At 39.9% G+C, this 144,179-nt stretch overlaps 1 long non-coding RNA gene and 1 pseudogene across 1 annotated transcript; both read left to right on the forward strand.

Moving 5' to 3' along the window:
- Positions 1-21,599: 21,599 nt before the first annotated feature.
- On the forward strand, positions 21,600-86,216 carry LOC143267514 (uncharacterized). The gene is made up of 4 exons (XR_013042651.1): positions 21,600-21,698; positions 56,725-56,836; positions 60,880-60,931; positions 84,883-86,216. It is a non-coding gene; the product is annotated as an uncharacterized LOC143267514 (long non-coding RNA).
- Positions 67,617-67,819, forward strand: LOC121821073 (U2 spliceosomal RNA; annotated as a pseudogene).
- Positions 86,217-144,179: the final 57,963 nt, after the last annotated feature.

Below are 144,179 nucleotides of genomic sequence, written 5' to 3' on the forward strand. Positions count from 1 at the left end.
CAGTAATCCCAAGATTTCACTTCCAATACACACCAGCTGCCCAAATACAAACCATATAGGATTAACAGCAAACAGGGACTCAAAGAGCCACATCATGGGTGGGCTAGGTAGTCACACCAAAAGACACAACCAATGAAAGATATGCAAGTCCCATTGCTAAAACAGGCAACACTGCATGCCCAAACAATATATTTTATTCAAATGTCACAAGTCTCAAGCCAATTTCTAAATATTCATATATCCATTGATAAATGCTACTCTTTGCCTTATTCAGTGAAGCTTCTTATTTCTGTGAATTGGGAAAAGTATAGGGACTCATAGCTGCTCAAAGTGCTGATAATAAGTAATTATTAAATACTCATCCATAAACAAGATTTTTATACTAGCCTCTTCCACCAAGACTCGGGAAACACTGTGGAAGAGGGGTCAGAAAGACTGTAAGAGCAAGAAGACACATAAGAGTGGACATGCTACCTTTGAGCATGCCATAGCCATTGCAACCATGGACTCACAGTATCTGCACTAGGCATAAATATGATTGATCCTATCAATAATTATTCATGTATGAGGCAGAGGCTCATAGGACATAAGAATGTGTGGAATTGATAGTCATCAGAATGCTTTATCTGTATGCATGAAATTGCCAAAGAATAAATGTAATTAATAAAAACCAAAGACATATTAAGCATGAACATTGGTGAATTTTACAAGGTGATAACAGTTGTGAACAAAGGGTAGAATATTTTATTATCTCAGAAAGCCCCTCATGAGAGCTAACTAAGGTCCTTAGGGTTCAATACTCTTTTGAGATCTATTTCTACAAATTATTTTTGTTTATTATACAGCATTCCATAAATAGTATTAAATGATGTATTTTATTTTGCTGTATTTGGCTTTGCATCATAGTTTTTGAGATTACCTAAGCTGTCTTATATGTCAGAAATGCTTCTTTATTCTTATGTGGTATTTTCATCATTCCCTCATATCAATTTAAGAATCTTTCTTCACTGTCTTTCTAATAGCAAGTTACATTGATTCTAGTTTTTATGTCTTACAACAGAATCTTCTATGAAAACATTTGTACACATATTTTTGTGGAGACGTTGGGTTGAGTTTTCTAGAAGGTAATGTGGTGGATTTGGACATTTATAAAGCTTATTAGCAAAAGGGATGAAATGAAGAAAGAAAACAAATTAGACTGGGAAGGGGGCATGTTACACCCCCAAAATTTGACAGAATTCACTCATAGAATTATTTAGACATTGAAGTCTCTTCATGAAAAGGTCTTGATTATAAGTTAATTTTCTTGGTGCTGGTGAGGTGACTCAGCAGGAAAAAAAAGTGTTTGCCACCAAGAAAGTTTTCCTCTCTCTATCTTTCATAGTTGTGCTGATGCATATACATGCATAACACACACACACACACACACACACACACACACACACACACACACACACACACCACTGAATTTCTTAATATAGATACCATGATGTTTGCATTTACTATTCCTAGGTCCTCCTCCTTTTGTAGAGTAGGATTTTCAAACAATTTGCCCCTTGTCTCTCAGTGTCCACACACCTTTCAATACATGTGTGTATAGAATGGTTCTGTCACAATTTTAGATGCAGTAGAATGTCTGAGCTACTCCTCTCTTCACTGAGTTTCACAACTTGTGACTTTCATAACTTCATAGCTACTTTTCAGCTTTTTTGCGAGGTATATCCATTTAATGCCTCTCTTTAAAGAATTTGCAATAATGGTTAGTCAAACAAAGTGAAAAACTTTAAAGATGCTAGTACTGTGGTGTGATTTAGAAATATGAGTTATTCATAAGAAAAACTGCTAAAATATTAAAAGGAATTAGAGTGAAGGGGGTACAAGATTGCTTTTTATTCTTGGTAAACAACTATGCTGCTTTATCTTTTTGAAGTATGTGTATGTATTAATTTGAAAATAAAAATAAAATTCAATTAAGAGATGGATCTGAGCAGTACCTCCCTTATAGGTTGTTGTAAAAATGCAATAAGATACATCATGAGCAAGCGGGTAGCATAATATAGGAACTCAATAAATGATAGCCATTTTATCTGCTATTTTTTACAGAACATCATTATAAAAACATTAATGCATTTCTAAATATAATGAGAACATTTCACCTCCCAAACACATTATATGCTGTTCATTTATCTTTGTTGTTTTATTCTGCTACACACATAATTTTACATACCAGAAAAAAAAAACATGTGGGTGTGCTTATACTTATAAGCATTGCATCAACTAAAAGTCTCATGTTTCTCCAGTTATGATAACTGATGTTTTATCCTCGGTTTGATCAGGATCACACCTTTTTGAAAATATAATAATTTTAATTAATATGTAATAATTAGGCATGTTTACAGAGGAGTATTACATTGGAATACATATATCCAGCACCGGTTCTGGGGAACTACTTGTAGATATCTGCTCAGGCACACATCATTTTTTTTTTTAATGTCAGGAACATTATAAAACCACTCTATTTTCCATTTTGAATATTCAATTAATTGTTATCAGCCATTATTATCATACTGGAAGTAGTGCAATTGTTACATTTCTGTTGTTAGTGTTGTAAATGGAATGTCAATGGCATCTTTAAATATATAGTGATTTGATCCTGGCATCCTTTTTTTAAATTCACAGAAATGGGATTTTTATGGCATTGTGTATATTTTTCTCAACCCTCTCCCATATTTCTTTCCAAAGTAGTTTTGACAAGTTACATTACAAATAATTTCTGAGTGTATTGATCTCGGCAAAGGCTATAACAGCACGTCCCATTGTTACCATTTTAATTTCATGGTAAATTCTGAAATTTGATAAAGATCATATGCTATTTTCAACCCAGAAAACTGAATAACATAGCTCAGTGAGCAATATTATTTATTACTGCTATTATTTAAATGTGCATTTCTCTTGGAAATTATCAGAAAATACATGCATGTTTCTCTCATTTTTAGCTAGGAACTACAGATTCTACCTGTATTGCTCTCCGCTCACTAAAAACTCTGACTTTCTCAATGGGAGGCTCCAAGTCCCAATTTACCCAAAGGAAGTATATAGTACATTGCTCTTCCTTTGCCCTTTGTTTTCCATAAGCTCTTGCTTGGGTTGACTGTGAGTCCTTGTCCCTCCTGACCTCTGCCTTTCTATTACTTCGTATCACATTCTTCCTACATCACATCAGCTTATGACTATCTTTTGATAATTTCTGCATTTAGAGGGAAACTTTCTGTCAGTCATGCTAGAGGAAGATCCAATCCTTTAAAAAAGTGCTTTGACAAAAGAGAAGGTAAAAGAAAAATGAATTATTCAAGTCATTTTATAAGGCCAATAAAATCTTGATATCAAAACTGGATGAGGACATTATAAAAAATGAAAATTATACACCAATCTCTTACCAACATAAATGCAAAATTCCAAAGAAATTATCATCCATTTGGGCCTCACAGAATGTTAAAAGTATGATATAACAATGAGGCCTCATTGAACAGTATAAACAATCAGTGGATAAATATCAAAATACAAAAGCAGTTGAATAGAAATCCAAACAGTTAACAAACAAAAGCAATGCAAAATATACAGCAGTTAATGTTTTTATCTTAATAGAGATAAACAAAGTGTTTGATGAGCTTCATCTACATCCCTAGCTAACAGACAAAATGGGGGCATTTCCACAATATAACCTGTAATATCTTTACATAAATAAGTATACATAAAACATATTTAACATACTCAATGGTGAATTTTTAAAGTCTCCCGTGGTAATATTGTGTTCTCCAAAATATTGTTCACGTTAATAAACTTATCTGGGGTCAGAGAAGAGAACGGCCACAATATTAAACATAGAGGATAGGCAGTGGTAGCACATGCCTTTAATCCTAATATTCCAGAGGCAGAAATCCCTCTGGATTTCTGTGAGTTCAAGGCCACATTGGAAACAGCCAGGCATGGTGACTCACGCCTTTAATCCCAGAAAGTGAGCCTTTAATCCCAGGGAGTGATGGCAGAAAGCAGAAAGATATATAAGGCATGAGGACCAGAAACTAGAAGCATTTGGCTGGTTAAGCATTCAGGCTTTCAAGCAGCACAGTTCAGCTGAGATTCATTCTGGATGAGGACTCAAAGGATTCCAGTCGGAGGAAACAGGATCAGCTGAGGAACTGGTGAGGTGAGGTAGCTGTGGCTTGTTCTGCTTCTCTGATCTTCCAGCATTCACCCCAATAACTGGCCTCAGGTTTGCTTTTGTTAATAAGACCTGTTAAGATTCATGCTACATCTGGTGCCCAACGTTCGTGGTACGAATTCATGAAAAAGCTGCTTGCCTGTGGCCTTGTGGGCCCCAGCTCAGGCCCCAGCTACACTCAGCTGGTTGTGGTGGAGCATGCTGGTAGGATTTGCTGAAGGAGGGAGAGGCAGGAAGATCCCGAGTTTGAGGCCTTGCTAAGGAGAAGCTTTTGGCTGGTTAAGCTTTCAGGCTTTTGAGCAGCAGTTCAGCTGAGATTCATTCTGGATGAGGACTCAGAGGTTTCCAGTCTGAGGAAACAGGATCAGCTGAGGAACTGGCAAGTTGAGGTAGCTGTGGCTTGTTCTGCTTCTCTGATCTTCCAGCATTCACCCCAATACCTGGCTTCAGGTTTGATTTTTATTAATAAGACCTTCTAAGATCCCTGCTACAGTCTCCTCCAGAAATCAAGAATGTAATAAGATGTTATGCATTCCATTAAAGAATCTACTCAGGCTTGCCATCAGTGCCAGCTCAGCGGAGGTCCACTTCCCCCAACTTCACTCTATGACCTAAACATTCTGCAGTCTACCAAAAACAGCATCTCTGGCTGGGGACTGAGTATTCAAACACATGGGCCTTTGATTGGCAATTGAAACAATAGCAGTGGTCATAGTTCACGGAAGGCTGTTCTGATGAGTTAATCTTCTTCATTCTGAGGACCTAGGTTTCTCTCCATTATAGTTCTATCTTCCTTTCACTCACAGTGCCCCCCTCTATTCCACTATCCATTTTGTAGATGCTAGAAGAGAGAATGGATGATGGTATGTAGGAAGATTTTGTTCTTTATATGATTAGAGGCTCCATGAGCCATAATACTTCCACTTTAGTTGTAGTGGCCAAAATTAGTGATCTGCCCACATGGCCAATGAATTTATGGTGGGCAGGTGTACTGACCAGATGATTGACAAATACCTTCATTGTCCACCTTTGATTCTACAGGGATGCTTTCTAATTTTTTAAAAAAAGAACCACAGAACAGCCCTAGAAAGTTTATATTCTATCATTTTATTTAGGATGAGGATATTACCTCACTTAACACACAAAGAGACTTGAATGTTTCTGTGCATTAACTGTTGTCATTTCCTTAGTAAATGAATGACATTAGTAGAATTTTTTCCCTTCCATTATGGTTGAAAAATCTGATTAAGAACTTTTATAGTTTTTGTGACCCTCCCCACTTGATGTGAGGTGAAAGTGATATTGGACCCAAGAAGTTTTACCCCAGGACAGACTTGCAACCTCAATGGGCCATTGAGTTTGCTTGAGAGATTATGTGGTACACAATGCTGCAGTTTAGAGCACCCAGCGAGCAGCACAGAAATCTACTCATTTGATCACAGCTTAGTCTATACACCCTGGAAATCCCTGCTATCCAAACACTATGCTCTAAGATCTGGAGCAGCAACAGTCATGAAACTGACTTTATCCCTGATATTATGGAGCCACAATTCAGTATTCCTCTCTCATATGCTTTTAGGTTTCCCAGGTAAGAAATATTCACTGATGGGGCACAAGTATGTTCAGGAAAAGACTCTTGTATGATAGCTGGTGCTATCTTGTTAAGGCTCTTAGTAAGTCTTAACTGGGCTTTGTATGGTTGGGTCATCCTTCATGGAGATTTAGTCTCCAGACACTTATTTAAACACCTTCCCAAAGCTTCTGCTGCTACAAACTTCTGGGTCATGTATCTATGTATTGCTCACCCATTGAATGGCATCAGGATTATCGCAGCTCCTCAGCCAGCTCCCAAATGCACTAGCAAATTCTGCTTCCTGCTTCTGGTCCCAGATGATACACCATACCCCAAGTTACTGAATGAACATTGCTACTTCCAACTTAATATGCTGCCAGCCCCAATTTCTTCTTTCTGGAAGGTCACTCTAATCTTTGTACTTACCTTGTTTTATCCTATTTCCATCCTGTTGCCAACTGCTACAGAATTTAAGTGCTCAGTCCCATGAAATTTTGATTGGCAATCTTCTAGAACTTTCTTTACAGCATGGTTTGACTACTTAGTCTTGCCTGTTTTGCTAGCTCTGTTCAGAATTCTTTGAGGGCAAGGAACTGTGCCTTATCAATCTCGTTGTTATTATCACTGTGACTCATGAATATTCATATTGATTTGTTGATTAAAAGGAAAATTAAACCAAAATTTTATGTCTCCTGTTGGTCTATGTTAAATGACTGTACACACATACCTGTGTGTGAGTACTTTCCTGGGTATTTTGTTCTTGTTATTTTAAGGTAAGATAAGTTTATTTCTATACAATTATAGCAAAAGTCCAGGCTTGGGCTGATACAGCTGTTTTAGTTAGAGTTTCTATTGCTGAAACACCATGACCAAAATGCAAGTTGGGGAGAAAAGGGTTTACTTGGCTTACACTTCCACATTACTGTTCATCACTGAAGGAAATCAAGACAAGAACTCAAACATGGCAGGAACCTGGAGTCCGGAGCTGATGCAGAGGCCATAGAGGATGCTGCTTTTTGTCATACTCATCATGGCTTGCTCAGCTTTCTTATAAAACCCAGGACCACAAGCCCCAGGATGGCACCACCCACCATGTGCTGGACCCTCTCCCATTGATCACTAATTGACAAAACACCTTACTGGTTCTAGGGCCAGCTGGCCCAAACAAGTAAAAAAGATACTTTCTGAGAGCCAGCCTGGGTCTGCCTGATAGTCTTAGCAACAGCAGCTGAAACATGATCTGGAGATGACCTGGACCAATGAGAGGCAGCCATGTCACACTAGCAGATGCATATTCATCAGACCTCCCCCCCAAGGTGGGGTGGAGGGTATATAAGGCTTGCCTCTTTCTGAATAAACTGAGCTTGTTGTTTCGACATTTTCCCATAGTCTGTGTGGTTTGACTCTGTGCCTACTTGGCCCCCACCCCCAAAGGGAACAACAGCAAGGACCCTGCTACACATTTCCACATTTTATGGAGGCTCATTCTTCTCAGATGACTCTAGCTTATGTCAATTTGACATACAAAAATCACCCAGTAGACATAGTGACTTAAAATCCAGACCCCTTTCTGTTCTTTTTAAAATACATATTTTTATTAATTCTCTGAGATTTTTATACAATATATTTTGAACATAATTACCCCACCCCTCTCCTTAACTTCTCCCAGATACATCCCCATTTCCCTATCCCCTCAATATCCAGTGCTATTGTTTCTTTTCAAATACTCCATTGACTCCCATTTACACTATCTATATTCTTCTGAGAAGTCCATACATTGGAGTATGGTTGGCCTATCAGGAGGCACATACTTAAACAAAACTAACTGTCCTCCCATCCCCAGAAGCCATCAACTATTACAGCTTCTCCGTTAGAGGTGTGGGCCTCACTTACCCTTCCCTACTCCACATTAGAATGCTGACTCATTTGAGCTTGTGAAGGTTTTGTGTAGGCCACCCCAGCTGCTGTGAGTTCATGGATGCAGTGGGCCTGTTACTGCAGATCCTGGAGTGCTCCAGTCCTCTGGTTCATGAAATCTTTCTAACGTATCTTCCACAGTCTTGGGGAGGAGATGTTGTAGAAGTCCCATTTATGGCTGAGCACTCTGTAGTCACTTTTCTCTGTGCTTGGACCAGTTATGAGTCTCTGTGTTAACTACCGTATAGCACAATGAAACATCTCTGATGAGATCTGAGAACTGTATTAATTTATAGGTAAGGAGATGTGAATTTAGAGGGCATTTGATATTATGTCCATTTAGCAAAATAATAATAGGAGATTCAAACATTTGGCCTGTGAGCTCCCAACTATGGGTTACTGGCTGGGTTTGCAGCGCCAGGCATGTTTCTTCCTGTGTAGCAGGCCTTAACTCCAGTCAGAAAGCAGTTGGCTATCGTCATAGCGTCCATGCCTCTATTTTATATGAATGAACATATCTGGCCATGTCGGTCCTTATTTCAGTTCACAACTGCTGAACACTATTGATAATGCTTTTTTTTTTTTTTTTCATTCTCATAGCAGATTGTTTATATCTTTCAGTGCTATGAGAGCCAGCCAGTAGGCAGGATGCTTCCTGATCAGGACTTACTTGATTTTTCCATGTCCTTCGTGATGCATGTGTGTGGTGCCTTCAGCAATGGGGTCTTACCAAGAAGTTCTGATGCGGCAACCATCTGCAACCAAGAGCGATGGCAACAGTCTGCATTGTTTTGGGAGTCTCCATTACAACCCAGTCCTGCTTGACCAATCCCTCCCCTTGAGGAGAGGTAGATATCCTAAGCCTGGAAGTGGGCAACTAGGCTTTCTTTCTTTCTTTCTTTCTTTCTTTCTTTCTTTCTTTCTTTCTTTCTTTCTTTCTTTCTTTCTTTCTTCCTTCCTTCCTTCCTTTCCTTCCTTCCTTCCTTCCTTCCTTCTTTCTTTCTTCCTTCCTTCCTTCTTTCCTTCCTTCCTTTCTCTCTCTCTCTCTCTCTCTCTCTCTCTCTCTCTCTCTCTCTCTCCCCCCCCCTCTCTTTCTCTTCTTTCTTTTGGTAAGTTTTGATTTCTGCGATGAGTATAGCTCCCTTTGTAGGACATCTAATTAAACTCTTTCATGTGAATATGAATATGAAGCTACATTATGTAGGGTTCCATGTGGATTTTTAAACATCCTTAGAATTATTTATCTTTCTGTCAACTCCTCTGCCCTACCCTCCCATTGATGCTATTGCCATTAGCAAAGTTGCTGTAGAAAGAACTTTCTAGATGTTTTATTTCAGTCCCTTTCAGTGAAGGACTGCAAAAAGCATATTTCGATTCAACACATACCAACACTCCATGGATCAAATTTTAATTGTCCTCAAATTTTAAACCTTAAATACTAAACTTTTTTTTTTTGATGTAGCTGTTCCTTTAGTGCTCCTATACATCATTTGTAGCCTGAGATTATGTATGGTTTAAATTTATTCATGACTTTGTTGTGTAAGTTTCTGTGTTTCGACTGCTTCTAGGTGAGAAAAGCCCAGTCAATTTCTTGTGAATGGGAATTTGAGCTGACTTCATACTCTCTGGCTTTACATTTCCAAGGGCAAATCTCTATTCTCCCAGATGAAGCCCTGGCTTCCCTGTTTATGTAGGCAGGGCATATTTCAGGCTGCCTCACAAATACCAAGGTGGAGCTATGAGAAGAATTCCTTCTGACTAAGAAAGAAGAAACCTAAGGAGGCCTTTCACATTGCAAATTCAAATGTAAATGCTGCTCATGGAAACTCTCAGTCACCTTAGGACCCAGGCCCAGCTCTGTCACCAACGAAATGTAGTGGTGTAGTGGACATTGCAGGAAGCTCAGATCCTTTATAAAGAAATTGTTGGTTCAGGATCACAAGTGCCTTTCTGATTTAAAATATTACCGTTCTGAAGTTTGCATGTTGCAAGCGTATTTATATAAAGATTTAAATTGTAAAATGTGTGGAAGGTACCTAGCAGAATACAAGAAATAGCGATGAGAGCATATTCCTAAGATTTGTATTTGGCTCCTGACTCTGAAACTCATAAGCTATGGGCCTTGAGCCAGCCACATTCAATTGTATTTAAAGCCAAAGAATAACTGAATATCTCTTGGCCATCTTTTGGGTTGCAAAGGAGATGTCCTGTTTGTAGGCTTTTCTGTTCACGCCCACAATGACATACCTGGACCCTCAACCTAGAACTGTCAGCTCTGATTGATCCTGGGCTGGAGAGCAGGGATGTTTCTGGTTTTGGCTGTTTGCACAGCATCTGTGTGGCAGCCAGGACAGCTGGGCCCTTAATAAATGCTTTGGTTGATGTTTCCCTTTCTATGCCAACAGCTCAAATGGGCAATGTACAAGCATGGGGGGCTTCCATATCACTTGGCAGCTGTTGGGAAAATCCACCCCCTCTTGTTTCAGTACTCAGGACATTTTTATAGCAATTGCTGGCAGGGTGGCAATATTGGAAATAATGAAGTATGCAGCATCTCATTTCTCAAAAAGCCACTTTGCTGTCACACCCTGTAATCCCTGCAATGCGTGGGCCGTGAAATCAGCTGTGACTTTATGTTGCTGTGAAACTGGGAGCTGGGAGAAGCTGCCTCATCTTCTGTTTAGTGTTTGCTTTCCTTTGACAACACGAACAAAAGCCAGATTAAGATTAAAGCTGGCCAAACTAGTTTCAAGTAATATGAATACACTACTTGTAAATAGGTGAAATGAGTCTTATTTCTTCCATGTAGAGCCAGCTTTGAAGCCACTGCCATTGTCAGGAACTCCGGGTTAACTAATCTTCCCCCCACACACACACACAGTATTACTGGCCCCATTGTAGAACACAGGTGCACAATTATTAGGGCATTTGAGAAAGAGTACACTTTCCTTGGCCATAACAGTGGAATAAAATGAATTTTGTTCTTACTTTTTTTGACATTCTCTAATTTCTTAAAAAGTTATTCTTTGAGAACTTCAAACGTGTACAAGGAAATGTAAATCATAACCACCTCTATTTTCACCCTCCTCCAACTCCTCCAGGTCATCTCAACACATTCCCCTCTCAACTTCATGTACTTTCTCTCTCTCTTAAAATAATGCACCAAGTTCAATTGGTGCTGCCTATGCATAGGTCCGGGACATTCACTAGAGTAGGGGCAACTGTGATGGTCTGAATGAGAATGCCCCTATAGGCTCACATATTTGCATGCTTATTCCCCAGCTGTCTTTAAATAGTTACTGAGCTTACTTTATAATTCTACTAAAGCAAAATGGACCAAGATAGACTGGCTGAGGGGAATAAAATATATGGATTTCCAGAATGACAGCTTAATGTATATGAGGAGGGGCTTGATGAGGAGAAAGACTTTTAGGCTGAGTAAATATAGAAATGCATTTGGAGATGTCGAGATGAAAATTCTGCATGGATTCTTAAGGAATTAATCATTTCTAATAAAATAGTTTCTACTTTTGGCAGAGTTAATGGATGCTGAAGATGAGGGACATGTGGAGAGGGAAAGTATTTTTGAATTCAACAAGGCGTTTGGAAAACTTGAAGTATTTTTTTTGACAATTATGTGAAAGAAATTGAAAAATAAATGGGGTGTGTACGTTTGGTCAATAATAGAAAAAGAAAGAAAATAACAAACTTCAGTACAGTCTTACTGGGTAGCAGGCAATGTTTGAGAGTTTGTATCAGCTCACTAAATTCTCACTGTAGGGAGGATCCCTGTTTACATCAAATGAGAATTTCACACACAAGGGATTATTCTGTGACATGAGGCTAATGTCACTGCTGACTCAACCCAGGACATCCAATTCCATCACTTGTGTAGGATTTCATAGCAGCCTGGGTCTCTAATGTAGTCCTTGCCTTATTGGGTTCTGATGCCTACTGGACCTTGGATTAGTGAACCTGTTATAGAGTGAGTTTTGCCAGCCTTCTCCCCAATTAAACTGTTAAATCTAATGGCTAATGCCTAACCCCAGACTGCCAGAATATGACCTTGTTGGGAGCTAAAGTTTTATAGAAGCAATCAAGCTAAAGTGGAATGATTAGGAAAGAGCCCAATCTAACCTAACTGATATACTTATAGAAAGGGCGATTCTTGGACACAGAGACTCACACACAGGGAGAACACTGTGAAGTGAACACATGATCATAGTGATGCATCTACAAGCTAGGTACAATGGTTAAGCTTGTCAGCTCAAATGGTCCTGGAATCATTTTAGAGATTAGCAGGTAAACTTTTGGCTTAGAGCTCAAAAACAATGGATCCAGTCAATCCAGAATTGAAACTACGAACCTGTAACCCTAAATAAATCTTACTTTGTGTTGTATTCTTATGCATTTTGTCACAGAGATGAAAGATCTGAATGGTAAACAGCAAGAAATGCTCAAGACTTCATGAGCTTTCCAAAACCTCTTGAGAAGCAGGAGTAGGCTCTTCCACCTAGGTGCCTACCAACATCAGAATGTGAAACTTCTAGATATTAGACCTGCTTAGCAAGTAATTTCTGGTTTCTTTGTTTTTAAGGCATGATGTCTCTTGTACTTTGTTACAGCAGACCTAGGAACTGGTTTCACATGCCGAATGAGATGTGTCATCTTTCCTCATCCATCTTGCCATAAATCTGCTAAAGGACAAGTAAAACTTGCAGTTTATAGATGGCAGTGTGATGAAATGGAGTGAAGTTGACAAGATGAAGCCAAGACAGGACTAACAACAGTAGGGTGGGACCTGGTCACATGGATATTAGACATATACAGGGATTTGCTGTTAGTTAGCATCAGTGGGCTGAAGAAATATCAGTGCCCTGAAAGGTACTACACTCTTTTGTTTCAGTCACAGAAGTCTGACTTTAGTCCAAGAACATACCAATCCCAGCAAGGCAATATCTGTAGACATTATTCCCTTCTGATGACACTTTCTAAGATGGATATGAGAAATACATGAAAGGTGGTAATTGAATAAAATGGATAGACATATTCTTATCACTTATCCATTCATCTATGCAAACTGTTTGCTCTGCCCATTCCTCAAAACTATGTTCAATATACTCAATCTAAGCTGGAACAAATGAACTTACCCAAAGTACTAAAATGGGATCCTGATTTCAATTAAAAGGTTAGAACAAGAAGGCAACATTCTAGCATCATACTATTCTCTATCTATCATCTTTCTTTCTTTCTTTCTTTCTTTCTTTCTTTCTTTCTTTCTTTCTTTCTTTCTTTCTTTCTTTCTTTCTTTCTTTCATGTATCTATCTATCTATTTATCTATCTATCTATCTATCTATCTATCTATCTATCTATCTATCTATCTCTTGCTTTCTCACTCTTGCTCTTTTGTGTGTTATAGTGCATGCTCATGAGTTTGTATGTATATGCAGGAAAAGCCAGATAGGCTGGTAGGTTTCTCCTTCTCCTTCTCCTTCTTGGATTTTTTTGAGACAGGGTTTCTTTGTGTAGCTTTTCACCTTTCCTGGAACTCTCTCTGTAGCCCAGGTTGGCCTCGAACTCACAAAGATCCACCTGCCTCTGTCTCCTCTTTAATTCTGGAGTTAAAGGCGTGTGCCACCACTTCTGCCTGGCCAAACAGGCTTCTTCTTCTTCTTCTATTGTTCTCCATCTTATTGAGACATAGAACCTCACTGTGCTGTAGATATTGCTCTGTATAAATAAACACCGATTGACCAGTGGCCAGACAGGAAGCATAGGTGGGACTAACAGAGAAGAGAATTGAGGGAACAGGAAGGCAGAGGGACACACTGCCTAAAGCTGCCGCCAGGACAAGGAAGATGTAAGGTACCAATAAGCCACGAGCCTATGGGCTAAATATAAGAGTAAGAGCTAGATAATGATAGGCCTGAGCCAATGGCCAAGCAGTTTAAACACTGTAAGAGTCTGTGTGTTTATTTTATAAGTGGGCTCCAGGACTGGCAGGACTTGGTGGCAGCTGGAGAGAAATTCTCCAGCTACAAATGGTGCCCGACATTGGGTGCCAGATATTGGTGAAATTATTAAGGCCACTCCATGTAGTTAAAAAGGAGATTTATTTAATGGCGTAACTTAAAAATGAAGGGATAGGTAGGTTGCGGGTTCCACAGCGCAGTCTGGTGGTGTTCTCTGGAGAACTCTCCTCCGTCTACGTCTCACGTCTACAGTCCAAGAGCAGTGCATCCTGATTGGGTCTCCAGGGCCCTCCCTTCACCCCACCTTGTAGGCGTGATAGTTACCGAAGCCTCGGTGGGGGTTGGAACTTCCAGACCAAAGCTGGAATGGCTACCCACTACATCACTGAACTGAAAGTTTGTTCTTTCCACTAGAATGAGTGACCAGGGAATTTTCAAGATCTGTTTGTCTTCATTTCCCAACTCTAGGGTTACAGGAATATGCAGTCATACCTGGTTTGTTGCGAGGGTGATAGGTAATCAAACTCAAGTGTTCCTGAATGCAGATCATTTGCTTCACCCACTGATCCATTTTCTCAACCTCTGTTTTATGCTTTGAATGTGGATATACTTGGATGTAGACCCACAATTCAATAATTAGGTAGAGATAAATTCAAAAGTAAATCAAAATACAGTCCATGCTCCTCACCTGGGAAGCACAATAGAGCCAGCTGACCCTATTGGTGGAGGTGAGCCAGCCCTGAAGTTGTGAGTATAGAAGAGCTGTCCCTATTACTCATCTGTCATATGGTGGCAATGATGGGAGAGAGATGCCCCCTCCCCCCACAGTGCCCATCAATATCTGAGGCAGATGGAAGAGCTGGCCGTGAGGTCACAATAGCAGGAGAGCTGTCCCTTCCTCTCATCAGCTGTAGCACTTGGGAGAGTGGTCCCTACTCCTAGTCTGGACAACACAATAGAGCTGTCCCTGAAGGTATAGATGTGGAAGAACCTACCCTAAGGGCCTAAAAGCAGGAGAACAGGCCCCACCCCTTGCTCATCTCTGCAAGGGGCAAGGAGTGAACTAGTCAGGGCAATGCTGGAGACCTTACCCAGGTGTAGCAGAGACGAGGGGCCTTGAACTAGACCAATGTTTCTTTGTGATGAATGCCTGCATGTGAAAATGTGTCCATAAAGGGGTTTACTGTGTGACTCACTGTATTACACTGCAGCTTCCATGATGAGATTTTCTCCCTTTCTCCTTTTTTCTCTTAAATTTTGTTTTGTTTTATTCTGTGGGGAAGGACATAGGTGGGATCACGAAGCATGATGTGAAAGACACAAGAAGTAAACTTAAAAAAGTCTGAAAGAGTGAATAAAAACAAAACAACAATGGGGGGAGGGGCATGGAGCTAAAGTGAATGTGAGTTGCTGACATTTAGCCCTGAATATCTCCAGAACATCCAAGCAAATGGACACACAGTTCAAAGAAATGCTCCTTAAACTTTCTGTTACTTATAAGTAGAAGCATTCCACAGTCTGCTCACAGATTGTTCCTGCCAGGCCTGTGACAGATATTAGAATAAGAGAAAGGCTGGATGCGTCTTCAGGATCTTGTGAACATTGGAAAAGGGGGCCTGGCTCTGTGCTTATTCAGAAAAGATAATGAGTTTAGTTGAAGATATTAAGAATTTTTACATTGGAAAAATTTTTACTCACATACACTCCAAGATCTCTCTTGTTGGAGGTCTTTCATACTGGGAGCTGACCTATTTTTTCAGAGTCTCAGGGAATAACCTTGAATGAGTGGATGGTTAGATGGATGGATGGATGGATGGATGGATGGAAGGATGGATGGATAGATGGATGGTGGATGGATAATTGTATGGATGAAAGGATGAGTGAAAGGGGAGGTAGGTATATGAATGGATGCATAGTAAAAAAGGACAATACTAAGCCCAGCACTAAAATCTTCAGGCTGAATTTGCCATGTATAGCCTGCTGAAGATACAACAGAAATGATCTAAGGACAAAAGGGTGATTCCATTACGTTTCTGTTAAAGAATATTTCATAGTGAGGTTGAAGGATTTGGACTTTGACAGCTAAAAACTGCTTATTTCTACAAAGACTTGCATTTTATTTCATTAGGTGCACAATTTTAGGGAGAAAGCTCTAAATAAAAAGCACTTGATGTTCAGGCATGGAGGCAGCACACTCTAGTGCTTCTAGATAATTCAGACTTCAGCAATGCATTCCAATGTGTCCAGAGGCAACTGTGTGTTTATGGAGGTGGGGGTGGTGCAGGTTCGTGAGTTTGATGTGAAATATAATTTTCATATAGCTTTTAAACGGTTTCATTTGGTCTAATGGAAACACCGGGCTCAAATGTATTTCTTTTATATTCATTTACTCTCCTTCTGAAGGCTTCTCATACAGAACATTTATATCAAGAGCTGAGAGGTGATAGACACACAGAATTACTTTGAGGGTATAGAGGGTAAAAAGAATCTCCAAGAATCAGTGGAGTTGTTTTCCTCTGGAACACTTCTTCTTCAGATTTCTGCTGGTGTCATTGGCAAGAGGATGCTTTGAGCTGCTGTAATTTTATGCCAGGATTAGAAGGAGAGGCAACCATACTTTGCACAGACACCTGGCCACTAGAAACTGTCCTCTAATCATGTGGAAACATGCACAAGGAGCATTTATAACTGTCAAGTGCTCGTAAAAAGAGCCTGCCACCCTCTTTCTGTTTATATATAAATTATACATATGTCGTATCTGTGCAATGGTGAATTTCCTGGAGTTTAGCACCTATGGAACAATTTTGACACTTAAATAAACTACTTTGATCAGCTCAAAATACTTAGCTGGTGAAGAAGGAAAATGGGGAAAAGATGAAGAGATGCTTCTCTGGTTATTGTCAGCAAAGGAAAGAGCAGGTCTCTTTCTAGCCCAGTTATAGCAGAGCAGGGCAGAGGGCCTGATCACAGAAGAGGCTGGGTGTGCAGTCAATGTGGGTTTCTTAGCTGGGAGGAGTGTGGAAATTGCCATCTTTGCTGTAAACCAAAAGCTACCTCTCAGTAAAGTGAGAAGCAAGAAGAAAGAAAAGGGAAGTGTACCATAGTGTGCACCATAGTCTACGCTGTCCTCAGAGCACTGCAAAGTGTCATACAATAACAGAAGTCACAGTGAGCTGGCAAAATGGTACATGCATGGGAAACCCACACAAGGCCCCAACATCCTCTGGGACTTATGTAATGACATTTAGAAGAATAGCACCCAATACCAAACTACCAATGGTAACGTGAACTCTTCGTCTGAAAGAATTACAGGAAATCCAGTATCCTTGAGCATGGCATCACTTGAGATGCCAGACATTAAACCTTCAAATGAGACAGTCAGGGGTTCAAGCCACAGTCCTGCCTCCAGCTGAATGAAGAACCACTGGCACATCTCTGAGTCTTTCTGGGTTTTGTCTTATTGTCTATAAGATGGTAAAACTAATTCATTTCTTATAAATGTCAACACATTAAACCATGCAAAATTTAATTTCTAGGTACAAAATTGTTATTCAATAAATATGTGCTTATATTTTCTTTTTCATAAAAAAATCTGTGACTTTAATATCAAATCATCAATTTGAGTTTATTGAGGGCTATTTGATTAACACTGTAGAGTGTAATAACCTAAATTTTTCCCAACAGTATCAATGAGCAACAGCTCCATCAATGATTCATTAAGGGCCACAGGATGTGGGTTTGAATCACAGCACCAACATGAACAGGAGGCCATGTGTGACTTTAGGCAAACTGCTATCCTTTGTGCCTCCATTTTCTCATCTGTAAAATGGGAATGGGTACTTCGTGCACAATATTATAAAGAGAATTAAATGATATAGAACTTACAGAATTCTTAACAGATACAGGCATGAAGTAGTATTTAGATATGTTTGCTTAAATAAATCATTCAGTGACTTAGTGACAAGTATCTCATCTCACTGACAAAGCTGGACACTGACAAAATACCTTTCAATAGAAAGTTTCACTGCTTTCTATTTCCAAGGTGTAGTTCTCTCCTTGGAAACAGCAGCAGATTGGGTGGTATCCTGGATCTGGGACTCTTCTCAGTGTGATTTGGTAGAAGTCAAGTTCTGTGATGGAGACAAGACCCACTCTAATTTTCTAGCAGAGAAAAAGGCAAACGTGGTTACTTTTAGAACTCAGTAGAGTTGTATGTGAATGCTGGGGCTTTCCTCTGATGGAAAAGTTCATTTATAGCTAGAAGAATCAGTAGACTTCCCCTTGGAAGAAGAAAAAAGGGTTGAGGAAGATGAACTTCCAGATACAATTTGTATAATGAAGACTGAAATCAGTCAGTGCTGTTGGGATAATCTCGGAAGACTTCCTGGAGGAGGCAGCCCGCCTGCTGAATGGAGAGATGGAGTGTCTTGACATTGAATGTTGAAGGGGAGAAACTAGGGATGAAGTAGACTGCCCTTCCCATGGTCCTCGATGAGTGACTTCGACACAGCTGAGCCTCTACAGACAGGATATAACACTCATGCCTCCCAGGGTGGGGGCAAGAGCATCCCGAAGCCATACAGGGGAGAAGACATGTGCAGAAGTCTTCCACATCGACACTAGTTCCAGACCTGCCACCCAGGTGAGTGTCAGCTCTCTCTCGCATGCAGCTGTCAGCCTTCGGGGGAGGATGTGGCTCACATCAAACTCTTTATGTGTCCATAAACAAGAAGAAATAGCCCATTATCCTGCGTATACCCAGAGAACAAAGAATGCTTTATTGAGTTTACCTTGTTCTCGAATCATTATGTTTTCTTTCCGCAATGGCCACTGAGCTGTGTAACGGCTGGTGGTTATAGAGCACGTAATAAAGCTTATTAGTGTAATAGCCTGCGAGGAACAACAGGAGAGAAAGGTCGACACTAAATGCTCCATCAGGGACCTGAGGATTTTGATTTCAAAATGAGGCCATTGAAGGGGAGATCAGGCTCTGTTTTGTTTACATTGGCACAACATTATGACTAGGCTTGAAAGAAATGCTCACGTCCTGTGTGTCAAATGAAACATGCTGGGAGGATCGAGGGAACAAATGACAACCTGGTGTTCTGAGATATTAAGGTCCTGCCTAAGAGCCAGGGAGCTGACTTAGTCCTACCGGGTGGCTGGTGTCCACATCGTTGGAGTGGATATGCCATGCCAGGCTTGCTAGGGCACTGAGGCTGGGGAAATAAAATTCATCTCAGCCATCATGTATGACTTGATCATTACACCAAAAGACACACTGTAGGGGCAGGACCTCTGAAGCTGGGTACCCCAAGGGTTCCATGGAACAGCTTCACATGGTATTTGTGTGTGTTTATGGCAGTTAGGAGTTCTGTCCTTTCTGATGGTTTGCACAGGGATTGAGGTCATGCGCTGACATTTCGTCTCCAGTGTGAGAATTCAAAAGGAGTGTTTTCAGGTATTTTCATTCTGCTATGCGATACCTAGAATGTGACTCATTTTCTTGGAAGGACAAAGGTAAAAACAAATTGCTGTTAACAAATTCTTGGCTGCTGAAGTCACGTTGGCTGCATCCTCACCTGATTGCTCATTGTTCTGTTTCTATGGATCTCTGAAAACAAATGCCTTTCTACCATGGGTCTGGATTGGACATGGATAGATAGGCTTCATGGTGAATGTCCTAAGGATATGTAGCTTGGGATAGATCACATAACCCCCCAACCAGGCTTCCATTTCTTCTGGGTCCTTCTATTTTTTTCCCATGTGGGAAGAAGCAAGATGATGTTTTTGTTGGTTAAACAGCACACTGCTCGTGGCTGGCCGCTGCCCACAGCGGCCATGCCGGCAGAGGAGAGTGCTGATCCGAAGAATCACAGGCCATGGTTACCTTTTTAGAGCTTTATTGGGAAAGAGGGGGGGAGAGAGAGAGGACAGATGGAAGGAGAGAGCGGAAAGAGAAGGGGGGCGCACAGAGGGCCCACCTGCTTTTTAGGCTGGGATGCTGTCGCAGGATGGTGCTATAATTAAGGACAGAATCCTTACAGTTTTCACTTCTGAGAAGTGTGTGTGCCTGTGTAGATAATGGACATCATGGGTTAGAGGAATTACCCACAAAGTGTCATGTGCTGGAAGTGCAGTACCATTGTGCTGCTTGTAGAACACAGTGGGACTTCTAAGAGCCAATGCTTAGTGATTAGGCCTTTCAGAGGAATTGGTATTTTCTATGAGAAATGTTTCCTGGATCCTGTTGTTAGGGAAAGTCTCAAATCCAGAAGAAGAGGGTGAGCATATGTGTGCTTGGCCCCCTCCGAAGCCTGGTGTCTCCTCTGTAGTGGTCAAAACTCTTCTCTGCCACATTGGAACACAGCCATTGCTGTGTACCAGAACCCCAGAACCAAGTTGTTTGACATTCTAGTTACCAAAGTCAAATAAACATGCTCAGGAGTCACAAAAGTGCCCTGGGGTCCTGGAAAAGCTAACATACTAGCCAAGGACATATCATAAAACAATTTGAAAGGTTCTCCTTAGTGCCATACCTTTTGTGTTGGATTGTGCTGCTGAGGATAGATATATGTAGGGCAGGAACCTGCCTACCACCTGGCTTTGTGTTCTGGTTGTGAGTCCCTGGTCAGTTGATTTGACCTCTTCAGTTGATTTGACCTCTGTTGCTACCACGTGCTCTGCAGCACCGTGTTAGTCTTGATCCCTAATATCCAATGCTCTTGTGACAATCCAACAATGTCAGCTCCGGAAGTCCTCAGAAGAGCACCTAAGAGAGTCTTCAACAACTTTGCATCTGTGGATATAATTATGATTATGGCTGTTACTGTTACTAACTGGCGCCTGCTTGGCTTCCAGCTCGCACTCCCCACACTGTGTGAAGTGAGGCATACACTCTGAACAACTACAAATTGCTTTTGCTCTTTCAAGCCATTTCACACATGTTCACAGCTTTTACTCTGCTTTCGAATCGGAGCCTCTTGTTTTCCCAATGTTCAGCGTTTCCCTTTAGAGACCGGAAAGCAGATCTCATCAGCAGTCTGGAAGATTCAGGGAAACTGAGAAATGCTGGGATCTCATTTTCACGATACTCCCCTGTTCCTGTTCTGTTTTCTGTGTTCTTTTAACTGGGAAGGAGCTGGGACAGCTAAGGGACAAAAAAGAGTGGAACTGTGCTCTGCCATCCTGGGAAGATGAATAGTTTCTTTCCATGTTTTAGATGCTGTGGCTGCCTTCCTCTTAGATGGGGCATGGGTTCAGAGCAAAGCAGAGCCCCTGATGTGAAAACCTGAGTTCCATAGCACTGCAGGAGGAATTGGCATGGAAGCCCTGCAGAGTCCTCTGGGGAGAAGACAACACCCAGCTGAGCTCAGCTGGGAGTCTGGGAAGCAGCTGATTATGCTCACCCGCTGTGAATGCTGGTGGCTGGCACAGCCCTGGGCTCTGAATAAACACAACAGTCCAGAGCAGCTTCTAGGAAGGGGTGAGAACCAGCACCCCTTTCCACAGTTTCAACAGCTGTCAGACTTTTGAAGGTCATGTAGTCAACACTTCATAAGAATTTTATATTTTACTTGCTAAAGTAGAGGGTACTTGTGATGGTCAAGTTTGCTAGTCAACTTGATTGGAATAAAGAATGCCTATCTGTGCAGGCATTTCTAGATACTATTACCTGGAGGTGGGGGTTACTCTGAATGTGAGCAGTACCACCCCATGGGCTCTGGCCTGGTGTTCTGAACCAAAATAAAGAGTAAAAGGAAAAAGCCATCTGAGTGCCAGCATTCTCTTCTCTCCTTGATTCGCCCAGATGTGAGCAAGTTTCTACCACATCTAGGAGAAGGTCCTGTTACTATGGTTTCTCCTGAATCGTGAGCTGGAATCAACTTTTCCTTTCTAAAATTGTTTCTTGTCAGGTATTTGGTCACAGCAAATGAGGAAAGTCACCAACGAAGCAGCACTTCAGCAGAAGACCAGTTTGCAAGGAGGTCATTTCTAAGTGGAAGTCACTAGGTAAGAGAATGGAATGACAAAGGGTCATATATAGCCATGTCAAAAATAAAACACCTTCTCTTATCTGTACAGAGAGTTATGACTAAATTCACCACAACAGTGAGCATTAAATGTGAATTATAGGGACATTTCTAAGGGACAAAGCATACATGTGGTACACGAGGTAATAAAGGTCCAGGATGGGGTGGCTGAGTTCCATAGTCAATTCCTCCCCTAATAATGTGACCATCCTAAGGTTTCCATACTCCAGTGTCCTTCTTTGTGTGAAATGGGGGTATCTGTGTATCTTCTCTCATGAGGCAGACTTGAGACCTACCTAGCATGGGAATGTATGTAAGATATACAAAGCATGTTTACTCTTTAGGTATGCTATTGGCTAAAGCTACCCTAGACAGATATTTTCCAGTAGTTCAACTTGATGCTTAAATCTATCAGTGAGACAGGGAAGTTATTCCCAACCCTAGACTCCCATGTTGTCACCCCCTAGTTCTGCCAGATTTTCTTGGTGATCTTTAGTGCTACACAAGTTCATGTTTTCATCATGAAATGGGTTTGTTTTCATAACATTTATGAAAAATCTAACTAACGTTTATGGGTTGACTTTGTCAGAATGAGTTATGATGCACAATCTGAACTATTTAAAATTTCTTTTTTGGTAAATCCTCTTCAGGCCCCTCCTATTTCCACACTATGGCTTGATTCCATCTTTTTTTATGTTTGTTACTTGGGTAGTCCTTTATTAGGCTCGAGAAGAAGAATATTTTAGAACTGAAGTCTTTTGCTCATCATAAGGAAAAAATTTGAAGATATGGGAGTCAATTAAACTAATGCAAACATCCTTAATTCTACCACATTCCATCTACAATGGTAGGTACTCCACTTTGTGGAAAGTCCAGAAGTTTGCTTTCTCATCTCAGCTCACCTCATGTGTGTACATGTGCACACTTCACTCAAAATATATCAGGGAATGTGCACTTATTTTCTGAAATGCAGCAACTCCCACTTATTAAACTCTACATCTTTCACATTCTACTTGATACATAAGAGTATCGCCAAGTATATGTTAATGAATTGATAGCTGAGTGACTGACTGCAAGTTCCATTTATCTGAGTGCTGAGAGAAACAGCAAGAGTTCAAGGAAAGAAAGCAGGGAAGGCAGAAGTGCAAGCACAAGGGTTTATTGAAGGAACATGTAAAGAACGTGGAGGAGGAATAAGGACCAGTGGGGATAGCCTTCAACCATCAATGATGGCCACACCTGAGAAAGCAGAGGAATAGGATGATTAAGCTAGAATAGCCTCAGCCATGGCACAGTGGTCTTGCAAAATATGAAGTACTGTAGATACTCCTGGGCTGCAAATACCATGTGAAACACTGCATACAAGAACAGAACCAGGGTCCTCGTCACACTTGATTACTGGTTGGGCTCAGATTGAAGACAGTATGGAATGGATATTCATGGAGTTAACTGGATACACTGGAGCTTAGTGGATTGCCATACTACACTCCACCAGCTAGATATTCTGGAAGCAGATTTGAATAGAGTATCTTCATGTACCTCACTCCATCTCAGAGTCAGACAGCCATACTTTCCAGGAAGTTCACAAGTCCCTACTCTCAATAGTGATGTTCCGACCTTGTGCTCAACAGTTCTTGAATTCTCTGGCTGATCTCCTGTCACCACAGACTGGCCTCCCTGAGAAGGCCTGGGTCCATCTGTGAAGGACTGAAGAAAGTATCACATTCCACTCTTGCCTCCCTGCTGTAGATTCTTTGCTCCTGTGAATTCTCTCTCTTCTTCAGTCCAGGGAGTCTAGACCTGATTTGAACTCCTGGAGTGGGACAAAGAGGTGAAGCTTTTTTATTTTTATTTAAAAAAAAAAATCTATCTATCTATCTATCTATCTATCTATCTATCTGTCTGTCTGTCTGTCTGTCTGTCTGTCTGTCTGTCTGTCTGTCTGTCTGTCTATTTGTCTATATTTACTTATTTCACATCCCTGACACAATTTCCCCTCCCTCCTCTACTCCCACTCCCTCCTCACTCATTCCTGCTTTGCTCCCACCCCTCAATCCACTCCTCCTTTATTTCTGTTTAGGAAAGGGCGGGTCTCCTGGGAGTATCAACAAAACTTCGAATATCAAGTTGTAGTAAAACTAAGCACCTCCCCATGTATTAAGGCTGGGCAAGGAGACCCAGTATGAGGAGTAGGGTCCCAAACGCCTGTAAAAAAAAAGTCTGAGACAGCCCTCGTTCCCATTGTTAGGAGTTCTGCAAGAGGACCAAGCTACACAACTCCAATGCGGAGTGTCTAGGTCGGTCCCATGCAGGCTCCTTTATTGTCGGTTGAGTCTCTGTGTTTTTTTTTTTTTTTTTTTTTTTTTTTTTTGGGTGGTGTCCTTGAACCTTCTGGCTCCTATAATCCATCCTTTCTCTCCACTGTAGGATTTCCCAAACTCTGCCTAATGCTTGGCTATGGTTCTATATCTGATTCCATCAGTTGTTAGATGAAGTCTCTCTGATGACCATTGGGCTAGGCCCCAGTCTGGCCACAGGGGATGGCCAGTTCAGGCTACATATCTGCTATTTCTAGGAGTCTAAGCTTGTTGATTCCTGGGAGATTCCCTTGTGCCAGGTTTTTTTTCTGACCCGAAAATGTGCCCCTACCTTTCCAGTAGTCTCTTTCAGTACCCTCCCCATCACCCTCAACCTGATCACTCATGTTCCCTTTTTCCACCCACCCTCAGTCCACTCACAAAATCATTTCTATTTCCTATTCCCAGGGAGATCTGTGTGTCCCCCCAACCCCCATAAACCATTACCCTGTCTCTCTGGACCTGTGGATCGTAAAATGGTTATCCTTTATTTTACAGCTAATATCCACTTATGAGTTAGTACATACCATGTTTGACTTTCTGGGTCTGGGTTACCTCACTCAGGATGATTTCTTTTCTAATTCCATCCATTTGTCTTCAGATTTCCTGGTGTCCTTGTTTTAAATAACTGAGTAATATTCCACTGTGTAAATGTATCAAATTTTCTTTATCCACTCCCTGGTTGACGGATATCTAGGTTGACTCTGGGTTCTGACTATCACAAATAAAGCTGTTATGAACATAGTTGAACAAGTGTCCTTGGGTATTATTGAGCATCCTTTGAGTATATGCCCAAGAGTGATATAGCTGGGCCTTGTGGTAGGTTGATACCCAGTTTTCTGAGAAACCTCCACATGGACTTCTAAAGAGGCTTTACAAGTTTGCACTCCCACCAGCAATGGAGGAGTTTCCCCCTTGCTGTGCATACTCTCCAGCATGAGCTGTTGTTTTTGTTTTTGATCTTAGCCATTCTGACAGGTGTAAGATAGAATCTCAGAGTCATTTTGATTTGCATTTCCCTGATGGCTAATGATGTTGAACATTTCCTTAAGTGTTTCTCAGCCAGTTGAGATTCTTCTGTTGAGAACTTTCTGTTTATATCTGTATCCCATTTTTAAACTGGATTATTTGGTTTGTTAATATCTAGTTTCTTGAGTTCTTTATATATTTTGGAAATCAGCCTTCTGTTGGATGTGGGATTGGTTAAGATCTTTTCCCATTCTGTAGGCTGCCATTTTGTCCTATTGATGGTGTCTCTTACATTAGAGAAACTTTTCAGTTTCATAAGGCCCCATTTATTAATTGTTGATCTTAGTGCCTGTGCTATTGGTGATCTGTTCATGAAGCTGTCTCCTGTGCCAATGCATTTGAGATTATTCCTCAGTTTCTCTTCTATCAGGTTCAGTGTATCTGAATTTATGTTGAGGTCTTTGATCCACTTGGACTTGAGTTTTGTGCAGGGTGATAGACATGGATCTATTTGCATTCTTCTACATGCCGACATCCAGTTTATACCAGCACCATTTGTTGAAGATGATTCTTTTTTCTAGTGTACAATTTTGGCTTCTTTGTCAAAAATCAGGTTTCCATGGGTGTGTGGATTTAAATCCGGGTCTTGAATTCAATTCCATTTATCCATTTGTCTCTTTTCATACCAATACCATGCGGGTGTTAGTACTCTAGCTCTGTAGCAGAGCTTAAAGTCAGGGATGGTATGCTTCCAGAAGTTTCTTTATTGTACAGGATTGTTTTAGCTATCCTGTTTTTTTTTTTTGTTTGTTTTTCCATAAGAAGTTGAATATTGTTCTTTTAATTTCTGTAAAGAATTGTGTTGGTATTTTAATGGGGATTTCATTGAATCTGTAGATAACTTTTGGTAAGATTGCCATTTTTACTATGTTAATCCTAGTGATCCATGAGTATGAGGGATCTTTCCATCTTCTGATATCTTCTTCAGTTTCTTTCTTCAAAGACTTGAAGTTCTTGTCATAAAGGTCTTTCACTTGCTTGGTTAGAGTTACCCCAATAAATTTTATATTATCTGAGGCTATTGTAAAGGGTGTTGTTTCTCTGATGTCTGTCTCAGCCCACTTATCATTTGTACATAGGAGGACTACAGATTTTTTTTCTGTTAATCTTGGATCCAGCCACTCGACTAAAGGTGTTTATCAGCTGTAGGAGTTCTCTGGTAGAGATTTTGAAGTCGCTTACATATCCTATCATGTTATCTACAAACAATGATACTTTGCCTTCTTCCTTTCCAATTTCTATCCCCTTGATTTCCTAAGTTGTCTTAGCTCTAGCAAGAACTTCCAGTACTTTATTGAATAGATATGGAGAGAGTTGACAACCTTCTCATGTTTCTGATTTTAGTGAAATTGCTTTGAGTTTCTGTCCATTTAATTTGATATTGGTTATAGGCTTGCTGTATATTGTTTTTATTATGTTTAGGTATATCCCTTGTATCCCTGATCTCTCCCAGACTTTTATCATAAAGGGGTGTTGGATTGTGTCAAAGACTTTTTCAGCATCTAATGAGATGATCGTGTGAGATGATGCCTTTTTAATAGGGCAGTCACTCTTTTTCTACCCCTCCATTCTAGAATTTTGATATGTGTGCCTAGATGTACACAGCATCTTAGTTTGGCCACTTATTTAACACTATAATATATCAGATTCTACTGACTACAGCTGCAGAGGAAATCTACTTGGTTTCCACCTTTGTCTTTGACAATCGTTTCAGAAATCATCTTACCCTCTGTCTGCTAGCACCTGCTATCATTTCCCTCTCATTTCAGTATCTTTTCATTCCCATGGTACTGGCAAGCCCAGCTCTGAGACTGCCCCTGTGCTCTATTCTGTCCCATTCTCAGCCTACAGAGGAGAATTACCACTGGGTGTTGGAGAGAGGTTTCTAGCAGTGCATTCCTGGGGCCTTGGTGGATGCGATGCCTTCTGGTCCCCACTGTGGAATAAAATACTCTGGAGGGTTGTGCAGCTTCATATACTATATTGAATCAGCATGCTCACTTACCCCTGCCTGATCATTTTCCCTTGTACCATCTGCTAAGACAACTCAGGCATTCCCACAATGTTTAGTTTGGGCCACCTCAATAGTCTTTATATTATCTCCTTGAACATTTTTTGGCAGGAAGTAAAATTCAAAGTACAGAGAATTTGCCCTCAATTAAAAAAAGTTACCTCTTTGAGTTTAATCTTGACCCTCTAATGACGTATGCTTTAAATTCATCACTGGCAGTGTGCAATAATCCTTATAGCTTCCAAGCAAGGACTCCCATTCTTTCTTTATTAGACTGAGTACATCTCTATTGAATGATGGTAGAATTCATAACTGAATCAGTCCTGCAGCAGGGCCAGGCTTATAATTAAGGTGACACAACACCATCATACCTAGGAGAATAGGTACCCACAAACTGAGAGGGTTAAGAGGGGTTCTGGACTCTAATCTATGGATATTCCAGCTTTCTTACTTTGAGTGATGGCAGTATTGTCTTTTAACAGACTACTTGTTTCTGTTATATGAAAGGACATTTCTATTCCCAGGTCTCTATAAGAGGCAAGAAAGATGATCAGCTCCTGAGTGAATGTTTTCTTTTCACAAAGAGCTTTGAACCAGTTAGTGCATCTATCTCAAGGTGGTCATTTTTCATGCCACACAGAAGAATCTGTGCTGTGGATGATTGATTGATAAGTAAAATGCTGATTGGCCAGTAGCCAGGCAGGAAGCATAGGTGGGACAAAGAGAGAGGAGAAGTCTGGGAAGTGGAAGGCTGAGGCAGAGAGACTGCCAGCCACCATGATTAGAAGCAACATATTAAGATACCGGTAAACTACGAACCATGTGGCAACTTATAGATGAATAGAAATGGGTTAATTTAAGATATAAGAACAGCTAGCTAGAAGCCTGAGCCATTAGGCCAAACAGTTTAAGTAATATAAGCGTCTGTGTGATTATTTTATAAGTGGACTGTGGAACTACGGGGGTTTGGCAGGACCCGGACAGAAAACTCCAGCTACAAAGTTGTGTGTCTTTATTCTGCATTTTAGGGTTACAAAGTTTTGCAGCCCTAGCCCTGAGCTCAGCTTGACAGACCTGTCTTGATTAAGCATAGCTGTTGATTCTGACCCTCCATTACTGTATATATATATATATATAGCTAGAGTTTTCCTGCTTTGCCCACAGTCAGGACAAATCTCTGTCACCCGCCAGTCCCAGAGCCGCTCAGACCCAACCAAGTAAACATAGAGACTTATATCGCTTACAAACTGTATGGCCGTGGCAGGCTTCTTGCTAACTGTTCTTATAGCTTAAATTAATCTATTTCCACAAATCTATACCTTGCCACATGGCTTGTGGCTTACCGGAGTCTTCACATGCTGCTGGTCATGGCGGCGGCTGGCAGTGTCTCTCCCTCAGCCTTCAGCTTCTCAGAATTCTCCTCTCTCCTTGTCTCACCTACTTCCTGCCTGGCCACTGGCCAATCAGTGTTTTATTTATTGACCAATCAGAGCAATTTGACATACAGACCATCCCACAGCTCTCTCTCTCTCTCTCTCTCTCTCTCTCTATATATATATATATATATATATATATATATATATATATATATATATTTCCATTACTTGAAACATCAGATTTACAAGTGTGCTCTCTTTATCAGGACCTGGTTCTAAGTAATAAGAAATGAAATAGCCCATAATAAGCTGCTTCATTGATGCACAGACTTCCTGTATCTCTAGATTACTAAGAATGGCATGCTCTTAAGAATGGAAAAAGGTATGTTGAGGATGGGGGGAGGCAGGAGAGCACATATAACATGAAGCTGGGAAGGAAGAACTGGGGTAGAAGGGTACAGGGTCAGGGGGGTCAGGAGAATAGGGAGAAATAGAGAAAGGAGAATCAACAACATCAAACTGTGTTTCTAAGTACCCAAACTGAATTCTGATACTTTGAATTTAAAAAATTATTAACAAGGCCTGCAGTGGTGGCACATGCCTTTGATCCCAGCACTCAGGAGGCAGAGCCAGGCGGATCTCCGTGAGTTTGAGGCCAGCCTGGACTACAGAGTGAGTTCCAGGCAAGGCACAAAGCAACACAGAGAAATCCTGTCTCGGAAAACCAAAAAAAAAAAAAAAAAAAAAACACTAAGAAATAAAGTTTCTTCTGTAAAGAGAGCCACAGGGGTAACATATTCATGTAGGGCCAATGTTTCCTAGATTCATCTCCCAGGATCTCAGAGGTCATGGTTCCAACAGTCTAGAGAACCCTGACTACTGCTTAATCTGGTAAGATGACTTGGCATTTATCCATAGGGAACAGGTTGGAAAACATGCTGAATGCAGCAGTTACAGAATTATGGAGATTTGTGACTATATTTTTAAAGAAAACTTCAAAAGTCAGTCAAAATATAGTCCCCAAGCAGGTAACGTGAACATTTGAGGGGTATAGCCCACCTTACAATGGAGACTCCAAGATGTTGGAGATGCCAGGAACAGGGCATCTGCCAAAGAAAGTTATGGGTGCTGAGTGGAACTATTCCAACAAAGAGGCCATAGGGATATGACTGGGAAGACAATAGGGGTGGGTCTTCCCAAGCCTGTTGGAGCTCACATGAAGTTGGATGTGGTGCTACAGGATTTGGTGTTTGCCCTGCTGGGTTTCCATATTGCTTTGGTTCAATCTTTCTTTTCTAGGATTCCCATCCTCCTTATTGTGCATGGCAATGTTACTCTGTGCCACTGCGTGTTGGAAGTATGTAACATGTCTTTTTATTTTACAGAGGCTCCAAGGCTAAAATTTGTCCACAAATATCAGTTCAGTGTCTAAAATTGGGCCTTTGAACAGTTTTGGAACTGTCAATGCTATGGGAACTCTCACCATTAGATAAAATATACTTGGTTATGATTCTCTCTAGTCTCTAGGGGCAGTGTAACATGAATCTTAAATGGTCTTATTAATAAAAAAAAAACAAAAACCTGGAGGCAGATATTGGATTGAATCACAGAAGTAGAACAAACCACAGCCAACCTTTTTGTTTGTTTTGTTTTTGTTTGTTTGTTTTTGTTTTTGTTTTGTTTTATTTTGTTTGTTTTTTCTTTTTTTGTTTTTCTGTGTATCCTAGAACTTGCTCTGTAGTTACCAGGCTGGCCTCGAACTCACAGAGATCCCCCTGCCTTTGCCTCCTGAATGCTGGGATTAAAGGCGTGCAACACCACATTGGGCACCAATTGTAAAACAAATTGCTAAATGGTCATATTAATAAAGAACCTCGGAGCCAGATACTGGGGTGAATGCTGAAAGATCAGAGAAGTAGAACAAGTCACAGCCAACCTCACCTCTACAACTCTTCAGCTGGTCCTGTTTCCATGAATTCTTAGACTGAAAACCTCTGAGTCCTCACCCCTGAGGGTCTTAGCTGAACTGCTTAAAAACCTCTAATTCCTGGTCCTCATGCCTTATATACATTTCTACTTCCTGATATCACTTCCTGGGATTAAAGGCATATGTCCTTCCCAAGAAAAGACATGAGATGATTAGTTCTAGGATTAAAGGTGTGTGCTACCATGTTTGGCTCTGTTCCCAGTGTGGTATTGAACTCACAGAGATCCAAACGGATCTCTGCCTCCCAAGTGATAGGATTAAAGGTGTGTGTGCCACCATTTTCTGGCCTCTATGTCTAATCTAGTGGCTGTTCTGTACTCTGACCCCCCAGATAAGTTTATTAGGGTACACAATATATCAACTACAGGGCAGAATATTTTAGTTGAATCTGAAATATTTGCTACAATCTCACTTTTGAACACTTGGCTCCCAAATAGTGACACTATTTTCAGAAGTTCTGGAAACTTCTGGAGTTAGGGCCTTGCTGAAGAAAGTGAGTCACTGGAGGGGGGTGTTGCAAGTCTCTGAGAGCATGTCTTACCTGCCCACTTTATGTCCCACTCACTGCTTCTTGACCTGCTGTGATGTACACAGACTGCTATACACCCCCACTCTCTCTGCCATGATCTGAGCTGTTTTACCATGCTTCCTCTACCTGGGTGGGCAGAAACCCCCTGAAAGCAGGAATCAAATCTTCCCTCTTTTTATTGCTTTTGTAAGGTATGGTGCTCACAACACTGCAAAAGTAACTCTTCTAATTGCCTATTAGAGGCATTCCACATGTCACATATCAGCACTAGGATCCACAGCAAGCCTGAGCAGCAGTTGTGAGCAGCAGTTGAATAGCATACCTCTAGCACAATGTGAGGAAGGAGCCAGGCATTCACCAACTGAGGCTGTCAGTCAGCAGCATCCCACTATTCCTCTAGCAAATGACCTGAACAGCACCTTGGCTGACTGTCTCACCTACTTTTGGTAGCAATCATTCTATCTTAAATTAGCCACTGTCTCCTAAAATGGGCCATGAAGATTTTCCCTCAGGACTGTGTAGGAGGTACCCGAAGATGGTCAAGTGTCAGGTTGATGCTTCTCTTTCCTAGCAAAGCTTCCATCCAATTGATGCTTCTCAGGATGATGCTCATCCTCCACACTCCAGAGCAGCACCTGCCCCAAGTGACCAGACACTCCACAGAGCCTTTAGTTATGCAAGCAGATTGTGTTTGCCTGCTTCATGCATGGAGAGACATGGTAATGGAAGGGAGGAGGGCCGGACATACATCAAGGTGTGGAATGTATTTATATGGATGTCAAAGGCAAATTTGGCGAGGGATATTTAGGTTGAAGTGGTGGGAGTCTCTATTAAGATCTGTTAAGTAATAAAGACACTGTGTCCCTGCTCCACTTACAGATGGTGATTAAATTTCCCAGAAGATACAGGGGAGGACAAGGAGTATGTCACTGAAAAGCCACCGTGTGCCAGGGATCAAGTTAGATGGTCTTGTGAGCATGCAATTTTTACCCTCAAACCTCATTATAGCCTGAAAAAAATGGGTACTCAAATTACCTTTAAAAATAATAGAGAGAAGAAATTGAGACTCCAAAAGCTGACTTGAGCCCTCTGAACTCTCTTAGCACATACATAGTGATGTAGAAAAGATGAAACAGCTTAGCTTTTCTCTGGTGTTTACAAATACACATTTTTAATTATAAATGTAGTTAATCACAATCACGAAGTGCTAGAACTTTAATGAAACATCAGGTACCATACTGTAGGTCAGGAGTTGGAAAATGTTTTGGTAAAAGGCCAGATAGTAAATATTTCGGGTTTTGTGGACCAGAAACCTCTGTGACAATTACCTAATTCTTCTGTTATCAGGTTTAAGCAGCTGAGGACAATATGCAAGTTAACAGACATAGCTAGGTTCAAATAAAAAACAAACAAACACCCTACATTTGTAAAACCTGGGCTGAGGATGTGAAGGCTCACAAGCCAGAGTTTGCTGAACTCTGGTTAAAATTAAAGAAATACCATGAGATGGTATGATGGCTTGCTTGGTACAGGGTGGAAGAAGGGGTGACTTGAAAGTTGTCCTCCACCTGTGTGCTTTGGTGTGTGCCTCTCCTTTGCCTCCCCACACAAATAAATAAATGTAAAACTAAGTAATAAAACCCATCATTGCTTTAGTGAGAGTAAGTGACTTACATGAGGCCATATTGAATGACTGGTGAAGCCAGTGTGAAAAGCATATTTCTTTCCTTCCAGTGTAAGGTAATGTCCTGAACCAATCTTTACAGACTCTTACGTTCTGCGGTAGGAACTCAGGAGAGATACTTGAGAAAGGATAAAGGAACACGATACCTCGATGACTTGAATACCACAGAAAGTGGTTTCTGGGCAGTGGTACACTTCTGCATGAATTTGGCAGTGATGAATTGAGAATGTTAGATAAAAGACTTAAGAGACCATTGTTTAGAAGTTCTACTGGTCCTGATGGTGACCCTAAGAGTGGAGTTCTGTGATAGGCTTGATGTAGGACACTTGCTGTCACAGAGGAAGAAACCTCAGGCTGCCCACTAAGAAAAGGGGGTGGGGCTTCACAGGAGGGTAGAAAGCGGCAGGGTAGCACAGTGGAATTAGGAAACTGTTCACAGTTTGTGATTTCCATGAATGAGGTTGCTGGGCCAGAGAGCAACTGTGTCCTACAATTGCCTTATCATAGAAAGTCTGATTTCCGGGCCTGATAAACTGAGATGGATGGCTGATTCCCAGGGGGAGCCTGAAGCCATACACCTGGCTTGGGAAACATGGATGTGGCATTCAGCAGAAATGGCACATGAGAATGAGACCAAGAGTCAGAGGAAAGCTGGAGGAGAGAGTAGCAGTATGGGAAACCAGCCCAGGGTGGAGAAGCCGAGGGGAGCAGTTAGCAGCAGCTCTGTGCTTCTGTCGAGGTGCTTCTTTTCAGTCAACTGTGTGCACATCTTCAAACAGATGCCCAAGCAGGCACCACTTCTCAGCAAGTGACCTTCTGTTTTTACTCCACGCCACTGAGCTTAGATCTTTCTCCATGTTCCCCCAGTATCTAAGGGTCTCCTCATCACTACTTGGCTGATCTGTCTGATCTTTCCCGTCTGTCATGAAGCTCTGGATTCCTGGGGTCAGAAGTTGTCCAAGAGGGCAGTTGAGATGGCTCGAAGGTAAAGGAACTTTCCAAAGAAGTCTGATAATCTAAAGATCATCCTCATGTCCCATGGTGGAAGGAGACAACCCATTCCAGAAAGCTGTTTTCTGATGCCCTGCCACACATCCACACCATGGCACATGTACACACACACACACACACACACACAAACACACACTGATAATAACAATAATAGTAGTAATAATAAAAACAAATTAAAGTTAAAAGAAAGAGGTGGCTGTCTTAGTTAGAGTTTCTATTGCTGCAATGAAACACCATGACCAAAAACAAGTTGGGGAGGAAAGGATTTATTTGGTTTATACTTCCATGTTACTTTTTATTATCAAAGGAAGTTAGGACAAGAACTCAAACAAGGCAGGGACCTGGAGGCAGGAGTTGTTGATTCAGAGGACATGGAGGGATGCTGGTAACTAGTTTTCTTTCCCTGGCTTTCTCAGTCAGCTTTCTTATAGAACTGAAGGCCACCATCCCAGAGGTGGCACCACCCATAGGCTGGGCCCTTTCCCATCAATCACTAAATAAGAAAATGTCTTACAACTGAATCTTATGGAGCCATTTTGTTAATTGAGCTTCCCTCATTTCAGACAACTCTAGCTTGCATCAAGCTGACATAAGATTAGCCAGCACAGTGGTCTAACATATTCATTGTTCTCTGGCCCCTGGCTGCAGACAAGATATGACCAACTGCCTCCCATTTTGATATTTATCCTTCTCTGCCATGCTAGACTATACATTCAAATGGTGAGCTAAAATAATGTCAGTGAGGAAAGAATTGTGTTCTAGAATTTCTATATAATATATAAATAGGTACACGTTAGACTAGACAATGGGGAGTGAACACTGAGGAGAAACACCCATCATCTCTTTTGAGGATGCATGTGGCTGTGATCTTCTCTACTTTTCAGTAGCCTCCCTTCAGTTGGATTTTATAATCATTTCAGTTCTGAAAACAGGGGAACTGAGATCTAGAGAAGTCAGGTCATCTTCTGAATGTAAAACCAGGATCTCAGCACAGAGATGACATTTGATGTTTTAGCTCAAATGATTCCAAATGGAAGATTCACAGATGTAGATGGGCCAAGTGACCAATGCAAGAGCTTTGTGCTAGTTTCTAGAGGGAGACAAAATGGAAAAAGGAAATCATTGAACACTTCTGAGAGTTCTCAAATGGTGTACTCTTGAGGATCAGCAAAAGGAAAGATTGCTTGGAATCACATCTATAGGATCCAGTGCCTTGGAAAAGTTCTTACAAAACACAAGCATCATGCTTCAGAGGGTTGGTCAATCATCAAGTCCTCAGAAATTGCCCAGATCTCTCTATCAATAGCCATTGGGTGGATTAAACAAATTTCTAGTATCTTTGGCACAGTTTTCCATTAAATATCACTGGCTGGAAGCAAATGAGAGAATACTCAGCATTACCCATCTACTTATCTGTCTGATAGCTACACAAGCCCTTAATCTTTTCAGAAACAAAGTGGCCTCGCCAGACACGATATATTGACATTTTCCCTCCCAGGAAACTGGAAAGGAATGATCAAAGCACAGACATTGTGAGAGTCACAGTTTTGAACAACATGCAACTTTACTTATCAAGGTTAATGTTAATGTGCTGATGAGTAGAGAAGCTAATCTTGTCTCTGTTGGGAGATCCGTGTAGGCTCCTGGACAGAGTTCCCCATCACCACTCTTTGATGTATCTGCAGCCTGCACTTTCATCTGGACACCATTTTCATGATTTTTCCATTCATTCTTGCTCATGAAGCAGTGTTAACAGCACATCTATGACTCAGCTATCCCGTTGCTCTTGCATCCTGTCTTCCATTCTCAACATACTCTAGGATCCCTGAGAACAGAACAAATTGTCCCCGAGTGCCACATGAGATCAACCTAACACTGTGGGGCTCAGGTGTATCACGAGAAATTGATAGAGAAGTTTATTCTTTATTTTTCCCCTCAGAAGAGCTATTTGTATCCTGGCGTAGTAGATTCAAATGTTCGTCTATTTATGATGATGATTAGCATATCCTAGTCTAAGACTCTGATCCTCTCCATTATTTATTTAGTTTTGTATCAGTTTCCCACCTATAACAGTGTAGGGAGGCACTTGTCTAAAGTCTGGCTGAAGGGAGATGAGTCCCCTGTAAGACTGAAACTCCCAATTGTTTGTGGCCACACCACTTTCCTATGAAAGTCTTAGAGAACAGAACTATGACACCTGATTTTGTAGCTCTACATATCCAGAATCTAGTACAGGGATTGTCTTATAGCAATGGCTCAAAAACAATTAAAAAAATGAGTGAATGTCTGGTTGATTCCCCACTATACAGAATAAACTGGCTAGGATCGAAGAGGAATGCAGGAGGTGGTAGGAAGGCTGTGTCTACTCCAGAAGGACTGATTAAGGAGGACTGTTCTTCCAGGGCAACCATGAGAATGATATTGTTTTTCATATCTCTCTAGCAACATTGAGTCTTCACTGATTAAAACTTGTATTCCCTGTGTTGGTGATTTTTGTTGCACTCTGTTCTATCAACAAGCCCATCTTGATACACGGTTATCAATCTAAGTTTGTCTGTTCTGACATACAGATTTTCCCAGCATATTTTTATACTTTGGAGATTTTAAAAAGTTTAGAGACAATGAAGGTAAAAAGGAAATGAAACTCCAGCAAGCCTTACTGTTAGAATGAGGAATGAGTCTGAATCTGAGCTCTGACATTTGCCAGTTGATGGCCTTTGCAGCACAAAGGGGGCTTCTTTCTGTAATAGGGACCACACTAATTCCCAGAAAAAACATGTATCGTGCCATTATCATAAGATCCAATGCAAAGTATGTATTCAGTGTGTTTTATAGCCTCCTCTATCTGCACTTTTTCCTTTTACACAAGTTTTACAATATAGGCCATGATGGCGAAGTATACTTAATAGTCATACTTGGCCCCCCAAGGGCTGAGATCATGGTGTGAACACACCTGCCTTCTTTCTTTGCTTTCTAAAAGAAAGAGTGATCAGGAATCTACCTAATGAAAGCATGGGAATATTTGGGTCCATCCATTAGCCAGTGGTTTTCAGTGCCTACCTTGTCCTCTATAGCTCATTAGTCACTGGGATACAGGGACACACACACACACACACACACACACACACACACACACACACACACATACACACACACATGCACACACACATGCACACACACACATACACACACACACACACACACACACACACACACACACACACACACACACCAACTCTTGTACTCATAGAGACCGAAGGTTACATTCAGTTTTATATTGAATTACAACAAATAAGGACCTTTAAAGGTGAAAAACTGAGGGACACCATAGGCTTTCATGACTCTTTTCCACAAAGGACTTAGTCTAATAAAAGGAGGTGTGTTTAAGGAGAAATAAGTAGTACATGGTGTTCATCAAAGGCCTTCTGTCAAAAGCACAGCCATGTGTTGGATAGAGGAACTGCCCAAAGTGGCCTCCCTGCAGCGCTCAGCATTGTAATGGCTTCCTGCGAGGAAGTGGGTGGATAAGTGCCAGGAGGCCAGGCACTTGATCTTCAACCAATGTAAATATTATCCTGCTGCTGCATAAAACGACGCTCTCTGCTTTTGATCCATTTCCTCTTGGTAATAAACAACTCAGCCCAAGGAAGGCCTGCTGCATGCATGAGCCATACGGATGTGAAAGCATGGCTCTACTAATTAGCATTATTGAAGAGGATGATATGGAAAAGTAATCTCTCTTTCCATGGAAGAACCTGGATTATATGTGGACAGTATTGGGTAGAGCTCTGAGGTTACTCAGTTTAAGTCCTCTGGACACATATTTTTCAGGCATTCACTGTACTCGAAGCAAAGATGAAAGAGCACATGAAATCATCCTACCCATCCCTGAGTTTTAGTCCCTTCTTGGCGGCATCTTTTCTGTCCTCTAATTGTAATATTCTTGACTCCAGCCTTTGCTTCTTTGTGTCTCAGAGTTCAGCTCTTTAGTATACACCACATTTTGAATGAACCAGTAATCCCTGAGACCATGCTAAGCAGTGAAAATTGATTTTAACTCTGAGTCAGGGATGACCCATGCCTGCACAAAAATCAGACAATGTATGTGTAGGAAAATGGAGGAAGTAAGCTTGCCTTCTACAGATCTTACTAAGATTCAACATCACATTATGAAACAAGTTAAGTTATGCTTTGAGTTAGACAAAACAGAATTAGAAATTAGCCTCCTTGTTGTGTTGACTTGGGCCAATCACATAAATACTCTAAATCCTGAATCTTCATTTTAAAGTGAGACTATAACAATACCCCAGCTAATGAATGCATTGAGAGATCTTAATGAAGTAATGCACACTTATCCCATTGTAGCTGCTTACACATGAGCTTCTTTCGTCCTTGGCATAGAATGTTTTTATGAACTTGCCTCTGAGTATGTTCCTATACAAGTTTTTTTTCTTCTTATTTCTTCATAAAACCAATGAATTAGATGAAAAGGGTGCTCCCTCAGGCAAGAGCCATTTCACTTTGTGCATAAAATTCCCCAGGGTGTAGTTCCTGTGGAGTAAATCATCACTCAGAGTTCTTGAATAGCTCTATGTGACAGGTAGGTGTGTGTGTGTGTGTGTGTGTGTGTGTGTGTGTGTGTGTGTGATGACTTTTAGAAATCCAGAAGCTGAGAGGTGGAAAAATGGTCCCTGCTTTCTGACTTCTGTCACTGAGCTCAAGATTCCTCATACCTGCAATTAGCACTCAGAGACCTCTAAAAGCTCACTGCCCTAGGGAGCTTTTTACCTGTCTCTCACCAGGACCTTGTTGTGTCTTGATGCTAATAAACCTGGAATTATTCCATTTTATCAAGTTTTAGGGTGACAGCAAGGATGAGAAATCACGAAAAACCAACCATCACAATATCTGTTATCTTTTGCACCAGCTTGAAATATCTGACAGATTCCTGGAGCTACTTTGCAATCTGAACAAGTGCATCAAATGGACTTCTGTTTCAGTCTCTCTGTGTGTCCTTTTGCTCTGTGGGTTACTTGTTGTGTGAGCCATTATAAAGTGTTTGTCTTTGAGGGGGTGCCCATCTCATGCTGGTGTGGGTTAGGCATATTTGCTAAGGCCTTCTAGTCAGCATCCTCCAGGTTTAGAAACTATAATACATGTTTTGGAAGCATTTGTATTACTTCAGTGAATCCTTCAGTGAAATCATCCTATCTACCCCTAAAAGAATGTCCACATAAAAGTATCCTTAAGTACATGCAGTCTCTTCTTTCCCTAATATGATCAACCCTGTGCTGGCAGGTTTTATTGTCAAGTTGACACAAGCTAGAGTCATTTTGGAAGAGGGAACTTCAACTGAGAAAATACCCCCACCAGAGTAGCTTGTGGGCAAGCCTGTGGTTCAGTTTCTTGTTTGATGATTCATTTGGGAGAACTCAGCTCACTGTAGGCTGTGCTGGTGGGCCTGGGTTGTATAAGAAAGCAGGCTGAACAGGCTGTGAGGAACAAGCCAGTAAGCAGCACTCCTCCATGACCTCTGTATCAGTTCCTGCCTTCAGATTCCTGTCTTGATTTCCTTCCTGGTTTCCTTGGATGATGGACTATAAGCTGTGAACTGAAATAACCCTTTTTTTTCCCCACATTGATGTTGGTCATAGTTTTTTATTACAGCAATAGAGAGCAATTAAGATAACCCTCATCTCCCCAAGATCTGATTTCTAATTCCTTCCATCAGTATAGTACGGGGTGCCAAAGGAGAAAGATAATCTTCAGAGGTTGTTATTACAGTGTGTAACTAACCAGTTCTTCTCTCCCTGCCTGTTGTTCTCTGACTTTGACTGTGAAACTACCTGTGCCTTGGTGTGTAAGTTAATGGCTTGGTCTTTGCTTCTGTTTTACTCATTCAAATATGAGAACATTTGTATCTACTTCCAAAGATTGCTTCTAGGGTTTAAGAAGAGAAGCACTTTTGACATAATTTTTCCTACCATTAAAGTTTTATTATATGTGTTTGAAATTCAATGTCAAGGTTAAAATGTTCGTGAGCATAAAATGGGTCCTTGCCTGGTGGTGTGTATCAGTGGCTGGATTTTTAAACTATATTTTACAATAGCTTTGGTAACATTTTAATAAATTCCACATACAAGTACAGCAATGGAATGGTGAGATCCAGAAATTACAGTCGGTAAAAGCCTCTTTAATGACAGCTAATACTACTTCAATCACGGGTGGTGTTAACTGGCTTTACTGCTTCCTCTTGTTTAAGAAATTAAAGCAAGGCACAATATTTCTGTCTCCACAAAAGTTTCTCCAGATAAATGTCCTGAGCTCAGACTGCAGTTCTTGCAATGTTTTTTGAGCACAGTGCAAGCAGAAAGGAAAGTCTGTATTTAAATTCCTATTTAAATGTACAATCCAGGAGCTCCCATGAACCTTCAATTGAAATCAATTAATATGTAAAGTAACAATGTATTAAAAATCAAGCGAAGAAAAGAGTCCAATAACATACTGTAAATGTCTTCTAAATGATGAATATACTCAAGATGTGGTGTGTGTAGCTGTAATTTTTTAAATATATGAAATGAGTAAAAACTTATCATAGATGAACATCTGTAGATGAATATCTTAGGGCTGGGGAAATGGTACTTGTCCCTCAAGTGTGAGGACTCAGATCTCCAGAAACCTTAATAAATGTCAGATGGGCATTGCAGCCTGCCTGTAATTCCAGCCCTGGAAGGCTGTAGCAGGGGATCTTCAGAGAAAGCTAACAAGCAAGACTACCCATATTGGCAAGCTGTGGGTTTGATTGAGAGGTCTTTCCTTGATGAGTAAGATGGATGAGCAACAGAGGGTTATTCCTGATATCAACCTCTGGTCTCCACATGCAAACATGTGCAAAAAACATACAGGCACACACACACACACACACACACACACACACACACACACACACAGAAAACAAATGTGGAAAAAATGAAAAACTGTATTACGAATCATATACTCAATCATCATACTATTGGTTTCATCAACATAAACAAAGTAATTTATTTTTTTTTTCATTTTACTTTATAGGTGCCTACACTATCCTCAACTTTACATCTTGGCATACAAACTCAAAAATATTACTATCTGATATAACTGCCTAAATTTTATATTTCTTATGATAATGATGTTGAGGTGCGCATAAGCATTTTACTTTTATGAGCTAAATAGTAAAATATTTAGGGAAGATGCTCCATAATGCTCACAGCTTTCCTTCAAATGTCTCAGCCAAAATGTGAATAATTGCTGAGTGTATATGAGTGGCATGCATGCATTCTATGCTTAAATTTTCTTCAAATTGAAACTTTCAAAATAAAGTTGTTTTGTCAAAGAAAAAGTTAGGATGAGAAGAGAAGAGGTCTTTTTGACCACTTCATCTAAAATAACTGCAGGTTACTTCTGAAGCAGCTTGCAGATTCTATCTTCATGATGCTTGTCACAGCACAATGTATCATTGTTTAATTCTATTCTCTTTATGTTTACTGTCTGTGCCCCTGAGATCACACGAAGTCATCTAGAGACACTGTGTCCCTTTGTCCTATTCTCAGTAGCTAGAATAGTATTGATAGAGTCTCAAGATACACAAATCTTTGTTGACTAAATGAAAGAAAATTATAAAAGTAGAAAACACATGAATAAATGGATGACTTTGTGTGGTTTACAGATACTGGAAAGCTTTGAAGACAGCCCAGGGACCTGCCCTACTCAGCCCTCCACCTAGCAAATGGACTGGGTTTTTGTGAACAGCCCTCTGTGCTCTGGTCCTTTATTGACCTGTTCTGATCCTGCTTTTGGCTCAGTTTGAAGCTTTCAGCCTGCATGTGACTCTAGCCATGATCTCAGTGCTTACAGTGTCTCATGTTCTCACAATTCTACAGTTGGCCTCTTTTCTTGCAGTAACCAGAAATTCAAAGCTGTCAAAAACCATTCATCTGCACCTATGAGAATACTGAAATGCCATCTTTCAGCTCCTGGCTGGTCACAGTAATCATAAAGTAGCTAATATTACTCTACCAAGTCCTTTAATACAGGTGTTCTCCTACCCCTCCTGTTGAGAAGAAAGCTGAAGCAGGCGAAGACAGAGAATCTCTAAAAATATATCATGTTTATAACCTAAGCATGGCCAGAGCCATTCTCTAAAGCATTGTCTCTGTGACTTTTCCTAGGAGGTGTGTGTGGTATCATTTCACCACACTTGAGTAGTAAGCAGCTGCCAGGCAAGTCCATTCCTTCACCTAACAGTACTCACTGGAATATGGACAAAACCCTGCCTGGAAACCATATCATTAACAATTAGCCCTCAGACTTCCTCGCTGAGAACTGATTGAATCCATAGGATTCAACATCTGAAATTAACAATCTATTATGTTTTCTTAGAATTATATTTTCATAGAGAGTTAGTATTGATTGACATTAGTGCAGTTGTTAGTAAATTAGTCTCTTTGAAGCTCAAAGGGCATGATGACAGATATAGTACACATACAGCTGATTATAAAATCTTAAGCAATCCAAAGTTAAGTAGTGCCTCAGTTGCTCCCATGCTTTCCCATGCTGTTTTATTACTATAAATGTGTAAAGTGGCATTATAGTGCAGTTATTATAAGAACAGATCTAAGATATTCTATCTATGTTCACATGCAGTTTCTTCTGTTCACCAGCAGAAGAATGTTGGTGTTCTATCTTCACATCTTTAGGAGGGACTGTTGGAAGAATTCACTTGGATTGTCATCAGAAGTGTTTAGAATATTGCCTGTATGGAAGCATGTGTGAGAGCCAAAGTTACCTTTTAAGTTTTAATTACTATGCCTAAGAGATTCATGAAACAAAAATGCCTCTGACCTATAAGCTTCTTTCCCAAGGACAGATAATTCCTGAAATGTTAGAGGCTGCTGTTTATGGGAGATAACAAATCACATGTTTTCACTCCCCTAAACAACTTTGGTTGACACGGCTGTCCCACATGTGCTTGATCACATGTGGGCGGGAGGTACATGGACAAGAAATACATCCAAATGTATGCTTGTCCCTGATTGCACCTGATGGGAATTAAGATGCACTGTGGATTTTTCCTTTTTAAGCCCCTGCAAACCATGACTCAGGGCCATTTCTGGGAGCCTGGATATGGACCTGACCAGAGTTCATTCACCTGGCCAGTATTTAATTAAAGCTTGCTTCAAATTTAGCTTTAACCTGTGGGAGTGGTCTTATTCTCAGCAGGTGGGATTAACACATGCCTATCACTATTAGTTATCAGTCGGTTCATTACTTCCAAACCTTACTACAATTACCAATTTGTGCTCCGTGTGTACAGTGTTGCTGCTCAGGAGACTCTCCCGCTCATGTTGATTGTCTGGGGTTTGTAAATGCACCTCACGTGTCTCCTCCTCAGCCCACTCATCCATGGAATTTTCATGTCGCTCACTTCTCAGCTCAAGCACCACTTCTGCAATCCATCTATCCTTCCTACAGACCCCACCCTCACCCCCACTTTGCCTTCTCCTGCCTAGCCTGATGCTACCTGATCATTGTTTTTTATCGTGTATTACACACTTACATTGACAAGATTTTGTTTTGATTGTGTGTATATGTGTGTTTGGGTTGGGGGTGAATGTTGTGCAATTGAGTGCAGGTGACTACACAGTCCAGAAGAGGGTGTTAGTTCCTCTTGAGCAACAGTTACCGGTTATGGTTACAGGTGCTGAGAAGTGCAGTACTCACTTCGAAGTAAAAACTGTGTCTCCAGACTCAATTCCACATCTTCTCCCTCTCCTAACTTGTAAATGTGGCATGGACTCTGTTTTGTTCAATAATACACTTCCTTATCTAGTACAATAGTAGGCCCATGCAGTTGCTCAATAAGTAGTAAATGGATTTCCATCTATTAGATGATTATTTGCCTAATTGATAAGTGTATCCCTGTCTTTGTAACTTAGTAATAATGTGGTTTCTTAGCTATTTCTAAGCCATGTCTGCTGTGGATATCTCTCTATATAAATAAAACACTGATGGCCAGTGACCAGGCAGGAAGTATAGGCAGGACAAAGAGAGAGGAGAATTGGGGAAACAGGAAAAAGGAGGGGGAGACACTGCAGCCACCGCCAGGAGAAGCAGCATGTGAAGACGCCAGTAAGCCACCAGCCACGTGGCAAGGTATAGATTTATAGAAATGGGTTAATTTAAGATATAAGAACAGTTAGCAAGAAGCCTGCCACGGCCATACAGTTTATAAGTGATATAAGCGTCTGAGTGATTATTTTATAAGTGGATTGTGGGACTGCGGGGCTTGGGGAACCTGGAGAGAAGCCCTCCAGCAACAAATGGCGCCCAACGGCTCGAGTTTCCACCTTAAACCTGAGAATATTTAATAACCAATTCTAAACAGAGCCAAAACCAGGTTCCTGCTTCTTGTCTCATACGGGCAGCTAGACGCCGCAAAACGCAGGTTTGAACACTGGCGGGTTCCTGGCGTGTGCGTTTGACCGGCAGTATGGTGGAAATGAGGCGTCTGCCAGCGGCACATTAAGCTGTGTGGTAGATTTAGTCTTTACTATTATTTAAAAAAAAAAAAAAAGGTTTCTGGGCTACACGCTGCTTTGATAAAAGCTTAGACCCACTATTTCTGAGACTTGATGACTCCCAGAGCTGGTGGAAAATGTACCACTGCCATGTTGGGAAGCTGAAGTGGGTGGAGCCAGCAGCCACAGCGCCGTTTCAGTCTTAGAATGGTACAGTTTAAAGCAATAGGCTCAAGGCTCAAGGTAATATAAAAAATAAGCCATGTAATGATGGCTACCACACAGAGAATCTGGATTATGTTGTCTTTGATATTCATAACTGAAGAAAAACATTTGATTGCAAAAGCTGTTGAGTTATGCCAAAATGTATATTTTAAAGGTACCTTGACTTCAAAATTTGGATTTAAGGATATGTTGCTTTGGAAAAGAGGTTCTGCTTTTGTTTCCACAGAAAGCCAGAGACTGTGGATTTGTTCCAGATTAAGATACATCAGGTTTCACCAGCCAAGACCCCCTGAAAGGTCTCCGATGACACCATGGCCCAGATGATCCAACATCCAGAGCGGTTTCAAGGCAACTGGTTCAAACAATACAGCCTCACGGACTACCCCATAGGTCTAAAATTTTCTTTGCATCCCCATAAGATACAGCGCCCCCCTCCAGCAGGAAGTAGTAAGAGATGCTACACCCAAATTCCCAAATATACCAAGCTGGCTTTAGAGGTGGAATTGGCTCACTCCCCCTCTAAACCCAGACATATTGTTTTTTTTTTTTTAAAAAAAAAAATGGTTAAGAGATTCTTGTGTCCCAAATCAGAAGAGCCCTCTGGTGTGGGACAGAGAAAAACCAATATTTCTATTTAAAACAAATTGATTATAAATGTGATCTCTTTCTAAAAAACAAAAGGGGATATAATATAGATATATAGGAGGATATAGAGATGATAAGATAAAAGAGTAGATTAATGAACCTACTTTTAAAGAACAACTTGTTTAAAATGTTTTACATTGGTATAGATTTTAGTTTATGTTTAAAATGTTTTACATTGGTATGGATTTTAGTTTATTGATACAAACTTGAAGTTAATATTGTTATACTGTGTATATATATATATATTTCTATTCTTGTTTGAGGTATTATGTTTATGTAACTCATTTAAAATTGTAATGGATAATTAAAAAATAGATTAATAATTAGTCATCTATGATAATCATATCTGTAGCCATGTTAGTTAAGTTTTCTAGGTATACATAGATATATTTCAGATAGATAGGTAATCTTCAAACACTTCATAGACCTAGAGAATATGGCATTTAAATAACTTAGAATTCTGTTGACGTGAGACACAATTGCTCCTGGCTGCACCAACTGATCCCGAGAGAATGTTGGGCTTCTAAGACATTTTCATTTGGAAGTTTGTCTTTTTGGCACAAAATGGCCTACTGGGCAAAGAACTGCCCTTGCCTTGACGGCTGACAGTACAAATGCAATGCTGTCCTTTCTGGACAAGTGGGACACAAGGAAAGCGACCACTGTACTCTGCCAAGACAGGGTAAGATGGTCTTTCAGAATTCCTGCTTCTGAAAATGGTCTGTCAGATACTCTAGGCCTGTAGCCAATTTGAATGCACCAACAATGCTGAGAAACATTAGGTGACTGTCCAGGCTGCCAGCTGTCTTGGTCTACTCTTGTAAGATTCCCAAAAGTTGCCTGCATCCATCTACCATTTCTCAGGTACCATTATGTTCCTTCTCAGGTCTTTGATGTGGTTAAAGACTAGATAGTTGTGATTTTCTCAATATGATAAAAGATAAGTTAGATATAAAACCTTAAACTCACAAATTAAGATAGATAGGACATCTTTAATATTGTAACTGCAATTCTTGCTCGATAATTGTTTTGTTATATGTAATTTTACCATGTTAAAGTTAAAACCTTCCTTTTTAAAAAAAAGAAGAAAAGGGGAAGTGCTGTGGATATCTCTCTATATAAATAAAACACTGATGGCCAGTGACCAGGCAGGAAGTATAGGCGGGACAAAGAGAGAGAATTGGGGAAACAGGAAAAAGGAGGGGGAGACACTGCAGCCACCGCCAGGAGAAGCAGCATGTGAAGACGCCAGTAAGCCACCAGCCATGTGGCAAGGTATAGATTTATAGAAATGGGTTAATTTAAGATATAAGAACAGTTAGCAAGAAGCCTGCCACGGCCATACAGTTTATAAGTGATATAAGCATCTGAGTGATTATTTTATAAGTGGATTGTGGGACTGCGGGGCTTGGGGAACCTGGAGAGAAACCCTCCAGCAACACATGTCCCATGTAATGGGCTTGGAATCTCCTAAGCTTCTTTGCCTTCTTCAACCTCTTGTGGAACTGGAGCCCCACTTGGGAACCTGTGCACCTGAATGGACCCCGACTCACAGCATAAATGACTTAACTTCTCCTTCACTGAGCAGGATGGGAAGCTTAGCCCAGTTTTGCCTGCTTCCATTTGTATTAAACATTATTTTTATCTGTGAAACTTAAAAGTGAATACCTTGTGTCAAATTGTGTGTACTTCTCCAGGAACACCTAAAAAGCACCTTTATTTTCTCTTCCCCTCCTTACCAACCCATCAAAATCAATTTCTAATGGATGCTCTGAATCATTGTTTTGCAAATTTATAATGAGGACAATAAATGCCCTGGTGAAATTGTTGTGCGAGTTCGGAAAAATATTACTGAAAGGCTTGGCACAGAGTAAACATCAACCTGGCTCCTGGCTGCCCTGTTTTCCAAATGACTACCATTACCCTTGGAATTATATTGGCCCCACTAACCTGCTCTGGAAATATAGAATTTCTCTCCTAAGGACATATTTTAATAGCAAAGCAGAGAGAATTGCAACAAAGAGCTTGTGTATATCTTTTCCAAGGTTGCTTGGCCAGATTGCCTTCATTAGCAGATCCCTCGGACTTCAGGTCAATGTGCATATTTTCACACCTGCTGGTCCCCACCCCCTCATCTCTGTAGGCTGCAAAGGAATGAGGCAGCCCTCATTTGTTTGATTTCGTATTGCATCCAGGCCTCCTGCTTTCAATATTGGGACTGCTCATAATTGAATGTTTTGCTACCTGGGCTAGAGTTATCAAACAATGAAGGATGCAAGGCCCAGGCAAGATTGCTGGAAATTATAGGAGGCATCTTCTTGGGTTGATTGCTTTTATATTTAATCATATGCTAATTGTTAGTTCTGCAAGGGAGTTTCCCAAGGAGATAGCAAAGTAACAGGGGGGAAAAAGATATCACATAAATATATGTCACTCTCATGAGGCAATTTGCTGAATTAATGATATAAAAAAACTCTATTAATACCTTCAGGGAACATAGTTGGCACCATCAGTTAGATGCACAGGCATGTAGTGTACTATTTCTCCTTGTTTCAGTAGAAATAGATCCCAACTATGGGTCCCCAGCCTAGTTGCAAACAGGTGGAGACAGGGCTGGCAATTAGCCTTCCTTGTTCTGCTGTCAATCATGTGCTTAAGGTACCCAGATATCCAAATATTCTTTTTCAAACTCTCAAAAAGACAATATTTAAATGCCCCCATTAAGAGATGACAAGTACTGGATGTAAAAAACCCGTTAGCTGTTCTGATTTCATCATTACATAATGCACACGTGTTGCAGCTGTACAACCGTTACAAATGTGCCATTATGTGAGAAAAAATAAAATGAGCCTTGTGAAAACATGCATTGACTCACTGTATCATAATAATGAAAGTTCAAAGACATTAGCATGGACACATTTCCAATTTCTTGTCCCTTGGATCACAATTAGCATGTACTTTAGCGTCTTTGGGACCATTTTGGAGCATAGATCTTGCCTACATCTTGAACTGTTGACTAAGTCTGGGTGTCCTTTCACCTGACCCTTTACTCTGCAAGTAAAATAACCACTAGAGATTCAGCCTACTTGTCACTCCTAGGGGAGTAGAAGTTTCTCAGAGCCTTGAGGCATCTTTCTCTTGGAAACTTTTTATTTTTGGTTCCTGGACCCTGCCGATTTCTTCTTTGACATTTCCTCTTATTGACTTAGTCATTTAAAGTTATTAACAAAAGCATATAATTTAGGTGCTATCCTCAAAAGTCTATTCTGAAGTGAAGATGTATTTACAAATCATTTACTAAGGAACATCTGTTACAGAAAATTGCAGAAAAGACAGAAAGATGGAAATTGTCAAAAAAGACCCAGAGCTCAATGAAGGTCTCATAGAGGGTTGGCCTCAATCTGCTCTCCAAGGAAAGCTCTTAAGTGTGAAATGGACCTCTGACTTTTTTTTCTGCTAAGGAAAGAGAGTGAGTCCTACATATTGCTGCCCTTAGTCAAGTGATACCCAGTTGAGTGTGATATCCAGTTAAATGAGTTTCTAGATTTTTTTCCCGGTAATCCAGCTATCTGGGAGCTTGAGGACAGCCTTCCCAAAAAGAGCTTTATGTATCTGTTCCATGAGCCAAGATGACTTGGAGCATGTTCAGAGTTGCTAAGGAAACACATACCTTAATAAACAAACAGCAAATAAACATAGAAAGAATTTGAGAGGATCTGGATACAGCATCCACACTGTCAGCTACAGGTTCCCATGTTTCTTCTCTAACATTTGACTGACAGGAGGCTGTAGGTGCATGGCAGTCCAGGGACACCACAGAGCTACATGGAGTACTTGCTGTGCAGCTATTCTATGTCTGCTTTGATGTCATCTCCTCTGACCCTCTTAAAGACAGTATTCTGTCAACTACTGTTTTCTCTAATTCCTCCTGTCAGTGTAGGAATGTGTTCAAGGTAACTCTCCACAAATTAAAAGAAAGGGACATGAAGGAGGGACAGGATGTTCCTTGGGTCCTCCTTCTTCTCTTGCTAATTGTGTGCAGAGATGAATCTCTACTTTCTTACATCCTGCTTCATTGTTTTCTTCACTTTCTTTCTTATTGTTCTCTTGTCAACCTCCTGAAATCAAGGTCATTCCAACCTTGAAGACACTGGTCCCTCTTTATTTAAGGTCAGTCACCTCCCGGAAAATTCTAGGGCAGCTTTTTTATGTTCTGTCACAGATGACAAGTGTTTACTGCCTCCATTTCATTCTTAAAGCTGTTTGGGGACCTGTTTGCCTAGTACCTCATTTCCTTGTTTGTTCTTCCTCTCTCTCCATCATTCTTCACTGTGTCAGGGTTGAACTTCATGATGGGCAAAAATTCCGGAGCATCAGTAGAAATGATCTGATTCACTGTTTTCATATTCTGGGCTTCAAAGACTCTCAAATGGCCCCAGGGAATAGAAGTCCACATGGCACAGAGTCACAGGCACATGTGAGTCTCTTCTCATAAACATCTTTGAGGGAAAGGGAAGACTCCTCCTGCTTTTAACAGCACTAACTATCAAGATGTTGCAAAGTTCTGGCATTGCCTCTGAATCAAACCTCCTTACCCCACAACCATCTTCACTTTCTTACCATTTTTCTACAATGCACCAAGATGTAAGGGAGCCAATTTATGAGCAGCCGGACTTTGGAGTTATGTTTGAGATAGAGAGTGATTGCAGTGATTGTTCTATTGAGAGAGAGCCACATGCTCCAAATGTCATGTCTTGGTCTATGTTGTTTTCCATAGGAAAATGCTATGTAGTTATGAGTTATATTGATAAAGAGATAAGAAAGAGGAGTAGGTGACATGATATGGTAGTTTGAATGTATTTGGCCCCCCACAAGCTCATAGAGAGTGGCACTTTTAGGAGGTGTAACCTTGCTGGAGGAAATGTGATCCTGTTGGAGGAAGCTGGATGACACATGCCTTTAATCCAGATCTTGAGGCTGGAGGGCCCACCTTTAATCTAGGCCACACCTTTTGTTGGAAGTGTGTCACTGTAAGGGGTGAGCTTTGAGGTCTTTTTCTCAAGCTTCATTCAGTGTGACAGTCGACTTCTTATTTTCTGCAAGATATAGGACACTCAGCTCTTTCTCTGGCACCATGCTTGCCTGCAATGCCTCCATGTTCCCTGCCATGATGGACTGAACCTCTGAACTGTAAGGGAGCCACCACAATTAAATATTTTCTTTGTAAGAGTTGCCATGGTCATGGTGCCTCTTCACAGCAATAGTAAACCCTAACTAAGACACATGATTATGGGATACTTGGTAAGTTAAAAAATGGTAAGGCAAACTAGCAGGTTACAACTTCAGAAAGATACTATCTAAGACTAAAGGTGGATAGAAGGGTAAAATCAGAGCTGTTTTTCACTTTGTTTTGTTTAGTTGAGATGGGGTCCTGTGTGACCCAAGGTGGCTTCCAAGTCTCTTATCAGTCCAAGGATGATCTTGAACTCTTTGTTTTCCTGCCTTCACCTCACAAAGGTTTAATTTTCAGAGCAGAAATGCCATGCCTGGGCTAAGACTTAGTTCTAGTTCAGTCTTTATTCTGAGTCAGTAGTCTGTTCTAGTAAGGCCTTAACTGATCACACAAGACCCACCATTCTGCAGGGCAATCTTCGGTGAATAAATAGCAGTTTTAATGTAAGTTTCACCTAAAAACACCCTAATATAATCACAAAAAGTAATGTTTGACCAAATGTTGGTATACAAGGACCCACTGAAATTGACTTATAAAATTAACCCTTATACACCCAAGATGTATTCACTTAGCTCCATCATACCCAAGAGGGTTTGGAAGTCATGGATTCCTTTTATCATCTCCACGGTAACATTCTGAATCTAAATATGTGTTACACTCCTTTGATATTTGTTACCCATAGCTCCTGAGAACATGGCTGTGCAAATAAACAAAACATCCAGAAGGAACAAGAGTCAGAGAGAGAAGACTGGCTGCTTGGACCATGATTGGAAAAGCAGCACAACTCAACTGTATAATAGGGGATCCTAATGACATGTGCCAAACACAATGCTTACTCCTTCACCAGAAAGATGTAACCACACCCTTGGACAAGTCATTTAACTCTGCATGCTTCAATTCCCTATTTAGAAAAATGAGGATAATAGAGTATTAGGTAGAGTTAGCCTGGGAATTAGATGGATTGAATATGGAAGATTTCAAAATATAGTTTTGTCAATAGTTGGTATGGTTTACTTTCTAGTGCTTTGACAAACATTATGATCAAAAGTAACTCAGAAAAGAAAGGGTTCATTTAATCATATGGCTTATATAGTTTATAGCCCATCACCAAGGGAACTTGGAGGTAGGGACTAAGTAAAGATCATGGAAGAATGCTTCTTACTGACTTTCTCCCAATGATTTGCTCAGTCTCCTATAGCATCTAGGACCATCTGCCCAGGAGTGTCTCCCACTACAGTGGGCCAAACCCTTCCACATCAATCATTAATCAAGAAAGTGCACAACAGACTTCTTACAGGCCAATTTGATTTAGCCATTTTCTCAATTTAGGTTCCCCCTTCCCAGATGACCCTAGCTTGTTATTTGACAATAAACTAACCATTATGGTATATGGTGACATTTTATTTGTGCTGAAATGTAATTTTATTTGTATGCTAATAAATAAAGTTGCCTGGGGATCAGAGCTAAAAGCGAGCCATTTAGCAGAAGTTTAGCGGTGGTGGCACGCCCTTAATCTGATCACATGGCAGGCAGAGTCTCTGTGTGGTCATTGACCCCTCTGGCTCCTATAATCCTTCTTTCCCTTCTTTTTAGGACTCCCTGAACTGGGCCTAATGTTTGACTATGGGTCTGCATCTGTTTCCATCAGTTGCTGGATGAAGCTGCTCTGATGACAATTGGGCTAGATACCAATCTATGTGCATAGCAGAATATCATTAGGCATCATTACATTGATTTTCTTCCCCTCAGTTCTATTTGGTTCTATCCTAGGTCTCTGGACCTTCCAGCCTCTGGGTCCTGGCACTCCAGGCAATGTCAAGGGCAGGCTCCTTCTCATGGCAGTCAACCAATGACTGGGCCAGTCTGAGACCCATGCTACAAGAATTGTTATTTTAATTGTTCAGCTTTCTTGGAAGAAGTGGTGTCAAGCAAGTGTCATATGTTTTATGCCACAAACCAGAAGTCTTTCATTATGTTTTAAAAACTGGAATGGGCACAGCAACAAAAGTGGGATTTTGTTTATGATATGACATCTTCTCAGGGGTTGTAATATATGCAACAGCATATTGTAAGTGTCCTTGCTCTCACATTCTCACATTCAGTAAACCACAGTGTTTCTGTCTGCATGCATGAGTCCATGCTTGTACAGTAGGATGAGTCAATGCACTTCGTAGTCAGGAAAAACACAGCTTGATTTCTGACACCATGCACAGGCATTTTGTATTTGTAACCTAACTTTCCAATGTTCCCTTCCCTCATCAATATAAACTACCCTAACCTTTGCCTCATGAGGTAGCTATCCTTCAGAAAGATAACCAATATTGATTTTTGTTTTGCCACTGAATTACAAATAGTTTTTATGCATTCTGGAGATTAACCTTGACATATATATTATTTACAGGTGTTTTCTGCATTCTATGGTTTGTCTTTTTACTGTGATAGTTTCTTTGAAATGCATAAAACTTTAAATTTGTCTTTTTTTCTTGAGAATGCCAGGTATGTATACAATGAAGTATGATTATACCATGCTGTGGAATAATGCATTTGTACACTGGTTTAATAAAACACTGATTGGCCAGTAAGCAGGCATGAAGTATAGGTGGGATAAGCAGACAAGGAGAATTCTGGGAAGAGTAAGGCTCAGTCAGGAGATGCCAGCCCACCATCCAGGGAGCAGCATATAATGGCACACAGGTAAAGCCATGGAAAACGTGGCAACATGTAGATTCACGGAAATGGGCTGAGTTTAAGTGTACAAGCTAGTCAGTAGTAAGCCTGAGCCAATGGCCAAATAGTTTTAATTAATATAAGCCTCTGTGTGTTTACTTAGGGGATGTGAGTGGGAGAGATTTGTCCCAACCGCCGGCCAGCCGGGACACAGGAAAACTTCCAAGTACAATACTACCTCCCCATTTTCCCTCTTAAGTTCTCTCATGTCCCTTCCAACACATCTTTCTCCAAATTCATGTCTTTGTTGGTACCCACCCAAGTTCAGTCAGTGCTGCCCATATGTGCATGGGCGGGTATGAGCCTATCCTCTTGAATATGGGAATCCTATCAGTAGCCACATCCTCCACAAAGAATGGTTCTCCCTCTTCCAGCAACTATCAACTACAAAGAGATCCACATCAATGGCTGGGGCCTGGAGATCATCTACCCTATCTATGCCAAAATATGATCTGGACTGATTGTATGCTGGTAGCCCCAGCTGCTGTTAGCTTGTGGGTATGATTAGTTTAATACAATCTTTCTTATTTTGCCTTTGTTACTAGAGATTTTGGTGCTGTAATCAAGAAACCATTGCATGAACCAAGGCATGGTATTTTCCCTTTTGTTTACATCTAGTTTTACAGCTTCAAAGGATTTAACTATGTAGTTCTCAATGCACATGTAAACAATTGTTAGGTAAATTCCTTTACAATATAGAGTCTACACTATTAATCAACAGGAAATGCAGATATGGAAAAATAGTATGGAGATTCTTCAAAACTTTAAAGAAATAGAGCTATTTAAGACCTAGTAATATCACTTCTCTATATTTTTAAAAGAATTGAAAGTAAGATATCAACTGTATACTATAATTACATCTTCACTGTAGCCATAACAACAACCAATATATGAAAACATTATGAGGTAAGTGCCCATCAAAAGATGAATGGTTAAAGAAAATGTGGTGATACATACATAATAAAATTTTATTTCTCCTTTAAAAAAGGAAAACATTGTTATCTTCAGTAAGAAGGATAAGCCTTTAAGAAACCTAGAGTGAAGCAAATGGGAAAAAAGGTGAATGATCTCACTTGTATGTATAACAAAAAGATTCACATTCAGAAATATGATAGTTACCAGGACCAGGGGACAGGACCAAGGAGTTGAGTTGTTGTTTGATATGCTTCAGTTATGAAAGTTGAAAACATTATGGAAAATTTTTATACATCACCATGTCTATAGAAAATAACAAATATTGTGTACTTTAAAAAGTCTTACATTGTCTTCTTGACACAATTTTTAAAAACATAAGCTCAAGACTAGCACGATGGCTCAGCATATAAAAGTTCTATCATCAAGACATGACCTAAAGTCAGTCCCTGGGATCCATATGGTAGAAGGGGAAAAATCAAACTGACTTCCATATGTGTACCTTGGCATGCATACCCTTTCCTCCCTGACAATAAGTGGATAAACAAACATAAAAACATTTTTAGAGCACATATGCTTAAATGTTGAACTAATGTGAATAAAGTGGATTCACTGCCTGATTGTAGATAAATTTTCATAAACACACACATAAGATAACCTGAAGAATCCATATTATAAAAATTACTGATATCTAGCAGATTTCCAATAAATGCCAGTACCCTTGCCTTGATTCTTCTATATTTAATTCTAACCTCTGGCAAACTGGCTTTAGACTGAAATTTACACTAGAATTACAAATGGCTTCATTGCTTCATAACATGTTTTCCCAGTTTGGAGAAAGAAGGCCAGAACTGAGTTTATAATGATTTCCAAGGTCATGCAGAGGTTTGCAATTATCTCCTGATTCTTATTTCAATAAGGGCAATTGACTCAAATCCAGAAAGGCAGATCTATGCTGCTAACTAGCCTGGCACTGGTGGTCTATCAAACCTTAGTTTGAGTTGCAAATAATGAGGCTTTTTAATCATGTTTTTGGTCAACGTATTTCTTTGCTTATTTTACTCTCTGCATTATTTTGGACACAGTGAATAACTGAGGAACAGTTTCAACATTCTCTGATTTAGCTTTCATTCACAACATGTGTCTGGTGAGGAAGGGGTTGCCCACTGATATGCACAGAAGGTGAATGATGTCCAAACAATCAGGATGATGCTCAAATACCTCCTGAGGGTCTGAGAGAGCTTGTAAAATCACCTCCCTGGCCCCAAAAGAAGACTGGCACCAACAGGAATCAAATGGTACTGATAAAGGAGCCAACCTAGAAAACTGACAGGTAATGAAACACTCTCATCCGCCAAGGTGAACAGATGGCCATCTTCAGAGGACACAGCACAATTGTCACTAAAAACAGAGCCTGAGATTGTGTGAAATGAAGGCAGCTTTCCAACCTCAGACCCTGGGAAAACAGGATGGGCTTACATGTGAGATGAGAGGAAGGGAGGAGAAACTTGAGAAGGAGCTGTTGTTTGTAGAAATGGATAGCAGGGGAGATGACTCTCTCTTTGGTCTAAGATTTCTAAGAAGTGGTGTCATTGTGTATTCATCGCTGAAATAAAAGGCGCTGTCACACCTGGCAGAAATACAGGGTTTAGAGATTTAAAGGAAGAACATCAGAATCATCTGTGTTTGTTTTGTTCCTAATGTGAAGTGTCTCAATTCTTTCTGGGAATTGACAGGTACTTTGAAGATTGTATATATACATATATAGTCTTCAATCAAATGACTAAAATTGTAGTTAAATTTGCATTATACCTTAATCTGTACCCCTTGAATTGGATTTTATACTGGCAGACTGTTTATGTCTAGTAGGTAACGTTTTGAAGAAGTCAGTGTTGAACAGACAACCTACCTGACCTTAACTAAAGCTGTGCTGGAGGGACAAAAATTTCCATTTAAGATTCCAGATTCAAGAGCACATAAGATGTGATGTCTTCATTTTTTCTGACAGCTTTACATGTCTCTTCCAGCAGGAGGCAAACAGGCTATGACTTAGCGAAAAGTTTTAAGTATTGATTCACTCCTAAAACTCTCAGAGGAGTGATGAGACATGGAACATCCTGATATACAAGTTTTTTCCATGTGTGCATATGTATGTGTAAGCATGTGTGCACTACATATAGAAGCCATAGAAAGCTGCAAGATGCCTGGTTCTGTCACATTCTATCTTATTTCCTGGAGATACTGTCTGTCACTGAATATGGAGTTTGCCCTACCCCCCTTTACTTTCTGCCTCTCAGTACTGAGGTTATAGTCATATATAATGTGTCCAGCTTTCATGGGTATAGAGGAGAATTGAATTCTTGTACTCATGATTGCAAAGCAAGTACTCTTACACACTGAACTCTTTCCCCAGACCAAGCATACTGATTTGGGATCTTTGTTAACATTATTTTGGTTAATCAATACAACTATTTGCATATGGGATGCTATGCCTTGCTTTGATGTGTATACAATGTTGTATGATTAAATCCACCATATCCGCCACTTTGCTTACTTGCAGTGGGTATCATTCTAATGTGTTCGTGGATAACTGCTGTAGTGTAGAAATCTTCCTTTTCAGTCTGTTCCTGTGAGGGGACTGCCACTAAGCAAACATGTAGCTAATTGTGTGGTCTTTCCTCTCCCCTCTCGCATGGTTACCAGGCCCAACCTCTGCTTTCTTCTTAGGACTCAACCATGCACTGGGACCTAGTCTTCCTTTTGCTCTGCTTGCTGAAATTCTTGCCTGGCCAACCTGGTTCCCTCTTCCTGAACAGACAACCTGCTAGCCAGAACAGAGGTAACATCTGCTTGTCTTTAGAGTTTATATTCTCCATTTGAATCCAGCAGTACATAAAGATAAAAACTGAGACTCTTTTTTAATACATATACACATTATATGCATATATCTTTAATTTTATTAAATTATGTGTATGGGTGTTTTGTCTGCCCATATATGTATGCCCACATGTGTACAGTGCTTGAGGAGGCCAGAAGAGGGCAAGATACACCTTGTAATTGGAGATACAGGTAGTTGGGAACTGTTATGTGCCATGTAGGTGTTGGGAATTAAACTTATGTGCCCTAGAAGAGCAGCCAGTGCTTTTAACCACTGAGCCATCTCATTAGCCCCATATGTCCCATTTTAAGTTTATGTTCCACATATGAGGGGAAATGTGCAGTATTTGTCTTTTTCAGTTAAGTTTATGTCACTGAACATAATCATTTCCGGTTACATCTGTTTTCCTGCTAATGTCATGGTTTCTTTTTCCCAGAGCTGAATAAAATTTCATGTGTATGTGTCACATTTTATTTATCTCAAAACAGTTTTTATTTAAATTTACCTGCTGGCTAAAGATGGTGAAAACTTTTTTACATATTTATTGGCCATCACTATTTCTTCTTGTAAGAAATTTGTGCTCAGTTCATTGGTTCATTTATTGATTAGATGGGTTGGTTTGATGTTTAATTTTTGCAGTTCTTCATATATCATGGATATTAATAGCCTGTCTGTTGTTTAGTTGGTAAAGATTGTTTTCCTTATTCTGTAGTGTCCTTTTGGTAATTGGGTCCTTTGCTGTGCAGAAGCATCATAATTTCATGGAATCCCATTTGACAGTTTTGGGGTTATTTTCCATGTTATCAAAGTCTTTGCCTATACCTGATTTTTGAAGTGGAATTTTGTTGTTGTTTGCTTGATTTTGTGTGATTGTGTTCTGGAGATTGTATTCAGTGCCTTGTGCACCCTAGGCAAGCATACTATGACTAAACTATACACCCAGTCCTTTGAAGTGGTCTCCTATGGCAGTTTCAAAATTCATGTCTTCCAATAAGGTCCTTGATCCATTTGTGTTTGTTTGTGTGTGTGTGTGTGTGTGTGTGTGTGTGTGTGTGTGTGTGTGTGTGTGTGTGTGCACAGTTTCTGTGGTTTTTCATGTTATGAATTTTGTGTTATTGTAGTTTATTCTGATATAATACAAGAAATTATTTGGATTCTTTTCAGTAAGAACGACTTGATTTGGGGTCTATAATAGAGTCTCTTTTAGAGAAGGTTCTATGAGCTGCTGAGAAGAATGTGTATCACTTTTCTGTTGGATGGAGTATTTTGTGTATATGCATTATACCATTTTATCTGTGTAATAATTTAACTCTCCAGTAATATTTTGTTTGGATGACCTATCTTGTGATAAGAGAGAGTTATCAATATCACCCATTATATTGCAATAGGATCTACTTCATCTTTTATGTCCATCAGTGCTTGATGAAATGTGGAAGCCCCGTAGTTGTTGCGTATATATGTATGACTGTTATATTTGATAGAGAATGTTCTTTTTATATGCAGTAGGATTTTTATTTTTCCTTACTGAATTTTTTAAGTCTTCTCTATGAGATTTTTAGAGTAGCTGTGTCAGCTTGCTTTCAACTTCTGTTCATTTTACAGAGTGTTTCCTATCCTTTGAATTTTTAGAGCCATGAGATTTTCCCTGATTCTTCCTCATAATTTCATGGTCAAGAATAGAAGTCAGTGGAAAACTATAGTAGTAAAAATACAAAAACAAAACAAAAAAACCCTAGAAACGGCAGGAGTCACTGAGACTCAGTCTCTCATCTCCGTTGCCATACTAAAATCTTCTTATTTATAGACACACACATTTAAATATGCCTTATTTGTAGACACTTGCTTCTGTATAACCAAATCTTTCTTCTTTTCCCCCTGTAACATGAGTCTTAGAAGGTCTTTTTAATAAAATTAAACCTGAGGCCAGTTATTGGGGTGAATGCTGAAAGAACAGAGAAGCAGAACAAGCCACAGCTACCTCATTGCTTCTGTATATCCAAATCTTTCTTCTTTTCTCCCTTTCAACTAATTTGTATAGACAGTTTTATTGCAGGCTCTATTTATTTACTTATTTATTTATTTAGAATATTATTTATAGGCTAACACAATGAACTCTTCTGAAAATAAAAGATGAGTCTATACGTTTGGAAGAGGAATTAAGATAAGGCAAAAATGGAGACTTGCCTTCTTGAGATGGGAACAATTGTTATTAGAAATTTCTGTATCTGCATTTTGGAAAGAAGTTGAAAAACTTTTTTTTTAAATGTAGCATAATTTTAATAAAATTGTAGTAGCATTTTTGTTACCATTTGTAATTAAAATATGTGTGTAAGTGTGTGCATGCATGTTTAGTGGGCCAATGGACAGACTGGGCAGAATTATTGTTATTAGCTGTCAAAATCAAATCTGTCCTCCTATGTTCTGGTCTATGAGAGGGTCATAGGACTCTTCAACCCACATTTCCATTTTGGTAGCTACAAAGGGTCAGCCACTCCCACTGTGAGTGTTAGGGGGAAAAGGTGGAGTGGGGAGAGGTTTACTGTTAGGGGCTTTCTGTTTCAGTTAATAGGTCTTGAACAAAACTCTGGAAGCAAGAGTGTCCCAGTGTGTATTATGTCAGCAACAGTTGGTTCTAGGCTGCAATGACGTTTAAAAAAAAAAGTAGTAAAATCGTCCTCTAAGCATTCCTCCTACATGAAGATCTGAATCTTGAACCTTCAGATACAGCACATGTGCACACAGACACACACCAGTCTCCAGAGACCCCAGCTCCAGCCAATTTTCCTCCCAAGGGACTTGAGGTTTTCTATGTGCAACTGTCACAGTGTAAGCTTCTGTCTGAATAATTACAAACTTCTCCTTTTGACCCCCCACTTCCATCACTTACTGTTCTGCTTTCTGTGTTTCATGTGTTTAATATTAAGCTAGCAATTTTATTAACTACTCACTGTTAAAATGACTGGTGTGGCTTCTGACTCCTGCTTCAACTGTGACCAATAAAAAGTAGGTTTTATTGTTGCAATATTTCAATGAAGAAATGGAGGCTCACAGGCCCAAAGTCAGAGTCTCGATAGCAGCAGTATTTGAACTACATCTCCATGCCGATAAGGATCTTTAGTTTCTTTGTTTTTTTCTCTCCTTCAGTGTTGCACACGACAATCCTTCCCTCCTAGAAGAGGGCCTGACCTCATTGTTCTGGAGTCTTGGGTCCAGCATCTTCTTCAGATATTTATATTTTCCCTGCCACTCTTTATCTCCCTTTTGTATCTACAGTAATTTCCCTTGAAGGCCCAGGATTACAGCTGCAACACTTCCTAAGAATAAGGTAGTTAAGGAGCATTGGCAACTGGTAAGGAAAGGGGGAAAACAATCACTTTGTGCGCATGCTCAGAACATCTACAATTTATTCAGTGAATTGCCAGGATGTGGTACTCTTATTAACCATTATTATCATGTATTGGATTATATTTAAGTTTAGTTCAGCCCACTTAACTTCATTTTTTGTATTTCCTCAGCATCTTTCTAAACTCCATGTCAGCACCTCATTTCCACTCTCTTTAGCTACCATTCTACTTTGCTTCATCTGATCAACTTTTACTTATTTATTTTGATTTTTAAGAGTACATGTATAAATAAGATAAAACAGTGTGTATCATTCTGTGCCTGGCTGTTTTACTTCACATCATGTTCCTCAAGACAACACTTGTCTGGGACCCAGTTTTAGTTTTACTCCAAAGTTAAAGAGAGTATATGAATTTAACCTTTAAACATACATACAATTTTTGTCAACTTGACACAAAACTATGCATATGTAGGACGAGGGAATCTTAAATTATCAAAGTCCCTCTTTCAAATTGGCCTGAAATGATTCATGTGGAAGGACACAACCTACTGTGGTCAGTGCTATCCATCGGCAGGTGGACCTGGATTGTATAAGAAAGCAAGCTGAGCAAGCCAGAACGAACAAGCCAGTGAGTAGCATTTTTACATGGCTTCTCTTTCAGATCCTGTCCCCAGGTTCCTGCCCTGACTTCCTTCGATGATGGATTATGATGTGTAAGTGTGATCCAAATAATCCTTTTTCTCCCTAGGTTGCTTTTGGTCATGGTGCTTTATTATAGCAATAGAAACCTTAACTAAGACAAGCAGAAATATGACATAATACCTCAGGAGGGATATTTCTATCTATATAGGACCTGAGCTAAGGCAAAACTTGCACAAAGCCATTTGTGGTACCTAGCTTTATGGTTAGTAATCTATCCCATGATCTCTAGTTGCTGAGATCCCAAAATCAACTCTACCCTAGACACAAAACTCACAAATGGCATAATAGGATTTTAATTTCCTCTGTGTGCTACAGCCTTGATTTACTTAAGAGCTAAATTATGTGTTTAAATGCTGCTTGTTGTGATGTGATGTGTGCATCTTTCTGACTGATATGCAACAGGGATCCCTGCTTATCTGCGTCATATTTCTCGGCTTATAAAGTCCATCAAGTGTCTTTTCATTGAACACTTTAATGGTTCTGTAGCTTGTTTTCGTCAGAGTTATGCATAGCAGGCTGATGAAGACAAAAGAATGTATTTGTCCCCAACTCCAAAGTTAATAATTTTGTCTGTTTTAGCTGATTATTATGGCATTTCTCTACATATTTCTAAGCATAGATATTTCTGCGTTACTGTCAAATGTGTTATCTACAAAGCCTACACTACTCTTATTGATGACCACAGTAACAGATTTATGAGAAAGATGGGCTTGAGAGCAGATCATGCAAAAGTTACAGGTCTTGGAAATGTGGAGTTTCAAGTAAAAAAATAAAAAGTCTAATAAAAAAGAGCCACACAAACAAATCTTCAAGGGCCTTCTCACCAGTGATTCAGGTAATGCATCCTTTTGCAGCCCGATCCTCTACACAGTTTTGCCTTTGCATTGGTAGTGGCTGAGGGCACCTGCTTCTAATAGAACCCAATTTCATAAAAATCAAGTCTCTTTTCAAGCTGTGGCCTCCATCAGCAATCTGCTCATGATATAAAAGAGATGCCTCTGTAGTTTCTTCATTCATTTTCCTCAGCATCCCCCACATTTTAAACTAATCAGAAATTGTAATGATCCTTACAGCCACTAAAACATCACGCCCTCCACCCCCACCCCCCCACCCCCCGCAAAGGAAAGCATACATGTGTGACTTTTCAGCTTTTGAATTTCTTTGTTCTTAACATTCTCAGAAGTAGTTCACATGTTTCTCTTAAATTCTGTAAAAGTTTGACTTTGACAGCTTCCCAACCGCTACTGAAAAGATTAACTTGCAGTCCTAGAAGACCTCTTACATAGGTACAGAAAAACTGGCACAAAGCAATTCTCAGTTAAATGACATATTCTGACTATAATTTAATTTATGGTCTTTGATAGTATTTATTGGTATTCTTTCCTCAGAGGCGAAATGTTGTGTCCTTCCCCAACTTTGAACATAAATGTCTATTGTCTCTCTTAACAATGTGGATCCAAATATATTAGGACTTGTGTTGAATGAATTCCACTCAAATTTACAATACATTGTTTATGTGTTATCCTTAATTGGTTTATATAATGCTTTGGTTCTATTTGTTCTTCATATAATTACCTGTTTTAGAAAAAAAATTCAACACCCAACATTATGGTAGCTTACAAAGCTCTTCAGGGCTTAGTTAGACTAGGTAACTGTTGGATAAGGTCATTTGTATTGTGACTAATCTAAATCTAGACTGGCATTTATTTACTTGTCCTCTGTAACTCTTGATGGTTTTCCATGGTGTTCTCAGTTATTCTGTTTGTGCTGTGTGAACCGTAGTCCATGAAGCCTATGCAAAACCAATACGTTGGTTTTCTCTTCATGGTTCTGTGGGACTATCTTAATTTTTAGGGAGCATTAGATTTTTTTTCATTTATTCTCTTTAATGGATCCATGAGTAAGTAATCTCTGAGAGGTTCATCATCCTACAATGATAGGCTAGTTAAGTAGAAAATGCAGTTCAACGATAGGTGAGCTAGATACAGAAGGCTCTTCCTGTTAAAATGTTGAAGTCACTGTGCTACTGTTCCCCACATTGATTTGGTGAAGTCTAATATTATTCTGTTTTCTAATATTTGTGAGTGTTTCTCTTTCATTCTTTGTGAAAACTTTTATGATCTGATCTGATCGTTCCTATTGATTGTGAGTCTTGACAGGTTCCTAGAGTAGTTACCTTAGGGACAAATTTCTGAGCACGTCTATGAGAGATTATCTAGATTACATGAACTAAATTGGAAATGCCTACCCCACTGCTTGACTGAATAAAGAAGGGAAAGCAAGCTGAGTTCCAGCATTCCTCTCTCTGGTTCCTGATGACAGATACAATGTGATCAACCACCTCCATTCCTGCCACCCTGGCTTCCCTGCCATGATGGACTATCTTCTCCAGCTGTGCACAAACTCAGCCCTTCCTTCATCATGTTGCTTTTGTTATATATTTTGTTCTAGCAACACAGACAGGGTCTGAACTCATTGCCATCTGGAAATTTCATAGCATCTTGCTTGATTGTATTCTTTGGTTCCATTGTTAGGAGGTAGACAGCATGTTCTTTCCAGCGCTACAATACATATGTGCGGAGTGCAGCAAATTTTTATTTTTCTCCCTTAGAATACACCCTCCTGTGGTCTGTTTTTTCCTGACAGCATCTTCCTAGAGCACTAATCAGTTACGGGAGCTGCTCTGGTCCTCTAAAACTCTAATCTTTTTTCTGCCATTTTTCATCCTACTGTCATTTTGTTCTACTTTGGGAAGACTGTCTTTAACTTTATTTCCTCTTTGCCAACATTTTCAATCACTGCTATAATATTTCAATTTTCTACAGACTTTTTCTCTGCATGTTTGTATTTTTACAATTTCCTGACCTTGTTCCAAATGCAAAACTTCTATTTTTTCCCTTAATAGTGGCATCATTCTCCAAGATAGGGACTTCCTTTAAACATCTGCTACCCTGTATATAGCTGCCTATTGTGTAGTGTTTTAAGTTCTCCTGTGGTAACACACCAGAGTGTAGCATGAAACACACCTGTTGCCTGAAGTTTATGACACAGCCCTGGGCTCATCTGGTCTCTTTCTGGGCATGTCTTTGATTCTCACCCACCACTCTCTGCCAAAATGATCTGAGGCTCTCAGTTCTGTGAGTCAGTCACTTCTAACACATATGACTTACAACTTCCTGGACTCTGCTTGCAGCCTTGACTGACATTGCTCCTATTGTACGCGCTTAACTTCGGGCTTATATTTCTCTGCCATGGAGACCAAGCTGGAGAGAGGACACATGATTCTGCATGTTCAATTTTTCCTGAGCTCTCTGAAGTTTTGTTTTGAATAATGAGAATGAAAAGAGACCAGAAAAAGGGAAAACAACCAAAAAGAAAAATTCCCTGAGTCAGGGGCAAGGGAATTGTCAATAGTAGTGCAAGAGATGTGGGGACTAAAAATGATAATAAAATAAAAATGTGATGAAGCTCTGCCCTGACAGTTATGTAGACTTAATATTTATGTAGCAGCCTCTTCTTCTTCTAGGATTTCATGTCTCTAGAACCTTCACAATCCCTGAGACTCCTCAGGATATTTAATTGTCTCTCTTTTTAAGTTAAAATGTAATTACATCACTTTCTCTCTTCCCTTTCATCCCTCCAACTCCTATGCTCTCCTTACTCTCTTAAATTGAGGGCCTCTATTCCTTTAATTGCTATTTTCACATGCACACATATAAATGCATGAATATATAAATCAAGCAGACCGAGTCCCCTTTAATTGCTTGTATGTGTATGGTTTCAGGCCTAACCACTTTGTATTGGATAACCAACTAGATTAGTTAGGCAGTAACCCTAGGAGAGGTTAATGTCCCCTCTCTCAGAAGTCGTTAGTTTCCTGTAGTTCTTTGTCTAGAGGTAGGACTCATTGAGATGTCCCCATTCCACATTAGCAAATGTATTGATATTATACTATTCAGGTCTTGCTTAGGCAGCTGTATTGTTGAAGTGTTATAGCTATAGCTTCCCTGTCATTTCCAGGAGACATCACATCAAACATCCTGGTCCTCTGGCTCTTACAATTTTTCTACCCCCTCTTCCTTAAATAGAAAAGTTGTGGTTTAGATCTGTCTGCTGGGTCTGGGTTCCTTGTGATCTGTTGATCTTTGCATTATGACCAGTTACAGTTCTCTGTCTCCTGTGGTCGTATTGTGGTCCCCAAAATATTGTGTACCCTAATAAACTTATCTGGGGTCAGAGAACAGAAAAGCCACTAGATACTTAGGATAGGCAGTGGTAGCATGTGCCTTTAATCCTAGCATTCCAGAGGCAGAAATCCATGTGTTCAAGGATACAGCCAAGCGTGGTGACTCACACCTTTAATCCTAGAAAGCGAGCCCTCAATCCCATGGAGTGGTGGTAGAAAGCAGAAAGGTATATAAGGCATGAGGACCACAAACTAGAAGCTTTTAGCTGCTTAAGCTTCAGGCTTTCGAACAGCTGTTCAGCTGAGAGCCATTGGGATGAGGACACAGAGGCTTCCAGTCTGAGGAAACAAGACCAGCTGAGAAGTCGGCCAGGTGAGGTTAGCTGTGGCTTGTTCTGATTCTCGGATCTTCCAGCATTCATCCCAATACCTGGCTCAAGTTTGATTTTATTAATAAGAACTTTTAAGGTTCCTGCTACAGTCTCCTTTTGCTATAAAGAGATGCTTCTTTTAGGGGTGAAAAGCTACATTTATCTGTGGATGTAGGGATATGTTTTAAAATGCAGTTAGGAAAAATTCTGGTCTGGTAAAGTGGTGGTCCTGGACTCTTTTCTAATATTACCCAACTATCCCTGGGTAGTTGATGTCTTCAGCAATAGAGACTTATCTTCAAATTCTGTGACAACCAATGACAACAGCCTATTTTGTTTTGGGATTCATTTGTCTTATGTTGACCAACAACTTGAACAGAAGTTTCTCATGCCTGGTGCTGGAGTTTATGTTAAGTATAGTCTCTTGCTCTTGTGGGGAACATTGCCAGCCCAAGCATCATAACTTCATTTAAGCTATTTATATATGTATACACTTACATGTGTTGCATAATTTTAGGCAACTGTGAAATAATATGATTCCTTGGGGCTCTTTAAAACATCTTTATCTTTATTTGTGCCTCTTTCATTAATCTGAGTGACAAATCTCAGCACCTATACAAGGATAGGCTTTACCACAATGCGCCTCTTCACACAAGAGTCATTGATTGATTCTCCCTGCCTTGCTTACATCTCACATCCCATCTTGCTTCTAGCTCTCTTGGTAATATCACAGAAAACTTTGCGCTTTCACATTTATGTGATTTGATTCTATGGAACTATTTTTCCCTCTCCATCAAATTTGTTTTCACACAATAGCTGTTTTCCTTCATTGACTCTGCATCATGGATTTACATTTACTATATGCATAACCATGCCACTCAATGACTCCATGAAAGTGATACCTTCTCTAGGTGTTTTCTGGTCTACTAATGGGGAAAACAGTTCCAGAAGATCCTTAGTCTTACCTCTCAATTTTGCATCTCTTTTCAACTTTGGGAAGAGTTTTTTTCTTGCTTGGACAATATAGTAACTTCATGACAATTAGGCAAAATATCACTTTCCAAAGATATTTTTTTCCAATTTACTAAAAAAGTGCTTTATGGGTCAGTACATCAATTCTGATTGGCAGGTGCATGATGCTCACAGGGAGCTCACAATGCACAATTAGCATCACTCAGATTGACCACTCTTAATAGATTCTGTAGACGGAATTGGAACTTTTTTATTTTTCAGTCCTCTGCTTCTGAAGAGTGTAGAAGAATGGGTTAGAGCAGATTTTTTTTTTAAGACAGAGTTTTTCTGTGTAGTTTTGGGGCCTGTCCTGGATCTCGCTCTGCAGACCAGGCTGGCCTTGAACTCACAGAGATCCACCTGGCTCTGCTTCCTGAGTGCTGGGATTAAAGGCATGTATCACCACCGCCTGGTTTAGAGAAGATTTTTAATTTGCTTCTGCTGATAATAGCTAAGGGTGTGGCATGAGCACAAGGTATGTCATTTACTCCCTTACAGTGAGTTGGCATTTGACTGACTATGGCACGGCCAATGCTTTAAGCAAACCTCGTGTAATATGAGTTGCTAACCTCATGCTTAAATTTAAAAAAAAAAAAAGTATGTTAGTCTACAAATAGGTACAAATAAATATGAGGGTCTAAAGCTCTGCTCCATATCATAACATCTGTTTTTCTAAAGGAAGCTGCAATTTTATGGGGTGAATCTACTCTAAATGTTTTTATTTATACTTTCCATTTGTGTGTGTTTCTATGTGAGTTTATGGCACATGTGTGAAGACATCCATGGAGGCCAGAAGATGGAGTTGGCTTTTCTGGACCTGGAATAAAAGGCCCTTGTGAGCCATCTGATGTGGTGCTGGGAACTGACCCTGAATCTAGTGGAAGGGCAACAAACACTCTTCACCACTGAGCCATCCATCTCACCAGCCCCACCAAATCCAGTTTAAAAATATATATCAAATACTGGTTATTCTCTCTGTTCCCACTCTGCAATGTAAACTTGAGATTCCATTTTACCCACAGCAGCCAGGGTCAACTTAAAAATGATGCGTATAGTTTTTTACCCCAGAGAGATAATGCAGTTTTATCCAAATTCATCCTACTTAGGTACCATTTTCAGATTGGTTTTATCGCTTCTCTGCCTTTTGGCTAAGATCAAGTGTAGTATCTGTTCTTATCAGATTGGTTTTCCCAGGGGTAGCCACTGATCAAAACCAGACCAGACTATTTGATTTTTTATTTTCCTTCTGTTTCTCTCAACTACCAAGAGAATATCTCACACTCTTGAGTATTTTTTGATTTTTTAAAAAACAATTATGAAGTACCTAAAACAAACAAGGCTTCAAATAGGTGGTGTTAGGTTTGTGATATCCTTTATTTTTCAAAACTAATTAACAAAATGGAGGGAATAACCAAGTTTCCATCTCATCAAGTAACTAAGACCAATGCTTCTCATACTGCTGCTTAACTAATAAGCAGTAGTCTTGAGACCTGACCTCTGCAATTTCCTTTTGAATAAGACCTTTCCCAAGCCCCAGTTCACTCTCTCATGCAAGGGGAAGTATGACTTGGATCATAATAAAGCTCAGTGATAATAATAAAAAATAACAATGTGGAGCACTGATTGATGCCATAAGTTTTGTTTGTTTGTTTGTTTGTTTTGAAAACATTCCTTCTAACCTAAACAAGAGTGTTTTTAATAAGGCAGCAATAGAGTTCATAGAGTGGACACCCCTGTATTTGAAAGTTTTTTCTAGCCCTGCCTGGCTCTGTGGTCCTTCAGATGCTTATAAAACAATCACTCAGAGGCTTAATAATATTTACAAACTGTATGGCCTATGGCAAGCCTCTTGCTAGCTAGCTCTTATATCTTATATTAACCAATTTCTACTCATCAATTTTTTTCTACGTGTTCCATGGCTTTACTGATCTGCTGGCATGTTGCTCCTTGGGTGGCAGGCTGGTGCCTCTCTAGACTTTGTCTTTCTCTTTCCTGTCTCTCTCCTTAGATTTCCCACCTGCCTCTAAGCTGCCTTGCCATAGGCCAAAGCAGCTTATTCATTAACCAATCATAGCAACACATATTCATAGCATGCAGAAAGACATCCCAGAGCATACCTCCTCTAATTCTTCATATCTCCAGTTTATTTAATAATTCATAAAGGAAAAGCTATAAGCCGTACCCTCCAGAAATTATCCAGCAGGTCTCTTTTAAGAAACCACCAGAATAGGATGCTAATAGGACGGCATAAGCATAAGAAGTGGCAGATGTTATAATTCCCCATTTTTCCTAAAGTTCAATCCATCTCACCTTCAAATCCCATCAGCCACTTGGCTGATGATAAAGTACTGTAGATGTAACCAACCGTCTTATTAAATAAGAAACACAGAGCCAATACAGAGATGAAAGCCAAGAGGTCAGAGCAGTAGCTAAGAGCTAAAAACCTTACCCTTCACTCTCGCAGTGGTCCTACCTTTCTGAAAGAGACCTACGTCCTATGTGTCTGTCTTTTTTTTATAGAGTTTTTGTTCTGTCTTCTCATTGGCTTTAAACCCAACCACATGACCTCCTAGTCACTGCCTAGCTGTACAGACCTCCAGGTCTTCTATGGTTGGTATTGAGATTAAAGGCGTGTGTCTCCAATGCTGGCTGTATCCTTGAACACACAGAGATCTACCTAGCTCTGCCTACCAAATGCTGGGATTAAAGGCTTGTACCACCACCGCCCAGCTTTCCTTATGGCTTGCTAATAGCTCTGACTCCCAGGCAACTTTATTTATTAACATAAAAATAAAATCACATTTCAGTACAAATAAAATATCACCATAAAGTACCACTTCTGGACAACTGGGAAGCATGCTTCACCTCACCTGAGTGTAGTCTCTGTGCCTTGGTTTAAAGCCTTTATCAATGTTCTCATTCTTAGAACAAACAAGAAAATACTACTCGGTGTTGGAGAGATGGCTTGATGGTTAAGAGCACCAGCTACCCTTTCAGTACTCCAATTAGATGGCTCCCAATGCCAGTAACTCCAGCTTCATGGGAGCATACACCCCAATCTAGTCTCAGAGAGTACCCTTACACACATGCACATACAGAGAGACTCATGCACATAAACATAAATAAAAAAAATAAATCTTTAAAACATATTTCCCAGGATATCTTATGTGAAACATTGTGTTCTCTTCCTTCAGTTTCTGTTCCCTGGTTAAGTTTCCCTGTAGTGACTACAAAGTCAATTCATCTGTTTTTCTAAGGACTTTTTGGTGATCTGTTACCTGAACCTTGCCTCTTATATTTCCCAAGAGACCTCACTTCTCTACCTATGCTCAGGCAGGGAGCTGAACTTCTGTGAAATGGAGAACATGTCTCTATTAGTTACCTTGTGTTGTACAACAGAATACCAATCATGGTGGCTGAACAAAGACTTTTATTTTCTCTCACTGTTTTGTAGGCTAGGAGTCAAGATCAAGATGCCAGCATGGTTCCCTAAGACCTCTCTCCTTGACTTATGGCTGACCCCCAGTCCCCTGTCTCATCATAGTTTTCCCTTTCTGTGTGTCTGCATCCTAGGCACAAAAGCTGTAAGCACAGTATTTGTGTTGATTTAGGGCCCTGGTCATCAGACCTCAGTTTACCCTAATAACCTTTTCAGGAGCTCTATTCTCATGCCACATTTTGGGCAACTGAGTTTGGGATTTCAGTATGAAAATTTGGGGGGAACACAATGCAGCCACTAACACCCTAGCATGCTGTTCCTGAACATCTCACAATGTGCAATAATGTATTAAACCGTGGGATTACCTCGGCAAAAATACTTTGCTTAGTTTTGTCTTTAATAATTTTTTATGGACTTTTTGTTATAACATTCACTCAATTTGGGAAAGTGCTATAAGAAACAAACTGTGAGAAATACTGCTCTCCTGTCCATATGTCAGACAGAAAGCCCTGGAAGTCATGGCATGGTCATTGTGACTTGTTATTGAGAGGGATATGAAGGAGATTCACAAAGGTTTTTGATAACCACAATCCAAAGAGATTATCTTTGAAATGAAAAGTGCCCATGGGCATATCACATATGAAGCTCATAAAATGGCTGTCCCCAAATTTGCATTTTCACCCTGGCGCCCTCATGGACTGTTTCATGTCATGCCTGCATGTTATCTGCTAGTGAGTTAGTTCCAAATCTGACCACTTGCGTCACTACTGCCCTTTTTCCCACCCTGATCCCCATCAGGCCACCTGGCATTTCAGCTTGTGCACTTGAAATCTACTCTTCTCAAAGCTGTGCTTCTACCAGTGGGTTCCTTGAAAGGTTTCTTTCTGAGCCACAGTAGAAGTCATTGCCTTTTTCATGGTCCTGGTAGTTTAACACATCTGGTCCTCACTGTCCTCAGTTTCTGCCACTGTCCCACATCATCTTCTAGCAGAGCTAGCTGAGTGCCTATCTGCCACTTAGTCATTGGGTATCTCTCACCTCAGGACCATTGCACACATTTTCTTTGTATCAGGAATATTGTTTTCAAGATATTTACTCAGCTTACTCCTTCACTTGCTATTAAAGTTTTCTTTAATGTCATCTTGTCAATGAGGTCATTGGTGAAAAATCTATATAAAATCTCAAGCCACCACACGTTATTTCCTTTAGTATTTTTCTTAATATAAACATCGTTGAGGTGTGCTTGCTTTGCTCTCTGTAGTTTTCACATTGCCTATAATAGCGGCACACAGTTGGTGATCAATAAATGCATGTTTGAGTAAACAAATTAATTTGACTTAAATAGAACTTTTCTATTCTATTACATTTTAGGTTATACATTCATTCATTTATCTGTGAGTCTGTGTTCTACACCTAAGAATTTATACTGTAATATTAACAAATGTTCATAACTCTAAATGGAGTGAACTTACATCAAATAAATTGAAATACCTTGGGCATTATTAGTTTTTCTTTTATATTTTTCAGTTCCCTACCCTAACAACACCAATAATTTCATTTCAAATAAAATTGCAAATAATACCGATAGGGTATAACCTCTTTGCTATGCAATTTGCTGAGCACTTTATACAAATTTTCTAATTTAATCCTCTCAAATCCTATGAAATATGCACAATTATGATCACCATTTAACAGATAACAAAGCAGAGATATGTGAGCATGGTAATTCCCCTCAGTCTCCCAGAGCTGCTAAGTGCTGGAGACTGTATTTCATTCATTTAGGATGCATTCTCCAATCAAAATGCTGCCTTTGTCTCTTCTTAACTTATAATGTAGATAATTTTGAAAACATAGTAATTTGTGTCAACTATTTCTAAATATATAGTCATAAATATCTTTACATCTCTGTCATTTTCTTAGGTAGAAGAGGAATGAGAATATTGGCCTTCTAGGCTCTGTGTTACAGTTAGACTCATAAAGATCAAAATAAACAAGTATATATGCAATCAGACAAAATAATACACAACAAACTAAATAAGAGGGTTACATGATAGAAAGTGCACCAGCAGCAATTTAAGAAGGCATTCCCTAAATAGCATCTTTTAGTGGTTTTGTTCATTTCTTTGTTTTAATTTGAAATCAACCAACTGAAAGGAGGGCCATGGAGAGATTCAAAAGTTAAGAGTACTTGCTGTTCTTAAAGAGGACAGGAATTCAGATCCCAGCACTCACATCAAGAGCTTCACAACTGTCTGTAACTCCAAGTCCAGGGGATTTAGTGCCTCCTTCTGGCCTTTGTGAGCACCTGTACTCACATACACATATCCATACAGACACACACAGATACAAACACACACACACACATACACACACACACACACACACACACACACACACACACACACACACTAAAAAAAGTGATTCTTCAATAAAGAGAACAAGATTTTATGGTCCCAAGAAGGGCTTTGCAAGCAAAAGAAATAGCTATAGCATAGGTCCTAAGACAATAAGTATGGTCTGCTTACAAGGAGAGCTTGAGCTCTTCTAGGAAAGGAAACAGGTAGCTAATGCTGTAAATGTTACAATGGTAAGAAGATGGGCAGGGTCCAGATGATACAGACCTTTGTAATGACAATGGGGACTTGGGTTGCATTCTATGCGTCAGCAATGTATTTTCTAGGAGTAAGGGGAAGAGAAAACTTGGAGATCTTTTCAGTCACCCATCAGAGAGATCTCCATGGCCTGGTCAAGAATGGATGCAGGAGACCTGTGTAGGTGAGGGTGCATTCTGGAGGCTGAAAAGAAGAGTGGCTGAGAATGCAGGTCTGTAATGAAAGGTAGACTCAAGATGACCTCAGATTGACGTGGACTCTCTAGGTCGAAAAGAGAAGGCTTGGAACAGGGAACTCAGAGCTCAGTGTGGGGCTTGGTGGGTCTGAGGAATGTGCTAACCAGCTGTGTGAAAGTTCCAGTCATTCCATGGTAGTTACAGGATTGTTTACAGGACCACTGTGGACACCACCATCTGAGATGATTTCAATTCTTTTACCCACACTGCAATCCCTCTACAGCCTTGGTTCTTGATGTACCCCGGTATCAGTATCACAGCTTTATTAGGAGGAAGTGGGGCAAGCAAGAGAACCAGGCCTGGGAAAGGAGCATGTGTGTAAAGAGAAAGATGGTGAGGGAAGAGAGAACAGAATAGAGAGAGTGGGTGGGGTCTGAGTCATGGCTCTTTAAGGCACAGGTGGGCTTACATAGCTATGCAATGCATGTGCAGGTTGTGTGACCATGCCGTGTGCATATGTAATCACCAGCACACATTGATGACATGACGTAAGACATAAGACACCTTGTCTAGCTCCTGAACTCGGCATGTGCTGTCATGCAGCTGGAGCGGGGCAAAATCCTAACACTTAGTGCTTTCTATTGAACAAAACCAAACTGGATACCCTGAATGCCAAGTTGAGAAGGTAGCAGGTGTAGCTATGGATACAGGCTGGAGTTCTGTAGTGGAAGATCACAGTTTGTAAATACCAGTCAGGATTGTATTAGCTTTGATCATTTAAGAATCATGCAAGGTATCGTGCTTAAGAGAATAGGGAGACTGGTTACTCAGTAAAGTCCTTGCCTTGGCAAACTCAATGGCTTGATTGCGATTAACCTAAAAAAGTTGAGCATTTTGGCATGCACTTATGATTTCAGCATTGGGAAAGTCGAGACAGATAGGTTCCTGGGTTCATTGCCCAGTCAGTCTACCTACTTGTCAAGTTCAAGGACAGTGAGACCTTGTCAAATAAAGAAAAAAACATGGGTAGAATCTGAAGAACAATATCCAAGGTTGTCATATGGATATATATATATGGAGAGAGAGAGAGAGAGAGAGAGAGAGAGAGAGAGAGAGAGAGAGAGAGAGAGAGAGAGAGAGAAGGAGAAGCAGATCTCCTTAACAGATATCTCAGATTTCCTATGTCAGTCAAGGAGCACCTTGGTTGACTTATTCTCCTATCTCCCCCAGCTGCTTCCTCAGACAAAGGGTGTGTGTGAGCGGGGAGCTGCTAGCAGTCCTTCCCTTACAGGCTTTAACTTCCAGCTGAGCTTTATACCAAAGTCATTATCTCTTTATTTTGCTCCCCAGGAAGCTGGCTCACAAACAAGGAGCACCCACAAGTGAGACAGTGCCCCGCTTTTGTCTGCCTTCTGCTGTCGTGTAATGTGTTTTTCTTCTTGAGGGTGACCGTGATATTGATGAATCTCCTGTATATGATGAAGAGTGCAGGGCAGGGCAGTCACAGATTCCATTAGATACCACCCGTGAGGTCAGCCACCAAGCAAAGCATGCTGATGGATTTAGCTCCAACAGCCAGGTATTCAGAATCAGGTGCGAGCTGGCAGGCAGGCAATTAATGTTTTACACAGAGGTATTTTGGGTATTAATAACACACTGAACATAAAAAGCACCTAGAAAGTATCAGCATTCCATTGAAAGGAGAATGGCTGAGAGCTATTTCCAAGGGGTGAAGGCAGCTCCTGGGGGCTTGGGATTAATTACAGGAGATCTATCACTCTCATTACCACAGGAAGTGGTAGCTGCTATTATTTAATTGGAGAGGTTGTTATTTAATTTCTTTTATATTCTGAAGAGCAATTAACAGAGTCAAGAGAGGTAGGCTTTAACACTAAAGCTTTCTCTCAGTGCTCCAGAGCTCAGGCTTACAAGATGCTTAAGGCATAAATTTTTACCTGGCTTCCTCCAGGTGGGACCTGGATTCTTACTGCAGGTTCTCATGTCTCAGTTTCTACAGTTTCTCCTTAGAACCACAGCACCTAGTTTCTGGTTTCCACATGTTGCACAGTGTCTTGGAGTTCTAGAGGGTTCTGGGTGAAACCCTCCAGTTCTTAGTTAGTGAAGTTAGAAGGCCTTGTGTAAAAACTTACAAATTAGCATCAGCAAAAAAAGCAGTTGATCAAAAAGAAGGCTGGAAAGCCCTTGGTTGACGGCAACTAAAGCCTCCCACTGGTGCATGCAAGCACGCCCAGAGATTGCAGCCTCTCAGAATCCTTAGCCTTGTTAATGAAAGTGTTTAAGAACAGACTCAAAAGGAAACCTGAGGGCAATCTTTCTGGAATGTAAAAGACAGCCCCCAGGACAAGAATGTTATGAATCCTGGCAGCTGCCTTAAAGAGGAAGATGGAGAAGAGAGCTAGGACTGGAGGTCAGCCATGGGACATACAAGGAGCCATATGGTGGGAAGGAGAGCTTGAGAGAAAGAGTGAGGCCCAAAGGGTTAGGAACTGAGTGCTTAGAAAACAGACAGAAGAAAAAAATTCTGCTTTCCTGAATCCCGACTTAAAGAAGTAGGCAGCCCCAACAGAATGATGTCTCCAGAGTGACTGTACTAGAGGACAGGGATTCTGGGAAGGAAAAGTACATGATCTCCTAAAGGGATCATTATTCTGACTAACAGCTCTAGCATGGTTATGGTGCTCCCAACTTTCTGAGGAGTGATCCCTTAGCAAGGTCTGCCCAACTGGAATGTCAAGTGTGCATCCAGGCTAGAGAAAGAGGTTTCTGCAAAGAGCCCTAAATAACACCATTGTAGTACAGTGACTCGTTCTAATTCTAAAACGCACCCTCCTGAGCAGGGATTTAAGTTACAATGAGACATGCCAAGCATGAAGTTGTGTGTAGAGCCACATGTAAAAGGGCAAGTGCAGAATATCTGTAAGTCTGCGCTATGCAAATGAACCCAAGTCCTCTGTGGCATAAGAACCCTGATTCTTTGTGCATTAGGGCCCTTTGAGCTACTGAGCTTTCTCCCTGATCTAGTCATCATTCTCTCTTGGAAGCATATTCTTTCTTAGAATGTTTGGTCACTTTGCTTGCTATTATGAACATCTCGCTCCAGTTCCTTGTTTTGGGACACAAGGTTCTGGTGTTCCAGGAGGACACACATCGAACCCTCATTTCAATTAGTATTGTTTGACCCACCTTGTAAAAACAGAAGTGCTCAGACCCTAAACTGCGTGTCTGAATCTTTCGTCTTTGATAGTTACAGAACACCCATTATTGTGCTCCTTATGGTTCCCAAATTATCACTCATTTTGATTCTTGGAAAATACAGAACTTTGAAAAATCAGAAAATGACAGAGAATATGTGTGTGTGTGTGTGTGTGTGTGTGTGTGTGTGTGTGTGTGTGTGTGTGTGTGTGTGCTTGCCTATGATGTCATATGGGGAGGACAGAGGTTAATGTCAAGGTATCTTAGCCTTCCTCAATTACCTTTCCATTGTTTTTGAAACAGGATCTCTCACTGAACCTGGAGCTAGTTGTCTTACCTAAACTGACTGTCCAGTAACCCCCAGTGATCCATGAAACTGTCCCACAGAGCAGCAATTACAGATGTGTGCTGCTCTCCCTGGCTTCTCACAGGGTGCTGGAGATCCACACTCAGGTCCTCAGGCTTGCACAGCAAGCTTCTCACCTATTGAGCCATCATCTGACCTTAGAATTCTTCTAATTCAAATCATTTTCACTCTTGATAACAAAACCAGAAACCTGCTGCATTGCCTTGCCCAGCCTTCATGCAGGGGTAGGAGCTTCATCCTGTCTCAACTTGATGTGCCATTCTTTGTTCATTCCCATGGGAGGCCTGCCCCTTTCTACATGGAGACAGGGAGGAGGAGTGGATGGGGGGGGTAGATTAGAGGCAGGGTGGGGGAGGGAGAGGAGGGAAGGAAAACTGTGGTTGATATGTAAAATGAATGAAAAAAATAATTAGTAAAAAAAAACTACCAGAAACAAAGACAGAAAGCAAAAAGTGACCAGCCCAGAATTGTTGAACTTGGTAACTGATGCTGGAATCCACATTCAAATTTTTCTCATCCCCCAAATGCAGTTCATTGTTTGACTGGAGGAGTGCATCCAGAAACAGTGCTGAGCAACTTTAGATCCCAGAACCTTAAGCTCTGATGTTCACATAACTCTCAGAGGGACCTTATTAAAATGCAATTGCTGGTTCAGTGGGTCTGAGTAAAAAGTCTGAGATGCTACATTTATAACAAGCTCAGGGTGATCTGGGTGCTTCTGGGTCACAGTGGCTCTTTGAATTTAGGAATTTAGGAAAAGATTGATGTAGATTAAAATAGCGTGATCCTAAAGGGGATGCTCATTTATTATTCTACATTTTCCCAGAATTCATTCTACCTTTTCTGACACCACCACCTTTTCACTAAATAAGCAACCCCATCCATCATTTTACACTACCTCTAAGGGGTCCTTAATTTTATCCTGTTCTTCTTTATCCCAATACCCTGCATTTGAGCTATAAATCCAAGTATTGGCTTTTGATCTAGATATGAGATTGGGACAAGATGCAGGTCTATGGTCCAAATGTGGGCTTGTGATGACAAGCAGCATTTTATGATAAAGATGGTGACTTTTTCTCCAGATGAACGTTGTAAATAGGTGTGGGCCTGTGGTACAGATGTGGCCTTGTGATACAGATGTGGACTTTGTGGTTTAGGTGGGTGTGGGCTTCTAATCCAGTTCTTGGGTTTTGTTCTAGGGGGTCTAGAGAAATGGCTGAGTGGTTAAGAACACTGATTGTTCTTCCAGAGGGCCTGGGTTCAAATCCCAGCACCCATATGGCAGCTTACAACTGTCTGTAATTCTAGTTCCATGGAACAAGACAGCCATTGCAAAACACCAATGCACATAAAATAAAAATAAATTTGGTCTTTCAATGAGTTTTGGATAATTGTCATTGTTTAAGATGGTTGGTTACAAGTTGTTATTGTTAATGGTCAGGAAAAAGGCTAAACAAAGGAGATTAGATTTAAGGTTTTTGTTTGAAAAAAAGAAAGAAAAAGAAAAAAGAGGATGTAGATAAAAGATAGATTATTGAATCTGCTCTAAAAAAAGATAGAAATGATGGATAAAGGAAAAAAGAGTGAATATAGATATAATAAGATAAAAAGGTAGATTATTGAATCTACTTTTAAAAAGCAACTACTATTTTTAAATATTTTACATTGGACTGGATTTTTGTACATTACATACAAATTATGTATATTGATACAAATTTGAGATTGATTTTGTTAGAAAATATTGTACATATATATCTATTCTTGCTTAAGGTATTGTAGCTATACAGTTCATTTAATAATGTAATATAAATTGCTAGTCCTTGAAAGTTATTATTACTGACTAATTAGGATATAAAGAAATGTAAGTTAGTAGTTAGGCATTACAATTGAACTTGTAGTCATATTAGGTATATTTTTAAGGTCAAGCAGAGATATGTTTTAGAAAGACAGGTAATCTTCAAATACTTCAGAGAGCTAGAGAATATGGCATTTAAGATATTTTAATAACATTTTTCCCTGTTTTTTATGACTATGAAACATGTCTGCTCCTGGTAGCACCAATCTACTTTAGAGAAGATGGTGGGCATTGAAGAAACTCCATATGGAGTTTACTTTCATTGTGGCAAAAGTTAGCCACTGGGCAAGAAAGTGCCCTTGCATCAACTGCTGACAATATGCTGTCCCAAATGGACAAGCAGGACACAAAGGAAAGGACTGCTAATCCTTACTAAGACAAGCAGTGAAGGCTCTTTAGAAAATCCTGCTTCACAAATGAGTCTGTCGGATATACTAAGCCTATAGGCCAAAGAATGGATGCCCTAGTGTTGCAGAGGGATCTCGGGTGACTGTCCAGGAAGATAGCTCTTTCTGTCATAACTCATATTTTTTGGAAGTTGCTTGTGTGCACTTCCTCCTTACTCAGTTAATATTATTTCCTTCTCGAGTTTCTGAGGGAGTTGAAGATTAGATAGTTATAGTTATAGTTTTTCTTATTAAGAAATTCAGAAAAGAAACTCACTAAGAACTGTGAAGTGTGTAAGTTTGAAAGACATCAAAAGATAGTTAGTTTTCAGTTGGTAATACAAGTTAGGATAGAAAGTGAATTAAGTATGTTTTGGACTTACCACAATAGGATAGCTAATGAAATATTTTCTTTGAATTTGTCAAATGCAAATGAACTAGACATTGTTGATGTATTTACTGATGGTATATATTGTATATAGTTATTGTACTTATTGTATATAGTTCTTGTTATATTATTACTTTTTTATTTTAGAAAAAAAGGGAAATGTGGTGATATTTTATTTGTGTATCCCAATAAAACTTATCTGAGGATCAGAGGAAAAAGCCAGGCACTAGATTAAACATAGAGGTCAGGCAGTGGTAGCACACTCCCTTAATTCTAGCATTCATCTGGATCTCTGTGAGTTCAAGGCCACACTGGAAACAGAGCCAGGCGTGGTGGCACATGCCCTTAATCCCGAAAGTAGTTAACCATAGAGGTCTGGAGGTCTGTATAGACAGACAGGAAGTGATAGAGATTGGCAGAAAGAGGAAGTGAGATGGCAGGGCACAGAAAGGATGTAGGCATGAGTATACAAGAATTAGCTCTCTCTGGAGGCTGAGTAGCTGGTAAGGTGAGGTTGGCTGTGGTTTGTCCTATTCCTCTGATATCTCAGTTTTCACCCCAATATCTGGCTCTGGATTTTTTGTTAATAAGACTGTTTAGCAATTCATCTTACATCCTTCTGATATAAGTATGGGCTTATGGACCAGGCTCAACCAGTCTGTTCATTCTAACCTCCTGGATATATGAATTATTTTCACAATCAACATCTGGCACCAGCTGTACAGATCAGAGGCATGCCAAAATTTGCTGTTATCATTGAGGGGCATTCATTTGTTATCTTATTGGACACATAGAAACGTAAACATACGTCTGAAGCCTGAAGAGCCACAACATTCTTCCAAAAGTACATCCTAAGAACTGCTTGTCTTGCTGGCAGGTCCATTCCTTCACTAGAGTCTGCTTCTTTGGGATTTTGTCAAAGACTAAAGACTAGCTTAGGCATTCAGCCCTGTGAATTGTACAACTACTGGATTCTTGGACCTTCCATTGGTAGGCAGCCATTGCTGAACTAGCTGAACTACACAGTCTGTAAGCCATTCTAATAAACCCCTGTATTTATATATTCATGCTATAAATTCTGCTCCTCTAAAGAATCTTGACTAATACATGAATTCTGTTATATACAGTGAGAAGAGTGATGGTTATTGTAGTACCTTACCTGTCTATCATGAAAGGATTGGTTTCAATAGACATTATCCTCTGAGACAGAGAAATTGGTTAGTAAGCTAGTCACAATCTTTGGAATCCTGTAAGTCAGACATTTTCAGGCCCTCCGGGAAAAGCTCACTAATTCCAGCTACCTCTGTAGAATCTCTCATCTCTGAGCTTTTGTCTCTTTAGTTCAATATGTAGAGTTCCAGGGATAGTCTCCACTGCTTAAGAGACCCACCACAGAGGTATATTGCATTGTAGCTTTGTAATTCTTTCTATATCATAACACTTTCTTAGAGGAGGGCCACCTTACTTAGAAAGCTGGGGTTGAGATCCTGCCTTTGCATGACCCAAATACATAACTTCTGCTTTCAGACCCTCTCCTGCTACATCTTTAGAATAGTCAAGGAAACTATCATTAGCCTGTTCTTGCACAGATCAATTAAGGAGCTTGGGCAGGTTTAGAGGCTGTTGAGCATAGTTTCTTTCTCTTCACATTCTCTTATCCAGATTTTCACCTTTTTCTCTTTTGCCTTTCTGGCACACTCTACTTGCATCTTTGGAGGTTTATGAAGACTCTGGTGCCTATCAGGTAGTGAGGTATGCACAGCCATGTTCTTCTGCATGGATTGTCTATTTGTCCTTCATTGTGCTCAGATGTAAATTCAGTCAACCCAAACCTTATGCTGCAGTGTGTGTGTGTGTGTGTGTGTGTGTGTGTGTGAGAGAGAGAGAGAGAGAGAGAGAGAGAGAGAGAGAGAGAGAGAGAGAGAGAGAGAGAGGAATACAAACCAGGTAGCCACTGAATTTGTTTCTGAGAAGTAGGTTATGATATTACCCATGATTTTGTCCTTGGAGTCAACTACAACCTCTGCCTGGAATGTGTCTGCTGGCATCTGAGGCCTTTCCTCATGAATTCATAACTTCTCACTCCTGCATATGAACAGTGATGAACAAGCTGTGGGAAAATACTGAACAGTCATTTGGAAGGGGGAGGGAGCTTATCAGCTAATATGGATGAGACAGAGGACACATTAATCCTACTTTGCTGTCTGCTGTTCCCTAAACATTGTACTGCCAAGGACAGTTGGACAAAGGAGCTGTAGAAGGGTACTTTTTGGGCTCTCTTCATTATTTTATTTTATTTGAGAAGATAGCATCTCAGAATGTAGCTGTGTGTTTAAGGGTGGTGGTTAGGGGGCATGAATCTCCTATGCTGTAGTACTATTGCATAAGCTTGTGGGTTTACAGTGCTTAATCAGAAAGGCATTCCAACCATGCATCCCAACCCCAATCCATGTCACATGTCCTGGGAGAGTCATCTCACCTTCTTCCTCACTAGAGCCATCCCTGAAATGAAATACAGAATTCATGAGAGAAAGCCTGAGCTGTATGTATTTTAAGATAAAAGGCAAACCAAAAGGGTTAGCAAGAAGCCACACCTGAAGGCAGACAGAGAATGGATGAGGAACCCAAAGGACTAAGCCACAACCCTCACTCTATTAATAATGAAACACTCTCCCTATTGGCCTCTGCTCACTCCTGTCTCTCTATAATTAGATGTAAAATGTAAATTAGACTCTATAGCTCCCCTGCTTAAAAATCTCAAAAACTTTCCCCTTATATTGGTGTCAATTCCCAACTCTGTAGCTTCCTGTACTTCAAACCGAATGCATTTCTTCTACTCCTTGAGCCTGGCAGCCTTTTGTGCACCACAGGTCTCCAGGTCTTTGTATCTTCTTTCTCAGAACTCTGCATGATCACATCTCTTCTCATGCAGGTACTCAACACTTCTATTACTTCTTTCAAGATGGCTTCTCTGAATAGCCCAGTATAACACAGGACTGTCCTCAACTCTGTTAGATCATTTTGCATTCCCCTTCTCCTCACATGGGTGTTTTTTTATCCTTAAAGTTTCTTGTTTATTCACTCACTGTTCATTCTCAGTTTGTCTATTTCCCTCCTGATGTGCTTGGTATGTAAGAGATTCTCAGTAAATAATGTCTATAGAGGGTTGAGCTTCTTGGGTGGTCTTGTATGAGTTACTCAATCCCTTTGGGTCTCAGCTCCCACATTTAAAACTGAAGAGATTAGACAAGAACATACTTGAATATGCGAATTCTCTACACTGTAGCTGGATTTGTGAGTTAGAATTGGGAGAGAGGAAACTATAGTTCATGGATGAGACGAAGGATGAGCTCTAGTGGTGACAAAGATCTGGTTAGTGATATAAAGCTGAATAAGAAAAAAAAATATAGCTGGTAACTCTAATCAAGTCCACAGTTATTGCCGGTCAACATATTCAGATTTCACAAGAGGGAAATGCCATTCTGGCAGGTGATGGCTAAGAGGACATCATAGAAGAGCAGGTATAGAGCATGGACCTTGAAAGGTGAGCTAATTCAAAGGAATCCCATTATTTTAAATGCCAAGATACAATAAAATCATTTTATCTTGATTAATTTAAGAATATCCTCCCTTATATATGGATTTGGGGTGAAGGTAGTATGAAGAACTGGAGATTCAGTTGCAGACAGGAATGGTGATTGATCAGACAGAGTTATGATATCCATGTCAATTTCAATTATATACACTATATTGGAATGTATTGGAAACACTTGCACTAAAATAATCACTGTTTGGCTGCAATTAAAGTTAATCTGTGCATACTACACAAAAGCTGACAGTCCTAACCACAGAACATCAGGTGACAATATTTGTCCTGTTAAGGCACTGTGTTCCCCCATGGGATTCAGAGTACAGTCTCAAGTTCATACTCAGAATATGGAAACTGCATTTTTGAAATCAGATTTGCTGATCTCTAACCTACCAGGATTAAGCATTAATGAGAGATATATATCTTCCTGTGCTGAAAGAGAGCTTACTCACTGCCTACTGTTTCCCTATTAGTTCCCTTTCTACTCTCATAAGAGTCTCACTTTTGTTTGAGATTTTATGTGGTCACCTTTCCATTAAGTGACTCATTGCCACTTAATATCTGTTCCCAATGAGTGGACCAAATTTGTATCATAGCTGAAATAACACATGTCTAGGTGTTACCAGCACCCATCATCAGTTACCTTAAATTGTGATTTCAGATTACTAAATACCAAGAGCCTCCCACTCTACTGAAGTTCAGTGTTCTTATACTCTGACCTCCTTATTGTCTCCATCTGTTAAATGAGAAAGTGAGATAGGCAACATCCAAACCCCTGGCCTGAGTGGCTGGTATCACCTAATCCTGTCCCATTCAGCCTCCTCCTGGAGGCTTTCCAGCTCTTTCCTCAGCTCTATTCTGCTCCAACCCATGTTCCTGCCCCCTTGTCTTGCAACTGACATGGTCCTTCCTGCTCTGTTGGCTATTTTCTCTTCTCTAAGTATCATGAGAATGATGACTATTTTTTGTTTGCTCCTATGGAAGCCCAGTGACTAGCATGCAGCAGCTACCAACAGTATTTAGTGGATGAGGCAAAATAGGACAACAAAGACATACAAAGTAAGACTTCAAAGAAGACACAGGACACCAGAAAAGCTTATAGATCTTTAGGACCCCTGGGTATCTCTCTGCATCTGGCTCTGTTACAGACATCCCACTGAGCTTTTTAGAGGAAGCAGCTGAGAGACCTCATTTCTCCCTGCCCCACATCACTGAAACCACATGGCCAATTCTGAGATCCAGAAGGACTCCTCTGTGAAGATTTCCTCTCACACTGAGTTAGAAACAGAAACAGTGATATCAGCCACAACCAAAGAACAAGCTGGTCTCCCCACTGCTAGCCACCTACTGAGAGTCATTCAGGTCTGTCTCTCAGAGAAAGTGCTCCTGTCACATCTTATGTCCTGGGCCCCTGAACATTGGGTGACAGGTAAATAGATACAACTTCTTTCAGGATAGGTCAGCATATTGTCCCTGAAGTGGCCACACCATTTCATAATGACCCTCATGTTCATTGATTGAGATCCCAGACAGACAGACCTACACCTCAGTGGCCTGGAATTCTGTAACTTGTCCTAGGAGCCAATAATATTTCTTCTGCCTTCCAGTGTGGCAGGGGGGTGGGACCTGTTTGCTTACCATGTGTTTGCATGCACATGTGCACACATGTGTTTGTGGGTATGATAAATATGACAATATTACAACATAAGGACAGTTAATAGCATTCCTGTTTGCCAGAAGGAAAAAGCCACAGCACTAACAATAGCTCGTCCAGAGTCACCCAATTAAAGCAGGGCAGAGCCAGGTTGAGCCTAATCATGCTGGGAACCGAATCAGTTTTGTGCTGTGTATTCTGACAACTGTTTTCAAGAGTTTTCTCACCTGTCTCTGGATTAACATCTGGCAAGTTCTTTATTATGAACCAGTTTTCTGGGTAACACTATTGAGATTCAATGAAACCAAAATTATACACAGCCATAAAACTAATGAGCAACAAAGTCCAAATTCAAATTCAAATGATTTTGACATAAATACACATTAAATGAATATAATTCAGTGAACTTATAACTTAGGTCCACTATCTGTGAAGTGTTTATACTCAATGATCATTAAAGATGCTTTCAAAATTTAACATTCCTGATTCTCCAGAGACAGAGGCAGAAAAGGCTGGGATACATAGCAAGACTCTATCTCAAAACAAAACAAAATAAAACAAAAACCCCAAAAACCACACAAATAAAAATAATGGGAAAAATCCTAAGGTATTAATTAATTTAATTATTTGACAAATATCTATTAAAACAAGGCAGTTTGGTAGACACTCTGGAAAATGGTAAACAAAATTAATATATACTCTCTATTCATTACAGTTACTACCGAACCAGAAGCAGATGAGAAACGGACAAGAATCCAATGTTAGTAGTGTTTTGCCAGAGAGGGAACCAGGCTTCCCATGAAGAAGTTAAAAAGATGAACAACCAGTTCATGAATGGTGGAGGAAGGAGGGGGCAGAATGGGCAACTAATAATATAAACTCTGGAGAGACATGTCAACACGGAGGCCAGGGGACAAGCATGGGTCACATCATAGAGAACAGTGTCACCACATCAAGGTAATGAATGGTCTTTGCCTGGTTCTGAAAACAACCAGAAGAACTGTCAGAGAAAACTGAGTAAAGATGGCCACCACTAAACACATAACACTTCTGTGCTTTTGAAGAAGTAGAATAACCTCTCTTGTTCAGTCCTCCTTTGGTAAATGTGGGTAATAATGCAACCTAACTCCTAAGGGTCACAGAGAGAATTCCTAGCATGTTGAGCAGGGGCTTTACAACTCCAGAAATCATTGTTGTTGTTTACATTGTAGTTTCATCACTATCATGATCCTCCTAGGTTGATGACATCGTCCTCATTCTATGTGGTTGAGGAGTCTAAGACAGCTAAGAACCTAAATGCTCCCTACTCAACTGGAAGGTTTTCACATATGGCAGTATTCAGAACAATTTGCTGGTCAACTTCCTCTGCACCAGGCCTGCAGAGATGGCTTCCAGGCATGTTGAAGTGGTTCAGGGAATGTAGAAACATTTTTGCTTGGGGTACAGGATTATCTGGGGAGGGTCCCTAGAAACAAGGCAGATACACTCTTCAGGCTGTGTTCCTGGCATGCAGCCCAGCCACGAGCCATGGAGAGAAGAACTAAACAGCAAGATCAGGGTAGAAAGGCATGAGTCTTCAGGATGTCAGGAAAGATGTTACTTGGATTCCAATAGAAGTCTGTTTGTAATGATGACTCCAAGAACAACGCATTCAATACCCAGCTCAATAAGAATGAGTCTGAAGATGTTCAGTATCTGATCCCATTACTATTACACAACCTCCATGAACAGGTTTCCATGGAGCTGAGTGCTAGGTACCACTTAAAAGAATCATGCTAGTGAGAAGACAATAGCACAGTTTTCAGTCACTTCTCATGGGCCATATAGCTTTAAACTTATCACTACTCACCAAGCCTATTCTTTAACAGATCACAAATAACATGGACTAGATAATAAAAAAAAAAATCAATAAGGAAAGCCAAGCATTGTGTGGACTTATAATCCAGGCACTTAGGAAGTGCAGGAAGGAGAATTTGTGATTCCAGAATAGCATAGGCAATGTGAGGCTTGTTCTCAAACAGACAGACAGCCCAAGCGCTAAACAAAACAAAACAAAACAAGCAATAAAGGCTCAGAAAGGAAGATCTGAGTTCAAGCCCTTGCTCTACCCTCAGTTTGTCCTGGACTCTGTTCTCTCTCTCTCTCTCTCTCTCTCTCTCTCTCTCTCTCTCTCTCTCTCTCTCTCTCTCTCTCTCTCTGTGTGTGTGTGTGTGTGTGTCTCTTCCTCACTCTGTCTCACTCCCTCTTCACTACTAAGAATTTCATGGCCCCTTCATGCCATTTCTGGCTTGTTTCTATATCTGTGCTATTCTGGAAGTAGGAATGCATGGAAAAGGAGAGTGTGGTTCAGGTCAGCAAATGAGTCAGTCTTCCAAATTAGCAAATGACACCAGTTTTGTAACCACATGCTTGGAATTGTCAGAAAGAGCAATGCAGCTCAGGCCTGTGAGACTATGTAGGCCATCAGCTTTCAGTAGCCCTGAGCTGCCTATGGAGGTATGACACATCTCCAGGCACAGGATGTTGGTGGTGAGAGTTCATGTAGAAGCTGACTGACTAGTCCAGATAGAAGAGACAACAGAGAAAGACTATCTAAAGGCTGAAAAAGTTTAAGCCCTTTTTCCTTTCCTGTCTTCATGGAGTCAAATACAAAAGACCCAAATTCTTACTATGTCCTAGTCTGTGCATGAGAATGCCCATGTCTTACAGAGAATAAACATAACCACAGTTGTAAGTCCATCTCTACTGTTTACTGGTTCTGTCATTCTGAGGAACTCATTCAACTTCTGTGATTTCCAAAATCTGCAGACTATAAACCAATAGTCACAAAGTCCCACTCTTCCTAGTGCAGGCCCCAGGTCAGTGGTACCCATATCACCTGGAAACTTTTAGATGTATAGTCCCAGGTGACACTATAAAATCTGTTGATCTGAAAACTACATCTTGTCAAAACCCCAAGTGACCCTGGAGTCCCTCAAGGTTGCAGATGTCTTACATGAAACTTTGTTTCTCTCAGTGTAGCCAGCTATACCAAAATGTTCCCAGTAGGTGAAATGCAGATTCCCAACACACAAAATGTAAAAGGTCCAGTAGGCACCCTGGGATTCAGACTTTCCACTTGTTATTCATGTAAGCTGAAGGAAGGTCATACCTAAGTCACTGTGTATACTGGGCTTAGAGAGCCCATGGGAAATAGGCTTGTATGATTGAATGCCTCTGCTCCAATTTTGCTGTGGCAAAAATTAATTCAAAAGTGAAAATTCTCCTGTAAACTATAAAGCCTGATTCACATGCAAAGGACAGTTCCCACCTATGTGAAGATTGGAAACAGGGTGAGATCAATGCCTGGCTCAAAGACAAGTGAGGGGAGAGAAGGACAGAGGGAATGTGGAAGGAAAAAAGGAGAAAAAAGAAAAGAAATCGGGCTTTAAGGTAAGTGTGTGTGTGTGTGTGTGTGTGTGTGTGTGTGTGTGTGTGTGTGTGTGACAGAGACAGAGACACAGAGATACACAGAGAGGGAGACAGAGAAACAGTGAGATAGAGAGAGCAGAAGAGGAGGAGAGACAGAGGGATGAAAGAGGGAGGAAGGAAACAAGAAAGAGAGGGAAGAAGGGAAGGAAGGAAGGAAGGAGACAAGAGTAGGAAATGGATGAGGAAGGAAGAAAAGCAAAATTAAAGAACAGGATTCAGAGCAGCAAAAGTGATAGAATGAGTCATATATGCACATTCTCCAAAGTTCTGCTATGAGCAAGAATATGTTTGTTTATCTTAGTATATCTTTGATTTTTAAATCCACTAAAATAAAAAATTAATTTTGAGAAACCAAGTCACTTAGAGTCTGTTTCTACCTTTGGTTACCCAGGAGGGATAATTAGCTAATGGAGGCTACTCTGTTGAATTTGGACACTACTTTTTATAGGAAGCAGTCTGAGATAAGATGGTCTAGGACAGAAAGCCAAGCCTGGGTTTCCTTTCCACTTTCAAGTACTTGGGCAAGAAGCATCATCTCCAGCTTTCCATAGATTCTGTATTCCTTAGTCCACTCAACAATGTTTGTCCCATCTCAAAGGCTAAATGGCAAGTAGCTCTTTTTCTCTCTAGGATCATTCTATAACATCCAGATCTAGGGCATCCTCCTTTCCCATAACTGTACTCAAGTAGCATCACTCTCACTCTATCCTTCCTTCACCAGCATCACCCACTTTTGTGGAACATTGAACCCATTAAGAGTGATTCAGCAGGGCTCCAATGCAGCTTGTCAGTACTGTGGCCTGCTTCCGAGCAAGCCCACAGTGCTATTGGAAGACTGAAGAATAAGTGAATGAAGGGACAGTGTCTAGTAGAATAGAGACAGTCTACTCTCAAGGGCAGAGGTTCACTGTAGTGGTCTCAGATTCCATCTCAAGACCTGAAGCTCTCCCTGACCCCATCAAAGCAACTAGTTCCTTCAAGACCATAAAAAAGGTGTCCTGACTCCAGAAATGCCTAGTCATACCACCTACTAAGTTGTAAAATTGTCACTTGAGATACAAAGAAACAAAACTAGTCCTCTTCCATAAACAGGTATCTGACAACAGAAGCCTCAAACAGACCAGTCTTTCTTGTTTCTTTCTAGAAAGAGTATTCTTATACCAGCCGACACTGCGTGCAAACCCTCCATCAATGAATGCATGAGTCTCTCTGAGCAAGCTTTGAGCATTGTTCTCTGCAATGTCTGACTTTCCTTCTACAAAATAGAGATCAAAATAGTTACTTTCTGGCATTACCAAAAGAATGCCAATCCTCCTGCTTAGGACTTGACACCAAGTGGGCAAGTGATACACTCAGTTCTGCCTCCATGGCTTGCACTGTCTCCTGCATGATTTTGTCCAAGACATTCCTTCTTGCAATTCTGAGCTTGTCCCATTTCTCTCTGCAAAATCCTTACTTTGTAAGATTCAGAGGGAAAGCCGCCTGCTTAAGCATTCAGGAGTGCAAACCTTGTAAACTTAAGTCCTGTCCTCACATTGGAAACAAGCACATCCCACTTTCCCAAGGGGAAAATCATTGATCCACAAAGAATCTGATCAGATGCTTGCTCCGCCCGTGGGACATCATTTTGAAGTGATTTTATGTGAGAGATCACATTGTATTGATCTGACAGGATGCCAGAAGCCCAGAATGTTAAAATGTCCATGCTAAAGTACAGAGATAAATAAATGCACCCCAAGGATATTTATTATTATTATAAATAAAAATATGGGACTTTCTGTTTATTAATCCTTGAGGAGATCCACCAGTCAGGGGAGTTCAGAAGGATCATGAATTAGGAGAGAGTCCAGGTCTGGGGAGCCAGGCAGAAGCCTTGTATCTTTGAATCAGGGGCCTTCCAGATTAGAACTAGGGGTCCCATTGTTAATGGAATTCAGGATGGGATGGTCCATCAGTGTTAGTGCACAACTTAGAACATTGTCCTTTGCTTATCAAGGGACCAGGCAGAATTAGAAGATGCTAAGTCCATCCCTAATGTTCATACTTACTCTTCTACTCACACACTGATTTTCTTTTTGCTAGCAAGAATGGGGAGTCTCTGGAAAAATAATCATTGTGTGTGATCCTTAGCCTAGAGAGACTTGCAGACTTGCTCTGTGCCAGTTAGCAAAGACAAGAAAAAGAAATCAGGCAATAGCAAGAGTGAAGAGTTACATGATATCTGTTGGATGCAAAGCCTCTGCAAGGCACTTTCTATGACGTCAATGAGTTGTTGAACTTCTCTGACCTATCATCATTCCCTCTTACAGGACTCTTTCCTCATGGGAACTGGAGACAGTGTGTACAAAAAGCCTAATGAATAGAAGTAAACACACAAAAATACAGTGATCAGTGCTTTGATAGACCTTCTCTTTATTTCATGGAATGGCTGCCATTTGACTCTCTTGTATGTTTCATACACCCTCACAGAAAATTTGTATAGATACAACTAAGTCTCCTCATCCACATGTAAGATTCAGTGAGATAAGTATCAAGAGCTCAGGTTTAAGGTGAGATAACTGAGGTTCAGAGAGTGTCTGTTTCTCTCTTAAAGACACACAGCAAATGAATATTCAAGCAATGATTATGAAACCTGTATATGCTTAGCTATGAGAGTTTCATGCATCCAGATTACACATAGGAGTAGTAAGGAAAACTACATTTAAAACACCAACAATCAAGACTCTGTCGTGAATGAAGACATACTCTCTGAATCTGAGCTCCAAGACATGTTGGCTGTATGTGTTTGAGCAGGCTCATGAACTCTGCTGTGCCTCACTTTGCTTATATGTAAAACAGAGATTAAAAATCATACTCAAAAAGATTATAAGAACCAGAGGACAGACTATCTCCTTTAAGACTGTATCTTCTATATAGTGCAGGGAGGTTGCACCCATGAAATCTCATCAAATTGTTATCTAAACAAGACCTGCACAATGACAATACTGGTTAACAAATACCAATGTGGAAGGGGAAAATCCCATATGACCCCATCAAAAAATGAAAAGCTATAGGCAATTAATGACTGCAGTGAGAGGGACAATCAGTCCTTCCCTGGGATGAGCCTACTACAGTATGATTAGCCAATCCCAAGTGCTCAGCCCGAAATCATATACCTATGAGCAATGCTAAATGGGTTCAGCAAGTTACATTTATATATTTATATGTGTGCATACAAGCAATACTGATAATTAATATTAAATATTAATTAATAAAACAGTACATGTAAAAGGATGGCTTAGAGGTAGAAGAGGGAAACAGTGGGGGTGGGAACAGGTTAGGTAACAGGGAGTTGAAGAGGATCAGCATATATTACATATATGTATGAAATGCCATAATGAAGCCTATTAGTTTGTGTAATGAATAGATGCTAATAAAAATCAAAGAAGGTCATGCTCAGAAGATGCTCAGACTAGGACTGACACTATGTAGATGGCACATAACTATTCATCAGTTAGGTATAAAAGGGGGAATACAGAGAAGTAAATATTGCCCTTACTTCCCTGGTTAATAGCAGACTACAGATCTCAGAAACCTCGGATCTCATACAGATGGACACTCAGCCACATCTATGGAACAAACCAATTGTTCTTTTGAATCAGAAAACAACAGCTCAGTTAAGGAGGCCAAGGCACAGAGAACTAGAATGAAGCCTTTATCTCAGTTTAGTGAAGAGGAAGTTGAGAGTCGGGAAGAGTGAGGAGATCTGCACGTCTACTAGCTAAGAAAAGGCAGATAGGTGGTGAGATATCCTTGAGGTCAGCTTCTCCAACCGTCACTCTTGTCCAGGACCCAGCAATCCTCCAGGAAACCGAAGTCTTACTGTGTGTGTTCTCCCTCTGGCGAGTCACTGTTGTACCGAATGTGTCTGGACCGGCCTGAATCACTCTCAGCAGTCACATTTTTTTTTAAATGCTGCGTTTGCATAGTTCACCTGGAAGGCTCTGACTAATTATAAAAACTGAAAAAAAAAATGGGTTCACGGTGACAGGCTGTGTGCTGGATAATCAGAGCAGGGTGAATCACAGTAGATTCAGATGTGATATTACACAAGTCCACATGAGGAAAGATGAGCCACCAATGGCCAACCAATGACAGAGGTAAAAACTGTGGCAGCAGAAGTAACCGCTGGGTTTGGAGCCGTCTGACATCTACTTGTCACTCTTGCTGCAGATATTCTCAGATTCATCCTCCGTTCTTGTATGAATCAGTGACAAAATTAGTCATGCTTGGGTATGATAATTTAGAGCTATGTGTTGTGCTTTCTTCTGAAAGCAGAAGAGTCCCCGTGTAAAGGTAGAGGGCTGTGAAATCAGGCAAAGTCTTGGATCTGATCACTTGAAAATAATAAGGTACATATTCTTCTGTTAGATAGATTTGATTATTATATGTAAAATTTTAAAGGTGCATTCAGAGTACACTCTATGCTTTTAAATGTCATGTTTTAACTAAATTTTTCCAACTATAAATTGATTGTGGTAGTTCCTAATTTTGAAGAGTAAATAAATATCAGCAAGTTTATAGCTTGGCATTTTGAATTATTGGTGGAGATTTTGAAACTAAAATTATGAAAATCAGCTAATCTGCTTAGTTATATAGAGTATGAATTTTGTTCATTAATTTTGATTGGTGAAGTATATTAGTTAAAATTACATGATACAAAAATAATCTTTAATAATTCTTCTCCTACTTGTATCTGAATCCAGATGCCATTCCAGGCTGAAATTACATGTACTAAAGCCCAAATAATAATAAAATAAAATCAAGGAAAAGAAAGAGCTGAGGACTTTGGAGTGACTGCATTTGCCAGGTGGGATCCAGCCTTGCTTATTACTTTGGATCTTGACACATAACTTTGTTCTGAGTCGTGAGTTTCTATGTGCAAACAAAGACAGTGATGTGACCTTCCTGGGATAGAGATCAGAGGAGTCAGTTAGAAAACAGACATAAAGCTAGAAACCTGTACCTGGCACACAGGCCTCTCCTCTTACCCTGATAATGTAGACTCCAAACTCCCCTTCTCCAGGAGCGGACAGATAATTACAGCCCAACTGCTACTTATTAACCTCTGTTTTCTACATAATTATATCAACTCTCTAATTTGCATTTATGAACACAAAGTAAAATAGTTAATTGCATTTTTTTCTAGTTGCATATTTAAATTCACTTTCACCAAGATACAGGTTTAACCAATGTAACAAAAGTGCCATTATAGGACAATTATCACCTCCAATGTGTCAAAACCAGAAAAGTAAAGGGCTGCAGCCATCCTGGAGGATGTGCCTTCAACACCCCGTCCTCCCAGTTCATGCCTCCCTCCTGTTTGCCTGGAGACTGTCTCTCTTAGGCTGGAGGAAATACCACACCCTAAATTGATTTTTAATGTAGGACTGTGTTTTATTTGGGGCTTCTGAACAATTCTCTGTAGGCTTGTGAAGTTTGGATTAATCATCAAGTCCTCCCCCACAATTTTCTAATTAATTCCATAGGAGAACCTGCTCTGATCAATTTACAGACTTCATTGTATTTAGTTAATTAAGAAATTGAAGCCATGGATTTTGTCATTACTACAGACAGGCAGCCCCAGCTGACCTGGAGTGATGTTTGATGAGTTGTTACGAACCTAGAAAAATGAGGTCCTGACCGCAGCCCTTTACTAAACTGTGATTGATCCCGGGGACAGACTTGAACCTGGCTGAGATAAACAAGCATTCCAATGCACTTTAAAGTGTGCCGCAGAAAAGGCACCAGGTCTTATTCTTGTGCAGCATTGGTAAGAGAGAAGCTGAGCAATGGCTGAGAACTTGGTTTGAACTCTTATTTTGCTGCTGCTGAAGTGCTGTGTGATCTTCAGGAAGTTATGGAGCCCTCCAGCAACAGTTCCCTGTGGGCACGTTGTGGGCAGTGTGTGCATTTGAAGAAAAGGAAATCACTTAGCACGATACTTGTTCCACAATCAGGAACTGAAAATTTCTATCAGCTCTGCCATCTTCACCACTGAGGGTTTTCACAGTAAAAATTATTTTCTTATTTTTTTTTTACTTTGATGATATTTTTTGAAACTCTCATACAAGTACTGTATTTACATTTTTTTGGTTGTTTGAAGAAAATCTATTTGTTTATTTTTATGTAGGCTTTAACTAAAGACATATGCATTCAGATCACTAGGATTTATGTTGTTTTAAATAAAAGGCTAATGCACGTATTATTTTATTCATATTTTTATTAATCAATTTATTTATTTTACATCCCGACTCTAGCCTCCCCTCCCTCCTCTCATCCCACTCCCTGTCCCCTTCTTTTCCTCCTTCCCCCTTCTCAACCCATTCCTCCTCTGTATTCTCTCAGAAAGGGGCAGGCCTCCCATGGGCTTCAGCAAAACATGGCATATCAAGCTGCTATAAGACCAAGCACTTCCATCTCTATTCAGACTGGGCAAGGCAATCTAGCACGAGGAATAGGTTCCCAAGAACTAGTGAAAGCAGAGTTCCCATGAGCCAGGCTAGTGTTCTCTGTGGGTTTTCCTGCAATGTTCTTGACCCCTATGTTTCCTACAATCCCTCTTCCTGTTCCACAGCAGGAGTATCCAAGCTTGGCCCAATGTTTGGTCTAGGTTCTCTGAATCTGCTTCCATCAGTCACTGGATGAAGGCTCTCAGATGACAACGTAGATAGTCATCAACCCAATCACAAGGGATGGCTGGTTCAGGCTATGCATCCACTGCTGGCAGGAGTCTTAGATGGGGCCATCCTTGTAACACTGCACTCTCCATCTCTAATTCCTTCTACAGCCTCCTCAGCTGCCTCTCAAATTCATCTATTTATACACGCATGTATGTATACACAGTATGTGTATGAACCTATGTATATATACATACCACTATATGATTTACTTATTTAGTGTTGCTCATGTACACATTTTTAGGGCTGGGCACGCAGTATTGGATAACCTATTAGGAGACTCATCGCGGGAAAAGTCAGATTCTCACTCTTTCTGCAGCCATCAATCTCCTGTCACTCTTTAGCCAGCTGTGGTGCCTTGTGAGATGTACCCTTTAAGCAATGGTAGGTCAACTGGTGTTGTGACTGCACGTGGTCTTCCTTAAGCAGCCATATTGCAGAGATTGCATAGGTGCGGCTTGCTTGTCATGTACAGAAGATGCTAGCTCTCAGCTGATGTCCTGGTCCACTGACTTTTGGGAAATGATTCGAAAATGAGGCTAATGTTTCATCTCGTACAAACATAGAAGTGGTTCTCCAATGCATGCGTGGAAGTCTGCGAACATTGCAAAGGTGACACAAGGTAAATGGGAAGTTCATGCCCTTTCAACGAGCTGATGATTCCTCAAGTAAAGCTACAGAGATTAGTAAAGCACACTACAAAGGAATGTCTAGTATTATGTGAGATGGTCTTTAAGCCTTGTACACTAACCTCCTATTTCTGTAACAGCATCGTTCTCATATACATTTTAGTTTCCTTTAATCTTCCATAATTTCATACACACATAGTATACTTCTTCCTTATATATTTAAAATATAAAGCTTTCATTTAAATTGCTGTATTTATGGCAGAAAATAAGTTGAAGATTTACATCTCAAGGCAATAACTATTCAGGACATGCATGCATGCTAATTGTCTATGGCTTTGTATAAATTTATCCTAAATTTAGTCGTTTCATGTAAGCTTTTGTTGTCCCGCTGCTTTGGTAGGTCAGAAGTCAGAGAAGGACAGGGTTTAGCTGAGCTTGCTTCACAGTCCCCTGGGAGGGACTAAGACACTCTCAAGGCTGTGGAGGTCCAGGCTCTGCATCCAGACTCTGTGACATGGGGCTGTGTAAGCAGTAAAAATGGAATAGTTAGTGACACAGGCACCTGGTCCTTGCCATGTGGGCCTCCCCACGGGGCAGGCCCTGGCATGCTCACATTTTCAATTCACTTTCACCATGTGCTTAAATTCAGATTCCCTAAGGAAGGAAGAAGTTACCAAAGACAGGTTCATGATTGACATCTTAGAGTCTGTATCTATGCACATGACAAAGTCATGAAATTTATATGTAAACATAACCAATATTGGAAATGCCTTTGCTAAGCACACCATCTCCAGGAGGGAAAAAAAAGGCTCAGAAAAGCCTTGTTTTGGAATTTGGGAAGCTGACAGTATAGTGACTTCTGGTCTCACCCTCTTCTTTCCTCCACCTCCTCTTTGACCTATAATGTTGACACACACACACACACACACACACACACACACACACACACACACACACACATTCTGTTAAGGAGAACACTAACAGGGAGCATGTGTATTGGCAGTGTGATAGAAAACACAGTATAGTGTCTATTATCTCACATACAACATGGCAGCGACTTGGGTTCTCTGTAAGAAGTCACAGGATCTTTTAATCAAACACTGAGCAGGTAACTGCTGGTGGTCATGGAGCAGAGAGATGTTTGTAATGTCCTACAGTTGCTCAGTCTTCCAACTCAATATGAATCACAGATCTCCTTATTTCCAAGGACAGAGATTTTTTTCTTGAAAGAAGATCCACTACAACTGTTTACAAACCCATTGTCAGTCAAAGATGCCTTTGACTTCCCATCTATTGTTTTTATTCTCTGGTTTCAAAGTATTTTTTTCCTGAAAAAAATTTCCATTTACAGAATAATGCCAGCTTATACACTTTCAAGTAGATAAATCTAAAGTTTTCCTTAAAAAGAATAGAAATAATGTATGCTAGCTCCCATTGCCATCTTTGGGTTCCCATTGTGTCTAACTCAAGACCCTAGTATGACACGAGAACTTTGTTAGATTTCCTGTTGACTGTTTGAGAGGTTTTACCCTGTTTTCATGGAAATTTCTCCATCTCCAAACCTGGAAATTGGTCTTCAGTCCTCAAACCTGAACTCATCTCTTCAGTTTGTTAGTAAATTATTAACATAGCTTCTGATTTTCTTGACCCTTCTCACTCATGTATAAATGTTTTCTGAATTTCATCAAAAATCTTAACTCTTTCTTCAAAACTAGTTTCCCATTCTTTTGAGTGAATGTTCCCTATAACCTTCCCCATAAGTCCTTCCTTCCTCTGCATCAAACCTATATCATTTATTTGCACCAGCCAAGGCATTCATCACATTCTAAAGCTACTCCATGATGAGACACAAGGGTCTCTTCCACTAAAATCTAAGCTACTTCAGGTAAAACTCTGATCTTACTTATCTAGGCTTCAACAATATGCAACCAGCCCAAGGCTCAGAGCCCAACTTAAAAAAACAAAAAACAAAAACAACAAACAAACAAAAACAGAGAAAATGGCTCTGCCTCTGTCAGTGACATCATAGATATGTGTGGTGCTGTGGTCTAGGGAACAATTATTGCTTTTGTTTTACCAGCCCATTTCCACTCACTGAAACAACTATTCATGAAGAGCTTGTGTGCACTTCCTAAGTTGAATCTGTTAAAAGCCATAGCAGCCATTTAATTAAGCCTAAAATGAAACAGAGAAAGAAAATTCCACCCGAACAATGGTCACTAGGGAAATCACGATTCATACCTACTGGGAAGAGGGAAGAGAAGGGAAGGAATTTATAGCCCCTGAAAGGCTCCTAAATACAGTCCAGGAAGCAGCATTCCTACTGAGTGGAGGTGTATAACATATTCATTGCTATTTGGATGTGATAATTAGCATTTAGGCTACTTTAGTGTTTTTGCAAGAATATTCCATAGAACTCTACTGCTTCAAGATAGGTCTTGGGAGAGAATGTTTCCTTGGTCAAATACTTTCAGAGAATCCAATAATTTATACCCTCTTTTTTTTTTTTTCAATCTGTGAATCCCATTTGCATGCTAAACTCACCAGGAAGTTTGATGGTAAAGAAACATAATCGAAAGTCATTTAACTGAGCATTTTTCAAACTTCCTAGACTATATCATCCTGTTTTTCTCCTCTCCACTGTGGCAGCCCTATGAATCCAATACTCTGTCAGGGAATTTCTGGGCTAGCATCAGGGAATGGGGTGCCTAATCAGGTCCATACTCCCCTTTTAGGATAGAACTTTCAAGGTATCTGGCCAGTTCACAAACTCTGCTCTTCAAGTAGACTTTGAACAGATGGGTAAAGGTAGCATTTGCATTTAGTCTCTACTGCTATCCCATATGATGGACTGCTGTTCTTTATTGGACTTATTTATTTACTTTTAAAGAAAGTATTTAATAATTTTGGATTGTATATTAGTCATCCCTGAATATAAATCCTCTGTTCTTTCTTTTAATACGATGTATGGTTAATTATTTGAGAATTTCTACATGCATACAACATAATTTTCTCATATCCATTCTTCACCTACCCAACTTCTCCCAGATCAAACCCATGATGCCCCACTGAGCCTTCCATCCTAAGATACTGTAAAATTCCACTTCATACCTTTACTGAATCCACCATTTGGCTTCAGTTTATAAGGTTTAAAAAATTCTTTCAGGGAAGATGGTTTAACTAATAACTGGAATCAAAACTAGAGACATTTAAGTTCAGCAGCATTTATTGAGTACCTTAGATATAAATTATCCCTGTGGAAGATTTTGTATGGATATAGAAAACTATAAAAACAAGTACTGCTCCCATTACTCGCCCCACCCCACCCCCCCACTCCCCCACCCCCCGCAAAAAAGTTCCTACTTTAGACAGCTCTTAAGATAAGTCTTAAAGCATACATTTTCCATGTGAAGAGGTGTAGCATCTTGCAGACAAAGGGGATTTCTTATGCCAAGGAGTCTATGTACAAAACAAGTATAAATTTGTAGAAGAAAATATAAATGTTACAGTCAAAACATGTCCACCCAGGGACTATAGGAGGTCAAACTAGAGTGCAGTAGGTGTGAAGAAAGGGAAACCATGCTGATATGTTAGGTTAGTGTCCACAGTGACATGTGCAAAGCAGGTTTCATGCAGGGAAGTTGCTCACTTAGATTTACACTCTGTTTGTTGCAATGGGGCAAAATGAGTCTGCTGTGGTCAAGACTGTATCAATTAACACAGAGACAGTGGGAATGAACAGGAAGTTGGGAGATCCATCTTCAAAACAAAGACTTAAAAGTTAAAGAATGTCTCTGTGAAATTTACCAATGCTTGGATATTACTCCTTTCCTCTACCCCCAAAGTACAAGACTTTTTGTTTTGTAGAAAATTAAATATTTTCACCCATTGTACACCCTCAACTTCCCAAACCACTTGGGACATGGGTGCAAATGCATCTAAACCATAAGAACACCTATAGATGAGGCCATCATGTTGATGGATTAACCCTTCTAATGGAACTCAGAGTGACAGGATGGGATGTGCCCACAAGACAAAGATTTTTTTTTCCTCTTGTACAGGCCTTTTGACTTCTGTAGGTTTGGGGGTTTGTACGTTCAAAAAGAGAATGAATTGAATGTGACTGTGTGCTTTAAACATTATGTCCTACTAGGGCTTACTTGCCAAAGAGAATGCTGTCCCATAAAACCCAGGTGTCTGTGAAACTGCTTTATCAGGACCAGGGCTGAAAATCCCAAATTCTGTACCCCATCTCCTGTAGGGAACTCTGTAGTGCTTGCACTGACTCCTGCAAAGTCTGGGAAGAATAATGTAATAACAAAAAAAAAAATTTCAGGATGTGACTTAGCCCTCATATGACTCCCTTACATCCCATTGGTGACTTTCTCACACATTCACTTGTTTCTGGCTTCAGAACATGGGGTAGGCAGAACTTTTGCTTATGATTACAACTGATGATCCCCAGTAGCATGGCAGAGATACTGAGTATGAGTCCTGAACTGATGGACGACCCACAGGTCATTAACTTTACTGCTGTGCGCTTGGGACTCACCAAGTTAGGAAACGCTTAGCCTCGGTGATTCCCTCTGCTGATGGGGTGAGATAATGCCACTTTGAGATTTCTCAAGTTTCTTTGAAAGTTCTGATACACTGGATTCATGCAATAGATCCCTATTCTACAAATGCTAATGATTTTTTATTAAAAAAATCTGTCAATGTTCACACATTCCGTGATAGAATCAGAACACCAAGATGAAAATTTTATTAACAAAACAAGCAAACATTCCCACTACATATTAAATTAACATCACAGCAAAATGATCAATGCCTAGCCATATGGCAAGCGATCCTCACATAGCATAATTGTATGAAAATTACCACAGAGCTAGCTCTCGGTTGATAAAACGAGTCCAGTAACTGTTTTCTCATTTCGTCAGAGTGCTTTCCTAGTCGCACGGTGACACACCACCATCACATTTTCTCTGTTGCACTTGATAAGGGCAAATTGTCACTGTAGGATGGAACAGCACTTTGTTCAGTCCCACGGTTCAGCCTCGGATTGACTGGAAGAGTTGTACAAATTGTTTCCCCCTCGTTTGGGGGCACTTATCAAGGCCCAACAAGGAAGGTAAAACAGGCCACTCGCCAGGCAGACAAATCTCTCAAAAGATACAGCACCAAGGCCCCAGCATAATGAAATGGTGAGATTTTGCCCGTCAGCGGAATAAAGAACTTTCAGAAGCAGATTGCTTAATAAGGGGTACCCAACAGAGTAATTTAGTGAAGTATTTCAAAGAGCTATTCAACGGTAGCATTGTAACCTTCCGGGGCTCCTGGGAAGAGCAGTTCACTGCACGGTAGTCCACTTGAGTCTGGCAGCGTCTCCTCCTTCACAGGCTCAGTATTTCTAACCTTCGCTAGAATTACAACTAAGTTAATCATTACCAAAACCCAGATCTCATGATTGAAAGCAGCCTTCAAAAGAAACAAATAAACTCTATTCCCAGTCAGAAACCAGAGAGAAGGAAGTCCAACCGGCAGCCAGACTGTCTGACAGCTAACATAGGGGCAGGTGCCTGTTGTACTATTCACACATTGCAGTTAAGACTTCGGAACCCGGAATGAGTTTCTCCTGCCTGTCTCCGGGAACCATAGGAAGCTGAAGCTGGGAGGGACTCTGTGGCCAGATATTCCACTGCTCATGTTTTTGCAGCAGAGAGAAATGAGGCACAGAGAACGGAAGATTTCGTAAGGCCCAGTTGCTAGAAAACAAGATGCCGCACGACAACAAACCAGTGATAGGACTTTTTAGCTGCCTCCAAATCCAGTGTGCTGAGATTACAGCCTGCACCAGTCGACATTACCTTCTATAGGAATAATGGGTGACACAGTGGTTTTCAACCCGTGTGTCACGACCACTTGGGGTCAAATGACCCTTTCACAGGGGTCACTTAAGATCATCGGAAAACACAGATATTTATATTACTGTTCATAACAGTAGAAAATTACAGTTATGAAGTAACAACACAATAATATTATGGTGGGGGGGGGTCACCACAGCATGAACAACTATATTAAAGGGTCGCAGCATTGGGAAGGTTGAGAACCACCGTACTAGAGGAAGAATCTGTAGAGCAGAGATGATCTCCAGTCTTTCCAAGCAACTTGACAGACATGTTTATCTCTCTGCCTTAAATTCTGCTCCTATGGAATAAGAGTATCAGCATTTAGGCAGTGTTTCTGTGGACACTACTATATATCAGACCCCATGGGGAACTGTCATTGGCTCTGTTGATGAAGTCACTAAAGGATAAGAGATTGGATTATTGTTCAGGTTCTGCAAACAAAATGGCAAAGACCAGGAATAAGAAGTGAAATATATTTGTAGCAAGAGCTACTGATTCCTACAGAGAAGATCCAGTGAATGTAACTCAACTGTGGCTCAAGTTAGTTTTAGGAAATATTTTCTATAAGTGTAATGCTTTATTTACTTTTAGTGTACTTCACATTTGTGATTGACACCTGGTAGGTTTATATATTTATGGGGTATAGTGTGACATACATATGAATACATATACATATATACATATATATGTGTATGTATATATACTGACATATATACAAATTTAAATATATATTTGTTGTATGTATTTTGGGGGAGTAAATCCCCCTCAAAAGTCATCACCAATGTCTAAACACATTTCTCTTTATTTTCTTTGAGTAACCTCACAGTATTTTAGCTTTAGGTTTTTGGTCCATTTTAAATTAATTTTATTTATTTATTTATTTTTCCATGTATTTGTTGATAGAGACTTAGTTTTTACTGTACATGGATACCTGTATACATAAAACATCATTTTTTAAGAAAAGAATTCCCTTTGTCCAATGTGGCTCTTGCTGATTTTGTCTACAATACACTTATTTTAAACATGTGGGTTTATCTCTCTCAGTTCTCTGTCTTGTTCCATTGATCGATGTATCAGTTTCTAAGCCAGTGACCTGTGTTATGTTACCATATTTCCTAAAGTTAGAAGATGTAATTCCCACAGCTTTGGTATTTTGTTTGTGAGGGCTTTGGCTATTTGGGATCTTTCATGGTTCCATATAAATTTTGGAAGTTTTTTTCTTTTTTTTTCCATTTCTGGAGAGAGGATGTTTTGACAGGAATATCACAAATGGTATTGACCACTTTGTATAATACAGACTTTTAAGTTCAAGACTTATAATTTATAAGTAATAGACTTTCTATTATCTGTGCCTTCTCCAATTTCTTTTATCAGTGTTTTATAACTTTCAATAAAGAATCAATCCCTTCCCTGGTAAATTTCATCCTAAGGTATCACAGCTTCAGGTAACCATTATGAATGGGTTATTTTATTAGTTTTTTTTCTCAAGAATGTTGATAAAGTTGAATTATAAAGTCGGTGAGACAGATGGCTCAGCAGATAAAATCACTTAATGACAATTTAGATAAACTGAGTTCAATCCTGAGGTCCACTGGGCAGAAGGAAAGACCCCATTCCTGCAAGTTGCCCTCTACCCTCCACATGTACACCATAGCACAGCCACACCAATACACACACATACACACATACAAATAAATAAATGCAACCTAAAAATGTAAAGGAATTATTTTTGTATCTCAACTGTATACACTGTAATCTTACTGAGGTTATTTTTAGTTCTAACATGTTTCTGAGTGCATCATTATTTTTTTCCATGTGTAAAGTCATGTTGCTTATAATCAGAGATGTTGTAACCTCTTCTCTGATTTATATATTCATCACTTTCTTTTTATGGGCTTGTAAGACAAATTTTAATATAAGTATTCAATGTCTATGCATCATTCTGAAGAATGAATCTGCTGATTGACTCCCTGAGTCAAAGCAGGTGTTGAGAAATCCACCTCATCACTAGCCAGGGTTGGCTTCACTCTTTCCAGAAATGAGATGCCAGCACAGGCAGAGTAAAGCTGGCAGTTCCTGTTTTCTACTGATGTTTCTACAGCACCCTTTATCGTTTTCATGTCTCTCCACTTCCAGCATGTCTTTGTTCCAACAACATCAATTAGAGGGATCCCTCAGGACTTCTTACCAAGTGCCTGCATGACAACAGTACAATGAAACACTGTCCGTGAGGGTGCAAACCATCCTCTCTTCAGTGATTAGCTGATGGGAAATGGCAAAATACAATTACTCCAGAACACTTATCCTGATACAGAAACCAAGCATGACCTCCATTCTTGCCAAGACTACCTTGTGGGATTGAGCCAAGGTCACTTTTCAGGGACTGGAATATTGTACTTGGTTAAATAGCCTTCCTTGACCTCCTTTCTTTGCATACCACACTTCTTGTGACTCTGTGTGTGACTAACACATCAGCATCATAGTAGAGTCTGCTCTTGGGAAAACAAGATACAGAAGAAGTCCAGCTTCCCATTGATGCATCAATCACTCAAAAGTTTGAGTAAAACTGAGTCTTCTTAGCGCTCTCACTGAACACACCTATTCCTTACTTGTGACAAAGCGTAGATGGAACTTTCACCCATCTGATTGGCTCTCTGGTGCTACAGAAATTCTTCGATTGAAATGGTAAAGGCCTTGAAAGGAAACTTATCATCTGTATCATCAGAAGCTAGAAAGTAAAGGCTTCTCATTGATACTTTCTTTTCAGACCTGAGACAAATTGGGAGAACAAAAACCAGACATCTTTCACCTTAATCACCTGGTCCTTCCAACTCCAAACTCTCAGACTCATTTGCTTGTGCTCTATTCCAAAAATAATAGAAGTACCACACCCTGTCAGGAATTAATCCACGATATTTATTGGAATCTTTATAGTTTTTTAGAGGGCACAAAGGTCTTGTTCATGTATTATCTCCCCATAAATACAGTGAGGTGATGTCATCATCTTTATCCTTGGTTTTTAGATGTGGAGACAGAGGATAAACAGTTCTGCTACTTGTCTTAACCTGAATAAAACCCAACAAAGCTAGGATTTGGACTTCAGCATCATATTGCCACAGACTCTGAACCATTAAAACTCACATGAATGTTCCATGTAAAAAAGTAAACCATTGTTGTCATGCATTGAATTTTCACATATATTTAGCAAGCAGAGTTTGAGAGTGCAGTATAGACACACTATCCAAATACAACATAAAATCTTTTCATCTTACAAAAACAGCCCTATGATCATCTCTTCTCTACAGGAAGTGAAACACTTTGGACACACAGAAAGACTAAGTTTTCCAGTCTATTTTGCTTCTGGGTAGAAGCCATGCAATTAAGTGTTTGCCCACTGGAATGTGCGAAATGATAAATCTCTCTGTACCAGGAATTCGGTGTGGTGCACATTCTCCATACTCCCTTCCTCTTCTTGCCAAGAAGGAAAGTGTTTCAGCATTGGGAGGGATGTAGGACAGAGGTCTGAAAAGCTGAATCACCTGCAGGAAGGCCCCCAGGAAGCTGCCAAATGTGTTATGGACAGCCACGGGTCACGGGCCATGAGTCACGGTTCATGGGCCATGGGTGAGAAGTAAACCTTTGCCATCTTACAGCTCTGGGAGTTAGGGATCACTTACAAGCACAGCAGACCCCAGTCTGATTTCCTCTCCTAATCTATGTTGTATGTGGAAAATTTCCTGAACTTACCATTTCTTAAGGTGAGGAATGAGAAAATTTGGATTAGACTTGTCAATTAATGACTAGATTCCTTTTGATAATTTAAATCTAATGTGTCAATTATCAGAGTACAAATCCCACCAGTCACATTTACTCATCTAATAATGAGTTTTAAAGTAACTATTAATTGTCAGGAAACACACCAAGGTCAGACAAGCATGGATGAGTAAAGCATGGTTTCTAACTCTGAGAATTCAGTCTATTGGAAAAGGTAGGTGAATCAACAAGCAGGTCTCAAGACAAGCCATCCACAATGACAATGAACCATGTGTCTGGAGATCTTCAAAGAATCGGTAAATTGTCACCTCAATAAATCCAAAAAGGCTTCACAGTGGATGTGATGTTACATAGAATCAGAAATACTAATTATGGAGCTTGGTGGGAAATAACAGAAAAGTTTATGAAAATATTAATATGAGTGTAAAAGGAAGAGTAACACCAAAAGAGATGCTGTGATTTGGATTGCCAACTAGGCAGGACCAAGCAACACCTAGATATCCCTCTAGGCACATCTGTGAGGAAATTCCTACCTTGACCTAACAGAGGAAGGAAGACCCACCATAACTATGAAGAATACCATTCCATATTTTGGGGGCGCAGACTGAATATAAATGAACAAGTTGTCTAGGCACAGACATTCACCGCTCTCTGTTTCCTTAATATGGACATGCTGTAACCAGCTATTTCATCTTTCTGCCATAGCTTCCCTGCCGTGATGGATGGCATTCTTAAACTGTGATCTCGAATAAATCCTTCCTTTCTGAAGTTGCTTTTGTCAGGTATTTGCTTGCATGGAGAAAAGTAACTGATACAAATATGAATTGAACCCCACCCTGGCTAAGAAAAGAATTAAGGTGAATAGTCTGACTCATCAAGATCCATGTGTTCCACTCATTTATCATCATGTTAAGAAGTAGTCCCAAGGATTGTAGCTTTTTGAAACAACAATTTTATCTTGTGATTATTCAGCTAAAGACATTGGGCAGGACCTCAATAGACGATGATTCTTTAGCTGCTGATGGATTTCATTCAGATATATTTGGCAGGTAAGTGGGTCAAGGTGAGATGAAGTGACTTTATTAATACAGCTGGTACTTTGTTGAGCATGGAATAGTAGATGATATTTTTGACTTATGCACCAACATTTAACATCTTAGGTGTCTTGAGACAGATGGACTTGAAACAGTTTGATTCTTCATATGCTAGGGCTCTGACAGAGCTGACCAGTATGCTGAAAATGGAAGATATAAATCTTGTGTGACTGAGGTTGGAAACTGATACAGACTTGCTTTTGCTGTACTTTGTGACCAGAATAATTGCAGTGCTTATCCAGAGTCAAGAGGTTGAGGTCACCCAGTTCCTCAACGGGTGAAGTGGTGAGGGTCAAAATGAAGGCTGTGGTTTCTCAGTCACAGTGACAAGTCTCTTCCATAACGAGTTCTACTTGGAGAAATAGCAGTGCCCAAGAGCTTCTCTCTCACTTGGGAGATAGGCTCTGCTGTGGCGTAGACCATGGTGCGATAGAACTGATATTAGAGACAGACCTGAAACATCAGCCAACTTTAACAGAAGATATACCAAAATTGGGCATGTATAGAAGACAGAATAATTAGGGAAGCAGGAATATGGAATATACACTGAGGAGGCAGTCATATCCAGAGGAAATATTATTAAACTGTAGGTGAAAAGAGATACAGAAGATGTTTCATTGTTGGCCATGATCAGCACTCCAGAAGACATGGGGAACAGTTTGAGAGTAACGCTAAGAGGTTTTCATTAAAACAGAACCAACTTAGGCTTTTTGATTCATGCCTATTATCCCAGCACTTGAGAGGCTGAGGTAGTGGAGTACCCTGTGCTCAAGTCCATCCTGAACTACACACAGCTAATACTAGATGAATCATTGAGCAAAATACTTGCTCTGCAAACATGATGACATGACTTTGTATTACTATATAAAACCCAGACCCTGTAACACACACAGGGGGGGGGCACAAAAAACCAACAATTTAAAAAAAACCTCAAATCTGATGTCTGGCTTCTGTGTGTTATCAACAGCACTTTTGGAACATAGCCACAGTCATTTGTTCATTTTTTGTCTACAGCTAGTTCTGTACTGCTTTGCAAAAGAGAGTAGCTACAGCTAGCCTCAGGGAAGGCTGGCAAATCTGACTTATGCACTATTTGATCGTTGGCAATCAGAGATGCATGTGGAAGCACACCACCGTAATCTCAGCACTCAGGAGGAGAAGGTTGAGGCAGGAAGTGTTTGAGATCAGTTTGGACTAAAATAACAGACATATATTTCACGAAACAAATAACAAAAATAAAATTTTAAATAATGACTCTGACAGCAATGGTCTTCTGATCAACTGTACATGGAACAGAAGATGAAGGGAGATGAGTTGGTTAGCTACTGCGTTCATGTGGCCAGGTGAAGCCAGAAATGTCAATGGTATAAAGACTAGAAAATTGCAGGAAGTAACAGACAAAGATACTTATGGGGGCATATATATGTGTCAGGTATCTTAGTTTCGTGTCCTATTTCTGTGATGAAATACCATTACAAAAGCAATGTAGGGAAGAAAGAGTTCAATATAGCTCAGTTTCAGGTAATAGCCCATTGTTGCAGGGAAGTCAGAGACAGGAACTCAAGATAACTGGTCATGTTGCATCCATGATGAAGAAGGAAAAAGAACTGAGTAAATGCATACCAGTGCCCTGCTTGCTTTCATACAAGCTAGCATCCTCTGCCTAGGGAATGGTTCTATCCATAGTGAGAAGTTCTTCCCATCTCAATAACCAGAATCAAGACAGCCCCTGCAGACATACTCTTTTGCTAATCTAAATTAGATAGTCCCTCATTGAGATTCCCTACCCAGGAGACTTTAGATTATGTCAACAATTAAAATTAACCACCACATAGGGGGAGAACCCAGAAAAGCTGTAAGAGACCAAGATCCACTTATGCTGTTAAGGAAAGGAACGGGAGTAGGATGAAGATGGAGAGGCAGTGTATGGTGTAGAGCAGCAAGTGGTGAATTTGTTCTTTCCTCCTAGTTGATATCATTATTGGTACATTAGTGCTGTAATCACGAGTTTCTTCTGGAACTCATATGGAATAACTGTGAAAGATGCAATTTAGCTCTCAAATATTTCCTTAATTTCATGGGTTGAATTACCGTATTGTCTTAGGGATTCTCTGCAACTCTCTACAGCTCCCCGTTTTGATGGAATCTTGTTCTGTCTTGCCTCTAGAATTTTGTTTCTGTTGTTATTTTGCCTAAAAGTTATTGGGAAACCATTTAACTTCCCAAACTGAAAGTTTTCCTACATGACTTCTCATCAGTGACAGGTTAGGTTTAAACACCACTTCCTCCAGGAAGCCTTGTTTGAATTAGTGACTGAGTTATATACCCTTGGCAATAATGCTATGTTTTTCTCTGCTGATGTTTTCCATCATTTACCTGTTCTTGCTCCCTGCTGCTCCACTCCTGATCCCCTTTATATAATAAGCTATAGGAGATCTGGGGCTATGGAATTGCATTTTACACTACCTATATATACTATGTTCTTACTAGTGACAATGGAGATCCAATGATGTATTAGATAAGGCAACTAGGTTTTATAAATAAGATGTAAATTCAAGCACTAGAGTTAGGTAAATATTTATTTATTTATTTATTTATTTATTTATTTATTTATTTATTTAGTGTGTGTGTGTGTGTGTGTGTGTGTGTGTGTGTGTGTGTGTGTGCCTTTCTTACATCATGTTAGGCCCTGGGTTACCAGGTTTGGCAGCAAGTATCTTTACCTGATGCACTATTACACAGATTCTAGATAAGGGGTTTTACAATTATTTGAACCTTCAAATCAAGCCACAGAATAGATAATGTTTTACTCATTTTAGGAATAAAGGGTCTAAAGCTCTAAGAAGCTGTGGATCTCAGTCTTACTCAAGGTAAAAAACTCATTGAATGACATAGGCAGCATTTATGGTATAATCCATTTGGCTCCAGATCAGACTTGATTAACCCCTATAATGCCCTGGTCTTGAATGGATCCATAGATACACAAAGGAAAGACAGAAAAGAGAGTAGAGGACAAAGAGGAAGGAGAAGGAATGTGCAATCTGATGGCTTCATGATAGAAATGTTTCATAGCACATGAATAGCAGTGATGCTGAGTGTCTACAAGTACTGTAACTAACAAGACATTCCTGGGAGTATGTACATAGGGTAATTTATTTACTTTTTTATTTTTTTGTTTCGTTTTACATACCAACCACAATTCCCTCTCCCATACCTCCTCATGCTCCCTCCTGTCTCTCCCTTGACTCATCCCCCATCCACTCCTCCAAAAGGATGAGGCCTCCCATGGGAAGTCAACAAAGCCTGGTACATTCAGTTGAGGTAGGAACAAGTCACCCCCTCCCCCCTGCATCAAGGCTGAGCAAGGTGTCCCACCATAGTGAATGGGCTCTAGAAACTATCTCATGCACCAGGCATAGATTCTGATCCCACTGCCAGGGACACCTCAGACAAAGCTACATCACTGTCACCCACTTGAAGAGGGCCTAGTTTGGTCCCATGTAGTCTCCACAGCTGTCATTCTAGAGTTTGTTAGTTCCCAAGGGCTTGGTTCAGTTGTCTCTGTAGATTTCCCCATCATGATCTTGACCCCCGCCCCTTGCTCATATAATTCCTCCTCTCTCTCTTCAACTGGACTTCTTGAGCTCAGCCTGGTACTTGGATGTGAATCTCTGCATCTTCTTCCAGCAGTCAATGGATGAAGGTTCTATGATGACAGTTGGGGTATTCACCAATCTGATTACCAGGGTAGGCCAGTTCAGGTACCCACTCCACTATTGCTAGTAGTCTTAGGCTAGGGTCATCTTTGTGGATTCCTGGGACTTTCCCGAGCACCTTGTTTCTCTCTTATCCCATAATGGCTCCCTCTATCAAGACATCTCTTTTATTGTTCTTCCATTTCACCCCTCCCCCAGCTTGACCATCTCTTTCTCTCACATTCTTATCTCCCATTCCCTCCCCTCTACTGACTCCCTGACCCCAAGAGATCTCATGTGCTTCCCCCTCCCAGGGAGATCCATGCATCTCTCTTAGGGTCCTCTTTGTTACCTCGCTTCTCTGAAGCTGTGGGTTGTAGTCTGGCTATCCTTTGCTTTATATATAATATTGACTTATGAGTGAGTACATACCATGTTTGTCTTTCTGAGTCTGTGTTACCTTACTCAGGATGATATTTTTCTAATTCCATCCATTTGCCTGTACATTTCATGATGTCATTTTTTAACAGCTGAGTAATACTCCATTGTGCATATGTACCACATTTTATTTATCCTTAAGGGGCTTCTAGGTTGTTTCCAGGTTCTGGCTGTTACAAATAATGCAGCTATGAACATAGTTGAGCAAGTGTCCTTATGGTATGAATGAGCATCCCTTGGGTATATGCCCAAGAGTGCTATCATTGGGTCTTGAGTTTGATTCTCAATTTTCTGAGAAGTTGCCGTACTGTTTTCCAAAATGGCTGTACAAGTTTGCACTCCCACCAGCAGTGGAGGAGTGTTCCACTTACTCCACATACTCTCTAACATAAGCTTTCCTCAGTTTTTTTTTTTGTTTGTTTGTTTTGTTTTGTTTTTATCTTAGCCATTCTGACAGGACTAAGATGTTATCTCAGAGTCGTTTTGATTCTCATTTCCTTGATGACTAGGCATGTTGAGCAATTCCTTAAATGTTTTTTTTTTTGCCATTTGAGATTCTTCTCTTGAGAACTCTCTGTTTAGATCTGTACCCCACTTTTAAATTGGATTATTTGGTATTTTGATGTCCAGTTTTATGAGTTCTTTATATAGTTTGAAGATCAGCACTTTGTCAGAAGTGGGTTTGATGAAGATCTTTTTACATTTTTAAGGCTGCCCTTTTGTCTTATTTACCATGTCTTTTGCCCTAGAAATGCTTTTCAGTTTCAAAAGGTCCCATTTATTGATTGTTGCTCTTAGTGTCTGTGCTACTGGTGTTATATTTAGGAAATGGTATCCTGTGCCAATGTGTTCAAGGCTACTTCCCACATTTTCTTCTTTCAGAATCAGTGTAATTGGGTTTATGTTGAGGTCTTTGATCCACTTGGACTTGAGTTTTGTTCGTAGCAATAGATATGGATCTATTTGCAACCTTTTACATGTTGACATCTAATTATGCCAGCACCAATTAGTGAAGATGCTTTCTTTTTTCCATTGAACAGTTTTGGCTTCTTTGTCAAAAATCAGGTGTTTGTAAGTGCGTGGATTAATGTCAGGGTTTTTAATTCAATTCCATTGGTCCATGTGTCTCTTTTTATGACAATACTAAGCTGTTTTTTTATTACTATAGATCTATAATAGAGTTTGAATTCAGGGATAGTGATGCCTAAAGAAGTTCCTTTATTGTACAGGATTGTTTTAGCTATCCTGGGTCTTTTGCTTTTCCATACGAAGTTGAGTATTGTTCTTTTGAGATCTGTGAAGAAATGTGTTGGAATTTTGATGGGGATTGCATTGAATCTATAGATTGCTTTTGGGAAAATTGCCATTTTTATTATGTTGAGCCTACCTATCAATGAGCATGAAAGATCTTTCCATTTTTTGATATCTTCCTCAATTTCTTTTTTCAATGACTTAAAGTTTTGTTATACAGGTCTTTCACCTGTGTGATTAGAGTTACCTCAAGGTATTTTATAATGTTTGTGGCTACTGTAAAGGATGATGTTTCTCTGATTTCTTCCTTGGCCCTTTTATCATTTCTATGTAGGAGGGATACTGATTTATTTGAGTTAATCGTGTATCCTGCCACCTTACTGAAGGTGTTTCTCAGCTGTAGGAGTTCCCTGGTAGAATTTTTGGGGTCACTTATGTATACTATTATATAATCTGCAAATAGCAAAAGTTTGACTTCTTTCTTTAAAATTTGTATCCCTTTGTTCTCTTTCTGTTGTCTTATTGCTCTAGCTAGAACTTTGTGTACTATATTGAATAGGTATGGAGAGAGTGTACAGCTTTGTCTTGTTCCTGATTTTAGTGGAATTTCTTTGAATTTCTTGCCATTTAATTTGATGTTGACTGTCAGCTTGCTATATATTGCCTTTATTATATTTAGGTATGTTTCTTGTATTCCTGATATCTCCAGAACCTTTATGATGAAGGAGTATTGAATTCTGTCAAAGGCTTTTAAGCACCTAATAACATGATCATGTGTTTTTTTTTTCTTTCAGTTTGTTTATATGGTGGATTACATTGACAGATTTTCATATGTTGAACCATTCCTGAATCTCTGGGATGAAGCCTGCTTGATCATGGTGGATGATTTTTTTAATGCCAAATGCCTTTTATTGAAGGAGGGACGGGGTCTTAAATACAGGCTTACAGCACAATGGGAGAACCCCGGAGGACAGAAGTTTGCTACCGATGTTTTACAATCTTGCATCTAAGCTGTTAACGCCCAATAACAGACAAGGAACTTCCCTTAAGCATTGAGGAGGGTGGAACCTAGGAGGGAATTGGCATAGGGAGGATATCAAGGTCAAGTCAGCAAGCAAGGCAACAGTTACCCAAAATGGGGGCCAGGGCCCTACAGGTCCCCCCTTTTACTAAAAAAAAGAGCTTCTGACTTAGGTTGTGTCACCTTACCCATCATGGAGATGCCTGCCCAGGCCACACAGGTACTCTGTCTTAGGTTGGTGAGCGCCCCCAGGCATTACCCATCTCTGAATACTCATTATCATACAGGCTCAATCGTGTGTGAGCTGCAGAGTTAACTGCTGCCAAAGACCTCAAAGTGGTGCTGGGCTTGCAGTCTGTGTGTTTGACACAGAAAAGACCAACAGAAGTCCTAAACCATCCATAACCAGTAGGCTAAAGGCAACTGAGCTATTCCCTTCCTTAACAAGCCTTACTGCAAATTGGAGTCCTTGTAAGATGGTATCCCAAGAGCAAGTGGAACTTGAGTTTATAAGTTTATAACTTTCAAAGCCAATCGAAATGTATATAAATATTAAATTAAATTTATCATGTCCAATAGAGTGAAAGAGTAATTAACTGTGGTAGCTACTTTTGCTGCCAGGGTCTCCACTGTGCTAGCTGTAGTAACCAAAAATTTGAATGATTAAAAAATAAACAAACAAACAAACAAACATATTTTGCTAAAGTAAAAAGGGGGAACTAGGGGCTCATCATTCCTCTACACATTCTATTCTTTCCCTTGTTTTATATATTTAAAAATTTTTATCAGTGAATTCTGCTGGAGTATCTGCTGCAGATAAGCACTGGAAGGCTAATGATTTTTTTTTTTGATATGGTCTTGGATTTGGTTTGTCAGTATTTTATTGAGTATTTTTGCATCAATGTTTATGAGGGAGCTTTGTCTATAATTCTCTTTGTTTGTTACATCTTAGTGTGGTTTTCACATCAGGGTAACTGTAGTCTCATAAAAGGAGTTTGGTAATGTTCCTTTTGTTTCTATCTTGTGGAACAATTTGAGGAGTATTGGTATTAGATCTTCTTTGAAATTCTGGTAGAATTCTGTGCTGAAACCATCTGGCCCTGGTCTTTTTTTGGTTGGTAGATGTTTAATGATTGCTTCTATTTCCTTAGGTGTTATAGGTTTATTTAAATTGTTTATCTGGTCTTGATTTAGTTTTGATAAGTAATACCTACCCAGAAAATTGTCCATTTCTTTTAGATTTTCCAGTTTTGTCAACTACAAGTTTTTGAAGTATTGACCTGATGATTCTCTGGATTTCTTCAGTGTCTATTGTTATGTACCCTTTTGTTTCTGAATTTGTTGATTTGGATATTCCTTCTCTGTCTTTTGGTTAGTTTGGATAAGGATTTGTCCATCTTGTTGATTTTCTCAAAAAAAAAAAAAACTAACTCTTTGTTTCATTTCTTTGTAATTATGTCTTTGTATTTATTTTAATGATTTCAACCCTCTAATTATTTCCTGGCATTTATTCCTCCTGGGTAAGTTTACTTTTTTTCATTCTAGAGTTTTCAGGTGTTCTGTTAAGTCACCAATGTGAGATTTCTCCAACTTCTTTATGTAGGCATTTAGTGCTATGAACTTTCCTCTTTGCACTGCTTTCATCGTGTCGCATAAGTTTGGGTATGTTATACATTCACTTTCCCAATGGAATTATAGGAAGTCTTTAATTTCTTTAATTCTTCCTTGACCCACTGGTGATTCAGTTGAGCGTTTTTTCAGTTTCCATGAGTTTGTAGGCTTTCTGTAATTTGTGTTGTTGAATTCTAACTTTAAGCCATGGTGATCCTATAATATACAGGCAGTTATTCCATTTTGTTTGTTTGTTTGTTTCTGTAGAGATTTGCTTTGTGACCATTTATTTTAGAGATTGTTCCATGAGGTGCTGAGAAGGTATATTCTTTTGTGCTTAGGTGGATTATTGTATAGATGTCTGTTAAGCCCAATTGAATTATAACATCTGTTAGTTCCCTTATTTCTCTGTTAAGTTTCTGTATGGCAGACCTGACCATTGGTGAGAGTTGGGTGTTGAAGTCTCTCACTATTAGTATGTGGGGTTTAATATTTGATTTAAGCTTTAATAATGTTTCTTTTACATATGTGGATGCTCTTGTATTTGGGGCAGAATTGAGGTTTCATCTTGGTGGATTTTGTGTGATGTATGTGAAATGTCTTTCTCTATCTCTTTTGATTAATTTTAGTTTGAAGTCTATTTTGTTAGATATTAGGGTAGCTACTCCAGCTTGCTTAAGTCCATTTGATTGGAAAGTCTTTCCCAACCCTGTACTCTGAGGTAGTGACTGCCTTTGAAGTTCGAGTGTGTTTCTTGTGTGCAGCAAAAGGATGGATCCTGTCTTCATATCCATTCTGTTATCCCTGTGTCTACTTATAGGGTGAATTGAGTTCATTGATATTAAGGGATGTTAATGACCAGTGCTTGTTAATTCCTTTTATCTTTTTGAGGTAATGTGTATGTTTCCCTTCTTTGGGATTTGTTGTTCTGGGGTTATCTATTGCCTATGTTTTCATGGGTGCATCTAACTTTCTTGGGTTGGAGTTTTCTTTCTAGTACTTTCTGTAGGGCTAGATTTGTGAATAGGTATTCTTTAAATCTGTTTTTTTTTTCATGGAATATCTTGTGCACCCAGTCTATGGTGATTGAAAGTTTTGCTTGGTATAGTAATCTGGACAGGTATCTGTGATCTCTTAGTGTTACATAATGTCTGTCCAGGAACTTCAGAGTCTCCAATGAGAAGTCAGGTGTTTTTCTTATGGGTCTGCCTTTATATGTTACTTGGCCTTTTTCCTTTGCAGGTCTTAATATTCTTTCTTTATTCTCTATGTTTAGTGGTTTGATTATTATTTGTCAAGGAGACTTTTTTTGTTTTTAGTTCAGTATATTTGGTATTTTGTACACTTCTTGTATCTTCACAGGCAATTTTTTCTTTAGACTGAGAAAGTTTTCTTCTATGATTTTGTTGAGTATATTTTCTATGCTTTTGAGTTGGTATTCTTCTCCTTCCTCTATCCCTATTATTCTTAGGTTTGGTCTTTTCATGGTGTCCCAGATATCCTGGACATTTTTTGTTATGACTTTGTTGGTTTTAATGTTTTCTTTGACCAATGAATCCAATTCCTCTATTGTAGTTACAACACCAGAAATTCTCTATTCCATTTCTTTCATTTTATTGGTTGTTACTGAATATGGAGTTTTGGTTTGTTTACCCAGATTTCCCATTTCCAGAATTCCCTTGGTTTCTGATTTCTTTATTTCCTCTATTTCCGTTTTCAAGTCTTGAACTGTTTCTGTTACCTATTTGATTGCTTTTTTTGTCTTTCTTTAAGGGATTTATTGATTTCTTTCAATTTTTTTTCTTTTCCTCAACTTATTTAAGGGACGTTTTCATTTTCTCTTTAGAGACCTCTATCATCTTCATAAAGTTATTTTATTTTATTTTATTTTATTTTTTTTTTTTTTTTGCTTTTTCGAGACAGGGTTTCTCTGTGTAGCTTTGCGCCTTTCCTGGAACTCGCTTTGGAGACCAGGCTGGCCTCGAACTCACAGATATCCACCTGCCTCTGCCTCCCGAGTGCTGGGATTAAAGGCGTGCGCCACCACCGCCCGGCCATAAAGTTATTTTAAAAGTAGTTTTCTTCTGCTTCTTCTACAGTGGGTTGTTCAGCTCTTGCTATTGTGGAACTTCTAGGTTCTGATTGGACCATAATGCTCTTCAATGTTTTTGAGCATATTTTTGTACTGGTGTCTACCCATCTCTTCCTCCAATTGGTACAGGCAGTGCCTCTGAGGGTCATTCTTTGTCCAATTAGTGCAAGCGGTCTCAGTGCCACCGGGTGCCTCTCTTTGTGCAATTGGTGTAGGTGATGTCTGTGTTTCAGGGAGTCTCTCTTTGTCCAAATGGTGCTGACCATGTCTATGTCCCAGGGAGTCACTGAGGTCGAGGGGGATGCGTGGGCTTGTGGGGTATAGTAGGACTTGTAGATTACAGGGTCTGATGGGGGCTCTTCCTTCCTGCAGGAGCCTTGCTTGCTAGCTGGATAGAAGGGTTCTTGTGGGTGGGCACAGAGTGTGCCTTGGTGCCTAGGGCCTAGAAACTGGGATGTCTAGCTGTGAGAACAGTCGCTCACCTCTTGGTCCAACCGGTGCTGGTGGTGTCTGTGTCTCAGTGAACCACTGAGGTCATTGGGGATGGATAGGTTTGGGGGGGCAGAGTGACAATTGTAGATTACAGGGTCTGATGGAGGTGGTGATGGAAAGGCCTACTCTTAGGAGCCTTGCCTGCTGGCCAGCTAGTGGAACTGTCTTATTTGCTTATTTTTACAACATCCTATGGAAGAAATTCAACTACTGTGTTACATCCAAAATTTGACCACTATTATTTCCTCCCCAGCATCACCTCATCCAACCAGTCATCTCTCACTTGAATTATGGCTGTGAACCATCTGCTTTTGAGTTTATCCCCTGTGAGTAGGTCCCTTTCTGCCTATCAGCCAGAATAAACCTTTTGAAATATGCCAAATGTTAGTGATTCTTTCAAAACCCTAATGGTCTTCTATCTTACTCAAAGTACAAGCCCATTAATGTACCAATAAGGCTTGGAACAATATTGCCTGGCTCTCCTTTTCCAAGTACTTCCCCTTCTTTATAGGTCCAGTCACACTGGCCTCTTTTCCTCAATTTCCTCAAATGTGCCAGAAATGTTCTTGGGTGTTTACCATTCCCTCTGACCAGGAGGCTAGTCTTATAGATATGTTCATGACAAATTCCATATTTCCTGACATCTTCATTCAAATACTGCCATCCCAGTAAGAACTTCACCACTCTCCATTAATGTGTAAGTCACGAGTCTTCTCCCCTATAATTATAATCCCCATTTATGCTTTTCTCCATAATATAAACACAAATATAATATGTATTATTTGTAGATGAATTTATTCATTTCCAATAATTTCTTTAATTCACAGAAGGTAAAGTTCAGAAGTGCATTTTTTTGCCTATGTTTTCAGCATCAAGAACAAAGCAATAACTTAACAGATATTTGTCTGGTGTAGAAATAAATCAATTTTCATTTCATAGATGAGAACACCAAGGAGTAGAATTTATTCATTTGTTTAAAGTCACAGCAAGTGATGAGTGGATAAAAGTTCAAAGGCTAGATAAGCATCAATCCCCATATCTTTGTATAGAACACTGTGTTCTGTGACTTACACTGAGTTACTGTCTTTGCAGATTATGGTTCTTTTCTTTCATTCTTTTTTTCTTCTTCAAGATGGTTTCTCTGTGCAGCCCTGACTGTCCTGGAACTTGCTCTATAGACCAAGCTGCCTTTGAACTCAGAGATGCACCTGCTTCTGCCTCTTGAGTGCTGGGATTAAAGGCACACACCATCATGGCCTGGTACAGATTCTGGTTCTTTAAAATCACATAGTGTAGGTTCGATTATAATCAACTGTGTGTGTTCTGTCCCTGTACTGGTCATAAAATCATCAAGTCAAATATGATTGCATGCTATTTAAAAAAAATACCATACAGTCTGGTCTCCAATGCGAGTTCCAGGAAAGGTGCAAAGCTACACAGAGAAACCCTGTCTCAAAAAAAAAAAAAAACCATATAAAGCAATACTCATTCTCACATACACTGTAGGTCTTCCATGACTGGATGTGTAAAGGTTTGTGTTATTATCTCTATTATTATGATGGGTAAGTTGCTACCCTCCACTGACATGGATTCAAAGTAGTGAGTCTCAGATGTGTCCTATGTCTGGCTTTATTGTTCTGCTTTCAAAGGCAGAGACCAGTTCCTGAAGAGCTGACCTTGCATGCTAATTATATTCAATTTTTATCTGTGTCTCTGGCTTATAGTTGTGGACTGATGGGCGTGGAGGAGGTAGGGCTGAAGCTGATTGGATTCTAACTTCAAACCTTGTGGGTTTCTCCAGTGAGTCTTTCAATTGAGTCAAGGTGGGAAGGAGAAGTTGTGCATGGTGTCTCATGACATCTCTCACTGACATGCCTTGGAGAAGTCATGCTGTCATGCAAAGACAGACTGTGGACCATAGAAAGAATAGAAACATGTTTAGCACCCAGTAGGATAGGGGAATTGTTAGGTAAATTTCTCAAAAAGTAAAATTTGGAGGACTGGGGAGATGGCTCATTGGTTAAAGAACTTGCCACTCAACAGTGAGTGTGAGGACTGTAGTTTCCAAGAACCCACTTAAATGCCAGAGTTTAGTGCCCTGCCTGTCATTCCAGTGCTGGGAAGTCAGAGGTAACTAACTGGTCCTCAGAGAAAGATAGCTTGCTGGGTTGGCTGAAATGCCAAGCTTTGGGTTCAATATCACGATAGTGCCCCAAGGAATAAAGCTGAAAGCCATCAAAAGAATCTCCTACGTCAACCTCCAGCCTCCACAGGTACATATGCCTGCAAACACGAATATGCCCACACACATGTAAACATGCATATTCATTTGCATATACACCTTGCACACATACATGAGAAAGAAAAAGAAGTGAAGCTTGGTTCTCACAAGGGGTATCCATCATACAAACATGATCCAGAATAACAAAGAATGAAACCCAATACAAAATCACAAACTGAAATTCCTTTTTTTTTTTTTTTTTGCAACTTGACTGTGTGATCCTCAAGTATGAACTTTGTTGATGACTTCATACCTTACAACAATTTTCTATATTTCTTTAAGTATTCTTATTAGAGGAGGTATTTAAAGAAAATTCAAAAAAAAAAGAAAGAAAGAAAGAACAATAGATTGAGATAAAAGAAAAAAGCATTTATTTTATAAACAGATGTTTTCAGAGAAATCTACCTATGGTTAAATATTGTCTTACAAAAGGCCTCAAATCAAGAGCATCATCTTTACAGAGGAGGCTGACTTTACCTGTCATGATAATAATCACCACAATAGAATACCCTGAGTATTTTGAACCTGAACAAGTAACAAAGGGCTACATGCTTGTCAAAGTGATCACTTTTGGTTTTGGAAAGGGTAGGTTGTTTTCCCTCCTGTTGGTTGACTGAAGGTGGGTAGACTGGTCATGTTAGGCTTCCGCAGAATATTAAAATGGAGAAACTTTCTTAGGACATAAACTCATAGCCAGTCCAGATCTCATCCTCTCTAACATAGAGCAAGGTTCTTTCCACCCTGAAAGTGTTTGGAAAGAATCATGGAACTTTTCTTTCTGTATTACTGTAATGACTGTTTCCAGTGGGCCCACATAGTCATCTCTCTATAGAGCCTTCTCCATATATTAGGCCCTGAATACAGGCTGCATCTGGTGAGTTACATCTCTGTCTATGCCTTGTTTTCTTTGAGCCAGATACTTGTTTAAGACTTCATATAGAATCACTCTTCTGTTTTCTGTCACCTTCACTAGAAATGATGGGAAGAAATGCAGTAAGAGATTTAAAGAATGTCTTGGGTTTACCTGTTTTGTAAACAGTAGCATGAGATATGCAAACAGGGTTTCCTAATGCTAAATCTATCCTCTTAACTCTCATCTGTCTTCTTCCCTGTAGTCTGACACTTGGTCTTTAAGCCTTGACTCTCAGATCCAGTTCATATAACTCCTTCTCTAGAACATGGTTTTGCTTTTTACACCAACAAGCCTGCTTTGCGTTTCTCTGATTCAAATCAAAGATCCTAGTGCATTCAGATTCCCAGGTCCCCGATACACATGAATTCTGGGAGGTGTCCTTCAGTAAATCTGATGTAATTGACATAACATTCTCCTTAAATATACTTTTCCTCTCTGACTTGCAACACTTCAGAATATGTTTTCAATAGGAAGTAGAAGTGTAGGAAATGTAATTCTAATGTAGGGTAATCTCTCAACCTGATAACTGTTGGTGTCCTCGTTAAAAAGAAATTTGGACACAGAAATTCCTAATGGGAAGGGAATGTTGGGAACACATGGAGCATGTAACTGTTGGTGTAGAAGACAGAGTTCAGGAAGTTATTTTCCCTTAGAACTCTCAGAAGAAACCAGCCTGCTAACCCCTGAGACTCAGACTTTCTGCCCACGAATACACATATTAAATCTGTTGCCAATGCCCCATGGCACATTTTTATAGCAGTTCTCTGAAAACTGACACTGTAACGCATGTTTGTATTTAGAATAGTACTACAGAGCCCAAGATCTGTCCCAGGCTCAGGCCCTGCCCCACTCTTCAGATCCCTAATGACTGGAATAGTAGTAGGAAAGATCAGTGGAAATAGGATTTTGCTCTTTCCTTTGAAGAGAGTAAAGACTGGTACACTTTTAGTTAAGCTAACCAGCTACAAATGAGAAATGACTAAAAATTATAATCTGAAAGAGGAGACATGGCCACTTATACTTGAAGCAGAAAGGAGTATAAGAGACTTTAACGGACAATTATACAACAAACCATACAAATTGAAACAACTGAATAAAACCTTCAGCACAGAATTTAGCAAAACTGAATGATGTAAAGACACTTAGTAAATTAATACCTGGATCATGCACATGTGTTTTCTTTCTCACATACACAAACATGTATATACATAGTCATAAACACATATACACACAGTATACACACAGAAGAACACACATCAGGAACACACACACACACATACACATACACACACATACACATATATACACCACCCTTTAAATATATGCAATTTTGCATGTCAATAAAACTAGAAAGAAGTCTAAATTTTCTTTAGTCCCTCCTTAGGCCAATGGTTTTCAACCCAAATACAGGTCCATCAATGTGTTCAGGGTTTTTGTGGTGTTATCTCTGTTGGCACAGCTTAAGGCCTTGGTATTCTGAAGTGGTCTAAATGTCATCCTTGTCCTTGGAAATCTATGTCTAATGAAGACAATGAGAAAGACCAAAACCCAGTGCAGTAGTATAATGATGGAGGACAATGAGCACCATCGTGGGGCTCAGCATGGAGGAAAAGGCAGATAGGTGCCTATATCACAGGAGTCTTTATTGGTGGGTAGAAATAGGGAGATCACTGATGTAGCTCATAAGATGAATGGGTGAGTCTTGGGCAATGTTGGGAGCAAAATCATGTTGCAGGTAGATAGAAGAACAAATTAAAAATTGAAAGGCATCATGGAATACAACACACTTCTGAAAATGCAATGACCTCGGTTGTTCCAGCATGTTCTAAAAGGAATCATGGATGCAATGCAAAAACTGACAAGATGAGAAGGCAGTCCCTGACATCACCCCTTCCTGCAAGGATGCTGGTGTTCCTCTGAAAGCAGAGGAGAACCAGTCATGCAGAGAAGCAACTGGATTAGAGCTGGGTATTGGAATGATAAGTGGGGACAGTGGATGGGAATATATGGAAGTGTAGATGTCAGGAAATCCCTTCTTCTTTCCACTGTTCAGCTTGTGTTTCCACAGCTTTCATCTCAGTGCATACTCTATGCATGCCTCTGTGTGATGGTCAATGGTCATTGTCGACTTGACTGGCTTGCATCAACTTTGGGTGTATCTACAAGGGTATTTCTAAAGGGGATTAACTGAGGGGGTATGATTTGTCCTCGATGCAGAGATTCCCCACCCCATGAACTGAGGTCCAAGACTGAATAAAAAGAGAGGAAAGGAGAAATCCAGCTCAGTATCTGCATTCCACTTTCTCTGCTTTCCTATGTGCCAAGATATAAGTAAGCACATGACACAAAAAGGCACTGGTCCAGCCCTCATGCCTTCTCTTCCAAGAAGGACTATGTCCCCTGAACTGTGAGCCAAAATAAAGCTTCCTTCCCTAAAGGTGCTTCTTATCAGGCATTTGGTCACAGTGTCAAGAAAATTAACTAATACATGAGATCTTCAGCTCTGTGAGACATGGGAATCATCAAAACTCTAAGGTTCAGGGATGCTCAGCCAAGAAGTCAAAAGACTTCCAGGCCAGGATTGTTTTGGCACCAGAATTGGAAAGAGATGAACTAATGAATGCCAGGAATTTAATATCTTCAGCTGCACAGTCTGGAGTCTAAAGCATCAAGACAGACCACCTCAATTAACTACAGGCTGAATGTCCAGGAATTAAATCAAGTTGTGCTAACTCAGGCTAACCATGTCTTCTCTCCTGGCTTCAGCCTTCCAATCTGTGAAATCTAAACATGACTCTATTCTTATGGGAAGACTTCCCCGAGTATAACTTATCTCCTCCTATCATGATTGAGTTCATTTTTGCATATAACATACATATACATATCTTCACCAGGAAATTGTTTTGTGTGTTACATGGTCTACAGTTAGAAATTGGTGTCAGTTACATAATTAGTTACTCAACAAATGTGCTGAATGACTGAATGGGAGAATAAATGAGCATGAGGTTATAATTGTTGATTATGGGAACAGACACATTAACCCATTTTTCCAAGTCGCCCAGACATTGAACTTGGAATAGTGCAACCAGAATTAAACTCAGGTCCAAATCATATGCCCCCTGTTGCATTCCCTCCATCACGTAGTATTTGCTCCTACATTCAAATCGTTTTCATGATTCTAAACACAACCTCCTAATTTGCAAGTTTAAAAAAAAGAAAGAAAATAAGAAAAAGAAAAATTTAGTTGCAGTTTGGCTGAGGAAATCTGTGTCACAACAAAGTGAATATGGTAACAGGGCAGACGTTTTGAAAACTCCTGGAGTTCATTATCACTTTGCTTTGGCAGCCTAGCACAAGCACTTGTCAATTCTCCGTTAACACTTCTTTCATTTTATCCTTTCAACTGGGTGCAAGGGAAAGTGTCTATTGTTGCAAGAGGGAATCATTGACTTCTTTCTTTCCCCTTGAAGATGGAATAAAGCACTTGGTTTCCAAGAACTCCCTTAAGCGATTAGTATCATTTGCTGTAGTGCTTATAGAGTCCTGGATTGAAAACTTCTGAAAGCTGTAGAGACCCCTTGAACTTTTGATTCCCAATTTCAAAAGAAATGAAAGAGACAGCAACTTAATTCTTTCACTAATAAAGTACAATTCAACTCTGCTTTGGAGATTGGAGAAGGAAATGCCATTCTCCACTCTGCATACACTGGAATTTAAATATAAGAATTTCTAAACTGTATCCTGAGCTTCAGTTTTCAGGTTTTAGATTGTATGAGAAAGTAAGACTGTATGATGGGATTGTACCCTGGTCTGACAGGATTGTTCGATGGTCAATCACACTGTGCGTCTGTTGAGATTTGAGAACTCAGATCTCTATACAGCAGCCAGAAGTTCAGTCAACCATCCTTAGACTTCATGTACAGAGAACGAGCAATCTTTGTGGTCTTTATTTGAAGTAAGTTTTGTTTTGATTGCCTATAGTAAATAAATTGGAATTAAAATTGTGATTGCAATTAATGATTAAGAAAGTGAAAAAACAAACAAAAACAAAAAACAGGCCTCAGTGAGCAGCTCCAGTATGGGTAGCAAGAGATCCCCACCTTTCTTGTTTTTATTGATGTATAACTTCCTTCCTTTGGGTATGGGGAGGACTAAACCCAGAGACTCACTTCTGTGTGTATGGTGTATAGTGTGGTCTATGTGTGTTCATCTTCATAATTGTATGCACATGTGCATGCAGGTACAAGTACACATGTGTGTGGAGATGTAGAGTTGATGTTAAATGTCTTTCCTTGCTTTTTCTCTCCTTATTTTCTGAAGCAAGGTCTCTCACTAAATATGGATCTCATGAATTTCACTACACTGGCTAGCCAACGACTCTTAGGGATCTGCTTGTCCCCACCTCCCTAGCACTTGGATTATGGATGCATATCTCTGTACCTGCATTTATGTTACTGCTAGGATCTGAGCCTAGCTGTCATATTTGTGTAGCAAGCACCTTACAAACTAAGGTGTCAGGGACTCACCTCTAATCAACAGAATATGGCAAGGATGATGGAATATCAGTTTCAAAGTCAGTTTATATACAATTTTGTTTTCACAAGATCTCTTTTCCTCATCTTTCTCCCATCCCATGCATGCGTTCTTTCTCTTCTCACTCGCATGAATCAAGCTTCCAGTAGACATTATATGTGGCAGGAAACAAAGCATGGCTGGTGCTCATTAGTGAGGAAAAAGCCAAGGTTTTCAGTCCACTAGAGCATAACAAAGAGAATCTAGCCCAAAGCTGCATGGGTGAGCTTGGAAGAGGTTCAGCCTGCTGAGCTTAAAGATGACTCATGCTCTCCTGCATGACAGGCTGATTATAGCTGTTGAGGTTCTGAACAGAGGAGCCAGCCAAGCTGCATTTGATTCTTGACCCACACACACTGTGAGATATTGTTCTCTGAATCCACTTAGTTTGGAGATAATTTGTCGTGCAGCCAATGGTGACCAGTACATGTGGATCTCAACTACAGAAACTACCCAAGGAACAGTTGTAACCAATGAGAGTTCAGTAAACTGAATAAACTATACATTTATATCCCAAATAAGGAATATAAATATGTGTATACATATACATATACATATATGTGTGTGTGTGTGTGTACACATATTATTCAGGAAACATCTCTTTAATCACAGCTGAAGACTAAAATACTTAGTTGCTTTCCAACAAGAAATGTGTTGGGCTGTTTGTGTGAAAACCACAATATAATGCTGAGAAATATAAAATAACACTTGAATAATTAGAATAGAAGTCATATTTCTGGATGAGAAGACTGGAGACTATTATTACTTTCCAGACAGCTGTAAAGCACAATGAAATTTCTATCAAAATCATGACAGATTGTCTACTTAACTAGAAAAGATTAATCCAAATTTATCCCATAGAGTTTTAAAAAAATGTCAGATCATTCTGTGCTTGGGACTCTCAACACCATATTTAGAGAATTAATGGTCTATTAACAGAAGTCGCTTGTAAGTCCAGGATAGGTAAAGGAACCCCAGAGAAGAAGGCATTCAGATTGGACTGCTTGTGAATTAAACAACATGGTGAAGGGAGATCTAGTGTATATAAAATGGCCATCTAAGTTTAATATTGGAAAATCTTAAGTGTGTGCAATATGGGACCAGATAAATTATCAATAGTAACATACAGCACACTTACCCCAAGAAGAGAAAAACTTTACTGTCCATGCATAAATGAGTAAAGAGCAACTCTTCCATAGGAAATGGATCTATGATTAAAACATTGGGAAGATGTTCAAAATTCCCAGTAATCAAAGTTATGAAAAATTAAAGTCATCAAATAGAAGTCACACTGCTTAATATCAAACTTTCAAAGATACTTTTAAAAGGTAATATGAAATTTTTTTCAAGTATACTAAGAGATGACAAAATCTCATACATTGGTAATTTTATATAAATTGATGCAATCTCTTGGGAAAGAAATCCAGCAACATGTATCATATGCTTTATACATATCTATAATATTTAATTCAATACTTTCATTCCAGAAATATGTCCTTAAAAAAGAGATTAGTTACAAACATTCATCACAAAATTATTTGTAATTGCAAAAATGTTGAAAGAGCTTAAATGTCAACAAAGAGGGTTGATTACACATATCCTTTTATTTTTAGCTACAAATGATATCTGAATCTGAATGTTATATCATGAATATTTCCTCTCTAAAAGAACAGCTCAAAGTAGAACACTAAATTGCCTATCGTATCAGAAGTGAATACAGTAAAATATATTTTAGATAATAATATATTCTAAGGGTGGAATTTCACAGTACAGGATAGATAACAGTAGCTAAAGTCCTGACAGTCTTTGACCCTAGATTTCACTAGAGCTTCACAATTTAACCCCACGACCCTGACAGTTATATGCTAGTCACAGAACAGCATCACAGATGAAGAAGTTATCCCAGAGGCACTATCACATCCATGCAAGTTCAGAAAGCTGCTAAGCAGATGGTTGGAACTTGAAATGTACCTACACAAATCAAAACACATATTCTTAACCCATGCTTTGGATCTATAACTTTAGAAGACACAGAAGTAAATATCCAACTACATAATAGTAATAAACATTTTTTGCTGATTTATCCTTGTCATCATCATCACTATCATCAACATCATTGGTTTCCTCATTGTCTACATTTTATTTAGCAATAAAATTATGCATTCATCATCATTATGTAGCATTGAAAATAAGCAAATTAATGAGGATAACTATTTGGGGGATGGAATATTGTTATCATGAAAAATTGTGATAAAAGTATACTAGCTGCTATGATAGCTGATAAAAAGGGTGAAATTTTTATAAAGGCAACTTGGATATGAGATTTCCCCTTACAAGAATGATGGTCCCATTTCTATACAGACTTGTTCTATGGCTTGACCTTTCTGACTGATTCACTGAATATAAAATAATAGAGTTGAAATAAATGGTTTCTACAATTCCTTCTACTTGCCATCCCATCTTGTGCCTCCCCAATCGTGTTATCTAAGCATTAATATTTACTTCTCCTAATAGAAACTCACTTTCTATCCCCCAGCAATACATCTATTTTCTGAACATTTTGGCATAAAAAACCTCTCCAACATATTTTCTTTCTTTCTTTCTTTCTTTCTTTCTTTCTTTCTTTCTTTTTTTTTTTTTTGGTTTTTGGAGACAGGGTTTCTCTGTGCAGTTTTGGTGCCTGTCCTGGATCTCACTCTATAGACAAAACTGGCCTCAAGCTCACAGAGATCCACCTGGCTCTGAGTACTGGGCTTAAAGGCATGTGCCACCACTGCCTGACTCCAACATATTTTCTAAAATTCATTCCACAAATCAAAATTTAGACCTCAGGAGATGCCCTACCTGTTCATTTTTGGCTCCCTCTATTTTTGTGTCAGTCCAATGGTGGCTTTGCAGGGGGCGGGGTGTATTTCATGATCCTTTCACCATTGTACAGCCATGGTGGTGTTAGGGACTTGTGGGTTGGCAGTAGCTCCTCAATTCATTTCTCATACAGCACTGAGTGCTGGCTGTGGGTGGTGCAAGGGCTGGAAGACATTTACAACCAGAACTTAGTTGGTTCTGCTAATTTTCTGCTTCCATCATGCCCTCAATGTTTGTGGATTTATAGCCTTCCCAGTTAGATGGACAACACCTCAAATTCTGGGTCTGTCACTTCACTGGCTGTGTAAGAGTAGTGTCCTTCAGCTTCTCTGCACATTGCAGTCCAATGTCTGAGTAAATATTTTCATACAAACTTACTGTTGATATGTAAGCAACTAGGCACCACCTCTAAAATTTATTTATATTGTCAACCAATATTTCAGCTTTGGAGGGACTGATACATTTGAAAAATCTTACCTAACTACTTCTTGGCATTTCACAGGACCACTGATCCCAAAATAGTCCTGAAAGTTCAAGGAATTCCCTTTCATCTTTTTAGAATTACCATAGGCAGAAATCTTAATAAAATGGAAACCCAACTTTCATTGTGCTATTTCTGCAAGGGTACCCACCAAGAGTCAAGTGAGAGAAGAACAAGATCCAAAGGGAAGCCCTTGTTCAGCCTTGAAAATGTTTGGCTCCAGAAACCTGTGACAACAGTGGGAATGTTGGAAGCACTATGTAGGCCTTAGAAGTCAAGCTGGGGTCATTGCGGAACATGGCTTGTTAAACTGTTGGTTAATGAAGACATTTAGAGGAAAACATGTGAAGAAAAAAGAATGAAAGGCAGAGAGAGAATGCATTATTCAACTGCAAGTTTGCAGATGGAAAACAGTACAGCAGAGAAAGGGAGTAAAAGTGTTTAAAAGAGTAATTCTATTCAAAGTAAGTCAATTAATTGTGCTATTGTTGAGCAGTCAAGTAAAATAGACTGAAAAGTTTTCTTCAACTCTGCTATAGAAATATTACCACAATGTGTGGTATAAAACTACTATTCATATTTTTTTACACAGTATTCCTCTTTCTTGAGATGTATCCTCTCCCTCTGAAATGTTTATAAATTAAAATTTCCTTTCCTGCCTACTCAACTAATATGGTTGATCTGGAAGATGCTCACTGTGCATATCCATTCCAGATCCTGGCTACATTTGCTTGGGACAAGGATGAGACTTTGCCTCAGACTCTGGACCAAAGAAATTTAAGCTATCTGCCATAGGTTAAATAAATTCTCTAGCTAAGCTGGTCAAATTATTAGCTGAAAAAAGATAAACCAAGAAAGAATTGACTGCATCTCTCTTTACTCCAGCTGGACCATATGTAAAGAAATCTTTACTTTATCAAAAGACTCTATGACCACATATGATGGTTAGGCATCTTTCTATTGCTGTGAAGTGACTCAATAGCCATGGCAACTCTTATAAAGGAAAACATTTAATTGTGTTGGCTTACATTTCAGAGGTTTAGTCCATTATCATTATAGTGGGAAGCATGGCAGACAAGGTGATGAAGAGGTAGCTAGAGTTCTATATCTGAATCAACAGGGAGCAGGAATAGAGAGACACTGGGCTTGGCTTGGGTTCTTGAAATCTCCAGGCCTATCTCTATGACACACTTCCTCCAACAAAGCCACACATGCTCCAACAAGGCCACACCTCCTATTTCCTGTCAAGAAGTACAGCTCTGTAAGGACCAAGCATTCAAATATATGAGCCTATGTGGGTCATTCCTAGTCAAACCACCATGATGAACTTTTGAGTACATTTTTCTCCACATTTGAGTCTTCTTCTGGTTTTAGTCTCTATAAACCCATATTGCTATAACAAATCTTTCTTTTGCTCCCAGCTAATTCAAGTTGAATTTTGCTATTGGAAAATATTTTTACCAAATAAATGAATTGGTACTATGATAGGTAGTGTATTATGTAAAAAACACACACTACATTATCTCTTTTAACCATCACAATAACCTTACTCCTATATCCATATCATAAATGGGAAAACTCAAGAAGGCAACAATTAAGTGCCTTGTCTAAGCACACATACCCTCTGGAGAGCTATGACATAACACATTTACTCTATTGGTGCTGATGCCCCTAGCCACCACACCATGCATTAATACAAATAGCTTTTTAAATCCTTGATGTTCAGACCTGTAATGAATAAATGGAACAATGTCAACATATTCTTTCTGTACAATAGGACTTGCAAGTATTTTTTAGTGAAGTTATTAATGTTGATATTTTAATCTTGAATATATATGTTGATATTAATGTTTAAAGGCATTTTATCAGGTCATGACATTTTATGCAGTTACTTATGACATACTATAGAACACAATAAGAGGACTAAATAACAGAAACATGAATTTATTAGGAAGAAATTTTCTGTTCTTGGATCAATATTAGATCCCATGGGCATGATAATGCAACTTGGGCTAAGAATATCTAGGCGAACTCAGGTGATTTAAGAAAACCTGAACAGCTGGGCGGTGGTGGCACATGCTTTTAATCCCATCACTTAGGAGGCAGAGGCAGATGGATCTCTGTGATTTCGAGGCTGGCCTGGACTCCAGAGTGAGTTCCAGGAAAGGCTCCAAAGCTACACAGAGGAAAAGAAAAAAAAGAAAGAAAAAAAGAAAACATAAACAACATGCATTTCCCAAGTACCCCCATATGCCAATTCTTCTTGCCAAGTCTTCCCTCCTAACTCTTTATTCCTAGGGATGTCTCAGTTTTGATGTAACCTATATCAGGGGAACATTCTCTACTGGAAAATAAAGATACCATTAGAGTGGTGTCTAGACTACTAGGCTCTGAAGATGTATGCACAAAGACATTCAATAGTTATATTAAGTGTAGCCTCATGGTTGACTATGGACCTTACTTTTTCATCAGAAAAATCAGCCTCATGAGTGTCTGTCATTTCATTCTTAGCCTTACTTTATTTCTAAAACAGTATGTAATTTATTCTCTAGAACAGTGACCTGCATATGCTCTATCACCTTTTCTCTTGACAAAGCTGCTTAGCATTCGGATTTTGCTCCACTGCTGAATGTTGGAATACTGAGCAAAATAAACAGAGAACAATAGTTATATCAGATTCTTAAGCAAAACTCTGGAGATATTGAGTCTACATACCAGTTGTGTAGAACTTGGAGACATTTCCTAACATTTTTATTTTTCCTTCTTTTTACAATTGGCATGAACACAATCAATTCAGACAGAACATGGTAGCCCATACATTTATTTCCTGATTCTAAGCTTTAACATTGCCTGTGTTTATTTAATCACCCACAAACATTTGTTGGTTTCTTGCTATGGGCCAGACCCTGAGACAGAAAAACAAAAACTGACTCTAGCCTTCATATAAATATAAGCTGCTAAGATAGACAGACATTAATCTTACGAGAAAGACCAAAGGTGAAACTCTGAGAGCTGCTGCTGAGTTTTATGGTGGAAAAACTTAGCCTGTTAGAATGATAAAGTTTTGAAGTTGTTTATATGAAAATAATCTGTGGCTGAGAACCAAGAGAGAAACTATAATGGATACCTATTACTTTGCTATCCTGGTAATAATCTGAATGTTTAGGTCTTCATCCATTTGAGACCTGTTCCTTCCTTTGCTAATTCTGTTTTTAGGGTTATTGGTGAAGGATTTTAGAAAATCACACTATGATTTTATGCTTTGGCCACAACTAGTCAGTGAAGACATGAGTGTCTCAGTTAAGTTGGGCCAATTTAAGTTATCCCCACAGAGTGTGGAGTCTATTTAAACATGGCAGCTAGACGCAGCTGCTGTCTTACACTAAAGTGGTGCAATGCAGTTGTTATATGCTTACTCTATGAGTGTGTGTGTGTGTGTGTGTGTGTGTGTGTGTGTGTGTGTGTGTGTTATACATATGTGATGTGGAAGTTTAGAAATATAGACAGTATAATGGGCCAAGTGAACATACACCTAGGCTCCAGTGGTGGCTGATAAATGATTGCATTATATGTCTTGGTTCTATGCATCTGAACAATATCTATACTTTTAAATTCATGAGCTTGCATTGGATTTCTGTTGCATATTATCAAAGAAAAGTATCTTAAGAAATACTTCAGCATAAATATAGATGTGAAGTGGGGAGTGCACACCCAGAACAGTAAAGAATGACTATGAGTTAAAAAGATGGAGCTGCATACATTGCCTATCTTCCCAATAACTCTGGCTACACAACTGAGGCTAAGGATTAGGTATGATGTAGCATGTGAGTGGCAGCAAGTGTCCTACAACCACATTACTCCTAGTAGTGAGATTTGTTCTCCCAAAGCCACTGTTTATAAGGGATGAGCTGTGGGTTCCTTTGCTTCTGCTTGTGTGACTTTATAGTTAATTTAAATAATGATGACATAAGAACAGAGCGTTTATGAATGCAATAGGGAAGAATATCACTCATGCTTTGTTGCATGACAAGCCAACCTAAAGCTGAGTGCCATGGTGGTGGTAATGATAATGATTATCATTACTTTAGTTCTTGATTATGCTGATCAGTAATTTTGTTCTACATTCAGCCAGATGAATCTTCCAGTTTGGACTAGTCTCACTCATGTATCACCACTGCTGATGGGTCAGCTGACAGTTTTCTTGAGCTGAAGAGCATCACATGGGCACATTTAATGTGTAGTAGTTAACTCACTCATGTGCAGAAGTTATCTCACTCCTGACAGGGAGATGAGGCAAATAGCCTCTGTTCCATTGAGCTTCTAGTAAGCTTGTCAAAGCTTGTCATATACAGGATTCTGAGAAAAGTAAGAGACCACATCCAAGTGCGGACCGGTTCTGATCTGAGTTTCATAAGCACTTTCAACAAAGGCAAGCCATATGCCCAAGCCTGGCGCTGATATAGATGTTAAGGGCTATTGCCAATTTAAGCACTCAAAGAAACATGAATGGACCAGGACTGTGACTGCTCCTCTCTGACCCCAAGGGGTACAGTGAATAAATGCTGAATGTGGCATGAAGATAAACACCTCCAGGTGATAATTCATAGTCCTCAGATCCATTGTGGCATTTAAATAGATGGCAGAGTTCAACGAGTTCAACAATTTAAGAGGTATAATTTTAGAGTCCTTCCAAATAAAATATTGGTAGCTTATGCAGTATTTCATTTTCTTAGACTTTCTCTAATAATCCATTTCTCATAGATAAGGCTGCAAAGGCAAGAGAAGCGAGGCCAGCAGGTGGCTAGTTCAGCAGTCTAATCACCACCATGCTGAGGGAGGTTAAATATTTATGACAAATGTGCTTTTTATCACACACTCTAATTTTTAAAGTCAGATCTTCTAATCTTATTGAGACTGAAATGTTAATAACCTATGGTTCTTTTTTCTTCTTTAGTTTTTATTTGGGGGCGTGTAGTAGAGGATGATTGCTCTATTTTCATACATTTTCTGAAGACTGACATATTTTGGTTGGGACAATTATGACATCAAAGGAATTGATAAGAACAGGGAGTGGAAGGCAGTTATGAGAATCCACTTTTAATTCAGCTGAAGAATTGGGAGTTTGTACAGCTTTAGCTTTACTGGTGAGTGAGTCACTAAAATTTGATTCTGACACTGGCACTGCCATTATTTTAACATTGTCATCTCTCGTAAATAAACACCTCTGGGGCTCAGTTTCATTGTTTGTTATTTTATTAAGAAACTTTTATTAGCATACAAAATAATGGGTTTCGTTATGACCTTCTCATAAATATGTATCATTGCTCTTTGCTCACATTTGTCCTCATTATCCTGCCTTGACCCCCTTCCCCTGGCCTTCATCCTTCCCCAGAATAGTTTTGTTTATCTTGGTGAGTGTGTGCATGAGTGTAAAGAGTGAAAGGCAGAGACGCTGAGATGGAAATAGCTAAATTTGGATCCTGTGTACAAGAGAAAACAGACATTTGTACCAGGTGCCAACCAGCTCCCAAATCATGACACAGAGATTTCTTCTCAGTTTTGAATGCTTGGCCTAGCTTAGGCTCATTTCTGGCTAGCACTTTTAACTCAAATTAACCTATTTCTCTTTATCTACCTTTTGCCTCAGGGCTTTTTACCTCCTTTCTTTCTCTGTATCTTACTTTCCTGCTGTCTGTATGTTTGGCTGGCTGGTAGCTGCTTGGCTTCTGGACCTGGGCATGCCCCTCTTTCTTCTCCTTCTCTTTTACTTCTCTCTTTCTCTTCCAAGCCTACATTTCTCCTACTATTTATTCTCTCTGCCTGCCAGCCCTGCCTATATTTCCTCTGCCTAGCTATTGACTGACCATTCAGCATTTTTTTTTTTTTTTTTTTTGGTTTTTCGAGACAGGGTTTCTCTGTGTAGCTTTGTGCCTTTTTCCTGGAACTCACTTGGTAACCCAGGCTGGCCTCAAACTCACAGAGATCCGCCTGCCTCTGCCTCCCGAGTGCTGGGATTAAAGGCGTGCGCCACCATTGCCTGGCTTCCATTCAGCTTTTTATTAGACCAATTAGGTGCAGGCAAGGTGAAACAAATGCAGCACATCTTTACATAACTAGACACACATCCTTACATCATCACACAAATGTAGCATGAGCAAATGTAACACACCTTTACTAAATACTAAAGACTAAACACTAATACTAAAGTAGTATTCCACAGCATAAACAAACGTAGCACAACGTAGCACATCTTTACATAGATAAATATTCCACAACAGGATTATTTACCTTTCTTTCCCCCCCATGATCCTCCTTTCATGCTTTTATCCCATATTTCTCTCATATAGTTTTTTTTAATTTTTATGTTACACATCTATGTGTGTACATATATGTGTATATGTATATATGCATATATGTATGTGTGTATACATATGTATGCATATACATACATATATACATATAACATACATACTCCGTACTATTTATCTTTATTATTGAGACAGCCCTGGTTGGCCTGGAAGTCATAAAATATGCCTGCTTCTGCCTCTGTACTAGGATTAAAGGCACACATCTAAGGCCAAACCTGAATGCTCTCTTTCTTATCTGTTTATTGTTTTGATAAAACTTAATTTAATTTTATGATGACTTTTAATCTCTCTCTCTCTTTCTGTGTGTGTGTGTGTGTGTGTGTGTGTGTGTGTATCTGTCTGTGTACCATACCAAAGCACACATGGAGGTCAGAGGACTAGTAGGAATTCATCATTTTCTCTTTCACCATAAAGGTCTCAGGGATAAAACTCATGTCCTCAGACTAGTCAGCAAGCATGTTTACCTGCTGAACCAGCTCACCAGTTCCAGGATGAATGACATTTTTAAACATGTATTAGCTTCCTTTTGCTGGTATAATATCATCTCCATGTATTGAGTGCCTAAAAACAGTCTCAGTGTATCATCTTACAGTGGAGTGGTAAAGGGGAGAACCATAAAGTGGATTAGCAGAGCTGGCTCTTTCTGGTGACTCCAAGGAAGACTCCACTTATACACTTCCCCAGTTTCTAGAGTCGGCCTGCATCCCTTGATCCCTTGGCTTGTAGTTGCCCATAACTGTAAACTGTACTGCCTCATTTCTTCTCTCTCTGACTCTGGTCTCTCTCTCTCTCTCTCTCTCTCTCTCTCTCTCTCTCTCTCTCTCTCTCTCTCTCTCAACCATGTAGCTTGAGACATCACACACACACACACACAGAGAGAGAGAGAGAGAGAGAGAGAGAGAGAGAGAGAGAGAGAGAGAGAGAGAGAGAGACTTTAATAATTGCACTTCCTGGGACAGGATCCTTAACTAACTGTATCCACAGTGTCTCTTTTCTCATGTAAAGAAGCATGCTCCTAATTTGGGAAGAATAAGAGGTGGGCATCATTGGAGGAGCTGTAATGTCATTGTAAAGATAGCATACCCATGACTCTTGAGGCAACCCTTGGAACATCATAATGACAGGTGCATATAGCTGCTGCTGTTTGTTCTTTGTATCACTGTTACAGGATGAGTTCTCCGACACTTTGTCTTCCCAGTACTACACAGGGTGCTAGGAGACATCATTATAATGCTTGATGTCTTGAGCTACATGGTTCAGCCTCTGTGAATTGGCTATGGCTCTCCATTCCTCTCCCCTCCTTTGTGCAATTAATCATAATGCTTAATCCTGATTGTCCACTTGATTAGATTGCAACACGCTTAGAGTGTTGGGAAAGCCCACCTCTGAGTATGCCTGTGAAGCTGTATCTTGAGAGTATTACTAAGGGTAGAAGTGTACCCTGAACCTCAGTGACACAGTCCTGTTGACTGGAAAGACAAAGGGGAATGGGACATAAGGCGGGGGGAAAGCAAGTGAGAAGGGGTGTTCTCTGCTTCCTGGTAAGTAAGCTGTGAGCTGCTTTGCTACACCATCACTCCCCCATCCCTACCACCATGAGTAAAGGAAACCTTTCTCCTGAAGGTTACTTACTTCAGATAGCTTGTCACAAAATCAAAAATCTGATCACTACAGTAGGACTCTGCACTTTTCCTTGGATCACCCCACTTCTACGCACACTGACCTTTCTGTCTATGTTAGATGCTACAGTGCCTTTTAATTCTATAAATGACATTCAAACATTTCCTTCTTCAAAAAGGACCCAGCCATTCACTTTCCCCAGCCTGATCACATGGCTTCTTTAAGAAACTCCCCTCCTCCTTATTTGAGGGACTTCATAGATTGTGTTATAATCTCCAATATCCCAGTATCTGAGTGTATTGTGTTCTCTTTGGTACAAGGCCGTTTCTGCACCTGGATTGCTTAGTACTTGATACACAGTTATGAGATCCATGTACATTTATCCTTACAAACACTCTGGAGGTCTTGGATATTCTGTGTTTTCAGAGTGCTGCCCCATAAATCAAACTGTACTCATGGTCTTCATCTAATGTCATTGATTATGTCAAGGACCATTGAGACAAATGCTTTAAGCTCATACCTGGACCAGAATAGTTGACATGGGAATATGTGCTCCAGACAAACTCTCCCTCACAGTCAGTGGAGTAATAAGGAGAATGAGTAGTCTCAACAAAGGCTATAAGCTTGTTTATGAATTCATAGGTGTGCTTAAAGATACAACAGTACCTCCCCATTCTCTGATGATCAGGCCTTGTCTTCCAAGTGCCCACTGACCCTTTTGGATAATATGTGAACACAAATGGAACTGGTAAAGAATAGATCACCTACTTTCAACACATGGGATTATCTGAATGGCTAATCTCCTAGGAGAAGAGCAAGTATATGGATCAGTGACAAAACTCAGCTCTAGAATTAGTCTGATTCTAAATCGTTCAACTACCCTGTGCTTACTGCATGGATTTAGCTTAAATTGGAATTGACAGTCACATTCTCAACCCACAGGTCAAATACTTTATTAGTGTGGTCTTGATGTATGCCATAAGCTTTACTTGGTCTCTTAACTCTTTACCTTCAGAAACCATGTCAGGTGCTTTCTTCTGCCTCTCATAAACATTTGAACATCAGAAAAGTGAAATTTCCACATGATTTTCATTCTTCTGACCCCAAAAGGTTTGATTTGGACTTTAACAGACTTTTAGAAATTAATCCTTGCCAGATGTATCAATTTGAAATAAGAGCAAAAGCAAAGATTAGGAAGTCTAATGTAAATGTGTTGCCACTTTTGAATTTTGTCCCAGAACAGAGCAGTGCATTCTGCATTCACTATAGAGAATTCTCTTTAATTTTTTGTGATCTTGCCAAATTGCATTAGTCTCTGCATTTGTATCTTCCCTGCATATGGGTTTGGCGCCATCCTCCCTCAATCCCTATGTCCCTTGCCAGTGTTCTGTATGCAAGTAAGGAAATAAATTCCTGTCTTCTCTTGGAGTAGCACTGCATGGTGCTGGACAGACTATTCCCTTTCTGTTTCATCACAAACCACATCTGTCATCCTGGATATTCTTCAAAAGGTCAAGAGGGAAAGTGTTCCTCTGGACTTATTTTATGTCATAATTGTGCAGGGGTGGGCCATGGGATAGGAAGTGTCATGTGACTGCAGAGCCCTGGATTCTTTATATGCACATTCTTTGTCTCCAGAAGCCACATGTGGATCATGCCTTGTCTATATGTTCTGATATTTTCTCACAACATATTAATGACTAGAATTTTATTCTACTTTTTATGGTTGTTTATTACTATTTTACATGTTATTTACTAGAATAAAATCTGAAATTAACTTAAATTGAGATTAGCTCACAACAGACTTCTGCCACACCATTATTCTCAATACTTTGATGTTATATTCACTTGTCTGTGGTGGCTGCAAATAGCTTGGCCTTTGGAATGAGCTCTTCCCACTAATGAAAAGTGGGAATTCTCAGAGACCTGGGCTTTAGAGGTTGAAACCTGGGTTCTTGGGTGTTCCAGACAGTGAACTGCATGAGGACAACACTAAGCCTTATGACCTCTGTCTGTGACCTTCACATTGGTGTCTTTGACTACAGGGTCTGGCCACTCCTAGGAGAGGCAAGGAGAACTGCTTTTCCAAGCAGAGCATGTTCCTTCTCTCTGCACAGTGTTCTATTCTTGGGAGACTGACACATGTTATTTTGCAAGTAGTCTAAGAAGGAGGTATTTCAATGTGTTGACCCTGATGACTGCAAGAAGCTCAATTTTACATATGAAGAAATAGGCCTAGAGGAATCTGGAGCTTAGAGAGAATTAGTAACATCAAGACTGGAGTTTACAAATTTGAACCACAGACTCTAGGTGAAATCCCATGTCATTCCAAACAAAAGTTGGTTGAAATCAATGAATGAATGACTATGACCCAATTCCATACCCCAGACATTTCTACTCTTATCTGGGATATCAGCTCTATACAGGGCTTCTTGCCAGCCTGAGGAGACATGATCCAGCCACAGGAGGGAGGAAAGACACGCAATGTCATTTGTTTCCTAAAAGCCCTGTGACACCCACATTTAATTTTCTCACTGAACATATTTTCCATTGTGTCAGCATTGTTGAGGAAATTGCTCATTTCAGGGTAGGCCATATTTATTCTATTAAGAAAAGGGCACTGTGATGTTCTGCACTGACAGAGTTAATGCCCTTCTTCAGGAGCAGACACATACTTATTATTTGGCTATTCTTCCATTCCTTGTCTCTACTCCCACTGTCCCAGGATGAGATAGTATTCCATGACATCCCTGCCTTGCCCTGAATGAGGAGAATAGAGTCTATGGTATGGAGTTACTCCTTCCTGTCTGTTCCACAGCCTTAATTATGCCACAGGAGTCCTTTTTCTTTGTTGAAGTCACTCCCCTTTGCAAAATAGTCGTGGCGTTCTTCTATGGCATGCTCGCTTTGAGGAGTGAATAGGATGGCTGACAAAATGACAGATATTTTCTGCTCTAAGGTGGTGGTGCTTTGTTAATTTGGCCAAAATTGTCCCAGGAATTTTGAAAATTGTGACGCAATGGAAAAAGCAAAGGTTTGCAGACAGTTCTTTCTGAGCTCGGTCCTTTTCTAGCTCTCTCTACATTTCACTGTGAGAAGCCATGACCCCTCTGCCTGTAGAGATGCTCCAGTCTAGGTTAGTGCTCCAGTATCCAGAATGGTTCTGGCTGGATTCTGGGCTCCTCCCAGCCCATGAATTATCAAGTACCATCTCTTGTGTTTGAGTTCCTGTCTGAGCATCCCCTCCCCAGAACTGCAGCTTTGCCTTGCTCCCACTATCCAAAAGATACTCATTGATTAAGTGAACTAGTGGGTACCAGTCACTCACTGGGAGCACAAAGGTGTGCAAATCCCAGCTTCAGCCCTGAGGAAAATCAGCACTTAGAGGAAGAAAGTAGGAAGTACCAAAAGTTACCATTTATCAGGTGCCCAATGATTGTCAGGATTCTTCTGGCTCTTTCAGCCTCTGGGATACAAACTTTATTTTTAATTACACAAATGTGCTTCAATAATATTGATCTACCAAGGAACAATGTGAATACCAAATGAGTTAAGTGTTACTTAGCAAGATTGTGCCCATTAAAGATATGGATAAACAGATGACCCAACGCATGGAAGAAGACCCATAATGTAGAGATGCACACCCTAAGAGTCCTGAAGTTGGTCCAGCCTGAATCCTGGATGGTAAGCCCTACTTGGATCATTAAACTGGGAGTGACACATTTCCATCCCATGTCATACAACCCTCCTTTGGTCACCTGAAGTTGCTCATAAACAAAATACTTCAGGTCTTTTTCAAGGTCAAGGGCTATATCTATTGGAATTCTATGATTTATTATGGGAGAACCTGTATTACTCTTTGAGTTAGTTTTCTAAATTTTTGTCAAGGAGCATGAAAAATGATGTTCATTCACAATCTCATTTACTTTAGCTTGATGACAGTTGGGTATCATACCCATGCTTAGTATATGGGTGTCAGTTGTCCCAGCTTGCAGGTGTGAGAACTGAGAATGGTGTTAATCCAGGTCATAGCCCATCACATGGTGGATCTGAAATCACTATTCCAGCCAGTCTAAACCCTAGTAGAGACCCCAGTCATGAAACTTTGAAAATAGAAGAATTCTACTTTCCTAATACTCATGAGATTCACAGAGCACCTGCATACTTCCCACCAACATTTCCAGAACTTGGATGCTCCCCAAGAAGTAGTTAAAGTGTAATGCAGCTGACTGCTTCTGTATTAAAGCTTGTAACAGCACAGTGAATGGAGTCCAGGTCGTCCACCTAGAAAAGTCCAGGTATTTGGTAATTCAGGTCCTTCCCCAAGTAAGTTGCACCTTGATCCATTCTCTGAGGGACATTTGAGATACAGCACTGAAGAAAATAGGCCTCCCCACCCCACCCCCACTGCACTCTGCTGACAGTCCAGTGGAGAGGACAGAGGAGGAGGCAAGCCCTCCAAGAAGGTTCTAGTAATTCTGAGTGATAAGGGAAGAGAACATTCCAAGGAGAGAGTGTGCTGAGTGACTAAACAAACTTCCAGAAAGAAAAAAATAGATTAATGATCAAATGCAGGGAGCTCAGTGGCAGAATCTAGATTCTCCTGGTCTCAGGAGAAATATGGCATGAAGAAATAGAGGCAGGCAGTTCAGACAGGGAAGTATAAAGTGCAAGACATAGCTTGTGAGACTGGATGTTTTGTTGTAAGGGTAAAGGAACCTTTGTAAATACTAAAGAGCAGGGGGAAGGGAGGAACTAAAGTCAATAATGGTAGGAAATGATGGATTGGACAGCCATGTCCTGAGGTGGAGGGTGTCTTTCGGAACTCCTACCCATCTCAGGGGAGGGGCTGTTCACACAGCCTCTCCATCCCTCCAAGCCAGCCTCCTGTGGAATTGAAAGGCTAGTCAGTATGTGTCAGCCATGATTTCAGCATTTGACTTCCTAGCTAGTGAGGTTGGACAGGTGTACAGAAAGTCGATGGCCTCAAGCTTTTCTTCTCAGCTCCAATAAGCCCCACAACTATTGGTAGAAATTGATGCTCTGCCAACCAAGGATGTCGACACTACCATGGCTCCTCAATGGAGGGTGCTAGGGCACTGACTGTGTGACTCTAGTTGGTGGGGCGGTGATGGGTCTCCACTTTATATCAACTTTCTAATTTTTTCCTCCTTCACATGTCCCTTTCCTCATGCAGCTTTGGACCCTCTCTCTGCAAACAAAGACTGAAACCAGAGCTGGTAGTTTACATTTTAAACCTTATTGCAGCATGAGGCAACATGGGTCAGAGATATAGGGCCATGACAAACATTTTGACATCTGCTTATTTTACTTTGTGAGCTCAGCACTTTAGACTTGTATTTCCCAAAGGAAATGTTCAAAGGCTCATAAAACACATAGATGCTAATTTTCAATTGAATGCTCACAGTATGTATAGCCCATCATGTTAAACAGAACAATTTAGTAGAATTTAATATATCCATGCTGTTGAACAACTTTAGTATCAATTTTTTGTCATCATATTTGTCTTAGTCATTATTCTATTGCTATGAAGAGACACCCATGACCATGGCAACTCTTATAAAGTAAAACATTTCATTGGGGCTGGCTTATAGTTCAGAGGTTTAGTCCATTGTCATCATGGTAGGAAGCATGATGACATGCAGGCAGACACGGTACTGGAGAAGTAGCTTCAGAGTACTATATCATGATCCACAGGCAGTAGGCAGAGACACTGGACCTAGCTTGAGCATTTGAAACCCCAAAGACTACTAAAAGTAATGCACTTCCTCCAATAAGGGCACATCTACAAGTCCACACCTCCTAATCCCTGTCACCCAGCTCCATTCCCTAACAACGAAGCATTCAGCTACATGAGCCTATGGGGGGGGGGGGTGATTCCCATACAAAACATCACAGTGTCTCAAGTGTGTCTGATGGTCATTGGATAATCACTCTTCCTTCACCTTGTGAATTGTGAAATCTCCTCCACAAAGGCTTGTGTGTGGAAGGATTCTTCCCAGTAGTTATGTCTATTGAAGAGTGTTTGGGATCATTTGGACACTAACTTCACCAATGCATTGATCCATTGCTGAGTCCACATTAGACTGACTATTAAGAGGTGGGATCTTATTGGAGAAAGCACATTATGTAGATGTACATTAAATGTATCTTTTTCTCAGCCCTTGACTTTCTCTCTGTTTCATGGATGCCATGAAGTCAATATCTTTAACTAAAATTCTCCTCCATGATGCTCTGCCTTGCCACGGGCCTAAAATCAATGTTGCTTGTTGGCCTAACAATGAAAATGTTACTTGGATCATCACAGAGCATGTTCCCATATATCCCATATATATCCATGCTCAGAAATTCTCACAGCAGTCCATGGAGGTCTATAGAATTTCTCTCCCCTCAATGAGGAGGCTTTGAGACTGAAACAACATCAAATAATTTCTCTACTGACAGAGATAGTCACTGATAGCACCAAATACTAAGACTGAATTGTGTCCCTCCAAAACTTGTTTTGAAGTCCTAACCCTGAGTACCTCGGAATGTGACTGCCCTTAGAGTTGGAGTTTACATAACCCCAAGTGAAGTCAGTAGAATGAGCCTTCATGCAACATATATCGTTTTCTTCTAACAACTGGGAGCTTTGGAGCAAGAAGGGCTGGTGTCTGTAGATGGAAGTACAATTCAGACAGGTTTATCATGGATTGACAGCAAGCCATCTGAAGCTTAAAGAGAGGTTTGAGATGAGGTTTCTCTTTATAACCCTCCTATAGAATTAACCTTAATGATACCTTGCTCTTAGACTCATGGACTCCATGTCTGTGAAACAGTGCATTTATATTTTTTAAGCTCTACTTTGTCACGTTGCAACTGCCTCAGTAAATTGGCACACCAGGATTCAATGCCATGTGTGTCTTGAAGCACATTGTTCACCACCCATCCACCAGCAACCTGAGAATTGAAAATGGCACATGGATATAGATATCGAGCCTGCATGTTTATACACACACACACACACACACACACACACACACACACACACACACACACACACACACATGCTCTTAGGCTACTAGAGAGTATCAGAAACTAACACTTATATACAGTTCTTAAAGGACTGCTCTTAGCTCATCCTGTGGCACCTATTCAGTTTTACTTTTGTCACAGTGCTAGTCAAATTGATCATGAATTTCTGATCAGCTAAGGAAGATGGTAGAAGGAGTCAAGCTAGCAAGTGCTGGGTACAGTGTTTATGATTTGCAGTTATACTAGACCATCTTTTTTTTCTAATGCACCTTCATAATTTACACAGGGAATTAAAACCTAGCTCTACCTTCATCCTTTATACTGTCCTCTTGGAAGAGTCATCAGGAATCAATAGTAAAGGAAAAATGAAGTGGCAAAGGCCATATTAGTTACTGTTCCTTGAGTCCTTTCTCCATATTGTTTTAGGGTACAGAGCCACCCCATTTTATGATTCTTCGGCAGCATTTGAAGTATGGCCTAAACAAGGTCAGTATAACTTTCAATGAATTTCTTGAGGATGACCTACTTTATCCAGGTTGTGCTTCTTGCAAGTGGAATCTATTCTACATGTATTTGCAAAGAGCCTGCTCCAAGGCAAGCAAGTGAAGTGTGGGCAGAAGCTGGCAGCTAGAGGAAAAAGACAAGCTACATGTATACATGCTCACATGGAGATGAAGTTGGTGTTTGGAGAAGAGAGAAAAGAAACTGCATTGGAGCAGGGCTGGGCAGATCATGACAAGTTCCTGAGTCTTTCTTTGTTGGTTTGTTAAGGTTGCTATGATGATGCCTAACAAACCCAGCCCTTGAAACAATAGGAGTGCATATTTTTATAGTTCCACAGATCAGAAGTCCAAGGTGAAGGGCAGGGTGGGGTTGGCTAGTAGAGAGATGCTTCCCTCTTATTTATCTCGATGCCTTTTTCATTCTATATGACTCCCAGTGTTCAACTGAGCTATGTTTATAGGGACAGTAGTCACACTGAATGGTGGCCCATGTTGATGATCACACTTTAGCCTACTTTTGTCTATTAAGAGCTTATCTCTAACAAGGTCATATTCTGAGGTCCTGGATGTTAAGATTATAAAACATCAATAGGGGAGGCTGCAGATGAAGGAACCAAACATAATACAACCCACAGTGATTGCTATTTAAAATTTTAATAGTTATATTAAGCAATGCAAAGGAGTCAATGGAAGTCGTGTGTTCCATATTCTTGCTTGTGAAACAAGGACAGTAAAACTGCTAAAAATACCCCAGGTAATGAGTTTAGGAAGTAATTATATTGCTTAAGAAAATACCTGTGAAGGAAATTGATTCTAAAGTTTGGGTAATGTCTACCATGAGTGATGTTTACCACATTGATATGGCTGCCATTCAGGGTATAAGAGAAGAAAAGAGAATTCTGAAAAAGAAAGTGCCTTGACCAAGTTCAGGCTTTGCTATAAGAGCCACTTGTGATACATAAACCTGCTCTAGTTCATCAAATCTCCATAATGTTCCTTGGAATTCTTAACTGTAAGGTAGGGTCATGATTGCTGTTCCTACTAAAATTCTTAAGAAAATAAAATGTATCTCCACATTCACTAGAGGATAAAAACTGAAGAAAGTCATCAACAAACAAACCAATAAACAAAAAATATTTCTGTTCTTTCCAGACTATATACTTAACTTAGAGACTTTTTTC

Source organism: Peromyscus maniculatus, chromosome 10 (assembly GCF_049852395.1).
Source record: "Peromyscus maniculatus bairdii isolate BWxNUB_F1_BW_parent chromosome 10, HU_Pman_BW_mat_3.1, whole genome shotgun sequence".
In the NCBI taxonomy this organism is placed as follows: Eukaryota; Metazoa; Chordata; class Mammalia; order Rodentia; family Cricetidae; genus Peromyscus; species Peromyscus maniculatus.